The sequence below is a fragment of the Dreissena polymorpha genome, chromosome 1 (genome assembly GCF_020536995.1).
Source record: "Dreissena polymorpha isolate Duluth1 chromosome 1, UMN_Dpol_1.0, whole genome shotgun sequence".
Taxonomy (NCBI): domain Eukaryota; kingdom Metazoa; phylum Mollusca; class Bivalvia; order Myida; family Dreissenidae; genus Dreissena; species Dreissena polymorpha.
In genome coordinates, this window is record NC_068355.1 from 89,244,737 (window position 1) to 89,388,915 (window position 144,179).

Genomic DNA, 144,179 nt, shown 5'->3' on the forward strand with positions numbered 1-144,179 from the left:
TGGCCCTTTTTTTAACTTAACTTGGCATATATGGAAAAAATTTGTGTTTAGATCCACTTTACTTCTAAAGTAGCAATGCTATTGCTTTCAAACTTCAATGCTATCATGAGGGTACAGTGCCTGGCAAGTTGAATTTTACCTTGACCTTTGAATGACCTTGACTCTCAAGGTCAAATTATAAAATTTTGCTAAAATTGCCATAACTTCTTTATTTATGATTAGATTTGATTGATACTTTGACAAAACAACTCTTACCTGACATACCTAAATAGACTTCACCCAAACCATCCCCCAAGCCCCCCACCCCGAATCCCCCCCCCCCAAAAAAAAGTGTTTTTTTCTTAAAGATCATCTAATAAATGACCACCACACCCTAACACTATACCCCCACCAACCCAACTCCCCCCCCCCCCCAATTTTTAAATTTTTTTTTTAAACATGGTTGAAAAACACAAATATGTTTTTTTGTATTTTTTATATTTTTGAAATACTGTCCAACCATCCCACCCCAAAATCCCCCCCCCCCCAAAAAAAATAAATGCTTTTTTTGCATTTTTGGAAGAAAATGAAATAAATGACCACACCCCCACACTATACACTCCCTCCACTCCACCCCTCCTTCCTTTGTGATTGCAATTGAGATAGGTCCCTTCACCTTTAAAAAGAAAAATAGATGAGCGGTCTGCACCTGCAAGGCGGTGCTCTTGTTTTTAATTCGTTGCAAACGAACAAGGGAGCTTAGTTTTTTATGCTCCTTCGGGGAGCATATAGTTGCCAGTTTGTCCTTCCTTACTGCCTTACTTCCGTCACACTTTTGTTACAGTTTCTCATAGCACCTTCAATACTTTACCGATCTCTTTCATATTTGGCATGTAGGTACCTTGCATGGACCTCTACCTTTTGATGAGGTTTGAGGTCACTGGGGTCAAGGTCACCGAGGCTAATAATAGATTTTTCCGTCACACTTTTGTTACACTTTCTCATAGCACCTTCAATACTTTACCGATCTCTTTCATATTTGGCATGTAGGTACCTTGCATGGACCTCTACCTTTTGATGAGGTTTGAGGTCACTGGGGTCAAAGTCACCGAGGCTAATAATAGATTTTTCAGTCACACTTTTGTTACAGTTTCTCATAGCACCTTCAATACTTTACCGATCTCTTTCATATTTGGCATGTAGGTACTTTGCATGGACCTCTACCTTTTGATGAGGTTTGAGGTCACTGAGGTCAAGGTCACCGAGGCTAATAGTAGATTTTTGCGTCATACTTTTTGCAGTTTCTCATAGAACCTTCAATACTTTTCCGATCTCTTTCATATTTGGCATGTAGGTACCTTGCATGGACCTCTACCCTTTGATGAGGTTTGAAGTCACTGGGGTCAAGGTCACGGTCACCGAGGCTAATAATAGATTTTTCCGTCACACTTTTGATACAGTTTCTCATACCACCTTCAATACTTTACCGATCTCTTTCATGTTTGTCATTTAGGTACCTTGCATGGATCTCTACCTTTTGATGAGGTTTGAGGTCACTGGGGTCAAGGTCACCGAGGCTAATAATAGATTTTTCCGTCACACTTTTGTTACACTTTCTCATAGCACCTTCAATACTTTACCGATCTCTTTCATATTTGGCACGTAGGTACCTTGCATGGACCTCTACCTTTTGATGAGGTCACTGGGGTCAAGGTCACCGAGGCTAATAATAGATTTTTCCGTCACACTTTTGTTACAGTTTCTCATAGCACCTTCAATACTTTTCCGATCTCTTTCATATTTGGCAGGTAGGTACCTTGCATGGACCTCTACCTTTTGATGAGGTTTGAGGTCACTGGGATCAAGGTCAAGGTCACCGAGGCTAATAATAGATTTTTCAGTCACACTTTTGATACAGTTTCTCATACCACCTTCAATAGTTAACTGATCTCTTTCATGTTTGGCATTTAGGTACCTTGCATGGACCTCTACCTTTTGATGAGGTTTGAGGTCACTAGGGTCGAGGTCACCGAGGCTAATAATAGATTTTTACGTCACACTTTTGTTACAGTTTATCATAGCACCTTCAATACTTTACCGATCTCTTTCATATTTGGCACGTAGGTACCTTGCATGGACCTCTCTACCTTTTGTTGAGGTTTGAGGTCACTGGGGTCAAGGTCACCGATGCTAATAATATATTTTCCGTCACGCTTTTGTAACAGTTTCTCATAGCACATTCAATACTTTACCGATCTCTTTCATATTTGGCATGTAGGTACTTTGCATTGGCCTCTACCTTTTGATGAGGTTTGAGGTCACTAGGGTCAAGGTCACCGAGGCTAATAGTAGTTTTTTTCGTCATACTTTTTTGCAGTTTCTCATAGAACCTTCAATACTTTTCCGATCTCTTTCATATTTGGCATGTAGGTACCTTGCATGGACCTCTACCCTTTGATGAGGTTTGAGGTCACTGGGGTCAAGGTCGAGGTCACCGAGGCTAATAATAGATTTTTCCGTCACACTTTTGATACAGTTTCTCATACCACCTTCAATACTTTACCGATCTCTTTCATGTTTGTCATTTAGGTACCTTGCATAGACCTCTACCTTTTGATGAGGTTTGAGGTCACTGGGGTCAAGGTCACCGAGGCTAATAATAGATTTTTCCGTCACACTTTTGTTACACTTTCTCATAGCACCTTCAATACTTTACCGATCTCTTTCATATTTGGCACGTAGGTACCTTGCATGGACCTCTACCTTTTGATGAGGTCACTGGGGTCAAGGTCACCGAGGCTAATAATAGATTTTTCCGTCACACTTTTGTTACAGTTTCTCATAGCACCTTCAATACTTTTCCGATCTCTTTCATATTTGGCAGGTAGGTACCTTGCATGGACCTCTACCTTTTGATGAGGTTTGAGGTCACTGGGATCAAGGTCAAGGTCACCGAGGCTAATAATAGATTTTTCAGTCACACTTTTGATACAGTTTCTCATACCACCTTCAATAGTTTACCGATCTCTTTCATGTTTGGCATTTAGGTACCTTGCATGGACCTCTACCTTTTGATGAGGTTTGAGGTCACTAGGGTCGAGGTCACCGAGGCTAATAATAGATTTTTCCGTCACACTTTTGTTACAGTTTATCATAGCACCTTCAATACTTTACCGATCTCTTTCATATTTGGCACGTAGGTACCTTGCATGGACCTCATCCTTTTGATGAGGTTTGAGGTCACTGGGGTCAAGGTCACCGATGCTCATAATATATTTTCCGTCACGCTTTTGTAACAGTTTCTCATAGCACATTCAATACTTTACCGATCTCTTTCATATTTGGCAGGTAGGTACCTTGCATTGGCCTCTACCTTTTGATAAGTTTTGAGGTCACTGGGGTCAAGGTCAAGGTCACCGAGGCTAATCAAATATTTTTTATGTGGTTATAAACACATAGATTGACAAAGCGCTTCATCGGGGAGCATCCATCAGTTTCACTGATATTCTTGTTTTACTTGGTTGTTAACAGTAACCAGCCACTCATACTTGTTTATTCTATTCATCATTAACAGTAACAATGCGCATATACCTAATTATTGATTTTATTATAAACATTACCAAGTAGACGAAACTTATTTATTTACTTCACTGTTACTGATGTAACTGTAACCACTCACTTGCATTAATTTATTGTTTTCACAGTTAGAGTAATCAGTGACACATTTCTCCGTAGACAGTAACCAATGACAAATAATAAAGTAACTTCTTCATTGTTAACACTAACCAGTGACATAATAAATTATGCTTATTTATTTACTTCATGGTTAATAGTTACCAGTGGCATATGCTTCTAGTTATTTACTTCATTGTAAACACACGTAATAGTTAGGATGGCGATCGTCCATGCCGACACAGGTATATTTCGCCGTTTTATATCCTATATTACTTTTTGTTTCATTTATAAATGACGCTCAGTTTCCAGCCATATCAGCGAGAAAGTGATTAGCGTTTATTTCGTATTAACATTCGCATTTTATCTCGACTTTCCTCTATGCCAATTTTCTTAGTGGAGCTGAAATGAGGTCATTCCGCTTCAAAATGTTCGGCAAGTAAAGTCGAGATATAGAGCGAGTACTAATACGAAACAAACGCTAGTAACTTTCATTCTGACATGGCTGGAAAGTGAGCGTCATTAATTTAATACGAAATAAATAGAGGATATTTGTTGGATTCGGTGGATTATCGAATTTAATTCACGAGTGATCATTGAAAATAATATGTTCACGAGAAGCGCAGCCACGAGTGAAAATATATATTTTCTATGATCACGAGTGAATTAAAATCGATATTCCACCGAATCCAACAAAATTTCTTTTTATTTTATGCTTTTTTTCACAGTTTATATACATTATTAAAGAGTTTAACTAAAGAATTCCGCCGGGATAATGACGTCATTTCGTCAAAAAAATGACGTCATTTTACAGTAAACAGTGAAAATTATCGATTATTTTCACTGATAATTTTCACTGTTTAAAACTGTGAAATTATCAGTTTTAATTTACTGATATTTCTCTATAAACCACCGGAAAGCATAAAATAAACGCTAGTAACTTTCTCTCTGACATGGCTGGAAAGTGAGCGTCATTTTAAAAAGGCAAACAATTAATAAACGGTATAAAACGTCGATAAATACTTGTCTCGGGATTGACATCGCCAGCTTGAATATCACGTGATTACCCTTTCCGAAACAGTAACCATTGACATATGTTGAGTTATTTACTTCATTGTCAACAGTAACCAATGACATATGCGAAATATGTAATTCATTGTGAACAGTAACCACTAACACATGTTAACTTAATTGTAAACAGTCACCACTGGCACATATTTAGTCGTTTACTTCAGTGTAAACATCGACCAATGACATATTCTTTGTTATTTACTAAATTGTAAACAGTAACCACTGGCCCACACTTAAGTGTTTAGCGGTACTTCATTAAAACAAGTTATCACTGGCACATACTTTGTTGTTTCATTTATAGTAAACAGTCACCACGATCGCATACTTAGTTGTTTCATTTATAGTAAACAGTCACCACGATCACATACTTAGTTGTTTCATTCATTGTAAACAGTCATCACTTGCACATATATAGTTGTTTACTTCATTGTAAACATCGACCAATGACATATTCTTAGTTATTTAATTCATTGTAAACAGTAACCACTGGCACATACTTTAGTGTTTTGCGATACTTCATTAAAACAAGTTATCACTGGCGCATACTTGGTTGTTTAATTTATAGTAAACAGTTCTACGATCACATACTTAGTTGTTTACTTCATTGTAAACAGTCACCACTATCACATAATTAGCTGTTTACTTCATTGTAAATAGTAATCACTGGCAAATACTAAGTATGGTAATTTATTTCACTGTTAAAAGTAACCAGTGGTCCATATTAAGGCATAAGAGTTAGTGTAAACAGTAACAAACCAAAACGAAAGAGCATAATATATTTAATACAGAAAGCTTAAATTTAATCAATATCAAACTTAAGAAAATACAACAGTTCAGTGATGTTTTATATAACACAAAACGTAGCACAAATGAAGACAAATTTAAACCATAATGAAATCAATTTCTTCCCTTTGGCATTATATTACAAGATGAGGTAGTAAATGCCGTTTGATCAGTATTATGGTTGAAAATTGTATTAAAAACACACCTTTTACTCCAAATAACAAACCAAAAATATGCAAATACCATACTGAATGTGTAGGCCTTTTGTCAACATTCTACTAGAACTCTAAAAAAGCAAGCCAAATGTATAACACCCTGATCAAATGTCATAAATATAAAAAATATATATGGATATAAATGTTAAGTAATTGTGATTTTAGGTCAATTAGTTTATGTTTGAATGGTGAACATAACCCAAAATATATGTTGCTTGCTTGTGTTGCTAATATACTTCATTAAATCACTAACCAGCAAAGGGACTTTGGAGTAAACAAATAATATCATTATGAATGGGGCATCATAGGCTTGCACTTGTTGAGCTACAAAACTTTTTCCAACCAGATTTGCACTGCACTTGTAAGGTTTCTGTTTTTCAACATGCTTATTAATGGGTGGTTTAACCTTTCAGCTGCACCATTATCCATTATATTTTATAGAATATAGTCTAACATTTCTTAATGCCTGTACATTTACAGAGCTCAGTTATGGTTTTTCCAACGAAATTCCTTTTTTGATCACTAAGGGGTTGTTTTGATGAAGAAAGTAATAAAATGCTCTGGCAGTTGTTTTTGGGCATAATAAGTGAAATGGACCACTATAACTTACTTATCCAAATAGGAATCCTTGGAATTTTCTAGTGATAAAAAAGTCAATACTGACCAACTCCAAAGGTCTTTTAGTAGATATTGGTACCAACTCTGCTTCTGGCTTAACAGGTGTTTTGACAGATAAATAACAATCATCATTTTCCATAATTTCGGCCACATCATTTCAAACCAGGCCAATCAGAACCTACTTCTTGCAAGCCAAAGATGGATGTCATTGCCCGGATGCCCTACAACGCTGTTTATGTCACTAAAGCAACATCGTGATTAAGTATGGGGGTAACAAGCTGATTTGCTTTTTGATTATCAAGAACAAGAGCTTGATACAGAAATACAAGTTCTAATTATACAAAGTCAGAGGTACTATATGATTCAAACTAGATCTTATAGCAGTCTCAATTGTCACACACACACACACATGCTCAATGCAATATGTTGTTTTTGAAAAACAATACACACATCCACAATAGCAGTTCATTGTGTAATAAAAATAAATTTTATGTGTATTTTGATCATAAACAAAATAATGTCTTCAGTAATAAAGTCAAAATCAATCTCAATTATTTTAACTAGATTGTATGATTTATTTAAAACCATGAAACAAAATATAACAACTCACACATACCAAAATTTGACATAATGGAAAAAGAGGGCCATTTGTTATAAAGATTGTTTATTGTGTGCAACTACTATTATAGGGCTCAGAAACGTTTAAATCAAATTGACCTTGTTTTTGAGTCATCAGTCATGAGCACAATTTCCTATCAAGTTTCATAAAGGTTGCAGAAAAAATGCAACATTCAAAGTGTTAGTATTTCACAATCGATGACATTCTAATGTTGATCTCAAAGCTCACCATGTGCAGAATAATTTCAGTTATCTCAAAATAAAGCTGTGCTCTAGAAGAAAACAACAAGGCTTAATACATGTGCATTAAGTGTCGTCCCTGGTAAGCCTGTGCATCTTGCACTGGCTCGTCTGGGACATCACTTTACACAAATCAATTAAGCCCAGTTTTCCCAGGTTGCAGCTCAATTGCGAGGTAAATTCTGGATCAATGGTATACCCCTTATAGATTATTAATTATTTCATTACATTTTGATCAACTACTATCAAAAGTAAAGGAAAAACTGTAACAATTTACAAAACATATACTTAATAACAATAATGTTACATAAGCAAATTGAACACATTGACAAACAAACAACTACCAATAACAAAATAATGGTAGCTTGAAACAGTAATACCATAAACGGATTATGTTATTTAAGGCATATTAGCATTCACATTTCCTTCTACAATACAAAATAACAAAAAAATTAATGATTTAATAATAAGCAAGACAGATTTGCGAAGAAAGACAGCCATTATAGTGGGAAACAAACATCACTCTAAGAGTATATGTGAGTATAAAGCTATGAAATCAAGTGTCAAAAGCAAACTGTGCTACAAAACATGTGGAAGATTGTTCAATTAAGCACCTTACTTTACAAATATTTAAATATAAATCTTATTATGTTGACAAACAAATGATAATATAACCATTATGATGTAGTCAAATCAAATATATCTGACAGTATTTTATGTGTGTTTATATATAAAACATATTTTCACACAAATAAATGCTACAAGTACAAACAGTATTGTGTTGAGTGTGTGTGTGTGTGAGAGATTATTTTTATGTCAGAATATTACTGATGTCCAGAAAAGATAGCATTTTCTCTTTTTTGAAGAGGTCTTACTATTATATACTTGAAACAGGAAAGAGTGTTCATATTTTGATAGGGGTTAGCATTTCCGACATTTGTTTAGCAAATTAGCATAATGTCTCAATTACTGAACATCAAAAGAAAATGTATGTAATATAAATCACGTTGTAAAGTTGGTGACAACACTAGAGTTCAAGAGAAGTGCCACTTCTTATTGGCGAACACAATGAAAACTGTATCTAATATCACTTAGTATGATTTGTTAAATATTTGCACAACTGAAATGAGATGTATATTTAAGTGTGCTCTGCTCAAGTTCTATTTGAGTTGTTAACAAATAGTTCTACAACCAAATTGTGTTCAATGACCATAGTTGTATCAGACAGTACATGTTTGTATGCACTTGGAGACTTTTCTAATGCAACACTATTCAAACTTATATATCTTAGTTATAAGTTACGATTTTTTTTTTTTTAATGTGATAATTTGACTACATTCTGAGCAAGTTTTCGATAAAATCATTCATCGATGACGATTGGACGCTTAAGCACCATTTCCACGCGCAAAAAGCTGAAACAATACATACACCACACATGCTTAAGGTTCGGATCGTCAAAGATGAATGATTTTATTGTGAGCTTACTCAGCATAGAGTCAAACGATCACAATCTTAACTATTTACCGAGATATTCAAGTTTGAAAGTGTTGCGTTAGAAAAGTCTCCAAGTGAATACAATGATAAATTGTTTCTATTGGACAAAAGACATTTTATTTATAAAGATTGTACGAGATTTTCTACCAAACAGCTGGTTATAAATGTATGCATGTCTGATTTGATTATATAAAAATAAAGATAAATTGAAAATAAATCAATTAATTACTGTATATTGACATTTAAAAAAGTAAGTGATTTATTTATAATTTCATTGTATTATAAAGAATGTATTAATGTTTTCCCTGAAATATAACAGACTATGCTACACAAAAATACTATGAACTAATTAAATACTTATGGAGTTCTATGGCAGCTACAAAAATATCAACATATGGAGAGTACAATATACTAATATTAAAGAATTCTATTAATGTACTTTTTTGTAAAAGACAAAGGCAGAACACTATTTGGCAAATGATGAAGCCATACAAAACACCAAGCCCAAATATTTCACAAAAGATATAGATACCCAAATTAGGAGGTATGACGATGTACAGCCGAAATAGTTAACAAAAGATATAGATAACCATATAACGGGATTTTACCATGTACAGTTGATTTTTAAGAAAATAAAAATAGAACTTGTTACTGTACAAAGGAATAGCCCTGACATTAGATCTAATAATTTGTCGCAAGTTGTATAAGAGGTATCAATTTTCTTTTTTTATACCCTTAGGATTATAAAAATTGCAATTGTACTACTTCTTATCATTAGGAACAATACATGCAAGATTGAATGTTTCTCATTGAGAAGTGTCGGAGAACATATACCATCTGGGGATGTGATTGCGTCTACCAACAGCTGGTGATTCCAGTATCCTCCATTGCTTTATCGGGGCAAATAAACACCTGCAATATTGTTACTCGAAAAATGTGAAATCAAGATAAACCAATTACTATGGTATGTACTGATTGTCTCTAACCACCTTAATGTCTAATAAGGCTGAATAAAAAGCACCAGAAATCCATTGGACACTTGGTTGAATCTTTTTGCTACCATTTCTCTGGCAGAAAAGTTATGTCAATTTTCATATCTAGCAAAATTATAAACAGTACTTTAACACTCACATTCAGTTGCATTATACATTGATACAACGCAATTCAGACTGCTAATTGCAAAAATATCATTGTTCTTTCCTACATATCCATACCCATGCGATGTTTTTTTTCTCCAGAATTCTACACTCTATTATCTTACAGGTTGAAAGGGCTGGTAACATTTGGCGTAAACAAGGTAGCAGCAGTTCATAGAGCCATAAACATGTTTGAATTAAAATGATCATGTCTTTGTATGTGTTTTGACATTTTTTTTATCATTTATAGCACTGTTTTAGCAATTTGAAATGCTAAGCAACGAATCCGAATTTTAAATTATGAAATTACATTAATAGGAGTGTACAAATATTAAATGTTTAACAATTTTTTATTACTAATGTAACCGCACAGCAATCTAAAATTATTTAAAATCCCACTAAATGAAACTGTAAAGCATTTCAAGTTATATATTCAGCAGAATCCGCACACAATGGTTTAACCGAATTTTCCAAGCATAAAATCCCCTGAAAAGTCAGTGTTCTATTTAACATTGCAATTTTTAGAGTGATTATTATGAACAATTAATCATGTTGATGCTTTAGCATTCAAATAAAGACCACCATTACCAAGGCACACACTAACAAAATCAACCCTTTACAGAACCCCTTGTAGTCTCAACAAATTATCTACAGCATTGTAAAAATAATAGTGCCATGAAGCCTGTGATAAAACACTTAATATTTTACGGTAACTGTAAATATACAGATTCAGTGACACTGATCAATGTTTCAGTAACGTGATAACTGAATGGGCAGTGTTAAAATATTGGCCAATTTTCTGGTTTTCTTTATTAGAAAAATTTGTTTACCCAATTATGCCTAAATAAATGAGTAATCATTGATTGCGCGGAATACATGGCAAAGTAAGGTAACTGTACACAATGCCGGTATTTCAGAAAGGTTTACTAAATAATTTAATTTATGATCATATAGGTTCCAAATTTATATCATGCTTGTTTCTTAGTAGTCAAACATGTTGAATACAATGAAGTGAAAATATGGCTTAATAACATATTAATAACATAATAACATACTTAGTTCAGTTCCCTCCAGTTAACTTTTTCTAGTTAATTTTAATTTGACATCGTTAATATAGCTCACTTGAATCAATTATTTCATTGTTGTTAACTCGTTTTGTGTGTGTGACGATATATGGATGCATTTTAATAAGTAACACTAGTTCGGGCCTCATCTAGCACCTGCAAATTGGCAACCAATCAAAATTCACGAAACCACAGGAAATGACATGGTGAGTCATACAGTGTAGGTCATGTTTATGTTCTTGTTATTTTTGCGTTAACACAATCTGTTTATACAAACTGTTTTATTTATTCTTACAAACATGTATTTCTCTATTTCATGATACAAAATGTTCTTTGAATTGTTTCATATTTATGCGCATACGATTGTTCAAAATATTAAATGAACGTAACCATAGGAAAAGTGGCTACATGTAGAAGGCTAAGTAGTGCATTTATTTACCACAACAGCCAGTTATCTAATTAACCTATCACAGCCTGATATATTAGTACTCCACAAAGAAGTCTGGAAAACTTTCTAGTAATTTATGGATTGCAAATACACTTCATAATAAAAATATACAAATTCAAACATGTACAAAATATTAGCTGAATACAAATAACATAGAGAATACAAATAGCATACTTAAGCTTATGTTACAAAAATATCACATTCTTTGTTTAGGGTATGAAACAACAATAATAAGACACAAATGCTAGCAGATACAAAATGAGGTCTTACAGAGTTAAATTAAACAATAAACATAAAAATGAGAACTGTTCTGGGAAAACAGGGCCTAACGCATATGCGTAGTTTCGTCCCACATACTGATCATGGCTGACAATAAGTCTTTATGCGCATGCATTAAGCCCCACTATTCTCAAAACAGACTTAAATAAAAAGATTTACATTGAATGAAAATTTTGAACAAACTGCTCAATCTTTGATTTTCCCTCAATATTTACCAACAATTTAATCGTCCATTGTATTTATTGTGTACAATACTGACTGTATTTATTAACGCAAGCTACAAATGTTCAATTTCATACTTAGATTCTACCATCTACAAAGTAACTTAGTTGTTTAAATTGAAGTTTGAAAACAGATGCCTATCCAAACAGAAACCCATAAATTATGTTTTGATTAAATGATCCAACAACAAATAAACAAATATTTATATTGGTTTTGATTGAACAATATGTTTTAACTGTGTTACCCAATATTTTGTTTATCTTGCCATAAATCATTCTTGAAAAATCAACATGCATCAACATTCATTTAACCAAATGTTACATTAATATGTCGAGTAATTTATATTCGTCCCTTAACATTTTGTGTTTCTTTAATAGTCTTTAAGTTGACATAAAAATTAATGGATTTCAGATTTTGGAAAAAAAAACGATTTTGAATTAGTAATTTTCGGATGTGTTTGTGTAAGATATGTGGATTTGTAAACCCACAATGTCTTCTTTTTTAGTCTTCTTTCTTATGGGACTCTTTTTGGCGGAGGAAGTCACTTTTGAGCAGTCGATAGAAGAGGATGATGTTCATGACCGTCATTGTCGCTAACCCTAAACTTCCAACAGTGTAAAACGGCAAAGGCACAAGGTCTTTATTGATCACAATCCACCGAGTCATCCATGCAAGGGTCAGTATGCGAAAACCAAGGAATGTGCCTGGAAACATAGGGGTAATAAGCAAACTATTTATTTATCTTTCACTAAAACCCAAATGAAGATGGGGGAAAGATGGACCAGTATGGTGAAATGTTGAATTGCTAAATAAAAGTAATTTCTCAGATAATATAGATATGTTAAATAATTTTTAATTGTCCCTTAAAGTTCCCTTAAATGTTTTGTTCCCTTCAATATTTTAACTAGTTCAAAACAAATTGTCACACTTTTTGTGTTGACCAACCTAGAGGGGCAAGAAACAATGAGATGATGCCTACCCAAGTTCACGAGGCTGTTGAGTCTATAGATTCTATCGGTGCGTGTGTACCCACAGCACTGCAGCAGCTGCCTGGTGTGCAAGAAGATACTGTTCAACTCAACCACCAGCGCCAACACACCGTAACCCACATACACTTTTGTGACAATCGCAATGCCGAAACACACCACAATCTGCAATTTATGATTGGAACACATCATAAAAAACTTTGACTGTCTTCAGCAAAGCTCCAGATAATGATAAGGTTATTTGAGTTCAAAAATTTTAACATTTTGAAAGCTATATTAATTTTTAGCACACCATACAGTTATGGGTGGGTCATAAACATTTATTTGCATAATATCCACTGATGGAATACATGTTTTGTATACACAATTATCAGGTGTCTACTATCTTAACTTGATTAACTTTATGACCTTAACTTCTAATTGATTACATGGCTGATAACAATACATTTTACGGCATAAATTAAACTTTAGTTTTAAAACCCCAATAAAGTAATTGGCAAGATACAAACATGTATTTTCACAAGTATTGCTCTTTGTTTTGACAATATGATCATCTGTGAAAATTTATTTCAAATCAATTATTTTTTCTCACTTTGCGGGGCCAGGTTCTAGTAATTAATAAGCCTACCTTTTACTATGGCGGGGTTAATCATTTATAACATGCTCCATTTTGACTATTGATACTTCTTTGAAAATACTTAATACATATGCTTTGAATGTTTATTTCAAGTAAGATAGGTCTTATTCAAGTGATACATGAACTCTAAAGTAAACTCCAAAGTGGTAGAGATCACAATGTTTGTATATATCTAAAAAGCCTTTTTGTATCAGCACAACAACTTTTTTGCAACTTTTTACCTTGCCACTAAGGAAAAATGCCACGAACCCTGGCAGCAATATTTTTCAACAAAGCGGAACCATTTTGAACTTGTCCAAGATGTCATTAGGATAATTCTTTTAACCAAATTTTATGAAGAACAGACACTAAATTTGGCCTCTAGGGTATTAAAAAGGCAAATTTTTGATGAAGCACGACAGAGACAAACAAAAGGGCGAGCACAAAAGCTCACCATGAGCACCTTGTGCTCAGGTGAACTAAAAAAAAAGGTCAAAAAATTTCTTACCACAAAATGATGCAGAAGAAGCTCAAGTGTTTGTCTGCTCCTTTGGTAAATAAGCATGTCAGAAATATCATAGATGAAGTATCCTGTATGAAAACAAAACAAAAATTAAAGAAAAAAAGGGAAAAGGGGGCTTAATGCATGTTCGTAAACTGTCGTGACAAATTAGCCTGAGCTGTTAGCACAGGCTTATAATGGGATTAATTGTTTGCTTATGGTTCTTGTTTCTTTTGAAGCACGTCTTTTATAAACAATACTAGACAGAAATTGTAGTGCCTGATTAGCCACTGCTGACAATTTATGCACATGCTTAAAGCCCTGGTCTCTCTGAGAGAGGATTATAAACACAACACAACAGTTCATGAATAAATAGGATTAGAAATAATCTATTAAAAATAATATCTCAGTCGGTACATTACCCCATATTTAAAGTTAAAGTAGAGTTTGAAACTGAATAAATTTACAAGAAAATTGTCTTTTACGGACATAACATTTTTCTTAACATTTGAAAGAATTCTGCAAATGTTGAAGAAACATTTCTAAAGTGAGTATACAGTAACACACATGAATCAAATCATATTATTATATTTCCTGTAAAATTGCATTTAAAGCATTGTATATTTCTAACAGAATTTAATAAGACCAATGCATATCTGCATTGTCAATTTTTGTGAGGACTAAACTTAAACAGTTTGAAACTATGTCACAACAACTGATTGAGACACAAGATAGTTTGCCCCAAACAATGAGGCATGTTTCAACATACTGTATAATAACCATATTTGACCTTTGTCCTCTAAGTGTCGCATTGACATTAAAAATACTGCCACAAATTTGACTAAAATTGTGTAACAAAAGTGACGGAGAATACACAAAAGATTTATGTAAAAATATTTTGCATTATGATATAGAATAGCTTACCAAAAGTTTAAAACATAACTTTTGTAATCCTTAATGTAGGAAGATAAAAATAACACATGCACAACTTCAAGAGCTTGTTCACAAATAAAAAAGCAAAAGAACAAGATCATTACAAGTTTCGTTAACCTAGATTAAGCAGTTTTTAGTTACTGTATGACGGCATGTAGATTTTAGTTTTCACTTATTTTTGTTTCCAAAACAACTTTGATTTTGGACATATGAGAAAAACTGAAATGAAATGCAAATTTCCTATATGGCTCTCTATCCACAATGTGACATACTGAGTTTTATCAACTTATCTTATGTACTTCTAGAGTTATTGAAGAATATAGATTCTTAGACCGACATACAGCAGACAAGACTATAACAGCAAGCATTTCCCCACATGGAAAACTATTCACATATAGATTAGAGTTTTTTCAACATTACTTAAGTACTATTTGACTTGTTGCAGGATACAGATTTTAATTTTCTCTATTCACTAACAATGTGTAGAAAAATCATTTTTGCTTGACAAAAAAAAGCAATTATATGCATATTACCGATTGGTCCCTTTATCAACATACCAAGTTTTAAATAGTTTCTTAAACCACAGCAACAGAAACATTAGCAATCACCATATTTTGCCTTACAAAAAAACATGCACACCTTAATTGGAAATACATGTTAATCAATACATATAGATGCAATTTGAAAGTGTGCAAAATTGTCATTAAATCTATAGCCTAGTTAGCAAGTAATTTATTATTTTTCAAACGGTACCGCTTTTAAAACCGCAAGTAGGATTTCTATACATATACGTCAATTTCGACAAAAGTTTTAAAGCTAAAAAATGACAGATTTGTAGCTTGTAACCAACAGATATATTCTAATTTGCATGGATAAAATTAAATCTATGTCCTAATTACTAGTAATTAGCAAGTGATACTATGCCAAAAAAGTTGTGTGGCTTTAATACTCAATAATTGGCGGCTATCAATATATACTATATTGCACCATATTATATAGGGCAAACATAATTGGGCAGACTGGAGGGAACAAAGTATCAAAGTTAAATAACAGATATACATGTGTCAGACAGCAAACAGAAATAACAGATAAACATGTACATGTATCTGTTATGCAACTTATGGTGGGTCAATAACTAGAACACAGTTATTCATTATTATGTAATATTGATTTTAATAAATTGAGTTAACATCAACCATTACCAATGTCTAATTAGTAAAAATCAATAGAGAAAGATGTTTTATGGCAAAGTTGTTTGAATGTATTCCCAGCAAGATGCATCTTTTCTATAGAAGATAATTAAGTAATCAAATTTTTCATAACATATATTCCTTACCAACTGACACTGAAATGAGGGTATGGCCCTGAAGAGTTGCAATATTAATTAAATCTTCCATCATTTTTGGTTCATTTCTGAAACTAAAAATAGAGACAGTGATTGAATACAAAAGGTTAATCTTGTTTATATTATTTCAGCCACCTAGCTGTGGAGACATAGTGCCCGTAAACATAATAATCGTACGAGGTTCAAAGTTTACGCAGTAAACATGGCCTACATTTGTATGAGTGAAAATTATGATAAAAACCTACATACATTTTTAAAAAAAGGTAAATATTGACATACCAAATGACGGACCACAAACCGCTGATTATGGCATGAAGCAACGAAACTGAAATATTTTTCCATCTCCATTTCTGTCGATCTGCTACACACGGTCGGATATATTCTGTTAATACACCCGAAAAATAAAACAATATTGTAGAGACAAATACGACGAACAGTCCATACTTGGAACCCGCGAAACCACTTGGCCAAATTTCTGTAGTTATGTTATCATGGTAACTTTCATCGCTAACTTCGGTCGACATTTTCCGCTGTGGTTTGTTGACAATGTTGTGTTTGTTTCCGTCGGAAGTACAATCGTGGGCCACATCACCTGACTTTCATGACTTTACGACGTTCTCGAGTACTGTAAATTAAGAGAATCAAAGCGCTGAAGGCACTGTAGGTGTTCGCTGTTGCATAAGTTTAGACGCAACTCAGTTTAAAAAATAATGTTTTTAATATAGCTTTTTATATTGCAAGTTTTAAATGAACACAACCCATTCAAATTTATAAAGAGTGTGTCTTAAAGTACAGGTCCAGATGTGTTTTTTTAAATCATTAATAAAAAGCATAATTTAAGCTTCATTTTGGGAAAACAGGCCTTAATGTATATGCATAAATTGTCATCCCAGTACCAGAGACTCTCTTTAAACGAAAAACATTATACAATCTGAAATGTCGTCCTTGATTAGCTTATGCGCATTGCACAGGCTAATCAGTATGCACAGGCTAATCTTATTTGGCACGCATTAAGCCCCGTTTTCCCTGAAAGCAGCCAGATTTCAATGATTAACACTAGACTGGCCAATCTCGTCTTACAAGCTGCTAAACACTATTAGTCATATTTACCCACTGCAGTGTACCAGTGGTGAACTATAAACAGGCAAATGTGGTGGTTATCTTTCCTAGCAGACGCTCATAGCATTTATCGTCTGCTGCAACAGGCAGTGGTTGTTTTTCCATAGCGTAGCTATATGGTGTACCATTTTGGTCGAAAGTCAACAAGACCTACTTGGTAAAAAGAGAAATGTACGTTGACGTACAAATATGAAATACACTTCGACGTATATATTTGTACGTCGATGTACAATTTGTACGTCGACGTACATTTTTGAACGTCGACGTACAAATTTTCTGAACAGCCAATCAAAACACTCGTCTCTTGAGCCGCTTTTCCTTCTGATTTATACATAATAAATGTTGAAAATCTCTTTTTTAATTGAGTAAAAAAAGAATTAAAATATCAAAATTGAAAAAAAATAATTAAACATAAGTAACTACTTGACGGTATTTATTTTACAATCGTTTTAAGTAATAAATATTTTTAACTGCTGAGACCGGTGTGACGTAGGAACACAATTAAATGACGAGCATAATCTTCATATTGCCATCTATCCATGTTTTAAGTTTCATGAAAAAATATGAAGAACTTTTAAAGTTATCGCAGGATCCAGAAAAGTGTGCCAGACAGACTGACAGACAGAGGGGACAATAATTAAATAGTATGTGCATTATGCAATATTCGTCACGATAGAAGGTCCCTATTAAACATCTGACTTTACAGTTCTCGAGTATACGATTTCGGATAGGGAATTTTTGGACGAAGGGTAACTTCGTAAAATAGAGCATTATTTAAATTAAAACCAATATGACATTTCCGATAAGTAAAGAAGCCCGATATAAAGAATAATTCCCCATGTTCTCTTTGACTGACATTAGTTTATTGGACTAAAATTGTTGGGAAACAGTTGTTTTTACAGAGCCGAATGATATTATGGAGACCGCCATTATTTACAACACAGCAGTGAATGTTTAACATGCGGATTAAAGCAACAGATGTAAGGCGTCTTCTGATTGGCTAATATTGTTCGTCGACGTACATTTTTCATTTTACCTAGTAGGTCTTGTTGACTTTTGACCCAAATGGTACGTCATATAGCTAAGGCTTCTAAGCACATACTGATTTGCAAAATATGCTCTGTTAACATTAGTGTGAGCTAACGCTCACACTAAAAATATCGATTACCAGTTAAACCATACTTTTGTGTAGACAATCTAAAAAATGTTAAATACTATTGTATTTTTTCGATGCAATCAAATGATAGTTTACGCCTGCTTGTGCGAGAGAGAACTAAAAGCATTTTTATTGACTGTGCACACCATGATTTTCCCTATTATTCCATGGCCAGTAAGAAATGTTGGGATTGAACGAGGTTGTAAACACATGCATTCGGTCAAATATTTTTTCTTATTACCCAAGTCACTATAAAAGTAAGTGTGCATTTCGAAGTTAACATGGTGGGCTGTCCGGTTAGCGCAGTCGTTAGTAAACTCACTTTTCACCTAGGCGACCCGGGTCCAATACCCGTTATCGGCAGCATGTGAGTTTAGTTGGTGGTAACCATACCGGACCGGTGGTGTTTCCTCCGGTTTCCCCGGCTTCTACCACAACATAAGACCGCACCAAAATTGAAAAATGTTTCATAACAACGAAACAGCTGGAAACTACAGTTATAATTCAAAATTCGTCCCAACGTTCGTGAGTCTAGTAAGTTAATTGGGGAAGTGTGCGAGGGCACACTCCGGGTCCACACATAGTGCAGCCTCTGGCTAAAATGAGCGCATGAACTTCGATTTATGCACGCACACGCACGCACGCATGCACACGCGCGCAAACACACACAAAAACGAATTTAATCAGGTCCTTCTGCACCTGGAGGTGCGTTGTATGACGACCCGGAGTGTGTCCCGGCACTTCTACGTAGTTAACTACCACATTTCATGCTGTTAATTTATTAAGATATTAAATTTTGGGAAGGTCTTGTGCTGTGATTGAAAACTGGAATACTAGTAGGAAACTCCACCTGTCTGACAGGGTGAACACCAACAACTCACATCCCTAAGGAGCGACTGACCCTAGATGACAAATGTGTGTTCCAACCACTTCACTAACAGAAACTATACAAATCACGTTGATTCCTGAATACATATAGTATGGCATCAATTTACTGTATGTGCGCAAATGTGTGGATCTGCGATGCGTAAATGATCACGGTCGTGTCCATATTTATGGAAAATTGGCGTGGTTTTGCAGTTGTTTAATGGTTTTGTTACACTATCAAAACATATCGGTCTCTACTATGCTTTATAGTGAAATTATGGCTAGGTACTATGTTGAAACTGATAATAGTTAACAAACGTAACTCATTATGCACCCTTTTTCTCTCGCTAATTTTCATCAGTTAATAATACAATTGTCTGAAGCCGCAATGTTATATATTGTCATTCAAATAACAGCGACCTCACATATTTTGTCATTCGAATAGTTATTTATTTATCAGGGAATCATGCGTATAAAATGGCTTACCGCAAGTAAGTGAGATAATTGACACAATAGCGCCGATTTTAATGTTGTGGATTTTTTTACTCGGGAAGCAATACTAATATTTATATTTCTTTTTTTAAGATCACAGACGTCGGGATATAAAACGTTATAGAATGAAATTTTACGTCAAGTTTTCTCTCATTATACACTGTTTTATGTGCATGTACACAATAAAATGGGCTAAACTCATCATAATTTATATTCCTGAATCTGTTATAGGTACGATAATTACAACATTTAATATACAGTACTGGCTTTTGAAGCAAATTACTAGACATTAATTTCAAATGACAGACGCAGCTTATATCTATGTAAAAAGGCTTTGCACACTACGGTATTTCTTTTTACTCTAGAGTATTATATCAAAAATGAACTCAACTGTTATAAAAATGAAGTTTTCTTTTTCTTTTATACCTAATGATATAATTTGACATTTCTGCAGTGAAATAACAGCAGTGAACAGAACGAAGTGTTATTTTCACCGATGAAAAGAACTAAATTTTCGGAACTCCTTTTCTATTTTTAGATTATAATAAATAATTATATATATATTCTATGAATACGAGTGAATTAAAATCGACATTCTACCGAATCCAAAAAAATTCTTTTTATTTTATGCTTTTTCACCGTTTATTTACATTGTAAAAGAGTTTAACTGGAGAATTTCGCTGGTATAATGACGGCATTTCGTCACATTAATGACGTCATTTTTTGTTTTGAAATGTATTGAGGCACGCCACGGGAGAAACTCCGAGAGAGGGTAACTTTTCAGCGAAAGGGAAACAGCTGTTAATAATTTCTTGAAAAAAGGGCATACAATATACAAAAATTGTGTTCATGTCAGTGTAAGATCGTTTGTTATTTCACTCGTGATCATAGAAACATAATACTTTCACTCGTTGCTGCGCCACTCGTGAAAATATGTTTTCTATGATCACTCGTGAAATAACAAACGACCTTACACTAACATAAACAAATATCCTCTATATATTATTGCATAGTAGATGTGAAATAATATGTTTGATTTGTGATATACACTATTTTAGCCATGCGTTTTTGTTGTATGGTTCATAATTGTGTGTGTTTATCGTGGCATCACTTAACTCACTGCTGAAGGTAACCAACTGAGTTATAATCTATTTCTTTTATAGGTAGAACACTTGAACCACAACACAACTTGGAACTGTTGTAACACATTTCCGATATTTCTCAATGAAAACATGAGAAATAAAAACATTTAAAAAAATAGCTATCACATACTGTCAGTGATTGAGTGGAACGTTAATAGTCCGATATAAGAACTGCTAAAAAGGGTTAAAATGAACATTATTCTATTTTCAATGTGGATAAACTTTGTCAGTTTATCCACATTGAAAATAGAATTATGTTCATTTTAACCCTAACATTAACGAATGTTCACATTATGGACCATATACAATATGGTTACGTGCTAAGCTTTACATTGTACAAGATGCCATGGATCACTATCAGAGTGCAATATGGACAGCCTGTGTTTTATGTGAGCTCTAAACATGGATATCAGACGGTGCTAGAATATACATTTTAAGAAGACCAACCACTGCAAGCAGTGCACTTTATGAAACAATGTTTTCTGAGGATGACTGCAATTAGGCGAATGGGATTTTCTTAGACGTCAGGGGACAACCTTTTAATTAATAATTTCGAAACAGGATATGCTACTCTTTAATTTGATACTTAGCTTGCACAAACTGAAATAACGGAAAGACAAGTCAATTCGGTGGAAATTCAGTTAATAGGACCCTATGCTCATTGGATCTTCTGCAAAGTTACCGAAAATGAAATACAGGCGACAAGGCCCTTAAATGACTGATCAGTTTTATCGAGCTTACTTCTGGGAAATTGTTGTTTTCTTTCAAAACTGATAATACATTGAAAATATGTCAAAACAGTTAGAAGAAACGAATTGTGTAGATAAAGAAGACACTTTGAAAAAGAATAAATCTTCTAAATCAAGACGCGAAACCGCTGTGAGGAAAAACGTCTTACTCTCTAAATCCGTCCCTCAACATTTCGTACCTAATTTATTTATATCACAATTATACATTTTATTTTTCAATGACATATTTAAGCCCAGTCGCAAGCCTAGACCAGTTTGTTTATGGTGGTCTAAAAGGCCCGTATCGATGCCTGTTTTGGGGTAATGGGAAAAAAGTCCGTCTTGTAAACTTACATCCGTCAGGATGGTCTTTGATATTTCTACATCTACATCATACGTCGGCGCAATCACACTTGATTATTACGCGACGGATGGTGCTAGGTCAAGAGAAAGGTATAAAATGATAGGATAGAAAGAAGAGATTTGATAGTTAAAAGTATAGAGATAGTAAAAAGTTTTGCCAGCTTCATTTTCTCCTCTTCAACCCAGACCTCTCTGGTTACGGTGGCCGCGGCCGGCACAGCAATGGGAATAACTAGGGGTTACTTGAAGCTGGGCACATAACATTGATTAGAAGGTGAGTGAGGAAAGCCCCTGCTTGAAGGATACCAAGTCAGGGGCCTCTGCGACTGACGCAGGGAGGTGGTTCCAAACGGATATGGTTCGTGGAAAGAATGAGTTCTTGTGGTAAGATGTGGATGTAGACGGCTGGTGGTACTTCTTGTTATGGTCCTTAGGGCGACTTGGGGCTTGTACAAGGTATTGGTTTGCTGGGATATCCACCAGGTCATTGATGATTTTGTACATCATGGTGAGTTGCACGTTGGTCTGTCGTGACTCGAGCGTCTCCCACCCCAAATACTCGATCATGGAGGATACGCTGCTGGTGTTGTGGTATCGGTTGGTCACATTTCTAGCAGCCCTCTTCTGTACCATCTCAAGCTTGTAAACCAGGTCCTTTGTAAATGGGTTCCACACTGTGGAGCAATACTCAAGGCCTGGCCGGACAAGAGAAGTGTATGCCGTGGTCTTGACCTTCTCATTGCTGACGCGTAGGTTGCGCTGGAGGAAGCCGAGCGTTCTGTTCCCCTTTTTCGCCATGATGTCCATATGGTGGTTCCATGAAAGGTTTTGGGACAAGATTACTCCCAGGTACTTGGTAGTCGAGTCAGTCTCGAGGATGTGGTCTTTCAGGGTGTAACGGAACATGATTGGGTTCCGCTTTCTGTGGACACGGAGAATGCTACACTTCTCTGGGTGAAAGTCCATACCCCATTGTTTCTCCCATTCGGCTAGCTTTATTAGGTAGTTTTGTAGGATCAGGCAGTCTTCTTCCGAGTTGATTTCCCAATAAACCACACAGTAATCTGCGAATAGCCTTACTCTGGATGTGACATGTAGTGGCAAGTCGTTGATGAAGACAAGAAATAAGATGGGTCCGAGGACGCTTCCCTGAGGGTCTCCGCTAACGACGGGTGCTGGCTCGGATGTTGCTCCATCAACGACTACCCTCTGCGTGCGATCTGTCAGAAAGGCTTCAATCCACTTCAAGGTGTTACCCCTCATGCCATAGTGATTGAGTTTGGTGAGCAAGCGTCTGTGCGGGACCCGATCGAAGGCCTTGCTGAAATCAACTACAGCAAGGTCATGTTGTTTATGGCGGGCCATGGAATGGACGAGCTCATTGGTCAGCGTCAGTAGCTGGGTTTCACAGCTCTGTCTTCTCCTGAATTTCATTAATTAGTTAATTCAATCACCCATTTATTCACAAAGCACTGAAAAGACCATTAAGCTTATAAGCATCTAAACTTATGCATGAATTCTTTTTTTATTAATATGTGTATCACACTGGCTAGTGTATGTTCCTTTTTGTTTCAAAGGTTTTTACCATGATTGCGATAAAAGACAGCAAAGAAGGGGACTGCACAGACTAATCTAATGACTACAAGTTTTCAGACTCTCTAATTTTTCGAACATCCCCTTTTGTAGCTAAAATAAATATTGTTTTATTTTTTATTTTTGGACATACCATAATTAATGACTAAATATTCTGACAGTATATGTTTCAGTGCTATTTTTGACAGATTTCTGCCCTTTCTTTACTTAAATCTCTGGACACTTCAATCATAGGGTTTACAACCGGATTATGGTCATAAAACCTGAAAGATAGATGCCTAAGAGCAATGGACCATTAAATTTGCATGAATCGGTTAATAACTATGTATACCCCTAATAAACAATTGGTTCACCAACAACATTTGAAATAATCTCATATGAAGTGAGTAGTATGTTAATTTTTATACGCCCGTATAAAATACGGGACGTATTATGTGAAACCCCTTGGCGGGCGGGCGGGCGGCGGGCGGAAGGCATCACTTTGTCCGGACTCTAATTCAAATTGTATTCATCCGATCTTCACCAAACTTGGTCAGCAGTTGCATCTAGTTGATATCTAGGCCAAGTTCGAATATGGGTCATGCCGGGTCAAAAACTAGGTCATAGGGTCAATAAGTGCATTTTCAAAGGGGCCACTTTGTCCGGACTCTATTTCAAATTGTATTCATCCGATCTTCACCAAACTTGGTCAGCAGTTGCATCTAGTTGATATATAGGCCAAGTTCGAATATGGGTCATGCCGGGTCAAAAACTAGGTCATAGGGTCAATTAGTGCATTTTCAACGGCGCCACTTTGTCCGGACTCTAATTCAAATTGTATTCATCCGATCTTCACCAAACTTGGTCAGTAGTTGCATCTAGTTGATATCTAGGTCAAGTCCGAATATGGGTCATGCTGGGTCAAAAACTAGGTCAAAGGGTCAATTAGTGCATTTTACTTTGTCCGGACTCTAATTCAAATTGTATAAATCTTATCTTCACCAAACTTGGTCAGTAGTTGCATCTAGTTGATATCTAGGCCAAGTTCGAATATGGGTCATGCCAGGTAAAAAACTAGGTCATAGGGTCAATTAGTCCATTTTCAACAGCGCCACTTTGTCCGGACTCTTATTCAAATTGTATTCATCCGATCTTTACCAAACTTGGTCAGTAGTTGCATCTAGTTGATATCTAGGTCAAGTTCGAATATGGGTCATGTCGGGTCAAGAACTAGGTCATAGGGTCAATTAGTGCATTTTCAACGGCGCCACTTTGTCCGGACTCTAATTCAAATTGTATTCATCCGAAACTTTTAAACAACTTTTTATCCTGCGTCAAAGTGGTATGGGGGTATAAGTCACATTCAGTGACAAAGCTCTAGTTCAAGTTGAATTCACCAAACTTGGTCAGAGGTAGTATATAGATTATATATCAGTCAGGTCTGATTGGAGACATGCAACCGATTAACACATGCAATATTTTTATGCAATATTTTTATCCAGTTTTATTTTGCGATATTTTCATCGGGTTTATTTTTTTCGCGATTTTTGAAATTTTTTTTTGCTTATTTCCAAAACAAATACATCAATCATCAGTGTATCATCTCCAATGGCACACGAATCGGGCGTATATTGCTCCGTCATGCGGCGCTCTTGTTTGTATTTTTTATCTATCATTTTAGGTCAAGGCAGCAAAGGTTTAATTGGCTTGGTATTTCACAAGCATGTTTTATTAGTTGTTGATACAATGGCGGTATACATATTGCATCATAATTTACAATTTTATATGCAATAAATTTAGTTCCTCTTCATTTTCGGTCACCTTTTTTATTAAAAAATTTTCAGACACCTGTATTTTGGGAATATTTTTCTCTCTTTTTTTCGGAAACAATTTTTTTAGGGTCCAAAAACATATTTATGGTAATCCCCATCCTCCCAGAGAGCTCCTCAAATGTATAAATAGCAAAATGTATTTTGCAACATTCTTGCAGACAAAACAATCAATAATCTATCATAAATGTATATATAGTAAGCCAGTGGGTAATTAGGATAATAACAAATGTATTATAAAGCATAGCGGTTTGTGTACTAGTTTTAAATGAAGTTATGATGACTTCTTGATACTAATTTTATCACTTTCAATTTTTGTAATTTGTCGATGTTTGCCAAATCAAAATGATGAGAAAGTATGCTTTGTATCTATTCGTTTGTGGGCCTCTTACATGTTCTACACAAAAGGTAATTACATGTCATTAAATTATTATCTTTATGTATACAATTGTATCTAAAATTACACAACTTTAAAGTCTGCGGTGACATAACTTTTGCCTGGTGTAAGTGCCTGCTTTATTTAAATTGAATTATAGACAATCAAATCATTTGATGTTATCTTTGTGATGCTCTCAGCATCTAAAACTGCCAGGGGGCATATAGTTAATGCCCTGTTTTTTCTGTTTTTCTGTCTGTCTGTTTAAGGTGACCCAACATAACAGGGAACTTCTAAGGTCTCAATACTTGGTTAACCCAAATAATGTGTTTTGTCAAACATCAATAATACTTCATTCAAAGCTTTAACACTTTCAAAAATGATGTCTTTGAACACTATCAATTCATAGAAATCACCTGACCTCATGTCGACCTTTCCATGGATCCACTCTGAAGGTCCTAATTCTCAGTAAACCAAACTGGATGCATTCAGACTTACATTAATACCACATGCGAGAAAGCTTTGATACTTTCATGGATGTTATATACATGTGTATCAAGACTATTTACACACGGCATCACCTGGCCTCATTTTGACCCTGACCTTGACCTATTCAGGTAGGCCAAATAATCAATATTGGCAAGGCTTGCACTGTGATCTTATTAAATGCATCACCATGTTATAATTAATTATTTATAATTAGTGAAAATAAGATTGTTAATTAATTTTTTTTAAGTCTCAGATGTTTGTGAAATATGTATCTGGAATCATTTCGCATGATGTAGAAATATTATTAAAATAATGGAAAAGAAGATTATGATATCAGTTTAATAGTGAAATATTTTCAGGTACAAGGTACCAATGACTGCAGTATAGTCAGCAAGTGTTCTATGTCACAGCAAGGTTACTATGAAGACCCTTACCTGCAGGCATTTGTTGTTAGAGTCACGAGAAGAGCACCATTGATACACAGGTGGGATTTCTAAATTTATCTTTTTGTAGCACCTTAGAACATGTAAATGCCTGAACACTAAGAATATTATTAACAAATAATTATATTAATTAGAAGTTTTTCAGAAACATTGCGTATGAAGACAATAGATTTAACTGTAACAACATGGGTGTTGATATTGTTTTACTGCTGAAGCAATAGAGGATATTTGGTGGAATATCGATTTTAATTGACTGGTGATAATAGAAGCGCCACTTGTGAAAATAAATTTTTAAATTGTATTTTTCCATTCCGGACAAGGTAATGCCCTGTTGGGGGCCCGAAATGTAATTACATGTATGTTCAAGGGTAGCTTACCCGTATTTTGCATAAAAATTCAATGAAGAGTAATTGCCCTTGGTAACATAGGGGGGATCACAATGGAGACACCAAAGATATCTAAAAAATATTTCGGTCAAATGAAAATTATTGATAATTGATAATTCACTAAAACTGTGAAATATCAGATTTTATTCACTGATATTTCTCTATAAATGATTGGAAGCATAAAATAAATAATATTATTACACATTCTGTTTCTGTTCCCCTCTTCATATTAAAATTAACTGCATGTATTCTTAAAAAGGAAGGGCATCACGCTCCAACCTTATACATATCACACACCATTATTGTGTAATTGCAGAGGTTATTATGTTAGAGCCAAGGCCTGTGAGTACACTGTGGAAAGGTTCCTGTCCACAAACCCCGGGCCAAAGCAGGTAGGTTCTTATTAAATTGACTTAAAAGCAGACTCTTGAGACTTCTTCGAACCAAAATTTCATGAAAGTGTCGTCCCTGATTAGCCTTTGCAGACTGGCTTAGCCCAGTTTTTCCAGAACACGGCTTATTAAATTTAAGATTGTTCCCTCTCTACAATAAAACACTATAAGCTCGACTATTATATATGAAATATATATAGTGGAGCTATCCTACTCACCCCGGCGTCTGCGTTAGCGTGCAAATGTTAAAGTTTTCGTACTACCCAAAATATTTTCTTTGTCCCTTCACATATTGCTTTCATATTTTGCATACTTGTTTACCAACATGATCCCAACCTATAAACAAGAGCAGACAACTCTATCAAGCATTTTGTCATAATTATGGCCCCTTTTCCACTTAGAATATGCTACAACTGTTGTGGGTAAACTATTTATTGTGTTTGTTTTCTCATTACTCGTTCAAATGTTCAAGAGATAAAGATAAAATAATAACCTTTGTTCAAGAAATAAAGATAAAATAATAACCTTTTATAAAGTATGTATAGCACCTACAATTTTGAATAATGTTCAAACAGTAATGGTCATGCATTTGATATAAAATCTGTGCAAACTCTTAAAAATTACGTCAATTCCATATGTACTACATGCTTTGTTTGTCGGACAAAATGGCGGCCAGATAAGCGTTGCTGAGGGGTGTGTGAAAAATCGATATCTGATTGGCTGATCAAAAACTGTGGGCGAAGCGATCGATACTTTGGTGACTGGTCAATTATATTGGAAACACAGACCCAATTTGTTTAAGTGTTCTTTTATGGCTGTGCGATAAAACTTATTAACTCTGCCTATAAATTATTTATTCATGTACTTGCTTCTTTTGAATGTCGAATCATATGTAAGCCACACCCACTTGGAACTACTTTTTGTATAACTGTGGTGAAAAAGTATTTAAAAAATTGATCTGGATCAGATGTTGAAAAAACTTATATGAACAGGGATGATTTCAACAGTTTTAAACAAAAAAAATCATAAATAGACTAGTACAACAAGAAACATATGCAGGGCTTCCCCTGGCTCAACAATTTCGTTAACCAAATTCGCCTTGCTATGGCAAAATTCTTTTAATTTTGGCCATTTTTAGGTTTAAACGTAAAAAAGTTGTAGCCAAATAGAACTTTCTTTAGCCAAATAAGTAAATTTGTAGCCATTGGCTAATTTGGCGATTGGCAGAGTAAGCCCTGATATGCAAAGAAATGGTTAATACAATTTCAGCAATCACCATCTAAACAGCTTTCCCATAAAAATACTGTGCATATTTAAATGCATTCTTTTATTACCTTATAATCCTTAATCCAGAATAATCCCCTTTATTTATTAAAGTGTAAATCATATTTGAGCAGGTATTTTTGTTGTGGTTGCAACTGAACAACACATCTTATTGTACTTCATAACTGTGTTAACAATTTTGCTTGAAGTCATTAATTAACACAAGTTTTACAATAATTACATTCATGTATTGAGAATATATAAGCAACTGATAAATTTTGTCCTTGCTACACAAGACTCTTGACTGTTATAAAATAATAATTGAATGTGTTTTTAATTGTTTTGTTTGTACCCTAAAATTACGTACAAACATGTGATAATTTAGAATATGTATCATCACAGATGAAGATCCATAGGATGGATATACATTGTACATGTACGATGGATAAACATGTACTCGTTATTTACTGTCCCCAGCATTCAATTTTGTTAAGAACAAGGGAGGTAGGGGGGGGGGGGGGATGATACATGCTTTTCTTAGGCTAGTGGATAAAAGCAATCTAAAGTGTATTATCTCCCTTGGTGTATTTTCCTTCAGATCATCTCCCTTGGAGCAGGGTTTGACTCGTCCTACTTCAGACTGAAGGCAAAGAACCTGTTGAAAGAGACAGTTCTGTTTGAGGTAAGATTTGTTTATAGTTCCATTATTCATAAAATTGTTTCAGCTAGTGTACTCACTCATTTGTCAGCATCTGCAACATGCAACATTTATATTCTACTGATATGACTTTAGATTATTCAATCCAAACTTCACACATGTGTTTGGGGTCATTGTGACATGTCACGGTCAATGTTCCATAATTGTGACCTGCAATTTATGTGTTTAGTGTCTTAATGATCTTTCACTTACCAAGACTTATAACTGTTACCACCTTTTTAGCAGAATTATGCCCCCTTTTGTATGTGTACATGTTTGGTTAATTTGGTGAGCAAGGTGCATGCAACAAGCACATATCTCTGTTAAGTACTACAACTATTCAATTGAAACAAAACACATGTGTTTCAGATCATCATTCAATGTCACTCTTCTAGGCCAATAACTCTGACCTGCTGTTTAGAAGAATTATGTGCCTTTTAAACTTAGGTTTTAGGTTACCTTTTGCATGCAATAAATCCATACATGTTTGCTACAGATATTGAAATATAATGAACATATGGGTTCACGGTCTTTACGAACATTCATTTTAAAGACCTATAACCGTAACCAGATTTTTAGCAGGATTATGCCTATTTTTATACCTATACGAGTCTGGTAAAGGTTAGCGTGCAAAATGTACATACTGACATACTGTAAATGTTTAGTTTTTATTTCTAAAAAATACTTTTTAACTATGAAAGATATTGACCATCAAATATGTCTTCACTGTCATCATGTAAAGTTACTGACAGAAAATTAGTTAACTATCAAAGCAGAATATAAGTTGTGCTCACTGTCAATGGACAGCTTTTGTTAATGTTGCTTCTTTCCTCTTGCTTGTGTCTGTTTGTATTGTGGTATTATATCAAAGTACAAACAAGTTTTGTAAAACAAAAGTCTTCTTAGTACACAAACTTTAAATTTGTTTGTTTATGAACGATACTTCACTTCGCATTTCTTATTATTTATAATAAGTTGTTAATCATATTATAGATTAATTGATAGATTATCTTGTCATGAAGCTGTTTGATTTTTGCATATAGATAGATTTCCCAGAGCTGGTAAAGAGAAAACATGCACTTATCAAGCAGCGAACAGATATGTTAGAGATGATAGGACCCATAAATATACACCACCCAGCTATGTCACCACACATAGGTAAGACAATATTGTTGTGTCACTTCACATATGTAAGACCATTTTTTTGTCCTGTCACATAGGTAAGACCACATAGTTCTGTCCGGTCACATAGGTAAGACCACATAATCCTGTCCTCACTCATAGGTAAGAGCACATTGTTATCTCTCATCACATAGGTAAGAGCAAATTTTTATCTCTCATCACATAGGTAAGAGCACATTGTTATCTCTCATCACATAGGTAAGAGTCCATTGTTATCTCTCATCACATAGGTTAGAGCACATTGTTATCTCTCTTCACATAGGTAAAAGCGCATTGTTGTGTCACTTCATATAGGTAAAACCTTATTTTTCTCTCCCATATAGGTGAGACGACCAGATTTTTCTGTACCTTAACAAAGGCAATACCACAATGTTCTGTCACTGTCACATTACATAGGTATGACCAAATTGTTGTGTCCCATCACATAGGTAAGACCACATTGTTGTGTCATTTCACATAAGTAAGACTACAATGTCCTGTCACTTCACATAGGTAAGATCACATCGTTCTGTCCTGTCACATAGGTTAGACCACATTGTTCTGTCCCTTCAAATAGGTATATTTACATCGTTATGTCTCTTTAAATAGGTAAGACCACATTGTTCTGTCACTTCACATAGGTAAGACCACACTGTGCTGTCTCTTCAAATAGGTTAGACCACAGCAGAGCTGAGTGGTTCCCACTACTTGTTATTTGTTGTACATAATAGAGCTGATTTTGTCCTACTACATGTTATTTGTGATGCATCACTGAGCTGAGTGGATCCCACTACATGTTATTTGTAATGCATAACAGAGCTAAGTGGGTCACACATTATGTTATTTATAATACAAAACAGAGCTGAGTGGGTCCTACTAAATGTTATTTGTTATACATTGCAGAACTGAGTGGGTCACACTGTATGTTATTATCCCCCGCCATAGGCGGAGGGATATTGTTTTGGCGTTGTCCGTCCATCCGTCCGTCTTTCCATCCGTCTCTCCGTCCGGCACTTTTGTGTGCGGAGCCATATCTTGATAGTGCTTTGGCGGATTTTAAATGATATTTGGTATGAGTATATATATAAATAAGAGGATGATGCACGCCTAATGGCATTGTACACCATCTGTTAATAACAGATTTATGGCCCTTTGTATCTTGGAAAAATGCTTTTTTGTGTCCGGAGCCATATCTTGGAATGGCTTTGGCGGATTTCATTGAAACTTGGTATGAGTATATATATGGATAAGATGATGATGCACGCCAAATGGCATTGTACACCATTGGATAATGAAGGAATTATGGTCCTTTGTATCTTGAAAAAATGCTTTTTTGAGTGTCAAATATAACACTTTTGGGTCCAGAAGCATATTGGCGGGGGATATCAATTCAACAAATTTGCTTGTTTGTATTACAACACAGAGCTGAGTCAGTCCTACAACATGTAATATTGTTATTTGTTATACATTACAGAGCTGAGTGGATCCCACTACTTGTTATTTGTTTCACATTACAGAGCTGAGTGGGTCCCAGTTCATGTAAATTGTTATACATCAAAGAGCTGCCTCAGTCCTTCTACATATTATTTGTTATACATCACAGAGTATAGTCAGTCCTGCTACATTTCAAATTGTTATTTGTTGTACATGGCAGACCTGAGAGGGTCCCACTACGTGTTATTTGATATACATACATGTCATTTTTATTCATCACAGAACTGAGTGGTTTCCACTACATGTTATTTGTTAAACATCACAGAGCTGAGTTGTTCCCACTACATGTTATTGTTATACATCACAGAGCTTAGTGGGTCCCAGTGTATGTTGTTTGTTATACACATAGCTTAGTGGTTCCTACTACATATTTGTTATACATTACAGAGCTGAGTGGTTCCTACTACATGTCATTTGCTATTCATCTCAGAGCTGAGTGGTGTCCACTACATGTTATTTTTTATACCGGTTACATCACAGAGCTAAGTGGATTCCATATCCACAGTACATATTATTTGTTATACATAACAGGGCTTAGTTGGTCCCACTTAATGTTATTTGTTCTACATCAAAGAGCTGCGTGGGTCCCACTGTATGTTATTATTCCAAGCCAAAGGCGGAGGGTAAAGATTGGCAATGTCGGTTCAATCCGTCCATCCATCAGTCAGTCTGTCATACCATCAGTCCTTCCGCCCATCTGTCACAAAACTGTTCAATAATAAATGTGCCATGCACAAGAACCATAGTCCTTCACTATCTTAAATAGAGTTATTGTCATTTGTTTTTTTTTGTATTGTGAAACTTTTCAAGGCCATATCTCATATACAGTGCAAGATTTCAGTATGAAACTGCATGGGTGTATAGATATCAACAAGGAGAATTGAAATGCATAAAAATAACTACCCTACACTTAAATATGTTTGAAGGATTATAGCATGTATCAAGGGATTTGCATCCATCCATAAACAAACTTGTGTGGGGATATCAATTAAACGAATTTGCTTGTTTGTAATACATCACAGAGCTGAGTGGGTCCCATTACAAGCTTCTTGGTGTCGACCTCAGCCAGACAAACACTGTGGAGGCGGTCCTACGGCTGTGTGGCGCTGACCTTGACACGCCCACCCTGCTAATGTCGGAGTGTGTGCTCACCTACATGACCCGACGCTGGTAGGCTGGCTGTAATATAGATTGTTTTTGCAATTCCTTTGTCATAATAATTGAAGAAATAATGTTGTGATTTTTGTGCTCAATGCATATGAAGTAAACAAGTGGACATGGAGGGTTTACCATTAAAAACATTTTGATATAAGAGACAAAAGTTTTATGCTCAACCTGCAACAATAGCCTTAATATTTTGATAATTGCACATCAAAATTATACAAAGCTTACAAATTGCAAATAAATAACATTTGATCAAATATCCTTCAATTCTCAATTCTATTATGATCCAACAATCCTGCAATGAGCAATTGTTGGGTTGTACAAGTAACATTTCAACTCCTTGTTGTGTTGTTATGCTGCCCCCAAAAAAATTTTGGGGGAGCATATAGTTGCCGTTTCATCTGTCTGTCCATGTGTCCGTCCGTCTGTGCACAATTTTTGTCCGGGCTATTTCTCAGCAATTAATGACCGGAATTCAATTAAACTTTATGGGAAGCTTCACTACCAAGAGGAGATGTGCATATTATCAGCCAGTTCTGGTCGGATGATTTTTCACAGAGTAATGGCCCTTTGAAATTTTCCATTAACTGTACATATAGTGCAATTTTTGTCCGGGCTATTTCTCAGCAACGAATGATCGGAATTCAATGAAACTGTATGGGAAGCTTCACTACCAAGAGGACATGTGCATATTATCAGCGGGTTCTAGTCAGATGATTTTTCACAGAGTTATGGCCCTTTGAAATTTTCCATAGTACATATAGTGCAATTCTTGTCCGAGCTATTTCTCAGCAACTTATTACAGGAATTAAATGAAACTTTATGGGAAGCTTCACTACCAACAAGAGATGTGCATATTATCAGCCGATTATGGTTGGATGATTTTTCACAGAGTTATGGCCCTTTGAAATTTTCTATAAACTGTACATATAGTGCAATTCTTGTCCGGGCTATTTCTCCCAAACTACTGACTGGAATACAATGAAGCTTTATGGGAAGCTTAACTACCTTGAGGAGATGTGCATGTTATTTGTGGGTTCTGGTTAGATGATTTATTTAGAGAGTTATGGCCTTTTAAAAATTTTTTAAGTTGCTAAACCATCCATCGTATTATTTTGTCCAAAGTTATGCCCCTGAAGACGATTCCTTTTATCTGAATATTTAGTGCAATATTGTGACAAAAAAAAACTTTGGGGAGCATTACCCGTCTCCAATGGTTTCTTGTTTGTTTGGTAGTTGTACATTTCAGTATTTTCTCTACATAACAATCAGCAGTCATTGTGTTAGAATTGTGGTTTTCATGTACAGGTCCTCTTACTTGCAATACAAATTGTACTGAACACAGTTAAAAGAATTTTCCAGACAATTTTTTGAATACCTTGACAATTGTCTGAGTTGAATAAACTGTTATGCCATCAAAAATGACAATTCAAAATTTGTGAACATTTATGCATACAAAATATCAAATCTTTAGTCAATAATTATGTAGTTTATGTAATTCCCTCTTCCCACTGATTGACCCGAATCTGTACAGTCTGGTCAGGAGATTACCTGTCCATTTTAAAGTCACTATATATTTCTTGTCGAACTGGTAAGTAGAGGAGAGCCAAGCTCTTAATCTTTGCAAAGGCTGTTCTGGTGCTTTGTTGCATATTACAGAGAACCATTTTCGTACATTCTGGAACAGATTTGTTTATCATGTTAATGTTTCATTGCAGCTCTTCAGCCCTTGTGAAGTGGGCGTCGGAGACTTTCACAAATGTAGCATTCGTCTTGTATGAGCAGGTGAGAAATGTATGAGCAGGTGAGATATTTGTGAGCAGGAGAAATTTGTATGAGGTGAGACCTTTATGAGCAGGTGAGCAGATGAGACATGTTTAAGCAGGTGAGACATGTGTGATCAGGTTAGGCATTAATAAGCAGGTGAGACATGTATGAGCAGATGAGACAGGTATTAGCAGGTGAGACATGTGTGAGCAGGTGAGACATGTGTGAGCAGGTGAGACATGTGTGAGCAAGTGAGAGAGTGACACCTACGAGATGGGAGCAGGTGGATGTTTTTGAGCAGGTGAGATGTTTAAAAGCAGGTGCAATGATCAACACCTATACTAGTAGTTGCCGGCAGTCAGAATGAATGAAACTGATATTTTTAAAAGTCCGTGACCCCCCCCCCAAAAAAAAATAAATAAATAAACAACAACAAAAAACTACAAAAAACTAAATCAAATTAAAAAATGAAATGTGGTTTTATTTGTAGTTATTTACTTTGTGAGAAACTGGCATTCAAATAAAAGATTTTATTATCTACAAATGATTAACCAAAGTTTTAATTGTCTTATTTAGTTCTTCAACTGTGTCAATGCCTATATTGTGTAGACCAACAATTCTTATATATATATCTGGCCCTTCACTCTTGACTATTTAATTGAAATTTTAAGACCTCCGTAGAAACAAGCATTTTGATTGCTCCATGTTTGAGACTAGCTCTGAGAACACTGGGTTTCATGCATGTGTTTACAGCGTCTTCCTATGTGTGCCTGTGCAGTCTGCACAGCGTTACCCGGGAAGCCACTTGCCACTTTTATTTTGTGATTTTTTTCATTTAAATGAAGTTTTCTTTAGGGAAAATCCACTCTATGCAGAAAGAGTTGTCCCTGATTATCATGTGTTTACTGCAAGGGGACAACACCATACATATGTATTAAACACTATTTTCACAGTTGCTGCTTTTAATTAAAAGATGTTTTGATTTTACATTTATTTGATTTTTTTTCCATTTTTATTTCAGATAAATCCGAATGATACATTTGGCTTATTTATGTAAGTGCACATTTTGTTTAATAAATTATTGGTTACCTACTTAAAAAATTGGTTTTAGCAGAATGCTTTAAAACTGAAATATGTAGGTGTACACCTTACTTTTAGAAAAAATAATTTAAAAAAACGAACTCTTGCAAAGTAATTACTACCTTTCAACAATAGAATGTGATAATATTTGATAGCATTGCTCTTAGAAAACTTGGCATAATACATGTGTATAAAGTGTCATCCCGGATAAGCCTGTACAGTTGGCCTAGACTTATCACTGGAACACGATTTTCTTTTAGAAGACACTTATTTAAAAAAAAAATCAATAAAAGCTGAAAATGTTGCCTTGATAAGCATGTGAGGACTGCAAATGGTAATCTGTGACGACACTTTACACACATGCATTAAGCCATGTCATCCTAGAGTGGGGCTTGTATTGTTGCAGGCAGAACCACTACATCACCATTGGCTCCCCCCTGAAGTGTATCAACCACTTCCCTACTCTGATATCACAGGTTGAACGCTTCATAAAACTGGTGAGTTGTATAAATATAGCTGAAATGTGGAACTATTAGCTTTCAGTTATAGAAGAAAGAAAACAGTTGAACAAAGTTGAAAGTCTTTTTTTCCAATTAATTTTTGCCAAATTCCTCTTGTAAATAGTTCAGACATCTTTCCCCCATTTTGACATAAGACCAGATTAACGTTTAGATAAAAATAGTCAAATAAATTTAATAAATGTATTGCACAATTTTTTTTGTCGTAAAAAAGAATGATCAAAATAATATCGACCTGTTTGTGAACATTGTTTTTTTAAGACAAATAATCAAATACCGGTAAGCTAGATTAAAGCAATTGATTTATAAGCATTTTATGTATGTTTGTATGAAATTGAGTATCATGTATAATAAATTAACATGCTAATTAGTTTTATAAAATGATTTTACAGAATTTTCCAATAATTCCCTCTCTTCTCATTATTGCTCCCATGAAAATAATTCATTTGCTGTCCTTAAAATTGACAAAAATTAGCAGCGTTTGGGTAATAATTCATTTGCTATCCTTAAAATTGACAGAAATTAGCAGCGTTTGGGTAAATTGGGGCTTAATGCATGTGCCTAACTTGTTGTCCCTTATAAGCCTTTACAGTCTGCACTTACTAATCAGGGAAGACACTTCCTAAATTGGATTTTTGCATAGAAGAGACTTCCTTTTAACACTAAATTTGCATAGGCAGCTAATATGTCTTTTCACTAAACCAAACATGTGCTTGCAAAAACATCACTTTTAAACTGAAACACTATTCTCTGTGAATATATGAGTGGTGTTCTGAGAAAACTGGGCATAATGCATGTGCGTAAAGTTGTTGTCCCAGATTAGCCTGTGCAGTCCCCACAGGCTAATCAGGGACAACACTTTCTGCTTTTAGGACATTTTTAGTTTAAACGAAATCTCTTCTTAGCAAAAATCCAATTTAGGCGGAAAGTTAAGTCCCAGATTAGGGACGACACATTACGCACATGCCCGGTTTTCTCAGAACACGACTCGTATATTCTCTTTGTCTCAAATTCTACCCCTTAGGGCTGGGAAAAGGTAAGAGCTCTGGACCTGAACCAGTTTTACAGCTCTGTTCTGGAGTCTTCAGAGCGGGGCTCGTGTTGAGAGACTCGAGATGTTTGATGAATACGAGGAGCTCCATCTCAAGGGCTCCCACTACTTCATCCTCACGGCTCACAACGGGACCTGTCCACCACTCCTTCCAGGCGGAGATGACGGTAATCAGGTCTTGGGTGTTGTTGGGTATTATCATTTCTACCGTATTTGTTCTTGCAACATAAAACAATGACAAATGTAATAATTGTCATATCTGCAAGTATATGTGTCTTTCCAGCCTGTTGTCATATCAGCAAGTATATGTGTCTTTCCAAAGCAATATGGCACAAAACAGCCTCCATTGTCATGTGAACAATGTTTAAAAATGTGTCATTGTGGGAAAACCTAATTTAATGCAAGTGCGTAAAATGATGTCCCATAATAGCCTTGGTGTATCAGTTCCAAATCTTCAACCAACCAAGTCCTACATGATTGAAGAAACCACTTCAAAAAGAACACTCTACTTTATCATATATACATATAATATTAACTAGAATTTGGGCTAGTTAACTTTAACACAGGATTTTAAAAAATCCATATTACTAGACCTATTTGCCTGTAAAGTTATATTGCATTAACTGGTGCATGTATTTTAACTTGTCAGCTCAAGAAAAAACAACACTGTATGAGGATTGCACCAGCCTGTCATTTCCTCCCCTGCAAAATACTTCACTAAGAAGGTTTGGTCATGTGACCAGCTGTGTGACCTCCCCACAGGGCGGAGCGTGTGCACTCACAGTGGGTGGGTTTGGGGAGCAGGAAGGCAGGCACATGCGGGTGTCAGAAATGGTTGCCCTGGATACTGCGTCCATGGAAACACAAACGGTGTTCCCCGACCAGGACAACAAACATGTTGAAGGTCAGGGCACATAACCTCAGCTCCTGAGGACAAAGTGAAGATCGTTTGTTTAATTCTCATTTTTAGCTCGGTGTTTTCGGAGGTTTTAAACATTGGCTTTAAAATCAAATTGCTTCCACTTACATCGTTGAAACTTCATATGTAGATGCACCTTGATGAGTTCTACATGCCACACCTATTTTTGGGTCACTAGGTCAAAGGTCAATGTCACTGTGACCTTTAAAAAAAATAATCTGACAAGCTATCATTTATTAAAAACTGCGCCTGTAGCCGAGCGTGGCACCCGTTATGCGGTGCTCTTGTTTATGTAACTATAGACTAATTAGCATAACAATACTTTAGAAAAGTAAATACATGTACTTCTCATTTGGTTTTAACCTGGTGAAAAACAAACAAAATGATTTCACATTTAAAACATGGAATGAATAAAAATCTCTTTGGATCTATGAGAACCAAGTATGTAAAATATTGAATTATATGTGGTTTTATCAGAGGAATTTTTTCAGATCGGTTGTCAGTTAAATTATATATTTATCTGTCTCAGTGCTTACTCTGTATACTGTATAATCTCTCTTGAAGAGAGCCACAAGCCTTAACCAAGTTTTTTTTTTTTGGGGGGGGGGGGGGGGTTGTACAAGTGGAATTAAATAATTACATTTTTGTTCCTTCATAATTCCTCAAAAAGCCTATCGTTTTATGTTCTTTAAACATTGAAATCCTCCTGATTATTTTACTACAGAAGCTGTTCATATTCAAGTACATTCAATACTTTATGGTTCAGTTGTATGTTCAGTGTATTCCTTTTTAATTAAGGTAACACATCCATTGATAATGTTTATTCAAGATCTAACTGTTTCAGTGAGCAGAATGCATGCAACTGTTACTCGTTTACAAGATGGCAGCCTGTTGTTGATCGGTGGTCGACTGTCACCCATGAAACTCTGCAGTCAAATTGTTACCATTGAAACCAGACATTCTGTGTTGCCATCATGTGTGCAGTGTGGAGATGTTGACACAAAACAGTCTGATGACACTATGATACCTTCTGAAAGCTGTGATAACGATGTTTATCTGAATTTGGTTTCTGGCTCAAAAAATACAGACAACTGTCATGGTGTCATAATGACTGGGCAAAGCAATTGTGATATTGACAGTAATCATGACAGTGGAGCAAATAACGAAGTTGCAAATGTGACTCAAGATAGGAAGTTTAGGCTTGACGCACATTGTACTGTGGTTCCCGTGGCAGCTGGAGATGTGCCATGCCCTAGATGGCGCCACTCTGCTGTTGCCGTCCAATATCAAGGTATATATCAGGCAGGCAGTAATGTTTACAAACACTTATAGGGTATGACTGCATGGCATTGCAACACTTTTTTTGCATTTGAATTATTTTATAAAAAGAGGTCATGAGCATATCCAATTACTTTTACTTATTTTTGATATTATTGTTTTCTTGCATATAACTATGGATAGGTCTAAAAGAAAGTTTAATCAATCAACAGAAATATATTTAATTCTAACTTATTCAATTACATGTATCGTTCAAACATATTTTTAGCTCAGCTGTTTGCGGAGGTATTGTCATAGCCAGCTCGTCCTGTGGTGTAATCCGCGTGGTGGTAAAACCTATGCATTTTGTTGACCTTTTGAGCATTGGTTCTAAGATGAAAGTGCTTCCACCTACAACATTGAAACTTCATATGTAGCTGCACCTTGATGAGTTCTACACGCCACACCCATTTTGGGGTCACTAGGTCAAAGGTCAAGGTCACTGTGAGCTCTTAAAAAAATAATTCTGACATGCTTTCATTTATTCAAAACTGCACCCGCAGGCGAGCGTTGGCAACCGTTATGCGGTGCTCTTGTTTATACAGTGTACATCCTTTTTAATTGTAATAATAATATTAATTTTATTTATTATATCCTTCTTTTTGGGGCAACAATTGCATATAACTATGGATTATTTCGTTGTCAATTGTTTAATTTTGTGTTTATTTTCCCTTGATATAACTATAAGTGACGACTATTTGACCCAGTAATGTCTTTTATGTGGACACTGTCTTTCCATTTACCTGCCCAGGTGAGGAGGTAGTGCTGATATTTGGAGGAAGAACTCAGTCATATCTGGGCTTGAACGACTGCTGGCTCTACTCTCCACGCAACAACCACTGGACACAGGTAAGATTGAATTACTGTTGGTTCTACATTTCAAACAACAATCATTGGACAAAGGTAAGTTTGAATTACTGTTGGTTCTACATTTCAAACAACAATCATTGGACAAAGGTAAGTTTGAATGACTGCTGGTTCTACACAACAATCAGCAGACTGCACAGGCAAATCAAGGACAACATGTTTTGCCTGCACGGGCTTTTTGTATTAACAGACCATTAAATGAAAAATTCCATGAAAAGGGGCAAGTGTAATTCAATCGTCCCATGCTCAGCAAGTCAACTATTTTATTCAATAGATTTTTTATGAATGAAAATTAATCTTAACCATTGCAATACTGGGTATGTAATTGCAATTGGTGATTGCCAAACCAGGATTCATCAATAGTACGTTGTATATGTCAATCAACCTTATTTCTTGCAGCTGTCCACAAAGGGCCCCCAGTTGGTTCTCTGCCACTCGCACACTGCCAGTGTGTGGAACCGGTACATGGTGGTGGCAGGTGGTCTCCACGACAACACCACGCCCTTGAACTCTGTCCACTTGCTGGACCTTGAGACAGTAACATGGTCCCTGCTGACCAATCAAATACAGGGGAGGTACAGTAGAATTCAATCTACCGGTAGTTGCCCTATGAAGCATTTTATTATACAAGCCTGCTTTTGGAAAAACTTGGCTAAATGCATGTGCATAGATTTGTCTCTGATGGAAGTTATTCTTTAAAGGAAGTCTTTTCTAATGGAAATTCCATTTTATGCAAAAAGTGTTGTCCCACTGAGTTTTATGTACATGAATTACTTCCAATTTTCCCTGAAATAGTTTCATACATACCTTCACACTCATGGTAACTTTTGCCTTTTCATGTAGTCATATGTGAAGACACCTTTTTTGTTTTTGCCCTCTGTAACATGACTTTCACAATGCATTTCTCCAGGTACTCTCACACGGCACATGTTATTGGTGATTTCCTTGTGCTGATCGGAGGTGTGGGAGTGTCACATACACTCCCGGGAGTGGCCATTGTTCATCTCCCAACAGGAAGCACTGGGGAGTTCACGCTTCCGGTATGTGATGGGCCATATTCATTCTTAAAGCGAGACTATACGATTTTTATATGTATTAAATTGTAATATATTGATAAAAATATGTTACAATAACACAAAATAGGCAAGAAAAAATATACATTGAAGACGAATTGCATAAAATGCAGCAAAGACAAATTAGCGCCCCGAGCCGTTGTGACGAAGATATTTCTTACATATTTTCCTACAATAACCGAAGCATTCGTCTTTTTATTAGGATCGGAGTAAGTTTTCGTGTGTCGTATGAATCATTGTGTACACACCGGTCTTACTGACAATAACGTAGTGACGTCACCATCTATGTATAGAATGTCGTACGAATAGATATAGTTGCAGGAGTTTAAAATGAACCGTTAAACTAAATTTAGATTCACATCATACATGCATGATATACATGCTGGCGAATTCGAGTGTACAGACATTTTCTATTTCAGAATTAAATATCTGGCTTATTTCGCATTTTTCGACACATGTTCTTCTTAACTTTTATTTTAATTTATATTGAAATATATGAATAATAAGTTTTTTACACATTTTATAAAAATTCATAAAAAATTGACAAAATCGTATAGTCTCTGCCATACATTATTTAATCATAAGAGCACAAATAATGTAAGGATGTAAACAAAGATGCATTTAATTGTGTGTGTTAAAAAACGTTGCTTTAGCCAATCAAATTTATCTGAAATCAAACCATCAAATTTCAGGTGCTTTACAGTTTAAGCACAGGACTTTGTTGTCAATTTATGGTCAATAGACTTGAAAAAATATCAATATTTGACTGAATGTTTGTAAGTGAATGTTTTATAGACTTCATTTATGTATTAGTATTTGCCTGCTGACTCACTTTCATCATCTGGTATTACAAATTAAAATTTTCCAATCAAATGACAAGGGTTTTTTCTTCTTATCGAAATATTTTTTATGCCCCCGAAGGAGGGCATATAGTCTGTCTGTCTGTCCTTCCGTCACACTTTGCGTTTAGGTTTCGAAAAATGCTCATAACTTCTATGTCCCTTCACATAGCAACTTTATATTTGGCATGCATGTGTATCTCATGGAGCTGCACATTTTGAGTGGTGAAAGGTCAAGGTCTTTCTTCAAGGTCAAAGAACATGTATCAAAGCGGCGCAGTAGGGGGCATTGTGTTTCTGACAAACGCATCTCTTGTTTGAATCTACATGAACTTTTTTCATTATCTTTTCTCTCATTCTCCTTTCTCTTCAACAGGCAATGGAAAGAGATCAGCTTGTGATGTTACATCGGCACACCAGTCTCCCGTTAGAAGACAATAAGTTCCTTATTCTTGGTGGCGGGGGGAACTGCTTCTCCTTTGGCACTCATCTCAATACCACTCCCGTTATCCTTGACATTTCCAAGGCCTGGATGGTTATGAAGGACCGAGTCCAAAGATGCGTAAATCAGAACTCATTAGGACATAACCCTGATGTCTTACCCCATGTTGCCTGTCTTCCAAAGGATAAAAAATAAATAAAATTAATTTTTAAAACTGGGTTTCTTGTGATTCTTATTATTCATCTGTTCAATACATCCTCTTTGATTTGATTGTTTTAAAGAAATTATTTTGGATTGATTTTTAATGACAATGTTTAGAAACCCAATACATTCTAACAGGGCATTTTGCTTGCTTTCTACAAAGAAGAAAAGGAAGTGCTAAGATATCTTCAAAAATTGTGAACAGAGCCTTATAATTTTGTCAGTAATTGTGTTGAAATTGAGTACAGTTTTACCATAAATAGAATGAATAGCCCAAATTGTCACAAACTTACCATTTTGATGTAATGGAATGATACAAAAACTAATGTATATTATTTGACTGCACTGAAAAAATGTCTGTATAGATATCTATAGTTAACATGCAAGCGAGCAGTGATGATAGAAATGCCATTTGCCCATCTGTTGTGCTGTCTGTAACACTTTTGTGACTACTTCATTTCTCTTATACCCTTTGATAGATTTCAAGGGCATTTTGACGAAGAGCAGAATAAAAGAGTAAGTCATGCCAGCTCAAGAAGAATTCAAATCAGGAATTCACACAAATGGTTAAATGTATGCACATTCAAAGAAAGATCATGTATTTATTTGTCAATAAACAGCATTTTACCACAGTTTTATTAAAATTCTATCACAACTTGAGAGCTTTGCCTGCAATGTTCATACAAACAATAATAGAGAGTGAGGGAAAATTAATTTCTTTGTTCAATGAATACTTTGCAACTAACATCCATGACAAGGCTGAAGTACTGTAAAAAAATGACGAAAAACCTTTGTAAACAAACAAACAAAAGCAGGTCAGACAACAAATTACATAGTGCAATTTTTCCTGAAAATGCCAACATTTCATGTGCAAAAAAGTAAAAATAAGTACACATTTATCCTTTTCATTAATCATTTATTTAATAGCTTGATGGAAGCAAATTTAACACCCTGTCCTATTAACGGCCATAATACTTCATTCAGAAAACACACACACAAATAACAAACACAATGCTTAACAGTTATTATAAAATGAATTAATCAACAGATGTTATACTGGCATTGCACTTCTCTAGGAAAATCTGAAACAAACCAAACCTGTAGAGATATATAGTACAAATTTATAAATACAAATGAGCAACGCTCTGTGAAAATGGAGCTTAACCCTTTGCATGCTGGGAAATTTGTCGTCTGCTAAAATGTTGTCTGCTGAATTTCTAAAATTAGCATTTTCTTCGATTTTTTTTCAAAGAATACTATCAGAATGGCAAACAGTTTGGATCCTGATGAGGCGCCACGTTCAACCAAAAATACCATCAAAGAGAAAGTGTTGTCCCAGTGCTAAGCAAAACAGTATTACAGTACAATAATTGATAGTATCTTTAAACTAGAACTGGACTGTAAATTCTCAAAATACATTCAGCTCATCTACATTTGCTAAAATATATTGGAAGAACTTTAGAAAACTGATTACAAAAACATCAAAATACTTGTAGACAATTACATATTAATTTGAGACAAATAGTAAGTACATTACATAGTGATTGAGCACAAACATTATGACCGTTTAAAATTCATATGCATGTTTTAGATTGTATACCAATATGCATCTTACGCACATGTATATGTGTCATTTGATCTATGTTTAAATACATTGATTCATTCTATATCAAATTGTAATAAAACATTTAATTTAGACTGTAAAATATAACATGTTTTGATTTCATAATATATATCACAATTGAAACAATCAAATCACAATTTTTGTCATCTTAACTAATATTTCATACTGTTAACACTACAGTTTAATAATGATGCGTAGCAGATATGAGCAAATGTGGTTTCTGGCCATAAAATGGAACATGAAATTCAGGGAGTCATTTTGTTGACTTAGTTATCAACACTCGCACTAAACTTTGCTCTATTCAAGCCACAAATCAAAAAGTTATTCAATAACATTAAACACACCTGATAAAATACCAAACAAACTTTTCAAATAAAAATAATCAACACATATAAAAACACAATACAAGCCATATAACAATTGACAAATGCAAACAAAAAAACAACACATTAAAAGCACCATATAAAGCTAAAGCCATGCACCAGGGATAATGCCAAGGTTTATGATTCCTTATTTATTGTAGCCAAGTTGCCAAACTTTCCCAATTGAAATGTCCACTACAAAATGTGAAACAGAAAATGGTTAAAGATATAACCTTCCATATATTGATATATAAAATAACTTGAATATTTTATGGCAAGTGTGGCTCAATTGGTCGTTGTTGGCTCAGGTACTACTCCATAGTACCCCTGGTACTCTTACTGGTAAGTATCCCACAATGTACCCAATGTATGCAGAATATACATAAAGGCACCCAGCCATACTACTTTTAAGTAGTACAATAGCAAACAATAACCTATCTAGTGCAAGTGGGATCCAAATAAACATAAATCATCTTCAAATTGTTTGATGGTAACAAAAAGGATTTTTTATACATTTGTATCACTAGTTCACAACCAAATTGACTGAGGGACCTTTTCTCACATTTTACATTTAAGAAAGGCCCTGAATACTACATAGGAGCATTGGTCTGGAAAACTAGGCTTAATGCATATCTGAAAATGTCACATCACATTAGCCTGTGCAGTCTGCACAGGCAAATCAGGAACAAAACTTTCAGGCTTAAGTAGATTTTCCCTAAAAAGTCCTTTGTTAAAAACAATTCCATAAACATCACCGGAAAGTGTTGTCCCTGATTAGCCTGTGCGGACTACACATGCTTATCTGGGACAGTACTTTATGAAGATAAAATAAGCCCAGTTTTCCCAGAACGTGTCTCAGACATTCATGGAACCTGCAGGTATTTTGCTGCAACTAATGCTGCACCGTATGATGCCTCTGCCCCAATCTCTAGCATCACGGGCAGCGGGGAGTATGTCCTCTTCACACAGGTCATCACGTGGGGCTGACGGCTGATCACGGAACCAGTCAACACCACGCGCTCAACCCCACTCTCTATCAACAATGACAGTGGCATCATCTGGTGTAAATTGGCAACCAGTCCATTGCAGAGAGCATGGAAGATGCACTCCAGTGTTGAGTTTTCCTCTCTCATTCCACTGATACTGGCTGTAAGATTGGGGTTATAGCGTTCTCCATATAAAAAGGGATGAATAACAGGCCTACTGAACTCTTCAGCTATCTCAGGATACGATGCAATCTCAGTCAGCTTGAGCCAAATGCTTTCTTCATGAATGGTTAAACCTGAAATATTAATTTACTCATAAGTTTAAATTTTATAAAGCACCATACAATAAGCTGTTGAAAACCATTATAACATGAACAAATTAAACAAGACCTGTGGAGACCAGCAAAAATGATAAAACATGATTTCCGTGATTTTCAGTTATGGTTAATGTGTAAAGTTTCAACTAAATTTAAACTGACTAAACCATCCAAAATTCAAACAAAGTACCTTCAAGATAATGTTTAAGTTTTTGAAACTGTAACAAACTTTGTAAAGAATTATCTTAAAGTGAATTAATTGGATAAAAACTTATCAAGATACTTCTACTGACAGTCAGTGAATATATTAATGCTTGCTGTGTGACAAAAGTTGTCTAAGCCACAGTCCCCACCCACTGCTGTAGCATTTTATATGCTTTTAACTTACCTAGTGTCCACACCCACTGCTGTAGCATTCTTACATGCTCTAAACTTACATAGAGTCCCCACCCACTGCTGTAGTATTCTTACATGCTCTAAACTAACCTAGAGTCGCCACCCACTGCTGTAGTTTCCAACATGTTCTAAACTTACATAGAGTCCCCACCCACTGCTGTAGCATTCTTACATGCTCTAAACTTACATAGAGTCCCCACCCACTGCTGTAGCATTCTTACATGCTCTAAACTTACATAGAGTGTCACCCACTGCTGTAGCATTCTTACATACTCTAAACTTACCTAGAGTCCCTACCCACTGCTGTAGCATTCTTACATGCTCTTAAACTTACCTAGAGTCCCCACCCACTGCTGTAGCATTCTGACATGCTCGTAACTTACATAGAGTCCGCACCCACTGCTGTAGCATTCTTACGTGCTCTAAACTTGAATAGAGAGTCCCAACCCACTGCCTTAGCATTCTTCCATGCTCTAAACTTACATAGAGTCCCTACCCACTGCTATAGCATTCTTACATACTCAAAACTTACATAGAGTCCCTACCCACTGCTGTAGCATTCTTACATGCTTGTGATTAACCTAGAGTCCCTACCAACTGCTGTAGCATTCTTACATGCTCTAAACTTACCTAGAGTCCCCACCCACTGCTGTAGCGTTCTTACATGCTCTAAACTTACCTAGATTCCTGACCCACTGCTGTAGCATTCTTACATGCTCTAAACATACCTAGAGTCCCTACCCACTGCTGTAGCATTCTTACATGCTGTAAACTTACATAGAGTCCCCACCCACTGCTGTAGCATTCTTACATGCTCTAAACTTACCTAGAGTCGCCACCCACTGCTGCAGCTTTCCAACATGCTCTAAACTTACATAGAGTCCCCACCCAGTGCTGTAGCATTCTTACATGTTCTAAACTTACATAGAGTCCCCACCCACTGCTGTAGCATTCTTACATGCTCTAAACTTACATAGAGTCCCCACCCACTGCTGTAGCATTCTTACATACTCTAGACTTACCTAGAGTCCCTACCCACTGCTGTAGCATTCTTACATGCTCTTAAACTTACCTAGAGTCCCCACCCACTGCTGTAGCATTCTGACATGCTCGTAACTTATATAGAGTCCACACCCACTGCTGTAGCATTCTTACATGCTCTAAACTTGCCTAGAGTCCCAACCCACTGCCTTAGCATTCTTACATGCCCTAAACTTACATAGAGTCCCTACCATCTGCTCTAGCATTCTTACATACTCAAAACTTACATAGAGTCCCTACCCACTGCTGTAGCATTCATACATGCTGGTAATTTACCTAGAGTCCCTACCAACTGCTGTAGCATTCTTACATGCTCTAAACTTACCTAGAGTCCCCACCCACTTCTGTAGCGTTCTTACATGCTCTAAACTTACCTAGAGTCCTGACCCACTGCTGTAGCATTCTTACATGCTCTAAACATACCTAGAGCCCCTACCCACTGCTGTAGCATTCTTACTTTCTTTAAATTTACCTAGAGTCCCAACCCACTGCTGTAGCATTCTTACATGCTCTAAACTTACCTAGAGTCCCCACCCACTTCTGTAACATCTTTACATGCTCTAAGCTTACCCAGAGTCCCTACCCACTGCTGTAGCATTCTTACAAGCTCATAATTTACCTAGAGTCCCTACCCACTACTGTAGCATTTTCACATGCTAGTAACTAACCTAGAGTCCCCATCCACTGCTGTAGCGTTCTTATATGCTTTAAACTTACCTAAAGTCCCTACCCACTGCTGTAGCATTCTTACATGCTCTAAACTTACCTAGTGTCCTTACCCACTGCTGTAGCATTCTTACATGCTCTAAACATACCTAGAGTCCCTACCCACTGCTGTAGCATTCTTACATGCTTTAATCTTACCTACAGTCCCTACCCACTGCTGTAGCATTCTTACATGCTCTAAACTTACATAGAGTCCCCACCCGCTGCTGTAGCATTCTTACATGCTCTAAACTTACATAGAGTCCCACCCACTGATGCAGCATTCTTACATACTCTAAACTTACCTAGAGTCCCTACCCACTGCTGTAGCATTCTTACATGCTCTTAAACTTACCTAGAGTCCCCACCTACTGCTGTAGCATTCTTACATGCTCTAAACTTACGTAGAGAGAGTCCCAACCCACTGCCTTAGCATTCTTACATGCTCTAAACTTACATAGAATCCCTACCCACTGCTATAGCATTCTTACATACTCAAAACTTACATAGAGTCCCTACCCACTGCTGTAGCATTCTTACATGCTTGTGATTTACCTAGAGTCCCTACCAACTGCTGTAGCATTCTTACATGCTGTAAACTTACATAGAGTCCCCACCCACTGCTGTAGCATTCTAACATGCTCTAAACTTACCTAGAGTCGCCACCCACTGCTGTAGCTTTCCAACATGCTCTAAACTTACATAGAGTCCCCACCCACTGCTGTAGCATTCTTACATGTTCTAAACTTACATAGAGTCCCCACCCACTGCTGTAGCATTCTTACCTGCTCTAAACTTACATAGAGTCTCCACCCACTGCTGTAGCATTCTTACATACTCTAGACTTACCTAGAGTCACTACCCACTGCTGTAGCATTCTTACATGCTCTTAAACTTACCTAGAGTCCCCACCCACTGCTGTAGCATTCTGACATGCTCGTAACTTATATAGAGTCCACACCCACTGCTGTAGCATTCTTACATGCTCTAAACTTACCTAGAGTCCCTACCCACTGCTGTAGCATTCTTACATGCTCTTAAACTTACCTAGAGTCCCCACCCACTGCTGTAGCATTCTGACATGCTCGTAACTTACATAGAGTGTCACCCACTGCTGTAGCATTCTTACATACTCTAAACTTACCTAGAGTCCCTACCCACTGCTGTAGCATTCTTACATGCTCTTAAACTTACCTAGAGTCCCCACCCACTGCTGTAGCATTCTGACATGCTCGTAACTTACATAGAGTCCACACCCACTGCTGTAGCATTCTTACGTGCTCTAAACTTGCATAGAGTCCCAACCCACTGCCTTAGCATTCTTACATGCTCTAAACTTACATAGAGTCCCTACCCACTGCTATAGCATTCTTACATACTCAAAACTTACATAGAGTCCCTACCCACTGCTGTAGCATTCTTACATGCTTGTGATTTACCTAGAGTCCCTACCAACTGCTGTAGCATACTTACATGCTCTAAACTTACCTAGAGTCCCCACCCACTGCTGTAGCGTTCTTACATGCTCTAAACTTACCTAGATTCCTGACCCACTGCAGTAGCATTCTTACATGCTCTAAACATACCTAGATTCCCTACCCACTGCTGTAGCATTCTTACATGCTGTAAACTTACATAGAGTCCCCACCCACTGCTGTAGCATTCTTTCATGCTCTAAACTTACCTAGAGTCGCCACCCACTGCTGCAGCTTTCCAACATGCTCTAAACTTACATAGAGTCCCCACCCACTGCTGTAGCATTCTTACATGTTCTAAACTTACATAGAGTCCCCACCCACTGCTGTAGCATTCTTACATGCTCTAAACTTACATAGAGTCCCCACCCACTGCTGTAGCATTCTTACATACTCTAGACTTACCTAGAGTCCCTACCCACTGCTGTAGCATTCTTACATGCTCTTAAACTTACCTAGAGTCCCCACCCACTGCTGTAGCATTCTGACATGCTCGTAACTTATATAGAATCCACACCCACTGCTGTAGCATTCTGTCATGCTCTCAACTTGCCTAGAGTCCCAACCCACTGCCTTAGCATTCTTACATGCCCTTAACTTACATAGAGTCCCTACCATCTGCTCTAGCATTCTTACATACTCAAAACTTACATAGAGTCCCTACCCACTGCTGTAGCATTCATACATGCTGGTAATTTACCTAGAGTCCCTACCAACTGCTGTAGCATTCTTACATGCTCTAAACTTACCTAGAGTCCCCACCCACTTCTGTAGCGTTCTTACATGCTCTAAACTTACCTAGAGTCCTGACCCACTGCTGTAGCATTCTTACATGCTCTAAACATACCTAGAGCCCCTACCCACTGCTGTAGCATTCTTACTTTCTTTAAATTTACTTAGAGTCCCTACCCACTGCTGTAGCATTCTTACATGCTCTAAACTTACCTAGAGTCCCCACCCACTTCTGTAACATCTTTACATGCTCTAAGCTTACCCAGAGTCCCTACCCACTGCTGTAGCATTCTTACAAGCTCATAATTTACCTAGAGTCCCTACCCACTACTGTAGCATTTTCACATGCTAGTAACTAACCTAGAGTCCCCATCCACTGCTGTAGCGTTCTTATATGCTTTAAACTTACCTAAAGTCCCTACCCACTGCTGTAGCATTCTTACATGCTCTAAACTTACCTAGTGTCCTTACCCACTGCTGTAGCATTCTTACATGCTCTAAACATACCTAGAGTCCCTACCCACTGCTGTAGCATTCTTACATGCTTTAATCTTACCTACAGTCCCTACCCACTGCTGTAGCTTTCCAACATGTTCTAAACTTACATAGAGTCCCCACCCACTGCTGTAGCATTCTTACATGCTCTAAACTTACATAGAGTCCCCACCCACTGCTGTAGCATTCTTACATGCTCTAAACTTACATAGAGTCCCACCCACTGATGCAGCATTCTTACATACTCTAAACTTACCTAGAGTCCCTACCCACTGCTGTAGCATTCTTACATGCTCTTAAACTAACCTAGAGTCCCCACCTACTGCTGTAGCATTCTTACATGCTCTAAACTTACGTAGAGAGAGTCCCAACCCACTGCCTTAGCATTCTTACATGCTCTAAACTTACAAAGAGTCCCTACCCACTGCTATAGCATTCTTACATACTCAAAACTTACATAGAGTCCCTACCCACTGCTGTAGCATTCTTACATGCTTGTGATTTACCTAGAGTCCCTACCAACTGCTGTAGCATTCTTACATGCTGTAAACTTACATAGAGTCCCCACCCACTGCTGTAGCATTCTAACATGCTCTAAACTTACCTAGAGTCGCCACCCACTGCTGTAGCTTTCCAACATGCTCTAAACTTACATAGAGTCCCCACCCACTGCTGAAGCATTCTTACATGTTCTAAACTTACATAGAGTCCCCACCCACTGCTGTAGCATTCTTACCTGCTCTAAACTTACATAGAGTCTCCACCCACTGCTGTAGCATTCTTACATACTCTAGACTTACCTAGAGTCACTACCCACTGCTGTAGCATTCTTACATGCTCTTAAACTTACCTAGAGTCCCCACCCACTGCTGTAGCATTCTGACATGCTCGTAACTTATATAGAGTCCACACCCACTGCTGTAGCATTCTTACATGCTCTAAACTTACCTAGAGTCCCAACCCACTGCCTTAGCATTCTTACATGCCCTAAACTTACATAGAGTCCCTACCATCTGCTCTAGCATTCTTACATACTCAAAACTTACAAAGAGTCCCTACTCACTGCTGTAGCATTCATACATGCTGGTTATTTACCTAGAGTCCCTACCAACTGCTGTAGCATTCTTACATGCTCTAAACTTACCTAGAGTCCCCACCCACTGCTGTAGCATTCTTACATGCTCTAAACTTACCTAGAGTCCTGACCCACTGCTGTAGCATTCTTACATGCTCTAAACATACCTAGAGCCCCTACCCACTGCTGTAGCATTCTTACTTTCTTTAAATTTACCTAGAGTCCCTACCCACTGCTGTAGCATTCTTACATGCTCTAAACTTACCTAGAGTCCCCATCCACTTCTGTAACATCTTTACATGCTCTAAGCTTACCCAGAGTCCCTACCCACTGCTGTAGCATTCTTACAAGCTCATAATTTACCTAGAGTCCCTACCCACTACTGTAGAATTTTCACATGCTCGTAACTAACCTAGAGTCCCCATCCACTGCTGTAGCGTTCTTATATGCTCTAAACTTACCTTAAGTCCCTACCCACTGCTGTAGCATTCTTACATGCTCTAAACTTACCTAGAGTCCTGACCCACTGCTGTAGCATTCTTACATGCTCTAAACATACCTAGAGTCCCTACCCACTGCTGTAGCATTCTTACATGCTTTAATCTTACCTACAGTCCCTACCCACTGCTGTAGCATTCTTACATGCTCTAAACTTACCTAGAGTCCCCATCCTCTGCTTTAACATTCTTACATGCTCTAAACTTACCTGGAGTCCCTACCAACTGCTGTAGTATTCTTACATGCGCTAAACTTACCTAGAGTCCCTACCCACTGCTGTAGCATCCTTACAAACGCCTTCAGAATGTTTCCCCCGTTAAGACTGGCAGCCACAGCAAGGTAGCCATTATCAAAGTAGGGGAAGTAACTCACAGGGGCTGGAACATCTTGCTTTGGAGGCGAGAATCCTGGGCAGTCAATGCGAAATCCTATCTGACTAGAAGTTGAGATGTTCATCACTGAAACAGAACCGCAATCACCATTATTAATAATTTAAAAAAAATTGGTGTCCCCAAAAAATTATGTTGTAAGCTGTTACAGGCAGATCATTTGGATCCAAACTAAACAGACTAATTGACAAACATGATCTGTCAATGTAATTGACCACTAGGCAATGTTACACGCCAAAAAAAAAAAAACCCGAGTCATGCGTTTTCATAGATTTTTTTTTAGTTTCCACTTTTAAAATCTATTTTAAGCTTTGATGACCAACATATCCAGTGGATCAAAATGCTTTAAACAATTTTGAAGGTCAAACAAGGATAATTCCGGTGAAGTTTCATGAAAATTCGCTTTGCAGTTTAGGAAAAGATTTTGTTTCAAACTAATTCTTGATTAAATATGACCCACACCAAAGAAGGCCACCTTCCACAAATGCATATCATGATCACTGAAAGAGTTATGGTTCGAGTACTTTCTCTTTAATTCTTTAATTATTGTGTGTAGCCTCATTTGATTTCCTTCATACTTTTTGATTCATGATAAGCCTTTAAAACAACAGTATGAAATTTTGCTCTGCGCAAAAAAATACAAGGGAAATAACTCTAAAAGAACTAAAGAGTTTTAGTTCTTGCAGTTTGCACTAACCCACAATGTTTTCTGTAAATCTATGCAGGTTAATGTTAATTCTCTTTAATTGTAATTAAATTATTGAGAGGATAAGAAATTTAACAAAGGGAAAAAATATGTTCATATTGAGGAGTTATGGTTCTTTTACCAGTACTCCAGACTTCCAATCAAAGCCTGTTATCGATATATTAAGTTTCAGACAAAGCCATTCAAATATAAACAAGTTTTCAATCTATGTACAAAAAAAACAACGGTATATTATAAGGTTAAGAAACAAGAGGGCCTGAAAGGCCCAAAGTTGCTCACCTGAGATTCAAAGGAACTGACCTGTGCTGTGCAGCCCAAGATGTCATTAGAACTAAATGTTCTTACCAACTTTCATGACTAGTGAACACCCTGTCAGCCACGTTTTTCAACAGACCAGAAAGATTTTCATATACATCTAAGATATCATTCAAACAAATATACTGACAAAGTCCATATAAGGAAAACTGCCCCGCCCACTGGTGGCCATGTTTTTCAAGCAACTGGAACCAATTTCGAACTTGTCAAAAAATATCATTGGGACAAATCTTCTGACAAAGTTTCATGATGATAGTACAATAAATATGGCCTCTAGAGTGTTAACAGGGTTTTACTATAGCCATATAAGGAAAAATACCACGCCCCCATGGCGGCCATGTTTTTCCACCAACGGGAACCATTTTCAAACTCATCCAAGATATCATTGGGACAAATCATCTGACCAAGTTTCATGATGATCGGACAATAAATGTGGCCTCTAGAGTGTTAACAAGGTTTTACTAAAGCATGATATATAGCCATATTAGGAAAAATGCCCCGCCCCTGTTGGCCATGTTTTTTAAGAAACCGAAACCATTTTCTAACTCATCCAAGATATCATTAGGACAAATCTTCTGACCAAGTTTCATGAAGATAGGAAAATAAATGTGGCCACTAGAGTGTTAACAATGTATTACTATAGCCATATAAGGAGAAATGCCCTGCCCTGTGGCCTCCAAGTTTTTCAACAGACCAGCATCATTTTTTAACTCCTCAAAGATATTATTGGGATGAATCTTCTGACCAAGTTTCATGAAGATTGGACAATACATGTGGCCTCTAGAGTGTTGACAAGATTTTACTATAGCCATATAAAGCCAAATATGGATAAATGCCCCGCCCCTTGGCAGCTATGTTTTTCAAGCAAACGTAACCATTTTCGAACTCATCCAAGATATCATTGAGACCAATCTTCTGACCAAATTTTATGAAGATTGGACAATAAATGTGGCCTCTAGAGTGTTCACAAGATTTTACTATAGCCATAAATATAGCCATATAAGGAAAAATGCCCCGCAATTTGGCAGCCATGTTTTTCAAGCAAACGTAACCATTTTCAAACTCATCTAAAATATAATTGAGACCAATCTTCTGACCAAATTTCATGAAGATTGGACAATAAATGTGGCCTCTAGAGTGTTAACAAGGTTTTACAATAGCCATATAAGGAAAACTGCCCCGCCCCCTGGCGGCCACGTTTTTCCCCCGATCTGGACCATTTTCGAACTCATTCGAGATATCAATGAAACCAATGTTTTGACCAAGTTTTATGATGATTGGGCAAAAATTGAGACTTCTAGAGTGTTCATAAGGTTTCTCTATAGCCATAAAAGGAAAACTGCCCCGCCCCCTGGCGGCCATGTTTTTCAATGGACCGGAACCATTTTTGAACTCAACCAACATATCATTTAGTCAAACATTTTGGCAAAGTTACCTGAAGATTGGCAATCAAATGTGACTTCTACAGTGCTCACAAGGTTTTTCTTTTTTTGACCTAGTGACCTAGTTTTTGACCCAGCATGACCCAGATTCTAACTCAGTCGAGGAATCAATGGGACAAATGTTCTGACCGAATTTCATGAAGATCAGACACTAAATGTGGTCTCTAGAGTGTTCACAAGGCAAAATGTTGACGATGCACAACGCACGACGGACAAAAGGTGATCACACGTTGTGCTCAGGTGAGCTAAAAAGAAAAAGGACATTGACTCCAAAATTTTATATAAATAGTTCTGTTTCTTGCGTCCTGCACTTTTTCCCAAGTTCTTCTATCAACTTATTAATTGTTATATTAGTCCCATCAATATTATAAATACATGTCTATCGTGTATCGTCTATCAATGCAGAGTTTTACTTAATTGCATTCTTAAATAATGAAGTTATGCTCAGCATAAGCAAATGACTTAAGGGAAAAAACTCTGTAAATCATGATGAAAATTATTGTTCTTGTACTCAGCACTTCTGCAACAACATCAGTATATGATGTTTCATTTGAATCTCTTCACTTCTTTTTGAGTAATGCTTTCAACAAGAAGGAAGGCTGACAGACGCACAGACAAAACAATCACTAAATGCCTCCTTTTGAGGGCATACAAAGTGTAATTGGTTTAAAAACGACCAACACTGTGCACAGCACAGTGTTTTTACAAGACTCCATAAAGAACGAAGTCCAGGCTACATGAATAGCCTTCTCAAATAAAACCTGCCAATTTGAATATTGCATTACAATCATGATTTTGTCATGTTTAAGATTTGTGATAAGCAGTTAACAAAATATGGTGTCTAATATTATTGAATAGGTATTAAATTGGTATATAAAGTTATGCTTTAGTTAACAATTTTCCACATCTCTCCAATGGCCCTTAGTCGCAAATTTGTCTGACCATACCAGCATCATTTGGCAGCTTGGAAGCAGCCATGAAAGAACTCTGTAAATCCCCTAGGCCTGACAGGACAGGTGTGCCACGGCGAATCCCGAACCAATCAGCACACAGCTCCCCAACCTTGGAACCCCCAGCGACGGTGACTGGTAGCAGGTGAACTGGGAAACCATTGTCTTTCAAACTGTTGTGCAAAAAGTGCTCACATAATTCAACAAAAAAACGGCATATTATCCATCAAGGGAGAAAAAATAGTTAAACATGCCCATAATTTCTTGCTGAAGCTCTTAAGCAATTATGAACTGCAGTTATAACTGAAGGTGACTAATACCATACATGTGACATTGACATGAATGTAGAGGTTTGATTGTACATTCTGTATTTATTTATATCATAATCTATCAAATCACCAAGGCAGCTTTATACTTACATGTTGAGATTCCATGTGCCTGTTTGACAGTTGAAGTAGCCCCAGCTGCAAGCAATTTGATTGCTCATGACTGGCTTATCCAGCCCACACAATAGCGTTGTTAGGTAATCCATCACTCCCCCAGCCGTGTCATATTTAACAAGCAACTCAGGCTCATTCCTAGCAAGCCAAAACAATGTTACATTGCCAAAACCTGCAGATATGGGTTGATGTGAGTCAGGTTTGGGAAGGCTAAGAAGGAACTGAGTTGTGGCTCTTCGATCTTCCCAGGTGTACAGGTTACTGGTGAAAGATGCAAGATCCAAGGTGTTTGATAAAGGAGTCTTACCCTCGCTGTTCCACAAAACAACTCCATGCATTTGGCCCGACACAGCAATACAACCTATATTTGACCTAGTTTTATCAGTGGCTCGCAATATGCAGGCACAAATAGCATCCATGATTAAAAGAATGCTCTGCTCTGCACCCTGAATCCCATCATTAGAGCTTATGTAAGCGTTTGTTGCCTCAGTTGTGGTAAACACTTGATCCTTTGTAGCTGTGTCTATTATTGATATCTTTACCGATGTTGTTCCAAGGTCAATACCAAGGCACAAGTTCTGATCGCTATCCATTTCCTTCAATTCATAACATCTTTTAAAAATTATAGTCAAATCACAATTTAATTGTCATCAGCTTCATTATACTTGTAACAACTAACAACAGTATGTTAAGCTAAAAGCATGGGTTTGATTTTTTCACTCTAACACACTTTCAAGATCCTGATTGTATATCCCAAAAGCTTGGTCATGTTTTAGCATGTTGTTCTGAATAGCTAGTGGATAACAAGTTGTCACTACATCTCGGCAAAACAGAGTATACATGTATTATGTTTGGGCCAATAAGAAAAGTAAGCAAACTGAAAGTGTCTCCAGTAAATTGTAATGGCCATACAATAAAAAATGTAAAGAAGGTTAAGTATTTGGGCCTTCAGATTGTTGATACTCTTTCTGGTGATGATATTGTAAAAAACATAGTTTCTAAAGTAAATGCAAAACTTAAATTTTTATACAGACACAAAACATGTTTAGATTTTAATTCTAGAAAACTTTTAAGTTCAGCTCTTTTACAATGCCATTTTGATTATTGTTGTTCATCTTGGTTCCATAGTTTAAATAAAGCACAAACAAAAAAATTACAAATTATGCAAAATAAAATTATTAGATTTATTAAAGATAACGAACCAAGAACCTCCATTACCATTGATGATTTTGTACAATTTAAAATGTTAAATGTGGAAAACAAAGTGAAACAACTTAAATTAAGTTATATGCATAAAATTTATTATATGTAAAATGTCCTTCATATCTCAGCAAGAACTTTGAAAAATCATCAAGATCTGGAAAAAGTAATTTCATAATACCAACTGTGACAAATGCTTATTTTAAAAAAACATTCAAAAACTCTGGGTCTACATACTGGTATTCCCTTCCAAAGGACATAAAAAAGTGGAAAATGTTTACAAATTTAAAAGAATGGTTAAAAAACATCTACAAAACAAACAAACTGAGATAAGTGAGGACATATATAAGTATTATTAATATAAGAATATAAATGTGATATAGAAACAATTGGAATCTGTGATATATACTATTTGAATTTAAATGTTTCCATATTTGCAATAATATGTTTTTAGTTTAGCCTCTTGTTTGGTAATGTTTTTCATTTTTTGTTAACATTGATTAAGTTGTCGGATTGAGACAAAATGCTAGGTTATTCACATGTTTTCTCTCAATCAAACACCAAAGTATATGCGTGTAAGTTAGATCATATAACAACTTGATCATTTTTTTTCTCGTACTTTTAATGGATCCCATTGGAAATAAGCTTTTAGCTTAATGGGTTATCCATAGGTCAAATATAGCATTTCAATTGATAACTAATTTTTATAACTGTTACAATATATATAGCTTTGAATTTATTAAAATATTTATATATTATTTGATAATTACAGCTGTCAGAATAACATTGGTGTAACTATGTTTCTATGCTTTTATGTTTTGTGATATTGTTATATGTGTTTGACCTAGAATGTAAATAAATATAAATAAACAATGAAACAAAAATCAACAATTTATAAACAGTTAAGACAATTGTTTTAATGTCTGAGCTGTGTCTATTAATATGTCTGTCTGATTTTTCGTACATATTTCACAAATTAAGTTGCTTGACAAAAAACAACTTTTCACCAAAACATGACTGTAGAAAGGGCAAAAAATGGTTGGGCAGGGTAGGGGGGTTATGTTAAATGTCAATCTAGCATCCAAATGAGTGACCATTCAATCATTAATGTATTTGCTACATTCATTTATGCAAGCACTGATATGTATCACACAAATTGTACAATACAGACCATGTTATTTTGTACATTACAAATTTGATGAAAGAAATACCACATCATGATTTCATGAGTGGTCATAATAATAAGAGCACCGCATAACAGGTGCCACGCTCGGCTGCGAAAGCTTGTCAGAATTTTTTTATTTAGAGGTCTGTGACCTTGACCTTTGACCTAGTGACCCAAAAATGGGTGTGGCGTGTAGAACTCATCAAGGTGCATCTATATATGAAGTTTCAAAGTTGTACTTGTAGGTGGAAGCACTTTGATGTTAGAGGAAGATGTCAAGGTTTTAGCACGGCGGACGCTGGACGGCGGACACCGGACGACGAGCTGGCTATGACAATACCTCGGGTTTTCTCCGAAAACAGCCCAGCTAAAAATGATATTCTCAGGTGAGCCAAGAATTAAAATATTTGATTACTTTACCAAAACTGAAATGATGTAACAAAATCAACACATTTTCATTTTATTTTATGCTTTGATACTTATAATTTTTGAAATGGGAAAATAAATTGAGCATCGCAACATTTGTATTACTTTAACATCACATTTATGATGAAACATGATCACATGAAGGTCACCATTGTAGAAAAAATATAGTGCTTTAATGCCTGAATTTTTTTCAAAAATAATTTTATTGCATCCCCTTTAGATTTGTTCTATTGATAAATAGGTCGCATTCAACACTGACAATGAGGATATTCAATTATGTTAAAAAAACAAGAGCTGTCAGAGGACAGCGCGCTCGACTATTCGAGTGCTTGACAGTATAACGTAAGCCATCATTGGGAAATTGTTCGTATTCAATAATTTATTGGACGTTCTTTCAAAAATAAAAAAAGGACAAAAAATAAAATAAAAAATTTTTTTGGGGGGTAGGGGGGGGGGGGGGGGGGTGAGAGGGGGGTATAAAGTGGGGTGTGGTAATTTATTAGATGATGTTTAAAAAATAATAATTTGGGGTGGGTGGGGGTGGGGGGGGGTGAGAGGGGGGTATAATGTGGGGTGTGGTAATTTATTAGATGTTGAAAAAAAAAATTAGGGGGGGTGGGGGTGAGAGGGGGGTATAATGTGGGGTGTGGTAATTTATAAGATGATGTGTAAAAAAACAAAAAACAAATTTTTTTTTGGGGGGGGGGGAGGTTGGGGGGGAAGGGATCTGGGTAGGGGCGTGGGGTATTGTTTGGGTGGAATCCATTGTGGTATTCAGGTAAGTGTTGTTTTGTCAAAGTAATAATAAAATGTGATCATAAATAAAGAAGTTATGGCAATTTAAGCAAAATGTTTGATTATCTAAGTATAAAAGGGGCCATAATTATGTCAAAATGCTTGATACAGTGGTCTACTCTTGTTTATAGGTTGGGGTCATGTTGGTAAACAAGTATGCAACATATAAAAGCAATATGTCAAAGGATATAGGAAATATTTGGGGTAGTACGCAAACTTTAACATAGATTTATCAATAACATGCATATTCTAAGTATAAAATGGGCAATAATTATGACAAAATGCTTGATAGAGTTGTCTGCTCTTGTTTATAGGTTGGGGTGATGTTGGTAAAGAAATAAGCAAAATATAAAAGCAATATGTCAAGGGACAATGAAAATAAATGGGGTAGTACGAAAACTTTAACATTTGCTGCATATTCTAAGTGGAAAGGGGGCAATAATTATGACAAAATGCTTGATAGAGTTGTCTGCTCTTGTTTATAGGTTGGGGTCATGTTGGTAAACAAGTATGCAAAATATGAAAGCAATATGTCAAGGGACAAAGAAAATATTTGGGGTAGTACGAAAAACTTTAACGTTTGCACGCTAACGCTAACCCAGACGCCGGGGTGAGTAGGATAGCTCCACTTTATATATTTCATATATAATAGTCGAGCTAATTACATATACTGCACCAAGCTGGAGTGAAACAGACAAAACCAACAGAGCTTGATATAGTTCTTTTTGAATGCTTGGAGCTGTTATGAGTACATATGTAGCTGGGAGTTTGATTTTTGCAACTTGAGGGTTTATAGACGTTCCACCCCACTACCAGTTATGCCACTGATATTTTTGTTGAAAATGGGTAGTTTGTCCCACTGAATCAAAACAGGAAACTTTCGAACCTTTGATTGCCACCTCTGTGTAATGTAAAAAGAACATTGTTTTGTTTCAAGATTATTTATTCAAGTTAAATGTATTCTTTACATGCATTTAAAGGGACTTGTTCACAGATTTTGGATTTTTTAAAGTTTGTAATTCAATGCATTAAATTGATTCAGTTAAACATTGGAACTAAATAGCTTCACTAAAAAAAACTAGTAATACATTTAAGAATGAAAAAAAAATCAATCCTTAACTGGGCTCGAACAACTGACCCTTGGAGTAAAAGTCTAGCACTTAAAGAACTAAGTAACCATGCTGACATAGCCAGAGGTATATTTTACTGAATACGGCATTCCGTAGTATTTAATACGTTAGAGCCATGAGGTCATAATACACTAAATAATTTTCCTATGTAATTCAATGTAAATGCGACAACTTTGAGCGAAAATAAATGCAACATTTTGCACATAGAGACCCCCATAACCATACCTTTTCTTAAAGGCCATTTTAAGCGGAATCGATTTATGCAATAAAAAAGATATGTCATGTACAATGCAAGAAAGAACTTGACACAAATTAAAATCGACTGTTTTTGCAACTTTTTTTTTCGGCCGTTTCTTAGTGGAATGTAACCTTTTCTAGTGCAATGGTTTACTATAGTCTTCACGTGTATCATATTTCAGAGATTCAGTAGTGAACACCTATTCATGCCCTACCATTATCACCGCAAGATAACACCCGAATAATGGTAAAAAGTGTAAAACATGCCTTCCTGTCAACTATGATATTTTTTTAGAGAGTACAGCCCTACATGAAGCGATCATTTAGTCTATTGTAACCTATAAGACAACGTTTACTGTTAACATCGCGAAAAATAAGCACTTCTCGATAATTATAAACCTATTTTCTATGTGCATGCAAATTTTCAGACCGATCTTTCACGTAGAAATGCTTGAAAATGCATTTTATTATAACGCCTGATAAGCCATGTGGCTTTCGCGTTCGGAGCTTTGATTTATAACGGGCGTTCAGGCGTAAAATGATTACCCTAAATAATTACAATCGGTCAAAATACTGGAATATTGTTACAAGCTATGTAGAACAAGAAGTAAACAACTATTAAAACGTGTTCACGAGCTCTTTCAGCACAAATTGTTGCGATTTGAGATGCTCAAGACGAGTTTTTGTACGTTTTTTTTTTGTTATTTTCCTCTGAAAACGTATTTTCTTCTTAAAAACTCACGATGCTCCTTAAATTCGTGAAACAAACGCATTTATTCCGTGAAATTTGCCAAAACGCGTCATATCCCACTAAAAAAATGATGATTTTCTGTAAATACAGCTCCTTTGTGACTAGGCCTGGTTTTGCGTTTAGGTCATAATACACTAAATAATTTCCCTATGTAATTCAATGTAAATGCGACAACTTTGAGCGAAAAATAAATGCAACATTTTGCACATAGAGACCCCCATAACCATACCTTTTCTTAAAGTCCATTCTAAGCGGAATCGATTTATGCAATAAAAAAGATATGTCATGTACAATGCAAGAAAGAACTTGACACAAATCAAAATCGACTGTTTTTGCAACTTTTTTTTTCGGCCGTTTCTTAGTGGAATGTAACCTTTTCTAGTGCAATGGTTTACTATAGTCTTCACTTGTATCATATTTCTGGGATTCAGTAGTGAACACCTATTCATGCCCTACCATTATCACCGCCAGATAACACCCGAATAATGGTAAAAAGTGTAAAAAATGCCTTCCTGTCAACTATGATATTTTTTTAGAGAGTACAGCCCTACATAAAGCGATCATTTAGTGTATTGTAACCATGACTTGCTTTTACGGATGATATTATCCGAAATGTTTATCCGAATTGTATATATCGTGAATAATACTTCACAATGTTTGACGAGACTGATTTTTTTCACAAAGCCATTTAATGCTTACAAAATTAAATAGATAAAGTGCATTTTCAAATCAATTAAATTATAATATGGACAGATTGAACATAAGCATAATACTTTCCGATCTGTCAGAAAGGGGGACAAACCTGTATTTACGGAAAAGTTAATTTTCGCCTTCTGCATAGTAGGAACGCTTCGGATATTTGCGAAAAGAGGAAAACATTCCCAAATGGTTCGACATGATGGCGAGTGAATGGCTTTTTCCAACAAATGCAGAACATGATGACAAGTCGAGTAAATCGAGAAATGATGAGTTATTTGTTTTCGGATACGCATGTAAGATCTTTCGGGACGATGAACAGGCTAGGCTGGTTGACAAAGGCAACTATCTGATTCCTTGGATGGGCGATGACACGCTGAAGATTGACAGGTCTGTGTTCACTTCAACACGCCATGGAATTCGCTCGATTGTCTTAAAAGGTTCAAATCTCGCGATTGTCGATTGCCTTATAATTACCATTTAGTTTGAACAGGTCATCATTTGTCATTGGGTGTTCCGTGGAATATCCTACTGTGAATGTTTGAAGCAGCCAGGATGTTACCTCCCTTGGACCAGCCAGGTAGCGGTATGGATAGTCAATAAGCTCCATTGTTGAGCTTGATGCAGCAACAAGATGTACTTTAGTTCATCAGTGAACATTGAATTGATATTAACATCATTGTTGATTATGATTTTCAGGCCAAAAGATTATTTTCAGGTGCAAAGATATGGAAGGTGGTAATAGCTCTTTTCTACAACTATTCTTATGATTTATTTTAATTGTATGTATCAATATACTAATTACACTTTTAGTATTTGGAGTATCTGTCATTATCAAATATGCTCACCCACTTAATAGTGATAACACTTCAATATGACATCAATGCTTACAATATGTTTCTTTTGAATTCTTGCTTAAAAAAATGCTACATATATTGTCATTAAATGTTCATACATATGCAGTATGTATATATCGTATTTTATATAATTTCAGGAGATTGAACATAACATAATTTTCTTGCGCTCACTGCTTCTTGCTTGTCAACAGATACGACGGCAGGGGGCATTTGTATGACCTCCGACCTCACGATGCTGATAACTTGAAAGGACAGACAGATATGGAGTTGAGCGCGGATGAAGCTAACATAGAGAAACTTTGTGACGAGGAAAGGTACCTGGAGCTGCACACTGACATGGCTGAGAAGACCATGTATGAAGGTAAAGCCCTGGCAGTTTTTAACAAAGTAGAAATGTTGTCATCTTAATCACAGACTGTTTTCTAGCCATTTTGGGAAAAGGAGTCTGGTCAAGCCTGTAGAATACAGGGGTGTCAATATTCTGGATTATTTCGGAATTTTGGATTTGTGCTGTGCAGGGTTGATTTTGAGATAAGTATTAATTCGTTTTTTTGAAGGCAGGGTGGGGGAGGGGGGGTCAGGTGAGTGAGCATTTGAGAACCAATATTGTTATAGTTTCCTCTGCATACCAGAAATTTACCCCTATTTGTCCTGGTACTGTAAAACCATTAAATTTTGTGTGGTACGAATTTTCGTGGATTTCGTTGGTCCACTGAACGTCGCCGTCCAGTTAAGTTTTGCGTTTAGGTCCACTTTTCTCATAAAGTATCAATGCTATTGCATTCAAACTTGGTATACTTACTAACTATCATGAGGGGGCTGGGCAGGCAAAGTTAGATAACTCTGGCTTGCATTTTGACATAATTATGTGCCCTTTTTGTACTTAGAAAATGGAAAATTTTGGTTAAGTTTTGTGTTTAGGTCCATTTTATTCCTTAAGTAGCAAAGCTTTTGCTTTCATACTTGCAACACTTACTAATAATCATAAGGGGACTGTGCAGGCAAAGATATGTAACTCTGACTGGCATTTTGACAGAATTATGTGCCCTTTTTATACTTAGAAAATTGAAAATTTGGTTAAGTTTTGTGATTAGGTCCACTTTTTTCCTAAAGTATCAAAGCTATGGCTTTCATACTTGCAACACTTATTTACTATCGTAAGGGGACTGTGCAGGCAAAGTTATGTAACTCTGATTGGCATTTTGACGGAATTATGGGCCCGTTATACTTGAAAATTTGATTAAGTTTTGTGTTTTGGTCCATTTTACCCCTAAAGTATCATAGATATTCCTTTCATACTTGGAACACTCGCAAACTATCATAAGGGGACAGTAAAGGACAAGTTGCATAACTCTGGTTGTCATTTTTATAGAATTATGGCCCTTTTTTGACTTAGTAACTTTGAATATATGGTTACATTTTGTGTTTAGATCCACTTTACTTCTAAAGTATCAAGGCTATTGCTTTTAAACTTCAAATACTTTCATGCTATCATGAGGGTACTGTACCTGGCAAGTTGAATTTTACCTTGACCTTTGAATGACCTTGGCTCTCAAGGTCAAATAATTAAATTTTGCTAAAAATTGCCATAACTTCTTTATTTATGATTAGATTCGATTGATACATTGACAAAACAACTCTTACCCGACATACCACAATAGACTCCACCCAAACCATCCCCCACGCCCCACCCCCCGAATCTCCCCCCCCCCCCCTCATTTATTTTTTAAATAAAAGATCATCTAATAAATGACCACCACACCCTCACACTAGACCCCCCCCCACCCTAAAAAAATTGTTTATGCCCCCCGTAGGGTGGCATATAGCAGTTGAACTGTATGTCAGTATCATGCATGCCAAATATCAAGTTGCTATCTTCAAAAGTGAAAAAGTTATGGCCAATGTTAAAGTTAGTTTTTGGACAGACGGACAGACTGACTGACATACTGTCCGAAAAAAACTTTAACATTGGTCATAACTTTTTCACTTTTGAAGATAGCAACTTGATATTTGGCATGCATGTGTATCTCATGGAGCTGCACATTTTGAGTGGTGAAAGGTCAAGGTCATCCTTCAAGGTCAAATGTCAAATTAATGGTGTCTGTCCGTCTGAAAACTTTAACGTTGGCCATAACTTGGTGAAATATCAAGGTCAAGGTCATCCTTCAAGGTAAAAAAAAATTAAAAAAATTCAAAGCAGCGTTTTCATGAAGCTGCACATTTTGAGTGGTGGAAGGTCAAGGTCAAGGTCATCCTTCAAGGTCAAAGGTAAAAAAAAAATCAAAGCGGCGTTCTCATGAAGCTGCACATCTTGAGTTGTGGAAGTTCAAAGGTAAAAAAAATATTATTTTTTTTTCAAAGCGGCGCAAAAGGGGGAATTGTGTTTCTGACGAACACATGTCTTGTTTTTCATGAAACTTGAAACACGGATGGATGGCAATATGGAGATTATGCATGTCATTTCATTATGTTTCTACGTCAAGAATTCTGGTTGCCTTGGCAACAAATAGACTAGAAATACTGCTGAAAATGGTGGTTTATAGCCCGGCTGTTTTTGGGGAAAAAACCGAGGTATTGTCATAGCCAGCTCGTCGTTTCGTGTAGTCCGCGTCGTGCTAAAACATTTTGTCAAGGTTTTGAACATTGGCTCTAAAATCAAAGTGCTATAACCTACAACTTTGAAACTTCATATGTAGAATACTAGATGCACCTTGATACATCCCACACCCATTTTCAGGTCACTAGGTCAAAGGTCAAGGAAAAAATATGAAGAACTTTTAAAGTTATCGCAGGATCCAGACAAGAGCACCGCATAACGGGTGCCACGCTCGGCTGCGGGAGCAGTTTTTAATAAATGAAAGCTTGTCAGATTTTTTTGTTTTTTAGAGGCTCCCGCAGCCGAGCGTGGCACCCGTTATGCGGTGCTCTTGTCTGGATCCTGCGATAACTTTAAAAGTTCTTCATATTTTTTCATGAAACTTGAAATATGGATATTTGGCAATATGGAGATAATGCACATCATTTCATTTTGTTCCTACTTCAAGAATTTTGGTTGCTATTGCAACAAATTAAAAAAAAATTTTTTTTACTGACAATGGTGGTGTTTCACCGGTAGGGGACAATATTGCTTAGCAATCTCTTGTATTAAATTGTAACTGACATTTTGTTTGCAGAAGAAGAATGGAAGCGCTACTACGAATCACTCTCAGAAGGTTACAAGGCTGTGGGGTTCAGTTACGACTCATATGGCCAACTGCAAAATGCTGATCCAGGTATGGATATCATATGATAAACATATAATGCATATGTTGAATGTAACATGTTTGTAATTTATGTTTATAAAATATTTATCCTTTATTGGTAGGTTATTTTAATAACATTTTTATATAAAATAAATGTTGTATGAGCGATGTTTAGAGAGACAATATTTAAAGATGCCAAAAGACAACAGTAGTAGCCCACTTTTTTATATGCACTTCATTTATATCCATGCATTTGGACACTGATCAGAATATAGTCATCATGTACAAGTGATGTGATTAAAGCATGTCCATAATGTACAAAAACTTATAATGCCAAACTTCAGTTGCACAAGCTGGAGAGAAGCCTTGTTATACAATGAGGTCCTTTATTTATGGCAAGGAACCAATTGCCAAACAGTAAAACACAAACAAATAAACTATGCAAGGCACATTATTCACAACAAATGCACAAACATGAATACATCTGGGTTCACAGTCTTGTACAGGACTGTAATTGTTTCCCTGATGTTTGTAGTTGCAGAGGCGCAGAAGTTGAGCCCAGAGGACATGCCTTTTGTTCCAGCACCAGAGCTGCAGGTCCCAGCTGGTGTGCAGATTGTGAGTAATTCCAGTGTTGTTATGGCAACTGTTAATGCTGGCTGTATTTATTTTAAATGGTAAAGAAAGCCCACACTGAAGTAGAGATTTTTACAACAGGAGTTGTTTTATCATTGTTTAGTTTTTTCGGTTGTACTTTTTAAACAAATTGCTAAAGACTAAATAATATCAATTACACATTTGCAACAAAATTCATGCTTAAACGTTTTATAAATTAATGAAAATCCTTGTATGTGCAAGTTAGTAGGGCTTTTGTTTAAATAAATATTTTCATATATTTTCATATATTTAATTTCTTTTTTAACAGCCTGCAACTGTCAAGGAAAATGCAATTATTGAGAAAACAGCCAAGTTCATAGCAGAGCACGGCGTCCAGATGGAGATAGTGATGAAAACAAAGCAGGCAAACAACCAGTCCTTCCAGTTCATGCACTTTGAGAACATTCTCCATCTGTACTACAAACACCTGGTGAAAATGATCAAGTCCAAAAAGTACATCCCACCATCGCCAGTAAAATTGGAACGAGAAGACTCGCTAAATGAAAGTGAGTCATTGAAGAGAACAAAATACTTGCTTGTCAATGTTCCTATTCCCTTCCCACAGAAGAGGAAGTTTGTAGAATATTGTGTACAGTATTGTGTACATTAAACATATTTACTAGATATTTCCGCACGCAAGTACCTGCTTTCTGATTGGCTGTAGGCTTTGTCAATTATTTGAGCCATGCTGTGGGAAAGAGGGGTTTAATGCATATGCATTAAAAGTTGTCCCTTTAAAATTTCTGTAAATAAAAGCTATGGGCAAGGTCTATTTTTGACATTTCTAAATGAGTTTCCCTGAATAAACATTTGAAACTTCAAACATTCTCTCGAAGAAATCATTTATTATACCTTTTTATTTTCTTTCTGTTCAAAATAATTGTGGCGGGTTATTTTACAACAAAATTTACCTCTGTAGGTGGTGATCACAATGATGGAAGTCATGGTTATCTGCACCCAACCCTGATGTCAAGTCGAGATTCGCCTGCTCGTGAGGTATGATGCACCGTGAATCTCTTATATATGTGCCCTTATCTGGAAAAAAGGGCTTAATGCACAGGCGTTAAATAATGTATGAAATCTGCCATTGCTCTTTAAAATTTGAGTAGCCAGTTTTGTTTTTAAATTAGCCAGCAACTCAGACCTAAAACATGCTTTTTTACACTGTTTGAATTGATATTTGGACGAAATGTATTTGGAGACAAGATTGTTAGCAACCGGTGGAGTGCCGGCTGCCGGTGCTTCAGAACACTGTTTCCGCCTTTACTAGATTATCTCAATTAGAATAAACTGCCTTTAAATATTAAAGAATATTTCATTTAAAAGGAAAGTGTTGTACCTAATGAGCCTGTGTGGACTGCTCAGGCTCATTTCTGACACTTAATACACATGCATTAAGCCCTGTTGTTCAAGTTTTTGGCTTATATTCTGTGATGTATTAAAAGTTCCAGTTTGTCAGGCAATTTAAGTATACCATGATAACTCTAAGTTTTTGGACACCCTCTTTTGTTTCTTCAGCCCATCAAACCAGTGCCACTACTAAAGGTTGAGATAAGTGAAACGTCATATGGCCAGCTGCTGCAGTCCTTTAGTCGAGTGAACAAGGAACATGAGGAGAAAAACAAGTAAGCTGTGAGGATAATGACTTTGTAATTTTATTTACAGCATCAAAATGTTATGTGAAAGTAAACAGTGATTCATTTTGCCGTGCGTCCTGCGTGCCAGACGCACTTTTTTTCTGGGGACGCATCATTTTCAAACATAAGCGTTCTCAGGACGCATTGTTTAAAAACTCCGATTTTCAACATCGTCAAAGTTGTACATGATACCAAGTTCCATTTGTGGAAAAAAGCGAAACACATGTCAATACCGTTTTGAAAATTAGAACGAAAGTCACATTGCTACATTCGGAATGTAGTACGCGTATTTTGATTGGTTGAAATATATCAATTATCCAATCTGTTACTGCGTTTTATTAAAAGTTTGTTGGACGTTTCATTGGCTGTCCCGGATGGTAAACAAAGAAAATGCAACCCAAAAAGGTTTTCAAAATTGATCCTCATTAATTTAAACTCGCTGTGTAGATATTTAATTATAATGCAGCCTTGATGATAACCATGTAGTTTAAATGTGAAGAATAAACGGCGGAAAACACAGTTTGCGTTTGTCTGTTGTGAGCGCAGACAGTTATTATTTACATAGTAAAGCGATGTTATTATACTTTTCTGGATTAATTGAGCATTGTTATTTTTCTAAAGTGACAAAAATTTGCAAGTTCTGAAATAAATAGCACCTTTAATTTTATACGGTACATACATAATAGTGATACAGATCGTACAGTATTCCGTCCTATGAAATGTAGAATGTAAGTACATATAACAACACAGACATCTGCTGTTCATGCTGCAGGATGTGAGAGGGGGTTTTCTGTACAGAATAAAGTCTTGACCAAATTCAGTAACAGGTTAACTGTAGGGAAACAAGACAAACTTATGAGAGTGATGTTGTTCAATTTTGCCCGGAATGAATTTGTGGAAAAAGCGCTCCCTGTTTGGAGAAAAAACAAGGCGAGAAGGCTTTACACCTTAATAGCTGCGCTGATTATTTAAAAAAATCTTTCACTTAGTGATGCAAGCATAAAATTTGGCATAAATTACCTTTAGGTACCCCTTTCTTCAAAAAGCACGTTAGCCACTTGAAAATTTAAAATGGCAGCATTTTTTTCAAGATGGCCGCAAGAAGTACTAGTAGGTCAATATATGAACAAAAATATCTTCAACCACCAAAAAATTGCTACAAAGGGTATTTTAACTGATCTTGGTAAGGTAGAAGTTCCTTTAAAACATATCAAAAGTTTACCACAATCGGACCTCCAGAAAGTTTTTTTTTTTTTCAAGATGGTCGCCAAGATGGCCGCCAATTACCTATTAATGATCATAACTATGTAACTATACAATCAAATTTGATGAATGTGTTGTCTATACCTAAGTTTCAAGGGGCAAATAACACATGAAGATCATCAGACATTGTTTAAGTTTACAATAGTACACACAAATCCAACATGACGTCCAAAATGGCCGCCAAGATGGCCACCAAAACCTATAATAATCATGACTATGTAAATATCCACTCAAATTTTATTATTTTGGTGGCTATACATAGGTTTCAAGGGGCAAAAAACACATTAAGATCATCATACATTGTTAAAGTTTATTATATTACACACAAATCCAACATGGGGTCCGAAATGGCTGCCAAGATGGCCACCAAAACATATTAATGATCATAACTATGTAACTATCCACTCAAATTTGATGAATTTGGTGTCTATACCTAGGTTTCAAGGGGCAAAGAACACATAAAGATCATCAGACATTGTTTAAGTTTACAATAGTACACACAAATCCAACATGGTGTCTAAAATGGCCGCCAAGATGGCCGCAAAACCCTATTAATGATCATAACTATGTAAATATCCACTCAAATTTTATTATTTTGGTGGCTATACATAGATTCAAGGGGCAAAGAACACATTAAGATCATCAGACATAGTTTAAGTTTATAATATTACACACAAATCCAATATGGCGTCCAAAATGGCCTCCAAGATGGCCACCAAAATCTATTAATGATCATAACTTTGTAACTTTCCACTCACAATTGATGATTTTGGTGTCTAACTGAGGTTTCGAGGGGCAAAGAACACATTACAATTGTCAGACATAGTTTCAGTGTATTATGTTACACAGAAATCTCACATGGCATCAAACGGCACATTACGAAGGACCACAAGTCCATTACTCTTAACGTGATGCTTGTTATGTGAAACGCCATAGTATGGACCTGCCGTGATTTTGGATTTTTACAAGAGGATCGATATTTTTCAGCTTCAGGCAACACTGAATTTGCAGGGAATGATGCGTTTCTTGCACCAGAAAATACAGTACCCTGGACTGCAATTGTCATTGAAATTCGTGCCTATGACAGGGTTCGCACAGACCTTGAAAAGTGCTTGAAAATCAAGGTTTATCTTGAAAAGTGCTTAAAAACGATCTGGAGTGCTTAAAAGTGCATATTTTTAACCATAGCCTTGAAAAGTACTTAGAAAGTGCTTGAATTTGGCTGGAAAAGTGCTTGAAAATGAAATAACAACAATTAAAAATGTTAAAAACAGATTTATTATTTCCAAGCTTTCAGATAATTTCACGTCATATCGAACCGATGATTTTGATCGCTCCACCTATCTGACCCACGCCAAATTTCGCGCGCTTTTTATCAGAACAAAGAAATTCATTTATTTCATGTAGAAGTTGTAACCTAAAATAGCTGTACACGGTGCGTGCAAACCATGTCAGATGATTTACACATGTTGCAATACAACTGTCCTGATTGGGCGCTTATTTCATCAAATCTTTAAATAGAATCATATGAGGAAATTCATTTGATACTTTCGAAAATTGCAAACGGGCATATATGGGATTATTGAGTAATGGATAAAGATGGGAGAAGTTGCATGTATGCGATTGAGACAGTTGAAACGTATGTATCGGGGAATCTGGAGACTCGGGATAATATGATAACTACAATCAGTTATGAGTTCTCCTTGGCTTCAAACTGTTAATTGAATAATCAAACACTCAATTAAGGACATATCACTTTCTGAAATGGTCAGAAGTGGGTGGGGTATTGTAAAATAATAATTCCTTATATAAGCATTCTATATATAGTTTGGAACAATATGCACAACTAAAATAACATATAATTCAGTGATACATGAACCAGTTTTAATGAAAACTTTCAAAAAGAGTAAATTAACACATTTTTTTACCTTATATACCACTTTTTTCTTGAGCGTTAAAAGTCCTTATTTTCTCATATTCTTCATAAATCCGCTGATACCAGCTGGAACATACACCACTGTAGAACATAGTGTTAGAGTATTATTAAATATAACCCACTAGAAGCACTGAAAAAAGTAGTTTAAAGTGTTGATTAGAACTAGGGACGTTTCATAAACGTATAGACTTGCGGGGGGGGGGGGGGGGGGGGGGGTGGGGGGTGAAGTGCATAAACAGCCAGCTTACAGCTGAAATGACCCAGGAAGATCCAGACATTCAGATACTGCTGGATCATGCAAAGGATTTGTACTCTTCCCTTCTTATGGGCAAAATGATGCAAGCAGATGATATGTTATGCGATTTATATAAAACCCGAGAGGGTTACAGAGAAGAAGAAACATGAACTTGCCCAGACCTCAAAGACAAGAATAGTATTGCTGAATTATCAGCTTATGATTAACAATTCAAGGGTGTTGAGTAAAGCATATCGTACTGGGTATTGGCTGATGCATTAGCAGGCAGTGCCCGATTTGCTATCCTTCTTTGCTGCAAATAAACGACCTAGAGGAAACGCACCCAGATGTTTATCGGTATTTGTTTTCGCGTTGTTCATAGGAGCCATCAGTGCTATGCTAGGCTAGGACGTGATCTTGTCATTGAGCACACACTGATGATGTGTTTATAGAGCACATGTGGTCTTACTCGCGGCAGTGAAATGGCCGAGGAAATGCAAACCCCTTGGACCCTATCTGCATCATCCGAGCACAACAGAGGGATGCAGGATTTCACAGATCTGACCTACACTTTAATTCCACAACACAAAGATTCAACTGAGGCGTGCATCAGCAAAGGGGATTTTTTATAGAAAATGCAGACACAGATTACAACCTGCTCTCCATACACAGCTAACCCTACTCTGAGAAACATGGTCAATAAGATAGTGGTTGGGTCAGATGTGAATGTTCATGCAGTTGAGGCGGTTGGGAAAACGATCATAAGAGATATCCTAGAAAAGTCGGTCTTTGCTTATAAATTCACGAGACAATACAGAGCCAAGGCTCTTGGGAATACCTTGGCTGTTAAGATTGCTTCTGACCGTGCCTTTTATCCTGCTCTTCTGTTTCAGTGTTTCCTGGTGGTGTCAAAATCTGGAGATCCTTCCCTTGCAGTCGTATTGTCTTTTAAACTGAGCTCCCATCCTGCTGCCTTCTTTGAAACCAAGAACATACTGTGTACAGCAGATAAGCCTCAGATCGCACAGGCAATTTGAGAGTATGCTATAGACACATCATGTGAGGCTATGATGAACTGTATTCATGAAACAGATGCATGATAGTGGCACTTTGCTGAATCCTTGACCATGGAGAAGGGCAACTTATATAACGCAATAGCTGAGTCTTATGTAGATTCATAGAAAATGCATTACGGGCAAGCGACAGTGGGGTTCGATGGCTACGAAGGCGATCATTATAACAAAGACAACAAGCACCTGAGACGATGAAACAAACGTGAATCATATTGTGAGTTTCAGCAAAGAAACAGAATGCTCATGTAAAAAAGGAAGACTTTTTGTCTCATGACAGAAACATGGCCGGCATGATTGCTCTGATCAGCACAACTCTGCCTTAAATGGGATGCTATGTTGTTCTGTCTTCAGTAGATGCAGACGTTGAAATTGTTAAAGAAACAGTATAACGATCCCGTCGTAGCACCACACAGTTGGTGGGCGAGGATACAGATTTGCTCATCTAGATCCTGCATTACTCCAAAAGGGACAATAAGACCATCTACTTCTGCTTTGATGTAAATAAATAGTCAAAGGAACACAAAGTGTATAATATTAACCTTTTGGAATAACTCATGCTCATTCAGGCTGTAATTAATATTCAATGATTTTCAGCAAAGGTAAAAAAATGAAGTCTACAAAAGCTAGTAAAACCTGATCCTATTTTGAAGTAATGTGCTAGTTCATTCTCTCTTCCAAATGTCATAAATTGGAGTTTCTGATTATTCAACTTCTTAATGATAACCTCAACTGGATTAAAGTGGTCCTTGTCTCCTTAACTATGGCGTTTTACATAACAACCATAACTTTTGAGTAACAAGTTATGGACTTGTGGTCCTTCGTATTGTGTTAATGGCCATGTTGGTCGTCGTGTTGGATGCTTGTGTAACATAATTAGCTTACATTTTGTCTGATGATATAAATGTGATATTTTTGTGTTATTTTCTCCCTGAAACCTGGGTATAGACACCAAATTAAGCAAATTTGAGTGGACAGTTACATAGTCATATTTTATGATCATAAATAGGTTTTGGCGGCCATTTTGGATTTGTGTGATATATAATAAACTTAAAAAATGTCTGATGACGTTAATGTGTTCTTTGCCCCCTGAAACCTATCTATAGACACCAAAATCTAGATCTAAAATTGAGTGGAAAGCAACATAGTTATGATCATTAATAAGTTTTGTGGCCATCTTGGCAGCCATTTTGGACACCATGTTGGATTTCTGTGTGACATTATTAACTTACACTTTGTCTGACGAAATAAATGTGTTCTTTGCCCCCTGAAACCTGGGTATAGACACCAAATTCATCAAATTTGAGTGGATAGTTACGTAGCTATGATCATAAATAGGTTTCTGCGGCCATCTTGGCGACCATTTTTGAAGCCATGTTGGATTTGTGTGTACTATATTAAACTTTAACAATGTCTGAATTTAAATTCAAACTAGTCAAATTGTTGTGTACGAAATCAAAATCAAGTAATATTCACAGCAGTAATACCTTACAGAGATTTTGTTTCTTTTTTTTCATTTTTCAATCCTGATGGCGGCTATCTTGAAAACGGACGCCATTTTGAAATTTTGTATTGGCTTATGTGCTTTATCAAATCTATAGTTACTGAAGAGTATATGTGCCAAATTTGGTGCTTGCATCACAAACTAAAAGATTTCTTGATATATAGACTTAATCTGCTGAGCTATAAATACAGTTCGAGTGTTGTTCCACTAAATCTGTATTGAAGGTGTAAACCTTTTGACCAAAGGAGAAATTGTTTTTTGTCACACTGTTTGAAAGGGCTAATTTTGACCAAAAAATTATAAACACTAGTCATCCAATTTATTAAATTTCTAGTCAGTCCAAATTGTTAAAGATGTTAAAAGTTCTCTGATTAAGATGTTATCACTTATATTTTTCACTTATTGTTATTAAAAGTAAAACAAATAAAGATTTTCCTTGCTATTAACCTATTTCTGTTTTTAGCTGTAAAATTGCATAAAAGAGCCCTTGGCTAAGGCGTATAATGTTAAGTAGATTATTTGTAATGAATATACAAAGATACAATCTGGGACCAATTGTTTTCAGTTTGGACCCATTGTTTCAAAATATGCGAGTCTCAGGGACTCATTGATGTAGATTTCAAAATTAATTACCGAGTAAAGAAGGGAACTTGCCTTTGAGTCTATTTTGCCCTTAAGTCAGAAATTTGTATCTTCGTAGTTTGCAAAGATCAGTTTTGTTTAGTATGATTTGTGACTTTATTACAAACACTTTACCCTTCATACTGAAATTTAATAACATTTTCGAAATAAAATATCAAATATCGTCTTGTATGGAGCGGATAAGAAAACAAGAAAAATACTTTCTGAATTAATGCAAACAATTCTGCTATAAACAATTATTATTAACCTTATTCAATTCCCAATATATCCATGCCAAAACTGTTTATTTAAAGCTTGTTTCACCACGCTTATAGTTCCATACACACCCGCAAAGTTTATTCACTATGCGTGTTGCTTACCTGGTATCAAGATGTCACATCTGAAAAGCAAGAGTACTCAATTTCAATAGGCATTAGACCAACAAAACTTTGAAAATTTGATTCACTGGACATATTTATACAAACTGAAACAGTTATAATGACTACTATTTACAATTTAACAAGTTTCTGTTTTATATGTCAATCTTCTTTTGAACAAGATTTGTCCTCTTTTTATGCCCCCGAAGGTGAGCATATAGTGATTGCATTTCTGTCTGTATGTCTGTCTGTCACACTTTTGCGTTTAGGTTTTAAAAAAATGCTCATAACTTCTGTCGCTTCAGATGTGACCTGCATGTGTATATGGACAAGGCCTTTCCATACGCACACAAATTTTGACCCCTTTGACCTTGACCTTGAACTTAGGGTCCGTGTTTAGGTTTCAAAATCTGCCCTTAGGTTTCGAGAAGGTTTTTCAGGGGCATATGTCTTCCTATGGAGACAGCTCTTGTTTTCCCCCGTTAAAGGCAGAGGGATATTGTTTTGGCGTTGTCCGTCCGTCCTTCCGTCCGGCACTTTTGTGTTCGGAGCCATATCTTGGAAGTGCTTTGGCCGATTTCATTGAAACTTGGTGATGCATGCCAAATGGCATTGTACACCATCCGTTAATAATGGAGTTATGGCCCTTTGTATCTTGAAAAAATGCTTACATCTGTGACAAAGCTCTAGTTTGGTGGGGGATATCAATTCAACGAATTTGCTTGTTATAACTTATTTTTTCGTAACATGTTGAACAAATAATAAACTTTCAACACATGACTGTTACTGTTAAATTTGCATTTTGCTATAAATAGAGGGAATGGATAATTAAATGAATGCTCATACAAATATGTGTCAATGATAAGGGGAATGAAAATACCTGCTTCTCCTTCACGAAAATCCAAAAACAACCTCATCTTGGAAGGAAGTTCCAACTAACTTCACTTAAACCCACTAAGCTCAAGTTTAGGCATGCTCCCTTGCTAATAGTGATTGTAATAAAGGTGTGGAATTAAAGCGGGGCATTGTTTTGGTTTTAAAGTCACTATGACATAATGCTGTTTATTTGTAGCTTTTACACTGATAAGGCCACTCCAAATTGATTTGTTGGTCGTCGGATTTGCCGCACCTATTTTTAGCTCACCTGAGCACAACATGCTCATGGTGAGCTTTTGTGATCGCCTTTTGTCCGTCGTGCGTTGTCCGTTGTGCGGCGTCAACATTTGCCTTGTTCACTCTCTAGAGGCCACATTTATTGTTCAATCTTCATGAAATTTTGTCAGAAGATTGGTTTCAATGATATCTTGGATGAGTTTGTAAATGGTTACGTTTGCTTGAAAAACATGGCTGCCAAGGGGCAGGGCATTTTTCCTTATATGGCTATAGTAAAATCTTGTTAACACTCTAGAGGCCACATTTATTGTCTGATCTTCATGAAACTTGGTCAGAAGATTCATCCCAATAATATCTTGGACGAGTTCGAAAATGATGCCAGTTGATTGAAAAACATGGCCGTCAGGGGGCGGGGCATTTTTCCTTATATGGCTTTAGTAAAACCTTGTTAACACTCTAGAGGCAACATTTATGTTCCCATCTTCATGAAACTTGCTCAGAAGATTTGTCCCACTGATATCTTTGATGAGTTCAAAAATGGTAACCTTTGCTTGAAAAACATGGCTGCCAAGGGGCGGGGAATTTTTCGTTATATGGCTACATGTATATATGGCTATAGTAAAATCTTGTTAAGACTCTAGAGGCCACATTTATTGTCCAATCTTAATGAAACTTGGTCAGAAGATTCATCCCAATAATATCTTGGACGAGTTCGAAAATGATACCGGTTGGTTGAAAAACATGGCCGCCAGGGGGCGGGGCATTTTTCCTTATATGGCTATAGTAAAACCTTGTTAACACTCTAGAGGCCACATTTATTGTCCAATCTTGATGAAATATTGTCAGAAGATTTGTCTTAATGATATCTTCGATGAGTATGAAAATGGTTATGTTTGCTGGAATAACATGGCCGCCAAGGGGCGGGGCATTCTTCCTTATATGGCTATATAAGGCTATAGTAAAATCTTGTTAACACTCTAGAGGCCACATTTATAGTCTGATCTCATGAAACTCAGTCAGAAGATTCATCCTAATAATATCTTGGACGTGTTCAAAAATGATGCCGGTTGGTTGAAAAACATGGCCACCACAGGGGCTGGGCTATTTTCCTTATATGGCCATAGTTAAACCTTGTTAACACTCTAGCTTTCTGATCATCATGAAACTTGGTCAGAAGATTTGTCCCAATGATATCTTGGATGAGTTTGAAAATGGTTTTGGTTGCTTTAAAAACATGGCCACCAGGGGCGGGGCATTTTCCTTATATGGTTATAGTAAAACCTTGTTAACACTCTAGAGGCCACATTTATTGTCCAATCTTCACGAAATGTGGTCAGAAGATTGGTCTCAATGATATCTTGGACGAGTTCGAAAATAATTATGTTTGCTTGAAAAAATTGGCTTCCAAGGGGCGGGGAATTTTTCCTTATATGGCTAAAGTAAAATCTTGTTAACACTCTAGAGGCCACATTTACTGTCCGATCTTCATTAAACGTGGTCAGAAGATTCATCCCGATAATATCTTGGATGAGTTCAAAAATGATGCCGATTGGTTGAAAAACATGGCTGCCAGGGGGCGGGGCATTTTTCCTTATATGGATATAGTAAAACCTTGTTAACACTCTAGAGGCCACCTTTATTTTCCGATCTTCGTGAAACTTGGTCAGAAGATTTGTCCCAATAATATCTTATTATCTCAGGTGAGCGACTTTGGGCATTTCAGGCCCTTTTGTTTAAAAACGGAAAAAAATAAATAAATAAATTTAATGCTCGCACTCATTTTTGTTTCCTTCTGTAACCATAGCGCATGTGTGTTTTTTTTTAATTTGTGAAAAAAATATATCGCATAAACGATTTTGACGCTGAAAACGAAGGCCAAATACTGGTATAGTGTTTCGTTACGACCAGAAAAAAATGGCTCGCTGTCGTGACAGTTTTAACAAATTTCGGTGAAAAGTTGCTGCAGCCAACCCTTATAAATATAAACACATCTGCGTCGTTCTGTGACTTATTTGAATGTGTTTGTTCACGTTCGAACATGCAACTATCAGCAGATACCGTTGAAGCATGTTCAATTTGAAACAACATCAGGAAACATGACGTAAGATTTTGTATGCATTTTCTTCATTAAATGGGCATATAGACGGTATTTCCTTATATGTAGGCAAATTTTTCCTATAACACAATTTTAAGTGAACAAAAAATAAACATAAAATCATTAAAGGCTGGTTCTAAAAGAGTCACAGGGACAATGTTTTCTAAGTATTAAAGTACATGGTCGACGGAACATGTTTTACAGCTAGGTATATGTATTTCAGAAACATCAAAAGTTTGTTGTAATATATAAATTTATTGCAGAAAAATACAATACCGTACTATCCATTGATATGCCCCTTTTAAAATAAGGTAGCGACAATGGATTATATGCGTGGCTTTTGTCCGACTATCTGTCAATATCATTTTGATGTTTGTCCCTCTTCAAGTGCTATTGCAACATGGTTTACCTTTTCACAGCTTGCAACATGGTATACCTTTTCACAGCTTTCTCTGTTTAAACCTTCAAACAAATATAAGCAGCAGTAGGTAGATATGTGTCCTTCACTTCAATGATAATCATATGGTTATATTTCGTGATCAAAGGTCATATGCAACTTACTTCTATAAATATGAGGTCGATATACATCGACCTCATAGCGTTTAAAGTCAATTTGCTGTTTCTATAGCATCGTCCAACATGAAATCATATCGGAAGCTTTAACGGATGCAAAATCAATTGCATTAGAAGATTAATTAAAACTTACAATTAATGCTATTCCTAATATGAAAACACTAGCTTTAGACTTGTGTTCTACATTTTAAAGTTTAAGTGCTGAAACCTAATTTAAGTGCATTTTTATTTGAAAAGTATGTTACTCGTAGATATATTATTGCTTGTTTGTACATAGCTTCTTTTCTGTGTACAAGAATTGATTTGCATGTAAACTATGGCTGTTTAAATCTGTATCTCTTGTTAATGCAATATTTTTTATCAAAATTTGATATATTTTTTATTCTTCGCTCTTCAATCGCTCGAGAATTGTCCTGTTTTCAAAAAAAAAAATTGTTTTCGCTCACCTCTTCAACTTAAAAAAAAAACAACGTAGACCGACAAATCAATTTGGAGTGGCTTAATGTAAAAGTTGTTTATTTTTAAGTTTCATTGTTAATTGTGTTCTTGAAATGTTGTTATTTTCCTATTGTGTGCTGAGGATAAAAGATTCTTGTTTGCATTGTTTATAAGGTAGTTTTACAACAATAATTATGTTCAATTTGTATTGTAAAATCATGGCCTGGTATAGCTTTCTACTTCAAATCAGAATATTGCAGGTTTGATCCTTGGCCCTGCCACATTTCTTGTGCTGGGATTGCTCATGAAATCTTTAGTATGGATATTTACTCCCTACATGAGATTCAAACAAGGCAGTTGTCAGTTACTGGCATAAGTTAATCATTTTGTAAGGGTGACACAGATATTCCTGGAAAATTGTGAATTGGTTAATTGACTGCCATGATATGAATGATATAATGTTGAAAACTGAAAAAAAATAACATCGTATGGAGATCACCATATGTAATGTAGAATACCGTATTAAATAATGATAATTTATTCTTGGTTTTATGGTGCTTATAGAATTAAGTGTACTAAATGACCCTTGGGTATACAAACACTTTAGGTAGATCTCTAGAATTTGCTACTTCATGGATTAAAACCCATAACTTAAATCATAACTGTGTAAGAGAGGTAAATATGGTATGGTTACAAGAGCTTACCTCTCCACTGTTAACACTCTTGATTCCAGAGCTAAGGAGCTGCTGGCAGATGTCAAGAGAGAGGCGGGTCTCTCTGACTCCGCCCTTCTGCTCCCCCAGCCTGCCTATGAATCCTCTGTGCCTCCACCCCCAGGGCTGGAACCAGTGCTACTGCCACGGAGCATCACAGTCAAACAGGAACCACCAGACGAGTAGGTGTCTGATATGAAACCTTGCATTATGTCCACATATACCAGCTTTATCTCAGAATTAAGACTTTAGTCAATAGAATACAGAAAAGATGAAGTGGCTTGTATCTACTGAAGGTTACTACATTCTAGGAATCCCAAAGTAAGGGGAAAATTCCAAAATAACCTTTTTATACAGTTTAGTTTAAATGTTTAATTGTTTTACCTTTAACATTATTCCTTACCTTCAGGTTAGTGAAATACAAGGGTAACTGCTGTAAAATACAATGGCACTTTCTACAGTATTGCACTGAATTCACTTTTAAATAATGAAAAAGAACATTTACTGATTATATGCCTTTCATAACATTCAGAGCTCAGTGGTACAAAGTTTTGATACAGCAATTGATACACCCACACTTCCCATGCATATGACACCACATCATATTTGCAGCATGATTTTCGTGTGCTTTTTAACAAAACAAAGGATCCACACAAAATACATGAGCTATGTTGTTTTGAAGCTTGAATTTCTTAAGGTCACATAAGTACAATTATGTGTGTGTTTCAGATTACAAATTTGAGAATTCAACAAAACGTTAACAAGTGTGTGTAATGCATTCAAAGATAATTTGTAAACACGCTTTACATGTCGAATAAATGTTTTGACAATATTATGTATGATATGCACAATATACATGAGGATTTCACCCAGTTGCCATCAGTTTTCTAAGTAAATGGCAATGGTTTCATTGTGGGTGTGTAGACTGTAGGGTTCAATTTGTTTGATAGGTATAACAATGCTAACAAACTGTCACAAAACCACGCACTTATTGCAATTACAGCACTTGTCTAGTGTATGATTTTACTACAGGTACTGGTTGCTTACAAGTGCTATTGCTAATTCAAAGTGTGAGCTCTCATTGGCCAATATCCATTTTCCAACACAATAACGCTCCACCTTTTGTTTGGTTAACATGTAAATGATGGACGATCGTAATTCGTCTCTCAAAATTTCTCGAGAAGTTGATATCATTTGATATTTAAAAAATACACCTGGATATTGAGAGCCCTAATGGCGCAATTGTGCGGTCTAGAATTGACACTGACAAATTGTTCTGAAGTAAGATTTTGATAATTTGAGGTACTGAATTCGGGAAATGAATGTCATTTTTGAAGAAGGAAAGCTTCAAAAATATGTTTGTATCTGCTGTATTTAAATTTAGAACTTGGTTGATGAATACAGAAGAATTATTTATATTTGTATTATGATATAGGATTGTGTTGACAAATATCCAGATTATTGAACTTTGCTAAATTGAATGAAGTTATAACTTATGATTGATTAAAAAGTAATTGAGGAACCAGGGCCCTTGCTACACTTTGGGGAATTGGGACCGGGGCCCTTAGAGGGGGGAATTTCGCGTCGTTTTGGGCGAAAAGGGGAATTTCAGAACATCTTTTCACCAACCATTCAACACTTAAAATTGCTATATTTTAATGTAATTTAAATAAATGTACATTTAATCAAAGGTTAATAGCACGATACCAGCTGGAAACATAGGTTTTTTTGGAGGGGGAAATTTTTAGCTGAAATAGGGAAAAAAGAATACTTTTTTCATGGGGGAAGCCGCCGATATTTGGCAGTAAAAAGTGCAAATTGAGGGCCCTGGGAACAATAATCAAAATCTTATTTATTTCCAAACCTGTATGAATCTAAATTTTGCCATCACAGCATATTTTCATTTTCCTCCAAGCAATACTTATATAGTTTTATAATAGTTCCTTCTTGGTAGGGGCATTGCTGTAATGCTTAAAGTGTGAAAATATGCCCTAGCCTCATTTCATTGTTTTTTTGTCCTTGACCCAGGTCCCCTCCCTCCGAGATAGTCCCTCCCCCTCCAGATGCCCAGCCAATCATTGACCGCATGGCCATGTACGTGGCTAAGAATGGGGATGAGTTTGCTATGGTGGTGAAGAGCAAGAATGACCCTCGATTCCAGTTCCTGGAGACCTGGCATCCACACTATGCCTACTACGACTTCAAACGACATCTGTTTCAGGAGGTTGGTAACATCTTTGGTTAGTTGTATGAAACTCTGGGCTCCTAGGTTATTGCTTATTTCTACACTGGCTGCTGACCTAGGTGACTTGGGTCAATGCCAACTGGGGAGCATCTGACTTTGATTGGAGATATCCATACCAGTCAGTCCAAACAATTTCATGTTATCGTATTTATAGACCTGTTATCGCATGCTAGGTTGAATCAAGTTATGGTCAATGTCTTTTACTTAAAATAAACCAATGGATTTTACTCAGTTACTTGAGCTTGGATGGAAATACTTTGCTGAAATGGTGTGTATAGGTTGCTTATAGGTTTTCCTAGATTTAGATTGTATTCAGTTTAATATAAACCTATTTATTTTTGCTCAATTCCATGGAAAGAATAAAGCTTATTTGAAACACTCTCAAGTCCATTTCCTGGGACTTGAACCAGTACTTGGTATCTTTGGGGGCGATCTAAAGAACGCTCCCACAATAGGGATAAAACCCATGACCTCCCGGTCTATAGGAGGACACCATATCCACTACCCCACAGCGACCTTTATTATTGGATTTTATTTGAGGTCACCTGGGTCAATGTTAAAGTAAATTTTATAAAAAAAGGAAACTGTTTTCTACTCAATAACTTGAATTTTCATTGGGGAACTGTGCTGTATGTTTGTGCCTTACAACACCCATACAGACAGAGCTTGTGATTGCTTATGAGGATAGTTGGATCAAGGTCACAATTATTCAAAATATATAAACTTTGTCAATGATAGAGGTTTTGAAATGAAATTTTTATGTGCATTTTTTTATAGTGCTATGTGGGGGCTACCCCCAAAAAAGAACAAAAAAAAACTAAATAAAAAGATTTGTTCACAGGGCCCATCCAGAGAAGAAAAAAAACTTATCCATCAGTATTTACGTTCACAGGAGATAGAAAAGAAGCAAGCTGCTGCCAAGAAAATGGAGCAACAGCGTGAGGCTGATAGAGCAGAACAGCTGGCCCGTGGGGTCAAGTTCACCCTGCGAAAGGTCAAGGACGCTGAGGTTCCATCCACACTTGATAAGAAGCCGGCATTTACACAAGAATCTAGCGATGAAGGTTAACAGCTTTTCACATTCTTTTATGTAGGATTTTGTAAGCATGAATTTAGTGGGCATAAATAAATGGTAAGTAAAATATTTATAAGCAGTGTGGTCTTGCCCACTTTTAAGATCACCTGAGGGCAAAATGCTTAAGGTGAGCTTTTGTTATTGCCTTTAGTTGGCTGTGTGTTGCCTGCTGGCAACATTTGCCTTGTGAACACTCTAGAGGCCGCATATATTGCCCAATTTAAATTAAACTTATGTTACAATTGTCCCAGTTATATCTTGGCTGAGTTTGCTTCTAGTGATTTTGTTGTCAAAAAAAGGAATAAGATCAAATTACAGAAGAATTTGTAAACTCTTTAAAAGCCACATTTATTGCCAAATCTTCATGAAACTTAGTCTGATCATCTGTGCAAATGATAGCAGGGTTTTCTTAAGGATATAATACATATAGAAAAAACTAAAATATTGGTTGCAGAAATAGGTAATCCTATGTTGATATTTGTGGTCAAAATGGTTTTCAGATAATAACCTTTTTTTTTGCTAGATAAAAATATTTAAAATCTATCTGTCAAAAGTATTTTGAACAATATAATTTGTGCTATTCTATGCCGCAAAAGATTGACGTACACAACCAATCTTTCTTATTTTGCCTTTAAAAAGCTTCAGAGAGTTTCTACCAAATGCATGACCATGAACTAAATGTTAAACTTTATTCACGAGCTTTGCATGACCATGAACTCAATGTTAAACTATATTCACGAGCTATGCATGACCATGAACTCAATGTTAAACTATATTCACGAGCTATGCATGACCATGAACTCAATGTTAAACTATATTCACGAGCTATGCATGACCATGAACTCAATGTTAAACTATATTCACGAGCTATTTTTCTCAAGCTTCATAAGCTGTTAATACTCGATTTAATTTTATGGTATTCTTAATTTCACTTATTTTGCATTTCAATCAGAGAGTTTATATAATTGCATGTTTCAGTCTTTATTTGAGACACACTTGCAAACACACACACACATGTAATTATGCTCCCCATATATACACTGTATATATGGGGAGCATATAGTTGCCAGTTTGTCCTTCCGTACTTCCGTACGAACTTAATTCTTGTCCGGAGCATAACTCTCAATCTACTGAAGGGATTTACTTGAAACTTTAAATATAAACAGATGGCAAGTAGGGGAAGTGCAGTGACTAAGAACTATAACCCTATCTACCTTAGTTTTGGAATTATCTTCCTTTATTTAATTTCAAATTAAATTTTTGTCTGGAGCATAACTCTAAATCTACTAAAGGGATTTACTTGTAACATGAAATATAAACAGATGGCAAGTAGGAGAAGTACAGTGACTAAGAACCATGACTCTCTACCTAAGTTTTTAACCAGGTTTTCCGAAGGAAAAAACTGGTTATTAGATTGGCGAATGCGGGCGGGCTGGCTGGCGGGCTGGCGGAATAAGCTTGTCCGGGCCATAACTATGTCGTTCATTGTCAGATTTTAAAATCATTTGGCACATTTGTTCACCATCATTGGACGGTGTGTCGCGCGAAATAATTACGTCGATATCTCCAAGGTCAAGGTCACACTTTGAGTTCAAAGGTCAAAAATGGCCATAAATGAGCTTGTCCAAGCCATAACTATGTCGTTCATCGTCAGATTTTAAAATCATTTGGCACATTTGTTCACCATCATTGGACGGTGTGTCGCGCGAAATAATTACGTCGATATCTCCAAGGTCAAGGTCACACTTTGAGTTCAAAGGTCAAAAATGGCCATAAATGAGCTTGTCCTGGCCAAAACTATGTCATTCATTGTGAGATGTTAAAATCATTTGGCACATTTGTTCACCATCATGGGACGGTGTGTCCCACGAAAGAATCACGTCAATATCTCCAATGTCAAGGTCGCCATGACTTAAAATAGATTTAAAAAAAAAAAAAAACTTACAAAGGGGGTTAATTTTTTTTGGTCATTTCAAAAGTTCAGTTTGAGTTTTCTCCCTTTATCAGATTTTTTTTTTCAAAATGAAAACCTGGTTTTGTGACAATTTTGTCCCTTGTTTAATTATCTCCCTTTACAGGGGACAAAAATATTTCTAAACTGCACTCGTCTTGCAGGAGGAGTGCATGAAAATGTTCACTCGTCCTGCAAACACATTCACTCATCCTTCAAATATATGTTAAATAAAGATTGCAAAGGGCTGATATGACTAATAAAGTTTCCTATATCACTGCTTAAATTCTGCTTACTCAGTTATTCATGCCAGCTGATCACAAAAGAAATGTTAAGCAGTTTTCTTTTTTTCTAATGCACGCGTGCTTTCTGTTTCGGACATTTGAACATTGTCCCCGCCCGCTTTAAGGAACACTCGTATGCCAGACATTTTTCAGAAGGAATTCAGACTGGTTTAAAGCTATACTACGTGGTTGAATATTTCTTTAAAAATCAATACTTACAGTGAATGCAGTCGGATGGTTCCGGTCAACATGGACGCGCAAAGTTTACACCAAAAAGCCAATATTTACTTGGGACACAGTCTCGCGTAACAATGCGCACCTGCTGTGTAAAATTTACAATAACAATTTCCGGTTCATTTACTTTCTACTTTCGGAATAGATATGCTTAAAGAAAAAGATTTTATGTAATGAAACAGGGTCTTACTTGTCAGAAAATACATATTTTAACTACAGCATTAGGACGAGAGCCTTAGGGAAATTCACTCGTCCTTTCAAGATTTCACTTGTCAATGCGAGCGGACGAGTGGAATGTTTGTCCCCTGCTTTATTTTATTTCAAAGTAAATTTTTTCAGAGCATAACTCTAAATCTACTGAAGGGATTTAAATGAAACTTGAAATAGAAACAGATGGCAAGTAGGAAAAGTGCAGTGACTAAGAACCATAACTCTATCTACTATAGTTTTTTTTTAATTATCTCCCTTTATTTAATTATCTCCCTTTATTTAATTCAAAGTAAATTTTTGTCCGTAGCATAACTCTAAATCTACTAAAGGGATTTACTTGAGACTTCAAATATGAACAGATGGCAAGTAGGAGAAGTGCAGTGACATAGAACCATAACTCTATCTACCTTAGTTTTTAGCTCACCTGAGCGATAGCTCGAGGTGAGCTATTGTGATCACTCAGCGTCCGGCGTCCGTCCGTCCGTCCGTCTGTAAACAATTTGTAAACATCTTCTTCTACTAAACCATTGAGCCAATTTCAACTAAATTTCATGTGGAGCATCCCTAGGTCATGGGACAAAAGAATTGTTAAAAAAAATTTGATCACATAACCAAGATGGCCGCCATGACCATATATGGTAAAAACCTTAAAAAATCTTCTTGTCAGAAACCGCTCATCAGATTTTCAAAAAATTTCACAGGGATGACCTTTGAGGGCTCCCCTGAAAAAGTTGTTCAAAGAAATTTGATTCGTCAAAAAACATGGCCGCAGGAGCTCGTTGAACTTTGCATGTTTATTCGTTTTTGCCTATTTTGTGAAAACTTTCAAAAATCTTCCACATTTTTTGTCCGATCCTTTCCAAATTTGCACAGTGTCTTTATATTAATGAGGACACGAACCCTACAAAAAATGAGCATTATTGGTCCATGAAGTACAGAATTACCTCCCCTTGAATTGAGAAAATGGTGTTTATGCAATAAAGTCCAAATTTTTCATCCAATTCTTTCCAAACTTGTAAGGATTAAGCATGGTTCAAACAAGGGAAACAACTACGGTTTATGCATGTTCTTTTTATTACAGATTTGCCTCCCTTTAATTCATTCAAAATCTCATTTTACAGCAGAGATTCCAAATCTGACCTGTAAATGAGCCCCATATTTACTGCTGGTGCTATGTTACCTTTTCCCATTTGATCATTCTTAAGTATTGGTCTTGTAATGCTGCTACTGCTACTGCTACTGCTACTGCTACTACTACTACTACTACTACTACTACTACTACTACTTCTACTACTTCTACTACTACTACTACTTCTACTACTGCTACCACTACAACTACTACTACTACTACTACTACTACTACTACTACTAGTACTACTACTACTAGTACTACTACCACCACCACCACCACCACCACCACCACCACGTCTACTATTACTACTTCTACTACTACTGCCACTACTACTACTACTTTTACCACTACTACTACTACTACTACTACTACCACTACTACTACTACTACTACTACTACTACTTCTACTACTACTTCTACTACTACTACTACTACTACTACTTCTACTACTACTACTACTACTACTACTACTACTACTACTACTACTACAACTACTATTACTACTACTACTACTACTACTACTACTACTACTACTACTACTACTACTACTACTACACCACCACCACCACCACCACCATTCACAGTGACAAAAAACGTATTCACACAATGGCTGCTACTACAACTTATAGCCCATATAGGGGGGCATGCATGTTTTACAAACAGCCCTTGTTTCTATGGGATTTTAACCACAACTGTTCATGTTTATCTCCAACACATATTTTTAGGTCACCTGTCATGAAGTGACACGGTGAGCTTATGTGATCGTGTGATGTCCGGCGTCCGTTGTGCGTGCCTGCGTGTGTCCGTGCGTCCGTCCGTCAACAATTTGTTTGTGTAGACAGTAGAGGTCACAGTTTGCATCCAATCTTGATGAAATTTGGTCAAAATGTTTATCTTGATGAAATCCGGTTTGGGATTGTATTTGGGTCATCTGGGGTCAATAACAAGGTCACTAGGTCAAATAATAGAACAACCTTCTGTAGACAATAGAGGTCACAGTTTTCATCCAATCTTTATGAAATTTGGTCAGAATTAGGGCTGTCACGATACGCCGTGAGCGTACCGCGGTATATCGTGGTACGGCAACACTGTATCGCGGTACGTACCGCGATATTTTACAGAATATGTATCTGTGAAGAAAATAGCAGAATAACAAGTTTTACAAACTTTATTAAACTCAATAATCAGAAAACACTGGTATCATAGTATGACTAGAAACTGTAAAAGAAACTGTAATAAACTTGATAGAAGTAGTCATTGTTATTGTTCGCGTCTTTTTCTAAAATGTCCGCCATGTTGTTAACAATAGCTGTGACTACGATCTGTGTAAATCAAACGCTTCAAGAGCATGTTCAAATGCGGAGTCAGCGGGCCCAGTATTGAAAATCCGTAGCGTTCTGACTCTTCCTCGACTTATTCAGAATCTTAAGATAACATGATTCGGAAGTGCCATGCTTTGAACGATCGTATACTAAAGAAAGAAAATAAGAAATAGAATAAACATCCTTTGGATAATTATGAACTTATTTGCAAATGAAATCTGTCCCTAATTCCAAAAAAGGTACGGACCCATACATCGCCGTATTTTAAACGTGAAAGTTAAACATCTACAAGTGGAAGCGCTTGCTTGACCTGGATATTAACGGATTATTTATTTAGCCCTTTTGAATCGCTTCTACATTTTTCAAAACGATATCTATATCAAAATAATTATGTAATGTATTTATATCTGTGCTAATATAATAATATTTAAAAAACCGGTGCGGCAACGCCGTACCGCGGTGCGATTTTTTTCACGACATGCACCGCGATATACCGGTATACCGGTGAATCGTGACGGCCCTAGTCAGAATGTTTATCTTGATGAAATCTGGGTTGGGATTTTATTTGGGTCATCTGGGGTCAAAAACTAGGTCACTAGGTCAAATAATAGAAAAACCTTGTGTAGACATTAGAGATCACAGTTTTCATCCAACCTTTATGAAATTTGGTCAGAATTCTTGATGAAATCTGGGTGGGATTGTATTTGGGTCATCTGGGGTAAAAATCTAGGTCAAATAAATAGAAAAACCTTGTGTTGACAATAGAGGTCACAGTTTTCATCCAATATTTATGAACTGTGGTCAGAATGTTTATCTTGATGAAATCTGGATTGGGATTGTATTTGGGTCATCTAGAGTCAGGAACTAGGTCACTAGGTCAAATCATAGAAAAACATTGTGTAGACAATAGAGGTCATAGTTTTCATCTGATCTTAATGAGTCAGGTGAGCGATTCAGGACCATCATGGCCCTCTTGTTGAATTATCTCCCTTTATTTAATTTCAAAGTAAATTTTTGTCCAGAGCATAACTCTAAATCTACTGAAGAGATTTACATGAAACTTGAAATATAAACAGATGGCAAGTAGGAAAAGTGCAGTGACTAAGAACCATAACTCTATCTACCTTAGTTTTTTTAATTATCTCCCTTTATATAATTTCAAAGTAAATTTTTGTCAGGAGCATAACTCTTAATCTACTGAAGGGATTTACTTGAAACTTAAAGTATAAACAGATGGCAAGTAGGAGAAGTGCAGTGATTAAGAACCATAACTCTATATAGCTAAATTTTGTAATTATCTCCCTTTATTTAATTTCAAAGTAAATTTTTGTCCAGAGCATAACTCTAAATCTACTGAAGGGATTTACATGAAACTTGAAATATAAACAGATGACCGATCTCTTATATATTTGGCATGTAGGTACCTTGCATGGATCTCTACCTTTTAATGAGGTTTGAGGTCACTGGGGTCAAGGTCATTGAGGCTAATATTAGATTTTCTCTAGGCCTCACTTTTTTTCCACACAATTAACCCATATATTGACAAAGCATCATTGGGGAGCATCCATCAGTTTTACTTATATCCTTGTTTAAACAAGTAAACAATTTAATATCATTTCAGAAGGTGAATGTGCTGGGACAAGCAAAGGTCAGGCTATACCCCAGCCTGTGTCTGGGTCCACCACTGCAGTCCAGGAGGGAGCAGCAGCCTTGACACAATCCAAGAGTGATGAGGGTCTGGAGAAGAGACTAGGTTGGTAGAGAGGGCAAGATAGCATGTGCAACAAGTGTCCTTGTGTATTGTTTGCAGTATGAGACTTAATGTATTAGCTGGGCATGTGCAAAAAGTCTCCTCTTGTATGCAGTATGCACTGTCTTATCCCTTCAATATTGTTCACTGTATGCACAGGCTTTTCTTTCCTGTATTGTATGTACTGTAGTATGCACAGTCTAATCCTTCTGTATTGTTCACTGTATGCACAAGCTGTTCCCTCCTGAAGTGTATGCAGTATGCACAGGCTAATCCCTTCTGTATTGTTCACTGTATGCACAGGCTATTCCCTCCTGTATTGTATGCAGTATGCACATGCTAACCCCTCCCATATTGTATGTAGTATGTAAAGGCTAGTGCCCCTTGTATTGTATGCAAAATGCACTGGCTTAATCCTCCTGTATTGTTAATTGTATGTACAGGCTAATCCCTCCTGTATTTTATGTGGTATGCACAGGCTGATCCCTCGAGTATTGTATGCACAATGCACAGGTTAATCTCTCCTGTATTGTTCACTGTAGGCACAGGCTAATGCCTCCTGTATTGTTCACTAAGCCCTCCTGTATTGTATTCAGTATGCACAGACTAAGCCCTCCTGTATTGTATTTAGTATGAACAGACTAAGCCCTCCTGTATTGTATTCAGTATGCACAGACTAAGCCCTCCTGTATTGTATTTAGTATGAACAGACTAAGCCCTCCTGTATTGTATGCAGTATGAACAGACTAAGCCCTCCTGTATTGTATGCAGTATGAACAGACTAAGCCCTCCTGTATTGTATGCTGTATGCACAGACTTAGCCCTCCTGTATTGTATGCAGTATGCACAGACTAAGCCCTCCTGTATTGTATTCAGTATGCACAGACTAAGCCCTCCTGTATTGTATGCTGTATGCACAGACTTAGCCCTCCTGTATTGTATGCTGTATGCACAGACTAAGCCCTCCTGTATTGTATGCTGTATGCACAGACTAAGCCCTCCTGTATTGTATGCAGTATCCACAGACTAAGCCCTCCTGTATTGTATGCAGTATGCACAGACTAAGCCCTCCTGTATTGTATGCAGTATGCACAGACTAAGCCCTCCTGTATTGTATCCTGTATGCACAGACTAAGCCCTCCTGTATTGTATGCAGTATGCACAGACTAAGCCCTCCTGTATTGTATGCTGTATGCACAGACTTAGCCCTCCTGTATTGTATTTAGTATGAACAGACTAAGCCCTCCTGTATTGTATTTAGTATGAACAGACTAAGCCCTCCTGTATTGTATGCTGTATGCACAGATTAAGCCCTCCTGTATTGTATGCAGTATCCACAGACTAAGCCCTCCTGTATTGTATGCAGTATGCACAGACTAAGCCCTCCTGTATTGTATTCAGTATGCACAGACTAATCCCTCCTGTATTGTATGCAGTATGAACAGACTAAGCCCTCCTGTATTGTATGCAGTATGCACAGACTAAGCCCTCCTGTATTGTATTAAGTATGCACAGACTAAGCCCTCCTGTATTGTATGCAGTATGCACAGGCTTATCTCTGCTGACTAAACCAACTGATGCGCATAAAATCCATGCATTTAATTTGAACTTTTCAGTCCTCTTGTCAACAACTGTGTTATGTATTTACAAAGTCAGTAAACATAATTATGTTTCTGGAATCAACAAATACCACATGTCATTACCATAATACCGTTGTGCTTGAGGCTTTTTTAATCCCCATTGACTCCCACATCTCTGAGTCATTTTCCCAAACATAGCTGACAAAGAGCTGTGCAAGTATTATACTCTTTGTGACATAGCTCTTATTTATATTGACAGCCGAGCAGCGTTTGAAGGACCGGATCACTGCATCAGCACGGGAGAAGCTTTCCCAAGCAGATCGTGAGGCGCAAATGAAGTCGGAACGCAAGAAGAAGGCAGCAATGTTCATCAACCTTCTCAAGTCACAGAACAACGTGGAAGCCGAGGCCGAAACAAACACAGGTAAATTCAAAGTGTGTGGTGTTGCCTGTATCCGGTAAATAGAACTTACATGTGTCACCTTTGGCTGGGCAGACACACTGTACCGTGCAAGAGCCAGATCGCATGGTTCAGTGTCAATATTCAAGGTCATATGTTAAATAGTGGTATGGTTACCAACCTGTATCACTTTGCCCTGAGAGAAACTTTGTCCAGCAATGCATATTTCGATTTTAAAATGTCAAATATCAAAACATAGCATTAAGCATAACAAGAACATTAACATAAATTGTCAGAAATTACAACAGTTTACTTAGAGGCATACACAATAATTAAGTCCCTAAATTGAAAGTTAATGTCAATTTTCAATAACAAAGGTAAAAAAGAAAAAAAAAGAAACTGAAATAGCTTTGTTTAATTGCACCTAATTGTATTTATTTAAATGTTTTAGACACAGCTACAAAATTGGATATTCAAGTTGGATTGCCTTTGAATATTGAGTCAAAACGACACAAGCACAAAACGCGTGACAGGTCAAGATCTCATGAGCGCAAGAGATCAAAGAGGTCTAGATCAAGGTCACAGGGGAGATCCAAGAAGAAAAAGGGCAAGCGACTTAAGGCCAAGTCCCCTATACAAGTTAAACAAAGGTATCATTACTGTTTTTTAATGTATGCCTGTTTAACCTTGGTATGCAAGATCTTTTTCTTTACAACCATAAAAATGTTTTGACAATATTTGATAGGATTTTAAAGAAAAGAAATTAAACTTCTATTAGAATGAATAGATAAAAATACGCAAATAAGATCACACAACATCTTAAAGTTAGTTTAATCATTCAGAAGTTTAACTCTACATTTACATGATGTCTATAAAGAAACTACATGTAACTGCATGTGCTCTCTGCTGTTTTTTTTAAGATCGCCAGTCAGACCTCGTCAACTGCCCCCAACCACCAGGTCTGTAGAAATGAGACAGTCGCTTTCACCCTCTGTCAATGAAACCCCACATGAGCAGTCACGCCTCAGTGAACGAAGTTCTCAACACCGGTCTATGTCCAAACATAGATCAAGATCTAGGTCAAAAGGGCCCAGCTCTAAGCTGAGGTCAAGATCTAGATCGAATGATCAAAGCTCCAAACATGCATCAAAATCTAGGTCAAAGAGTCACAGCACAAGAAAAAGATCACGATCAAAATCTGTCAATTCCAAAAATAGGTCACGATCAAGATCCAAAAGTCGCAGATCTAAACGTAGGTCACGGTCAGTATCACATGGAAGGTCAAAGGCAAAGAAGAAAAGGTCAAGGTCACCACTTTCTAGAAAAGAAGAAGCCAAGTCCAGGAGAGGCTCTAAGAAAAAGAAGAAAAAGTCCCATTCAAGGTAATGCAATAATGACATTGTCATTATTTGCCAAGTTAATTCTTTTTTCAGCATTCTGATGTAGTCTTTAAAGGACCAATAGATACTTACTTTTATTATGTTTTTAGGATAATTTTAGTGGTTACTAGAATTATATATATTTATAAGTGATCATATATAATAAAAAAAAAAAATTCTGACAAGCTTTCATTTATTCAAAACTGCACTCATAGCCGAGCGTGGCACCCATTATGTGGTGCTCTTGTTAGTCTCCTAACGGTGAAACCGGAGGGGACTTATGGTTTGCGCTCAGTCTGTCTGTCTGTCAGTCACACTTTTCTGGATCCTGCAATAACTTACAAAGTTCGTAATATTTTTTCATGAAACTTGGAACATGGATAGATGGCAATATGGACATTATGCATGTCATTTCATTTTGTTCCTACGTCACAAATTGTGGTTGCTATTGCAACAAATAGACTAGAAATACTGCTGAAAATGGTGTTTTTTTCTGGATCCTGCGATAACTTAAAAAGTTCTTCATATTTTTTCATGAAACTTGAAACATGGATAGATGGCAATATGGACATTATGCACGACATTTCATTTTGTTCCTACGTCAAAATTTCTGGTTGCTATGGCAAAAAATAGACTAGAAATACTGCTGAAAATTGGTGGTTTTTTTCTGGATCCTGCGATAACTTTAAAAGTTCTTAATATTTTTTCATGAAACTTGAAACATGGATAGATGGCAATATGGACATTGTGTACGTCATTTCATTTTGTTCTTACGTCAAAAATTCTGGTTGCTATGGCAACAAATAGACTAGAAATACTGCTGAAAATGGTGGTTTTCTGGATCCTGCGATTACTTTTAAAGTTCTTATTATTTTTTCATGAAACTTGGAACATGGATAGATTGCAATATGGACATTATGCACGTCATTTAATTTTGGTCCTACGTCTAAAATTCTGGTTGCTATGGCAACAAATAGACTAGAAATACTGCTGAAAATGGTGTTTTTCTGGATCCTGCGATAACTTAAAAAGTTCTTAATATTTTTTTATGAAACTTGGAACATGGATATATGGCAATATGGACATTATGCACGTCATTTCATTTTGTTCCGACGTCAAAAATTCTGGTTGCTATGGCAACAAATAAAAAAAATATTCTGACAATGGTGGAATTTCTAACAATGGTGGAGCCGGTAGGGGACTTTTATTGCTTGGCAATAGTCTTGTTAGTATTAAGGTAAGAGTGGAAGCTCTAATGATGTAACTTTAAATTAACGCAAATAGTCAAGCTAATATGACAAGGCCATGATAATCCCACAGTCCTGAACAAGGGCTTGACTTGTGCTAATTTTCATCAAAGGATTTTTTTCAACTGATTTATTTTACATTATGTTCCTTTATTGTGCAGGGTGAAAGGTGAAGTAGGCCCCCAGCTCCCTATTGTCCATGAAGAGTCCCCAAACAGAGACAGGGTCACCTCATTTGCTGCCATAGCGAAGGATAGTACAGATGTGAATACAAGGGAGAGCACTCCAGAACCAGGGCAAACAAGGAACAGTACTCCAGAGCTGGGCAAAGCAAAGGCCAGTACTCTGGAGCCAGGAGAAACAAGGGAGAGCACACCAGAGCTAAGGCAAACAAGTGACAGCACTCCAAAGTCAAGACAAACTAGAGACAGTTCTCCAGAACTGGGTCAAACAAGGGACAGTACACCAGAGCCAGGACAGATCAGTGACACCTTTTCAGAAGCTGACCAGGAGGAAAGGTGATATGAGTATTAGTGTTATTTTGAAAAAAATGCTGTTGGTGCTATGTTTTTCCATGTATTTTATGCCCATACATTAAAATCATGTTAATTTTTATAAGCAGATGCACACCTCAAACAAGTGCTTTTATGTTTGTAGATCACCCACACCAACTGCTGATATAGGTGATACCCTGTCAGAAGTTTCCAATCTCAAGCCTGCCAGATCTTCAAAGAGTCGTAGTTTCAGTCCAGCATCTCTCACAGAGTTCACTCAGGGCTGTTCCACATCACCTTCCTCATTTCCAATGAAACATAGGTTTTCTTTGTCCTCAGACCACATCTCTAGGTCAAAGTCAGGGTCTAGGTCATTATCAAGGGCTAGTTCAAAGTCACTATCAAGATCTAAATCAAAGTCAAGATCCATTTCAAATTCAAAATCAAGATCACGTTCTGTGTCAAGATCAAGGTCTCGATCACTGTCAAGGTCAAAGTCAATATCTAGGTCAAGGTCAGAATCCATGCATAGGTCAAATTCTAGGTCACAGTCTGTAAGGAGTGATGCTACACCACAAACACGTACTGGGGAGAGCTCGCCCGGGTCTATCTCCAGGGAGGTAACTCCTGCCCCTGACTCTACTGCGGTTAATGGGACATCATCTGGGGCCAAGAAGAATGTCTCTTCTGTAAGTCATGAAATGTGACTCTTCTATAAGTCATGATATGTCATTCATATGTTAACATCAGTTTGCTTTGTTAAGTTTTATTGAGGAATACTTTTGAAAGACTAATGTATGAAAGGTATATATTATTCTTGATATAAATAAAATCATGCAGTCAGTAACATTTAATATTGTTCAAGTAGTAGCCATGGGAACTTTTTCAATAGGCTTTCATAAATGTTTCACTACTAAGTAAGTTACAAATTTGATTCAATAGGCTATCGTAAATGAGTCACAACTTGTTTCCATATTCTCTCGTAACTGATTGATGATACGTTTCAATTGGCACTCATTAATGTGGTACAACTAGTTTCAACATGCTCTCATAAATATAGCTCTCCTTAATGAGTAAGTTAATATCTGTTAATGAGTTGAAACAAAGTGTTTTAAAATAGATATCTCCGAGCACTAACAATTATTATGTAATATTTTAATCACGAGAATGGATTTAATACTGTTTTATGATGACAATTATGTTTATTGACTCTTAAAATGTGTCTGAATTACTCTAAGTATTAGTAATATTATTATGGACACAGATTTGCTCCTACTGATTTCAATCAACAAAATTAAGTGGTGACACTTTTGACATAGTGAAACCCTGCTCTTGTTATGGCGTAACAACTAGTTTCAATACGCTCTCGTAAATGAGTAACAACTAGTTTCAATACGCTCTCATAAATGAATAACAACTAGTTTCAATACGCTCTTGTTAATGAGTAACAACTTGTTTCATTACACTCTCGTAAATGAGTAACAACTTGTTTCAATACACTTTTGTAAATGAGTAAAAACTAGTTTTAATGCACTCTCGTAAATGAGTAACAACTAGTTTCAATTCACTTGTAAATGAGTAACAAATTGTTTCAATACATTATCATAAATGAGTAACAAGTAGTTTCAATATGCTCTTTTAAATAAGTAACAACTAGTTTCAATACTCTCTGGTAAATGAGTAATAACTTGTTTCAGTACACTCTCGTAAATAAGTAACAACTTGTTTCAATATGCTCTCGTAAATGAGTAACAACTAGTTTTAATCCACTCTCATAAATGAGTAACAACTAGTTGCAATCCATTCTCGTAAATGAGTAACAACTTGTTCCAATTCGCTCTTTGAAATGATTAACAACTAGTTTTAATATGCTCTTGTAAATGAGTAACAACTTGTTTCAATACACTCTTGTAAATTATTAACAACTAGTTTCAATACGCTCTTGAAAATGAGTAACAACTAGTTTCAATACACTCTTGTAAATGAGTAACAACTAGTTTCAATACACTCTTGTAAATGAGTAACAACTAGTTTCAATACACTCTTGAAAATGAGTAACAACTAGTTTCAATACACTCTTGTAAATGAGTAATAACTAGTTTCGATACGCTCTTGAAAATGAGTAACAACTAGTTTCAATACACTCGTAAATCAGTCACAACTAGTTTCAATACGCTCTTGAAAATGAGTAACAACTAGTTTCAAAATGCTGGCTTAAATGAGTAACAACTCGATTCAAAATGCCCCAATAAATGAGTCACCACTTGTTTTAAAACACTATAAAAATGAGTAACAACTTGTATCAATATGCTCTTGTAAATGAGTAAGGACTTCTTTTAATGTGCTCTTATAAATTAGCAACAAAGTGTTTCAATGCGCTCTCTGAATAAGTTACTATTTGCTTCAATATGCTCTCAGAAGTTAGTAATGACTCATTTCCATACGCTCTTGTAAATAAGAAACGTGTGAATTCAATACGCTCTCATAAATGAGTAACATTTTGTTTCAGTACAATTTCGTTAAGAAATAATGACTTGGTTAAAAACGTGCTCATAAATGAGTTACAACTTTTTCAATAGGCCCTCATAAATTAGTAACAACTTGTTTCACAACACTCATGTAAATGATTAACTTGTTTTATAATGCTCTACTCAATTAGTAACACCATAATTGAATACCCTCACATATATGAGATAGGACTTGTTTCAGTATGCTCTCATGAATGAGTAACACATCAAAGCAAAACCCTCTCGTAAATGAGTAAGGACTTAGTTCAGTATGATCTCATAAATGAGTAAGGACTTGTTTCAGTATGATCTCATGAATGAGTAAGGACTTCTTCAGTATGCTATCATGAATGAGTAACACATCAATGCAATACCCTCTCATAAATAAGAAAGGACTTAGTTCAGTATGATCTTATAAATGAGTAATGACTTGTTTCAGTATGCCCTCATAAATGAGTTAGACTCTTCACTCTTCAGTATGCTCTCAAAAATGAGTAACGCATCAAAACAATACCCTCTCATTTCAGTATGCACTCATAAATGAGTAATACATCAATACAATACCCACTCGTAAATGACTTAGGACTTGTCTCAGTATGCTATCATAAATGAGTAAAGCATCAATACAATACCCTCTTATAAATGAGTAAGGACTTGTCTCAGTATGCTATCATAAATGAGTAAAGCATCAAAACAATACCCTCTTGTAAGCGAGTTAGACTTGTTTCAGTATGCTATCATAAATGAGTAAGGACTTGTCTCAGTATGCTATCATAAATGAGTAAAGCATCAATACAATACCGTCTCATAAATGATTAAGGTCTTGGTTCAGTATGCTTTCATAAATGAGCAAAGCATCAATACAATACCCTCTCATAAATTAGTAAGGACTTGTGTCAGTATGCTATCATAAATGAGTAACTCATCAATTCAATACCCTCTTGTAAGTGAGTTAGACTTGTTTCAGTATGTTATCATTATTGAAAAATGCATCAATACAATAACCTCTCATAAATGAGCAAGGACTTGTTTCAGTATGCACTCATGAATAAGAAACACATCAATACAATACCCTCTCAGAAATGAGCTAGACTTGTTTCGGTATGCTATCATAAGTGAGTAACTTCTGGTAACACAGATGTCCAGTGTGTAACTTAACATTTTGTGTTTAAAATCATACAACTGTTTTATAAGTTACCATTTAAAAAGTTTACACAAGTCGATTTCAACAATCTACAGAATATTAGAATGATGAAACCTCTGTATGTGTTTTCAGTACATGTTGAGCCGAGTACGGGAGTTACTGAAGGCCAGCAAGGCATCCGTCAGGGAGGACATGTTTGCTGATGACTCGTCTTGAAGACTTCTTTGCAGTAATATGTGGCTTACAGTGTGTTTGTCTTGACATATCGCCTGCCATGATACATTGGGAAATGATGGACAGAGATCCACATAAAGGACTCCAAACAGCGAGCATCTACTGTTAGCTGGTTAATTTTTGGAACATTTCTATGTGTAGCCAGGTTCTGGAAACCTGCTTGATTTTAGCTTAGAACTGCCCTTTCACATAAACACTGCTAGCCAACACTGCTAGCCTTCTGTTGGCTTGATCCACACAATGACACAAAGGAATCCTTGAGTGAATGATGACCTGCATCATAAAACAAATTGATTTGTTCCAACATAAATATTCTAACCTCAAATTGTCATATACTGTAAAGTTTGTTTTAACAGGATCAGCCTATGGTCACTTTTCTCAAATTGCATTTTTTAACATGTGATTGCAAGCATGTTTAAATCTTTACATGCAGTCTTTGTAAAAGAAACAACAAAGTTGCACTCTGGGAAAATGGGACTTAATGCATGTGCATTAGACTCTAGTTGGTTACTTTAAAAAAACAACTTAAGAATTGATGAGAAATTGTGGACTTCATGAACATTGTATGGATTTTCCTTAGGAGTTCACTTCCCTTTGTCAGGGCATTGTTATTTATTGTGATGAATTGAATATGCTTTTACAGTAAAAGCATTGATGGAGAAGAACAAATAAAAGTATGAAAAACTTGATTTGTTTGTTTAACTTGGTTTAGTTGGATGGTAACATAGAAGTTCTATGAAAAGTTCATGTTCCTTCTTTTGATTTGACACAAAATCAATATCCTCAAATCTGTACATTTGTAAATGTTTATACAAGATAGTCATCACTGATTCATCTTTAAACATGTTACTGTGTTTGAAACTCAGACATTGCCAAAGTTTTACAAATCAAATTGGTGTACCATTCATTTCAGGAAATATGTCACTGTTTAAATGTATGCTTGCATCTTGTGAATTACCCACTATAGAAGCAGATAACTTTATGATAGCTTTTTATGCCCCGCTTTGAAGGGGTATATTTTTTTGCACATGTCGGTCCACCAAATGGTTTCCAGATGATGTTTCAAGAATGCTTATGCCTAGGATCATGAAACTTCAAAGGTACATTGATCATGACTGGCAGATGACCCCATTGATTTTCAGATTACATGTACTAGGTCAAAGGTCAAGGTCACAGTGACTCGAAACAGTAAAATGGTTTCGGGATGATAACTCAAGAACGCTTAGGCCTAGGATCATGAAATTTCATAGGTGCATTGATCATGACTGGCAGATGACCCCTACTGATTTTAAGGTCAAATGTCAAGGTCACAGTGACAAAAATGTATTCACACAATGTCTGCAACTACAACTGACAGCCCATTTGGGTGGCATGCATGTTTTACAAACAGCCCTTGTTTCGTTTGGAAAAATAAACCTCACAAATAAACAGTTTTCCACTGGCCTCCCAGTTATAATTGTAAAATTTGTCTATTTTGAAATAGTGTATAAAAACCGTCATTAAAATGTTAAATGAAGCTCACAGTGAGCATCCAACAATTGTAGATCATGAAAACATAAATGACTGAGTTGCAAGAAATGTTCTTGAAAACGACTGTTCCAATGTCCCCAAAATATTTAGAGGTATGTGTATTATGTTCTTATCTAGATATAAAGAACACCTTGAACATTCAATATTTATTCCCCTTTGAAAACAATACACAACTGTTTTAAACCTTGTTCTAGTGCTCATTTCTGTTTACTGCACTGGTACTGCACCAGATGAGCCAATGAGGAGATAAGGCTTCCTGTGCATAGTTCCAGAATCAGCTGCACTTGCTTGGCCTCCCTCTGAATATCTAGGTCAGCCCCGCCCTCACCCTCTGTGTACGTATGGTCGCGCTCACAGGCTGTTTGGGTCTCTCTGACCCAGTTCACAACAAGGCTAACCATGAATGAAGGAAAGAGCTGGTCTATGATTTCAATGCTTGATGGAAGTTCATTGAGTCTCAGAAGATTCTCCTGTTTGAATGTGTCCGCTTTCTGTTTGATAAATGGCCTTACTTTGTTAAACTCCTCCCCTACCTTTGTACACATAATACACATTAAAGAGAAATGGTTTTCATCCATTCCATATGAGCTATCATGATTCCTAATGTCTGCGCCATCTAATTGATGTTCCATAAACTCTTCCATTATATGGAACAGAACTAACATACTGTCAGGTGATGGCTGCTTTAAAACATACTGAATATACTGAATACATGTTCTATGAAGATGAGCTATTCTTGGCTGATGTACTGATAGGTGGCCAATGTTTTCATTCATTGTGTGGACAATTGTTTTGTAAGTTTCCACATTTTTACCATTTACTTGGGTATCAGATGAATTATGGCCTGGACAAGGACAAACCTCGCTTAGATCCAACATTCTTCTCCCTTTTGGTTTTCCATCTTTCACTTCAAAGGAATCCAGATAGTCCATACAAACAGCATGATCACTATTCCTGTTCTCAGATGGTAAAGAGCTATGTCCAAGGGATTGGGTACTTTGCTCCACATCTGTACGAAGTGGTTGGTTATTTGGCCTCACCTTTGTATAGAGTGGTTTGGTATTTGGCCAAACCTCTGTATGAAGTGGTTGGGTATTTGGCCCTACCTCTGTATGGAGAGGTTTGGTATTTGGCCCCACCTCTGTATGGATTGGTTGGGTATTTGGCCCTTCCTCTGTATGGAGTGGCTGGGTTTTTGGCCCTATATCTGTATAGGGTGGTTGGGTATTTTGCCCCACCTCTGTTTTGTTAGACAGTTTGAATATGCTGCTATAATTAGGTAAAGCGTCAGATTTAAAGGCAATTTCTCCATCTGGTTGCAATAGCGGTTCATCAAATGCTGACAACCAGGGTTGCTGCAAGAAAGAATGTTACCACATTAAACTGCAGTGGAACCATGTTATTTAGAAGATGCTTGGATTGAGAAAGCTGCTCGGAAAAAATATTAGTTGACCATGTGTACAACTTTTAATTTTCATGAAAAGAATGTAAAATAAAACAAAACAGTTTTATTTAAATATTTTTGTCATTTTATTAAATATTTCTTGGATACCATGGCAGGTCAAATTTTTTCATGAAACTTTAAAAGACTTGCGTATTGGAATCCATTTTTGCTATGCAAGCTGATTGTTGCAATACCTTTTCACGCATGAATGTAAGAACAAAAAAGTGTGAAATCACTCTTTTCACGTATTGCCTGAGATTATTATGGTGTACAATTTTGCTGACTCTTATATCATATAAAATACTCTTTATTATCATAATAATGACATAAGAGTCAGTAAAATATGATATAATTGTTAAAACTGCTTGGTTTACACATTAATGATTAGCAAAGACTTAAACAATATTTAGCACAAATAGACTGTATTATCAGAAATGCATTTAACTCTAGGTTACTGGAAAAATGGAACACAATTTAAAAGTATGTCAGAAAACAAAGCTTAATTATTCCTTGACAAATCTCAATAGTTGTTGAACTTAAAATTATGTGCTGCTATTACTGCTAGTTTCTGAAGGCAATCCCGTTGCATGTGGTTGCTGCCGAACTCAAACACAACTCTGAACACTCCCTGAATGCTGTAGAAGTAGATCACCTTACTGTTGGGCACGCCAGACACCTTAAAACCTGAAGGGATATCATTGCCTTACTGTTGGGCACGCCAGACACCTTAAAACCTGAAGGGATATCATTGCCTTACTGTTGGGCACGCCAGACACCTTAAAACCTGAAGGGATATCATTGCCCTACTGTTGGGCACGCCAGACACCTTAAAACCTGAAGGGATATCATTGCCTTACTGTTGGGCACGCCAGACACCTTAAAACCTGAAGGGATATCATTGCCTTACTGTTGGGCACGCCAGACACCTTAAAACCTGAAGGGATATCATTGACCATCATTACGATTGTCAGTTAGATATTGAAACTCCAATTCCTTAACCCTTTGCATGCTGGGAAATTTGTCGTCTGCTAAAATGTCGTCTGCTGTATTTCTGAAATTAGCATTTTCTTCGATTTTTTTCAAAGAATATTATCAGAATAGCAAACAGTTTGGATCCTGATGAGACGCCACGTTCTGTGGCGTCTCATCTGGATCCAAACTGTTTGCAAAGGCCTTCAAAATTCGGTTCCCGCACTGAAAGAGTTAATTCTTACAAGAATCTGAGCATGACTGGAAATTACCAGGGGCTTTCGTTACATTTGATCATGGATTTCTCTCAACTTTGTAATACATGTATTATTGCTAGATATTGTATTGTATTACTTGATTATGAGAGAAAAATCAAGATCAGTTTGCAATTTATGACTTCAATTAACATTTATATATATCATAAGATGCCTATAGTTGGTAATGATTAACTCGTGACATGATACTAAACTTAATGACTCACACCATTACTGTAACAAAAAATGAGCTCAGTTTATTAATAATTATATATTTTATGCTTAAATTATACTTTAAATAAAAAAAAGACAGTCTTAATGACCCAAAGTCGCTCACCTGAGATACAAAGGAACTGACTAGTTCCGTGCAGCCCAATATATCATTAGAACAAATGTTCTGGCCCAAGTTTCATGAAGATGTGACTTTTTGAATGTTAGCTAGGTTTAACAATTGCCATATAAGGAAAAATGCCCCACCCTTTGCGGAAATGTTTTTCAACAGGCCTGAACCATTTTGATCTAATCCTAGATACCATTACAAAAAATGTTCTGACCAAGTTCAATAAAGAGTGGATTAAAAATGTGACTTTAAAAGTGTAAACAAGGTTATACTATAGTCATATAAGGAAAAATACCCTAACCCCTAGTGGCCATATTTTTCAACAAACCGGAACCATTTTCGAACCAAGATATAATTAGAACAAATGTTCTGACCACATTTAATGAAGATTGGGCAATTTATGTGATTTCTAGAGTGTTCACCAGGTTTTACAATAGTCTTTAAAGGAAAAATGGCCACCCCCTGGCTGCAATATTTTTCAGTCAACCAGAACCATTGTCAACTTTTCCATGATATCAATGGGACAAATGTTGTAACCATGTATGAAGAAGATCAGACAATATATGTAGGCGGTAGAGTGTTAACAATGTTTTACTATAGCCATGTAATGAAAAATGCCTCGACCCCTGGTGGCTTTGTTTTTCAACAAACAGGAACCATTTTTTAACTCATCTAAGATATAATTTGGATAATTCTGACCAATTTCCGTGTAGATTGGACAATAATTTAAATTAAATGTGGCCTATAGAGTTTTAACAACGCAAATGTTGAAGATGGACGACAGACAAACAGCGATCACAAAACATCACCATGAGCACATCGTGCTCAGATGAGTTAAAAAATAAAATAATTCATGATTATTACAAGAAGACTCATTGTGAGTACCCTTCAAGTATCTTCTGGTTGCCAGTCCAATTTTGGCAAACCTCTGATGTACTCGGACCTGATTTGATCTGAGGACAAAGGTTCCAAGCACCGGAAGTAAGTCTGAGCCCAGAAACAACAAGCGGCCATAGTCCTGCAATTCAATTGATGCAATTATGAAACTGTATACTAAACAATTTATTTTTAGCTTGTATAATATTATGTGATGGAAAGAGCAGTATTTTACTCTTAGTCATTTTTGTGTACTGAAATACTGTATATGGTAAGCATATTTAACATAGAAATAGCAGTTTAATAGGTAACATAGAAATAGCAGTTTAAAGGGTAACATAGAAATAGCAGTTTAATAGGTAACACAAATAGCAGTTTAATAGGTAACAGAAAAAGCAGTTTAATAGGTAACATTGAAATAGCAGTTTAATAGTTAACATAGAAATAGCAGTTTAATAGATAACAATAGAAATATCAGTTTAATGGGTAACATAGAAATAGCAGTTTAATAGGTAACATAGAAATAGCAGTTTAATAGGTAAAATAGAAATAGCAGTTTAATAGGTAACATAGAAATAGCAGTTTAATAGGTAACACAAATAGCAATTTAATAGGTAACATAGAAATAGCAGTTTAATAGGTAACATAGAAATAGCAGTTTAATAGCTAACATAGAAAAAGAAGTTTAATAGATAACATAGAAATAGCAGTTTAAATGATAACAATAGAAATAACAGTTTAATAGGTTACATAGAAATAGCAGTTTAACAGGTAACATAGAAATAGCAGATAAATAGGTAACCCAGAAGTAGCACTTTAATAGGTAACATAGAAATAGCAGTTTAATAGGTAACAAAAATAGCAGTTTAATAGGTAACATAGAAATAGCAGTTTAATAGAACTAGCAGTTTAATAGGTAACATAGAAATAGCAGTTTAATACGTAACATAGAAACAGTAGTTTAATAGATAACATAGAAATAGCAGTTTAATAGGTAACATAGAAATAGCAGTTTAATAGGTAACATTGAAATAGCAGTTTAATAGGTAACATGGAAAAAGCAGTTTAATAGGTAACATAGAAATAGCAGTTTAATAGGTAACATAGAAATAGCAGTTTAATAGGTAACATTGAAATAGCAGTTTAATAGGTAACATGGGAATAGCAAATTAATAGGTAAACATAGAAATAGCAGTTTAATAGGTAACATAGAAATAGCAGTTTAATAGGTAACATAGAAATAGCAGTTTAATAGGTAACATAGAAACAGCAGTTTAAAAGGTAACATAGAAATTGCAGTTTAATATGTAAATTAATCTTATACATGCTGGTATGTATGGATTAATATACACAAATGCAAAGAATAAGCAGTGCTAGATGCATCTTTTAGCTCACCTGAGCACGTTGTGCTCATGGGGAGCTTTTGTGATCGCCTTTTGTCTGTAGTCCGTCGTCCATTGTGCGGCGTCAATACTTGCCTAGTTAACACTCTAGAGGCCACATCTATTGTCCAATCTTCATGAAATTTGGTCAGAAGATTGGCCTCAATGATATCTTGGATGAGTTTGAAAATGGTTACGTTTGCTTGAAAACATGGCTGCCAAGTGGCGAGGCATTTAATCCTTATATGGCTTTAGTAAAATCTTGTTAAAACTCTAGATGCCACATTTATTATCCGATCCTCATGAAACTTGGTCAGAAGATTGGTCTCACGGATATCTTGGATGAGTTCCAAAATGGTTAGGTTTGTTTGAAAAACATGGCTGCCAAGGGGCGGGGCATTTCTCCTTAAATGGCTTTATATATGGCTTTAGTAAAACCTTGTTAACATTCTAGAGGCCACATTTACAGCCCAATCTTCATGAAATTTGATTAGAAGATTGCTCTCAATGATGTTTGGGATTAGTTCGAAAATGGTGACGTTTGCTTGAAAAACATGGCTGCCCAGGGCTATAGGAAACCTTGTTAACACTCCAGAGGCCACATTTGTTGTCCAATCTTTATGAAACTTCGTAAGAAGATTCATCCCAATAATATGTTGGACGAGTATGAAAAATGATGCCAGTTGATTGAAAAACATGGCCGCCAGGTGGCGGGGCATTTTTCCTTATATGCCTTTGGTAAAACCTGGTTAAAGCGAGATTATACGATTTTGTCAAATATATATTAATTTATATAAAATCTGTATAAAACATTAAACATATATTTTAATATAAATTAAAATAAAAGTTAAGTAGAACATGTGTTGAAAAATGCGAAATAAGCAAGATATTTAATTCTGAAATCGAAAATGTCTGGAAAGTCGAATTCGCCAGCATGTAAATCATGCATGTACGATGTGAATCTATATTTAGTTTAACGGTTCATTTGAAATTCCTGTAACGATATCTATTCAAACGACACACAAACACTAAATAAAACGTCGAATGCTTCAGTTATTGTAGGAAAATATTTACGAAATATCTTCCTCACAATCGGCTCGGGGAGCTAATTTGTCTTTGCTGCATTTTATGTAATTCGTCTTCAATGTATAATTTTCCTTGCCTATGTTGTGTTTTTGTAATATATTTTATCAAAATATTACAATTTAACACATATAAAAAAATCGTATAATCTCGCTTTAACACTCTAAAGGCCACATTTATTGTCCAATCTTCAGGAAATTTAATCAGAAGATTGGTCTCAATGAGATCTTGGATGAGTTAGAAAATGGTTACGTTTTTTTTGAAAAACATGGCTGCCAAGGGGCGGGGCATTTTTCCTTCTATGTCTAAAGTAAAACCTTGTTAACACTCTAGAGGCCACATTTATTGTCCAATCTTAATAAGACTTTGTAAAAAGATTCATCTCAATAATAAGTTGGACGAGTTCGAAAATGATGCCAGTTGGTTGAAAAACATGGCAACCAGGGGGCGAGGCATTTTTCCTTATATGACTATATATGGCTAAAGTAAAATCATGTTAACACTATACAGGCCACATTTATTGTCTAATCTTCATGAAACTGGGTCAGAAGATTCATCCCAATGATATCTTAGATGAGTTCGAAAATGGTTTCCGTTGCTTTCATAACATGGCCAGCAGGGGGCCAGGCATTTTTCCTTATATGGCTATATATGGCTTAAGTAAAACCTTGTTAACACTCTATACCCATTTATTGTCCAATCTTCACGAAATTGGGTCAGAAGATTGGGCTCAATGATATCTTGAATGAGTTCGAAAATGGTTACGTTTGAAAAACATGGCTGCCAAAGGGCGGGACATTTTTCCTTATATGGCTATATATGGCTATAGTAAAATCTTGTTAACACTCTAGTGGCCACATTTATTGTCCGATCTTCATGAAACTTGGTCAAAACATACACCCCAATGATTTCTTGGCTGAGTATGAAAATGGTTCAGGTTGGTTGAAAAACATGGCCGCCAAGGGGGCGTGGCATTTTTCCTTATATAGCTATATTAAAATCTTCTTTACACTCTAGAAGCCACATTTATTGTCCGATCATCATGCAACCTGGTCAGAAAATTTGTGACAATGATATATTGGACAAGTTTGAAAATGGTTTCAGTTGCTTGAAAAGCATGGCCACCAGGAGGCAAGGGCATTTTTCTAAAATTCTTAATGAATCTTCATTAAACTTTGTCAGAATATTTGTTTTAATGATATCTTGGATGTGTATGAAAATGGTTCTGGTCTGTTGAAAAACGTGTCTGCCAGGGTGTTCACTAGTCATGAAAGTTGTTAAGAACATTTGTTCTAATGACGTCTTGGGCTGCACAGAACAGGTCAGTTCCTTTGAATCTCGGGTCAGCGACTTTGGGCCTTTCAGGCCCTCTTGTTAAGATTTCTTCATTCTATGTAAATATCATGCAAAATGTGACCTTCATTTTGCGACTTAAGCTCCGCAAGCAATTCAAGACAAACAATGTAGTCCGTATCGTTTTTAATTTCACTGACTTGTGACCCTGCTCAGTATATTCCATATAGCATTTAATAACGTAAGATACGAACCGTGTTAACACTCTCTGGTAAATAAGCTAGACTGTCTGATTTAAGCGATATAAATCTAACATCGAAACCACCGATGTTTATTGAAGGCAAAGTCTTATATTGCCCATTCACAGATGAAGACATCACATGTGATGGATTATACTCCGCCATCTTTGTGGTTACATTCCACTGCATCTTTTTGTTCGAATGTAGCATGGTCTATACCACTCTCTTACACTGCGGTTCATTACATTCACATGTATGTTGAGGCACGAACGACAACTCTGCTAGGAGAATGGGTCTATACGTAGTATCGGCCTTCCTAATGAATATATACGAATTTTGGAAGTGAACACATAAAAAGCATGCATGTGTAACATGTCAATATATAGTTTAATGTGTATTCTACGACATTACAACGAAAACTGCATTTAAATCGGCCTTGTTTTGACAACATACGGGCTAGACTAAGCCCCCTGTAGTAATCTTCCCCTTATCCACCATTAAACACTTACAATATAATTTTTTTTAACTAACCCCCAACTGAGCACCTTTTGTACAGTTTTCACTCCTTAACTCCCCTTAACTAATAGGCGCCGGCACAAAATATTATATTTAGTAGGAGTGCTGTACCGGAAGAAGAAGAATCTGTTTCATGAACAATGGTTTTCGTAATATCGACCCTGCTGATTGATTGCTAAGATTTGTTACTACGCGCATGTGCTTGTTATAAAAATAAAATCTTAAAGGAAGAACGAAAATCTTGCTCATGCTGTTCTTAAAACATTTTTATTAAAAAATGAGTGGCATATAAAACATGCTTTAGCTACTATTAATCCATAAACCTTATTGTGCGTTACGTAATTTAAAAATCAGAACATCATCCTTGAATAAACATGACCTTATTAACAATGAACACCATAAATCATGACAATGACCGACGTTAAAGTCATGGATAACCATCAAATAAATAACAACTTCTAAAAATTGATTTTTTAAAACTTTCCAGCACTTTTTAGGGGTTTTCGTTAAAGTGATATGATGGGCATCTAACAGTTTATAGGTGTCTATCGCAACCCTTGTTTATTTTTGGTGTTTTCACTTCATATACACTTATATTTGTTAATGCAGTATCAACATACCAAAACAATATCCCGGAAAGAGAAAAATGAACCATTTGAATATCAACCGTACTTTCGTTTTGACAACTGACGACAGAAATGATTCGATGTACGATGTGAGTCTTAATGTAGTTTTCGTGCAGATTCGTTCATACGACTCAAAGGCACACTTTTGTTTTACGGATCATTTCGGCTTAGAGGCCTGGGTGAGTCATGTAAAATATCGAAAAAAATATTATTATTTTTTTTAAACAACTGGTAGCAAGCAAGATGAGTTGTAGATAATTGGTCAGTTACCACATTTTTACTAATTCTTTTGACCTGTTAATTCTTTTCAGCTCAATTCAACAGTGAAAATGCCCATAGTACAGCGTATCACTTTAATGTCACGATACTATGAGGAGGGCTGATACTAAGAGAATAAGGGATACTGATTGTTTCTTAGGAGTTCATTTTTTTTTCGTCTGGTTTAAAAGCCGATCGCAAACACGCCTTTGTGGTAATTTCTTTATCCTTAATGTGCCTGCAACATTTTTTTGCATTTCATGAAGCACTTAGTGTTTAAAGGTGAACGCTTTAGGGTTCTTTTATTTGTAGAAGGACTGGTTTTCTCCCTTAATTGTGGTTATTGCCCTTCAACTGTCAAGTGTTTTTATATGTGATTCACTTAAGGTTCATGTAGAGGCTTCAATTTGAAAAATGTGGGACCCCTAGCATTGAACTCAAATTTGACTAGAGGAAGAGTACCACATTGAAAATGTATACATATATGCTTTAAAGGATGTTTTTCCTTCAAACTGCTACCAATTTTGTACATCAACGTATCATAACATCCACAAAATCAATCAAACTACAAAGCGATTTTAACAATAAAATATACATAAATTTCAACAATCTGAATCATGTTTATTCCACGTATTTCGGCGGAAAATTATATAACTAGTGATTAATATCGACATTGACGAGGGCAAGTTACGCTTAAATAGTAAAAAAAGTTAACATATCTAGAAATATCAAAACTCGCACACATGTCATTTCATCACCATGGATGCAGCCATTTTTAAATTAATACAATAGAAAGAAACATGCTAAAAACTCACTCATCGCCTAATTGACATTCCAAACGGTTGACGATGACAAATGCATTGGATTGTACTCTTTCCGTTGATGTTTGCAAACTGCACGATCAGACCTCATAAACACTCAAAAGAATAACTATGTAAGAAGCATTTCACCAATGTTTACAATCGTTGTCGAATCACATTACTTATATTATTGCGCATAAAATAGTACGCTAATAGACTGACAGAAAGATCGATACGTAACTCCGTTCAATTCATCACGGTATACTCTTATAATGATAATATATAATAATACATCGCTTTAACAATCTAAAAGTAGAAATAATTCTTTTAAACGGAGTTTTTAATAACGAAAGTGAAAACAACGGAAGTTGGATGGATGTTCTGCGAGATGCATTACGGTTCCAGAAAAACAATACAAATAAACTAAAAAAGACGTGTGGGGGACAATTTTCAACTGGAAAATATTTGAAATAGGGTAAGTGATGATATCTCTACGTGGTCATTTCTGTTATTTAGTGCGATCTCTTGCTGATTTATGTTAATAGTTGTTTTACTAGTTGCCACCCAACTAGTCAATATAAATTGCCGCCATAGAGTCTTTTGATGATTTTTGCTTGGGCAGACTCTTGGCGTCAATAGTCCACTCTATCTTTTTAATAGCGAAAGTTTTCCTTCTTTGTCTATATTGATGCGCAAGGAATTTGGTGCGCAACATTCAAGCCCCGATATCAGACAGTTAATATCAACGGATTGCAATAATATTTACATACCTGTGTAGATAATTCATTTCTCAATAATGTTCCGTAAGAATTATGTAATGAATCTTTCAGTTTTGCACGCCTGACCAATTTAAATCAGCACACTACTCACATTTTCCATTCCAATCGCTGTGCCCGCTGTATACCGCAGGTAGATTTTAATCGATAACGCAGCCTATTACACTGTAATGCCCACTTCTGATTGGTTGATATTTAAATATTTCATAACATGACGAGAGGTCAGTGATTGTATTGTGATTTAAGCAGAAGTTTAACTGAAACAAATTATGCCTTTTAACTTCAATTCGACGCTATTTGAGGTAAAAATGGACTTCTTAACTAAAATTTTATGAGTTGGTTATGTTATTTTGCAATTTTAAACATATTGATATAATAGCATTGTATTCATTTTTCGGTATGATTTTTACAGACCGGAGTTTCAGCGTTCAGATTTATTCTGAACGCGAATTATTTCAGCTACCACCCAACTGTCAAAATAAGATGTGTTTTCCCAGGTATGTGTATACACATACCCGGTTTTCTCACCACTGCACGTGGTTTCGACCGATTTTTATCCCATTTTCATCGCGACATTGACGGTATAACACGTTGTGGAATATACTTGCTTGTATTCAACACTGTGGAATATACCTGTCGCGTGCACGGACTACTTTTTAAATGACGTCATGCGATATACGCTAAAATTAGGTCGATATTGTTTTATTTGGTTTATTGATCGAATTATAAGGTCACCCATTAAAAGAAAATGTGCATATTTTGCAAAAAAATATATATATGACATATTCACCAAAAGAAATGTTAAAATAAAATATAAAATTACACGATTTTTGTTTTGTATTTTTTTATTTAGATTTACTTTACCACTGAATGATTTTTCATAAGAAACAAAGTCGACAAAACTTAAGCTTCAAAATTATACGACTTTCAACCTTTTAATCTAGTCATATGACATAATTTTTCGCCATCCGTATAATGAATCAGCTGATTGATGGCGTCATAAAATGACATACTTATTGCGTCATTTTCCCCATTTTGTTGACGATTTATTATAAACGCGACTTATTTCACATGTTTTCTACGTGTACTGTATGTCGACATATCTGAATTGTCAATTGATCACATTTTCCTTATTTCGTGTAATGTGCATTGTTTATAACCAAAGCATATACTTTTGACATTTAACTTAAATATTAAGAATGTACAACAAGCCATACACATATCGCACAGTTCATGATTAACCTGCTATGTTTGCTTTCCTATTTCACGTTAGGCATAGAGCTGTGTAAAGTATAAGATGGTAAAAATAGCACTACACTGGAATTGGGAACGTCCCGTTTTGTACACGGGTATTTTCTACTCATTTATCTGTTGTGTACTGGAATGTTTTCCATTCTTTGTGTATTTATATATTAAATTATTTTCTCGTACAATAAGGGCACTTACCATAGATAAATAAAACATCGTGCAAGTTTAAACATAATTATGTTTGTATGCAGAAATCTGCAAATGCAACCGAGTTTACCAACGGCTATTATTAGATAAACTGCTCCGGTTCATTGGAACAGCAGTAATGTAGAGTACATGACGTAGCGTGTGACGAAGAAGAAAGTTTATCGCGTTCATAAACTCATTTTCTAAAGTGATAGAATGGCATAAGGGTCTTTATTTAACTATGCTAAAATAATTATTAAAGACCCTAGATGCAAAATCGTCAATTATTGAGTTAAATGGATTATTAGATGGATTTTAAAGGATAATTAAAGGTAAGATACTAGTTCTTACGTGTTTTGATTTTTGTTTGTACTTTTGTCGTTCCCTGTTCTCGGGGAAATGATTTTAACATGGGCGCCATTGATGCATCGGATCACACACGGCATACCCACAACATTCTATAAAAACACGTTCTGCGTGTCCTTAAATTCGTCGTTCGAAGTCGGAAAACGTATTGCCCTGTATATTTTGTCAAATAAAGTGTCAGTCGCTGCGATTGTCTGTTTACTCGTCAAAATTGTCAAGGTCTTCGATAGCTAAAGAAACTTCAGCGTACAGTTTATTTAGCATTGACAGACCTGTACAAAGTCGCGCCAGTCAAAAATCATAAAAAGCGACATTTAAAGTTATGGTAGCCAGAACTAGGTCGTCGATGGTGTACATGTATGTTGACATCGACAGCATTTTGTCAGGAGCAATCGCCGCCATATTGGATTTTGATCATTTTCTTTCGAAAATAAAATGAATTATAGTAAAGTAAAATCTTCTTTTCGCGGTCGTAATGTGTTAAAATTCGCATACTGCGTAAAATTGAATGTAGGCACATGGTGATATTTTTACTTGTTTTACAGTTTGTGTGTGAATTTTTTAAAGACTATTTTGCGTACCAGAACAAATACATGTATATCACTACGCATGGTTACATTTGTTAGATTTTAAGCGCTTTTATGACTGAATTAAAATTATTGTTAAGGTTATTAGATTTATTTATGTTAAATGTCACGTTGAAAAAATCAAATGGGATAAATAGAATACTAGGATTAGCGTTGAATACAGAGAAGTTTATGTTGCTCGGCTCGAACACCGAAAGCGCTCGCCAAGGCTCGCGCTTCCGGCGTTCTAAGGCCAGTATTTTTTAATTTTCTGTTTTACGGGAAATTTTTCAAAAAAATTGAGTCGGGGGGGATAAATAAAAATAAAAGCATGAAAAGTCAGCAGTCTACCAAAAAAATAAAAATAAAACTGTCTTAACCGATAATTTTTTTTATTTTAGAAAATTTAAAATTCAGCCAATTTAACCTTATGTATACTTGCATTAACCTTTACGTGTTTTATATATCTCTCATTACACTGTTGTAGAAGCTTTTATAATAATAGTAAACATATTTTTATATATATATTTATAGGTAAAAGCACCTTTCGCATGTATTATACTATATTGCTTTAATAGGGACTATTAAACACGCCAGGTATGTAGTGTAGTGTAGTGATCATTACACTTTTGTTGAGTGTATATCATATGTATGTTTATAACAAATATAGCATGCATTTGACTTTAATAAAAAATACTTGAACACGTTTTAAATTGTTTAATAGCTTTAACAACCAACTGTGTAACTTTCATCCATGGGTGGAATATGCACACTAAAAATACTCTTTAATATACAACAGACTTGCTTTATATCATAGCTTTAACAACCAACTTTGTAACTTTCATCCATGGGTGGAATATGCACACTAAAAATTAATACGATAATTTGTATCAATCATGAGAAAAAAAAGAGCCAGTAACAGGAAAATGGACCTTAGGACGATTGCGACCGTTTTGGCTCCAAAAGAGCAGTCTGTTTAGGATCCAAACTTGAACTGATCTTGTTCCAAACTTTGGGTAGTGAAAGTTCTAGTGCATAAAATGTGAATATTTCATTTAAGAAACCGAGAGTTATACAGTTTAATATGAAAACATGTGCTGCATTTCATTTTCTTATGCAGAGAGTTTATAGTGTTTATATATGTAAAGTGAACACAAAATATGTAACGTTCATATCCATTCATATCCATGATCAAGAAAACTATCAATATAATAATGGCTTAAACAACATACATATTATTTTTCACTATGTCTTAAATTAACAAAACAATACAAACACGATGACTTACAAGGAACTCAATATATGATACCATACAACAGTTTGTGTTGCAATCGTGCTTCCACCTACATCTCCCTTATATAAACATCTCTGAATTCGTAACATCTAAATAATAAAATTTGAAATACAAATGCAACAAGTGTTCCGCAGTGGGAGACATATGCCCCGAATCGTGGCCTTGACCGTGACCTTGACCCAGTGACCTTAAAATCAATAGGGGGCCATCTGCCAGTCATAATCAATGTACCTATGAAATTTCATGATCCTAGGCCTAAGCATTCTTGAGATATCATCCTGAAACCATTTGGTGGACGGACGGACCGACCGACGGACCGACCGACATGTGCAAAACAGTATAACTTCGAAGGGGGCATAATAATCATCAAAAATCATTTTTTGAAAACAACATGTTTGATGACAGCAATACATCTCACAAAACAAAATCAATATCGAAATGTATTTAACGTTTGTATTTGTAAATGTCACTTTACATGAGTGCAAAAATTATCCTAGAAAATCCAGAGAGTAAAAGGTTGGACATTTATAATAATTGCATGCACATGTGTAACTATTTCACAATCGGTTTGATTGGTAACATGTACTATTTTTAAATATTAAGAATAATAAGAGAATATGGAAAAAAGTTTTTAAGTAACAATGACCCAGCTGGCCCAAAATGCAATTCATGGCTAGGTACCTGTTGTTGGCCGAAAACCTCAACTTTAATGTCTAAGTACAAAAAGTACAATATTAAAGGGGCATACTTCTGCTAAATGGCAGGTTTTATATATATTAAAGGCCTTGGAGTGTTTCTTATCATGGTGATCTCCAAATCATGTATACAGTGTTAAGTATGCAATTCTAAATTTATGACTTTAGAAGAAACAAACATGTAACTGTTGCAGGCAGTACAAGTACAAAAAGAGGAATAATTGTGCAAAATAGGTGGATTGAGTTAAGTTTGTATATGGTGTGATTTCTAGTGCATCGCGCATGGCAATTCTTTAAAGTGACCTGATTTAAGATATGAGCAACTTCATTTGTCATACATGCGAACAACAAAGACACGGATAAGCCTGTGTATTCACACTGTCTAATCAGCGTCTTTTTTGCCACTGCATCATTACTATAGAAATTAGTACAAATTACATATTTATTTGTTTGCATAGTCGACATTACTTGTCGTGAAATGCTGCCTCATATTGTGAAAATAGGGGATATAACTTCGAGTTGTATATGCTTTTATCAAGTGCTATTATCTAAAAGTTTCCTTTTATTTGTTTTGTTATAAACTTTTCTCATTGTGATATCGCAATTTACATTGACTTAGTTAAGATTATTTACTATATATTTATTGTATACATTCAATATTTGCATGTACAATGCGTATTTATATACTCCATAACCTTGATTTCTATTGATTGTTGTAATTGTTGTTTGGCGAAATAAATTTACATTTTCATATCTCACTTGTTTACACCCTTTATATACTATGCACGAATCGGATTTCCAACCACGACGAAACATAAACCAGACTGCAAATTCCGTGACAACGACTACACGAGCCAGTCTAAAGGCTAGAAATTTCGGAATCTGCACGTAGATCAATAATAAATCCATATATTTATGTGTCATAACAGCCGTACGGCTAGACAATCTCCATAGGAACAGCTATACGAATAGAGCCGTATGACTAGCCTCTTGTCTACCAGTACGGGGCCGTACGGCTAGCCTCTTGTCTACCCGTACGGGGCCATACGACTAGCCACTGCCAATAAAAAAAGCATGTTAAATTAGTTAATTTGCTACTGTTGTGAAATAAGGTCACTTCCAACAGCCTTGCTGTTGGGCTAGCTTTTTAGCGACGTAGTTAAGGTGTCGGACTACCACTCTGGAGGTCGTGTTTTCAATTGAGCTCAGTATTTTCACATTAATGGCGACAAGGCAAAAAAGAACTGTGAATGCGGGAATGGGTCTGAGCTGTTTAATGGTTTCTGGGAGGGCCATGCGGATGCAAGACATGCTGTATCGGGCGTGTCTGGGCCTTGAAACATTAAAAGGGGGAGGTGTGTAGTGAAATAAGGTCACTTCCAACAGCCTTGCTGTTGGGCTAGCTCTTTAGCGACGTAGTTAAAGTGTCGGACTACCACTCTGGTGGTCGTGGGTTCAATCCCCGCCCTGAGCTCAGTATTTTCACAATACTACTGTGTCAAGAAAAAATAATAAAAAATTTGGAATTCATAGGTTTGGATACTATACGCCTTTTCTGGTGACTTTGACCGACATATAAACATTCGGAACCAATGTTATTTTCTTCAGAAGCTGTGTTGCATATGTTTTTCTAAATTAATAATATATACGGGTGGGTGGGGAATGGAATTATTGATGCAAGTACATGTGGTCCAGTACTCATGTTCATCATAAAGAAACGTAAAGTAGTACTTCTTGGACATTTTTGGGATGTTAATGTTTATCAATAAAATATTACAGGATCTACATTTTAATAAATATGCATGTTTATTAAACCTACCCAAAACTTTTCAACACATCGAATGTTATAGATGGCGACACCTCTGCATCGTCTGCAAAAACGCTAGTTATTTTTAAATTTGTATTACTTAATATGGGAATGATGTCAACGATTCTGTTCAGAAGATTTACTTTTCTTATTGAGATAGTTTCAGTTCCGTTTTAATTATTTTAAATTTGAAATACGCTACGTTTGTCTCATTGCAATCGCACATTCTCGGCCCTTTCCGTCAAACATCGGATAAGTACCTCGAAGGAGATAGTATGAATACACATTTCGGAAGCGGTATTGCGGTCTACCTACGCGGGCCTACGCGAATCAAAATTACATAGTAAAAACAAACATGGCCGGTTTTGCGAGTTGTTTACATTTTGCAAAGATGAAAATGAGGATTTTCTATGCTCTGAAGCCAGAGCAAGTACAAACTCTACAGGAATTATGGACGCCATCGTTGTTATTGTTTATGTTGTTGTAACATTCTTAGAATGGTATCACGTGGTCGGACTACTTTCAACCCGTATTTCTCCCGAGTCCGATTATGATAATCTGCGAGGGGTACCGAATGGTCTCATTGTTGTTTAAATCCGTCATTTCCGAAATGCAATATAAAAATCATTTGTTAAGTACTCACCGATTGGCTAATAGCGTGTGGTATTGGCTGCAATAGCCAATGAAAATCGCTGACGCTTTACATGTCGACTGCGCACAACGAAACAACCCGTATTATAAAAACAAATTTTGCACAACACTTTCGGCAAACTGCGAATTTTTATTTTTAGTTTAGGATAAAATACCAGGTCGGCGGGTGATATGTAAATAAAAAAAACGAAAATGACTTTTATTTTTATTTGTATTTGTCGAAAAATAGGGTCGGTCGCTCCCGTAAAACAGAAAATTAAAAAATGCTGGCCTAAGCCTCGCAACATAAACTTCTCTGTATTCAACGCTAACCTAGTATTCTCTATGTTTTGCACGTTTTTCTACGGAGCACAGCGATGGCCACGCTTTCAAAATGGGTAGAAGGAATCGAAATATAAAATCAATCGGTTTGCCAATTTCTTTATATTCCTTTACAATTTTATATGTCGTCTGCGATCTATTTCAATTTGAGATGGTTTAAAATTTGCAATTTGGTTGAGAGGTAAATAACAAAATTGTTAAGCCTTTGAAATAGAATTGTGACCTTATTATCCACCATACCTGGATTTTTAAAAAGAAGTTACGTTTTAGTTATTTTTAGAACTTTGTTTAGGAAATTTATCCAAAAAAGGCAGTTGAATAAAAACTCATTTGTTGTTTTATGACAATAGTTTTCTGCGAAATGTTGCTAACTTGACCTTGTATATGTATATAGCTTTGTATTTATTCAACTTAAGGTAGTGCATATCCTTCCTAACTTTATATTGAGATTTTGTAAATTAGTCTAAAAATGTATTGCTTTTAAACCAAAATATGAATAAAGCACACACATATTGAATGTCTAAAATGTGTTTATGTTATTCTATCCGTCTTAAGCTTTAAAATGATATATAGTTTGACCATATTGTACCACATTGAATGAAGAAAAACCAAAGCGAAGTTTTAAGGAATTTTATCCTTCCCATGAACCTTAAGGAAATAGGATTAATATTGGATATTTATATGTTGTGTTCGATTAATTATCATTTATGTGTGCATTTTGTATCGCTGTATTATGATATATTTCTATTGTATAATTAATGTCACTGCTGATTTACTACGTACCTGACCGTTATCGTTTCTTCTGTCAGGGCGGGATGCGGGTCATGAGTTTGAACGTGGAACTTCTGGAGCGAATGCTTGGGTGGCAAGGAGTTTCCACGTGGATAGTGGTCGACATGCAAGCGGTAGGCGTTTCGAGGCGCCGATCTCGATGTCCCTAACTAATCAGCTATGGATAATTCAATGTCACACAACGTGGCCGAGAAGTTCCTTGTAGCATCAATAGTAATTGCGAGGGAGGCCGGAGGGACACTGTCATCAAGATGGAGTTCACCATACTCCGCGCAGAGATTTGACTGAAACCAGCATAGCTGGATCAAATCCATGCGTTCACAACCGACTACGTGATGAAAGCCAAGCCATGTGAAATACTAATTTTACCGTTGTTATTTTTACTCTTTTTTTAAAGTTTATGTTATTTAGTTTTTTAATTATAAAACTTAACATAAAAACTATTTTCAAACTAAAGACTCTGACTTTTCATAACATGATACTCAAACAATGTTTTTTTAATCCTACCAAAGCTGGTTTGATTTGCTTGTGATAGCAGAGATTGTATGTGAGAGCAAGGAACAACAACTCTGCGTGGAGATTGGGAGTTCTGTTGGTAAATGAAGGGGAGGAAGAGTTCATGGAGAGCCTGCGACGGAAGGTGAAAAAAGTGATAGTGCCTATGGACTTTGTTATGACTAATTGATTTGTTTCTTTTAGAGTTAGATAGAACAGGTGCTTGTGACTTATTACTGCAATGAAGAGTATCAAAGACAATTTATTTTGTGTTTTGTCTGTAGCTCATTGTAGTGCTGGGTCTCAGGGGTATTTCAATCCAGTCCCACATACTCAAACACACAGATGAAAATAAAAATATATAAATATAATTTTGAATTGATTGCCATCAGAAAAAAGTTCGGACAAAGAAATATTTAGATTTTAATTGTTGGTAGAATGTAAATTTTCGTAAGTAGATAGGGATATCGAGAAGACACAGCGACGACCTGTGAAAACATTTCTGATAAAAAAGATAGAGTGTTCGGGGACGTGTTTAGAAATTGTAGTTACGCTCATTGGCACCGATCGTGTCGGGTATGTTCATAGCACTTTCTTGACAATTTAGGGTAAAAGAAAATAGATGACTACGGTGGTACAGAGGTGACATTCACTTCTCTTTTTTTTAAATTGCTCTTTTTTTTCTATCTCGTTGCCACGAGTTAGCTATGTCGTGGCCACGAGATAGAAAAAAGAGGAGTGCAAAACTAAATAAAAGCGGAGTGCAATTAAAAAAAGAGCGGTGCAGTAAATAAAGGCAGAGTGCATTAAACAAAAGAGGAGAGAATCTCGAGATCCCGAGTTAGTCAGCCAATCAAATTTTGCGTAACATGTGTAAATATTCTGTACGCATATATATAGCTGGTCAAAGCAGGCTAGGCTCTGATATAACATAACATACTACTATTACTACTACTACTACTGCTTCTGTTGTTGTTGTTGCTGCTGTTACTACTACTACTACTACTACTACTACTACTACTACTACTACTACTACTACTACAACAATAACTACTTCTACTACTACTACTACTACAATAACTGCTACTGCTACTGCTACTACTACTACTACTACTACTACTACTACTACTACTACTACTACTACTACTACTACTACTACTACTACTACTACTACTGCTGCTGCTGCTACTACTACTACTACAACAACTACTACTACTACTACTTCTTCTACTACTACTACTACTACTACTTCTACTTCTACTACTACTACTACTACTACTACTACTACTACTACTACTACTACTACTACTACTACTACTACTGCTACAACTACTACTACTACTACTACTACTACTACTACTACTACTACTAGAGAGAGAGAGAGAGAGAGAAAGGGAGGGAGGGAGATGAATGAGTATTTTTTGTTTGTATTATATTTATAAAAATTGAAATGTATACTTAGAAGTATTGGCATGTTTGCGTTCATCTGTAATTGAATCTGTGTGGCGTTTTACTGTGTGTAATTGTTAAATCGCACTATATGATGATTTATCAAAATGATTATTGTTGTGTAGCTTGCACTGGCCACGCCTACTCGCAGGACACGCCTCCGGCATGAATGCCTCTTTGATAGCATGTACACCGATAGACTGTTTTGTATGCTTGACGAGTACGGATGTAAATAAAACCAGTATAACTTTCAATGGTGTTTGTTCCTTTAAAGGGATCTTTTCACGGTTTGGTAAGGCCAGCATTTTTTTATTATCTGTTTTACGGGAGCGACCGACCCTATTTTTCGAAAAATACAAATAACAATAAAAGACACTTTCGTTTTTTTATTTACATGTCACCCGCCGACCTAGTATTTTATCCAAAACTAGACAAAAAAATGCGCAGATTGCCGAAAGTGCTGTTCAAAATTTGTTTATAATACGGGTTGTTCCGTTGTGCCAATTCGACTTGTAAAGCGTCAGCGATTTTAATTAGCTATTGCAGCCAATACCACACGCTATTGGCCAATCGGTGAGTATTTAACAAATGATTTTCATATTGCATTTCCGAAATGGCGGACATTAACATCAACGAGACAGATGTAGCATATTTTAAAATCAAATTAATTAAAAACGGTGCAGAAACAATTTCAATTAGAAAAGATAATCTTCAGAACACCATTGTTGACATCATGCCCATATTATGTGATACGAAATTCAAAATAATAATGAGTTTTGGCAGATGATGCAGAGGTGTCACCAGCGATAACTTTCTGTGTGTTAAAAAGTTTTGGGTAGGTTTAATAAATATGCGTATTTATTAAAATGCATATCCTGTAATATTTTTATAGATAAAAATCAACATCCCGAAAATGTCCCAGAAGTACTACTTTACGTTTCTTTATAATGAACATGAGGACTGAACCACAGGTACTTGCATCAATAATCCCATTCCCCACCCACCCATATATATTTCTTATTTAGAAAAAAAGTATGCAACACAGCTTCTGAAGAAAATAACATTGGGTCCCGATGTTCGTATGTCCGTCAAAGTCACAAGAAAGTTTTATTTATTTTTCTTGACATTATTTTTCAAAAATGAGTAATTATTTAGCCGAAAAAGGATGTTCTATCAACTGTAAATAATGTTTTCATACTGCAAGATTTGTACTGCAAGGAATGCAAATAAATTTATCACACATCAGGCTCTGTTGATAAATGTGCTCAGGGCCCTCGTTTGGCCGTTTTTGGGGCCGAAATTCGGCCCATTTCCCACCTTAAAATAGTATAATTTTTTCCCCTATTTCACCTAAAATTTCCCCCTAAAAAACAAAAAAATATTTTTTTATTTTTACAACTATGTTGCCAGCTGGTATCTTGCTATAAACCTTTGATAAAATATATATTTATGTAAATTACATTAAAAGAGAGCAATATTAAGTGTTGATTGGTGAAAAGATCTGGTAAAATTCCCCTTTTCGCCGAAAACGACGTGAAATTCCCCCCTCTAAGGACCCCGGCCCCAATCCCCATAGTGGAGCAAGGACCCTGGTGCTGAATCGGCTCTATGTATTTGTTCCAAGGGTTATTATTATCTTCACATTTATATAGCTCTCTTTGTTTATTATATATCCAAAACATGTTATTGCTGTTCTCCTTAAAATAATACAGACAACACATTCCATAGAAATTTTCATTTGAACTTAAACTGTGAATAAGAGAGAAACAAAATAATATGTGCAAAAGTTTACACCATTTTATTTTGACAATACTGTGAGTCTTTTACGAAATTTTTAAAATAAAATACTATTTTAAAATATACAATTACATAGTTCAAAAGTTGTGTTCTATATTTAATTAATCTTGCGAGTAAGTTATATACAGTCAGCAGAGTAATTCTACTAGAACAATTTAAATCCTTGCTACATGTGCTATTTAATTCTTTATACGGCATTCACATAAGAAAATTTTCAATGAAATAAATCTAGGTTTCAAGGTATATTGTGTCTTTTACACCAATATTTTGTTGGGGCTAATGCGAAGCCAATGGACATGATACAAAACCTACGAAGATTACCGCCATACAATGTCACATACAAAATAATTATCACCTAACCCATGCGTTTTTAGAGAATAATATTGATTAACTCTTTAATATATATGTAAATATTACGAATGCGAAACAAGGACGGGTTATTTTTAACTCCAAATGTATGATTTGATCACACCTAGAAGAATAAAACACTTACATGTTACACACCAAATATTGAACCCCTGACCCTTGCGGTGTCTGTGTTGTTAGGGATTATCAAAGACATTAATCTATATAAATCAGTTGACCCCTGAAGCGCAAACAGTTTTGACCACGGAGACATGCTTTGAGGAAACTTAGCAAAGAACCACTATATGGTTGGCATGCAACGAAACAAACCAAAGGGCCTTGCGGTTTCAGAGAATGATTATATTAATTATATTTATAAGCAAAACAGTAACCCCTAGGGAGGGCAAATTTTCTGCATGATTTGAACAAACTTCAAAGAGAACCTCATAACGATGTTACACACAAAATATTGCAGTCATGCCTCTTGTGTTCACTTTACATAAATAAACACTATAATTCTCTTTGAATATAACATGAAATGCAGCATATATTTTTATAAGTCTATAACTCACGGTTTCTTAAATAAAATATTCACATTTTATGTACTAGAACTTTCACTACACAAAGTTTGGATCAAGATCAATTCAAGCGCAGTCTGATCAGGATCCAAAGTGTTCGCTTAACATCTTTAGAAGTACTGACTGAATGACAATTATGTTGAACAGTTTGGATCCTGATCAGACTGCTCTTTTGGAGCCAAAATGGTCGAAATCGCCCTAAGGTCCAATTTCCTGTTATGTGGCTCATTTTTTTGTCATGATTGATACAAATTATCATGATATAAAGCAAGTCTGTTGTATATTAAATAGTATTTTAGTGTGCATATTCCTTCCATGGATGAAAGTTACAAAGTTGGTTGTTAATTAAAGCTATTAAACAATTTTAAAAGTTTTCAATTCTTTTTTATTTAAGTATAAGCATGCTATATTTGTTATAAACATACATATGATTAACACTCAACAAAAGTGTAACGATCACTATAATACACTACACACCTGGCGTGTTAATGGTCTCTATTGAAGCAATATAGTATAATACATGCGAAAGGTGCTTTTACATATAAATATATATAAAATATGTTTACTATTATTATAAAAAGCTTCTACAACAGTGTAATAAGATATATAAAACACCTAAAGGTTAATGCAAGTATACATAAGGTTAAATTGGCTTAATTTTAAATTTTCAAAAATAAAATAAATAATCAGTTTAGACAGTTTTATTTTTATGTTTTTTGGTAGACTGCTCATTTTTCATGATTTTATTTTTATTTATCCCCCCGACTCATTTTTTTTTAAATTTCCCGTAAAACAAATAAAATAAAAATGCTTGCCTAAATTGACAAAATTGAAAAAAGTTGTTTCAGATTCGCAAATTTTCGTTTTAGTTATGATATTTGTGAGGTAACAGTATAACTGAACATTTACTATAGTCCAAAATAGCCATTATATGTATATTTTGACGATTTGAAAACCTAAAAATTATAAAGCATTGCAACGCGAAACGATTGAATAATTTGGAGAGTTCTGTTGTTTGCGTTTAAATTTACTACACTACGAAGATTGCTTATATATGGTATAAAATACTTTTACTGTGTATATCCGGCGGAATAGCCTAAGGGCTTATGCGTTTTTACTTCAGACTAACTTCAGGACTCCGGGGTCACTGGTTCGAGCCCTGGTAGCAGCTCCTTTCTTTTCCTTTTTTTGATTTTATTCTTTATTTTTTACTGGAGCTTTTATAATCCAATGTTTACATTTATCAATATTAAGCATTTAATGACAATCTTCAAAATATGCCAAAATCTGTGAAAAGGCCACTTTAATAGAGTTCCTTTAATGGTGATAAATAGTGTATTCTGTAGAAGAAACTCTACAATTATGCTATATGTAAGTGAATATCTTAGTAATTGTATATTGTATTATAACCAAAACGCTAACGGGTAATGTCGTTAGGTGTATACTGATTAGTGAACAGTTCCGTTGATACATTGGAATTGGCAAATTCATAGTTGTAATTGTTGATTGGGTTGTTAGCTATGCGACTTATTGCCCGCATCATTTGGCAAGCAGGTTAACCTATTTATGCCTAGCGTCTAAAAAAATGCCTTGGCAAACAGCGTAGACCCAGATGAGACGCCGTATGATGCGGCGTCTCATCAGGGTCTGCGCTGTTTGCTTTTAAAGGAATTTCTGTAAGAAATATTCTAAATATATAAATAAATATACAAGACATCCCAAATTTTGGAAAATACTTGGTCCAATTTAGAAGGATAAGAGAGTCCACTAGGCATAAATGGGTTAATACTGTTCCTTAGAATGCAAGCATATAAATCGTTGCTTTTTGTTACACAACAGATTTTACATTTATTTGACAATAATGTTTTAAATTATCAGTATGCACCCCAGCTAACGATAAGATAAAATATGTAGATATATAATATGTATGTAGTAAGATAGTGACTTGGATACTGTCGTTATTATATTCAGGGTTTTGCGACGTTTTATCATGTATAGTGCTTAACAGTTTTTTATATTCAAGTCAACTGTGTATAGATGCATACTGACATGTACTTGTTAATTACTTGTAAATGAACTAGAATTCCTAATTGAACATTATTACAAGTTTAAGGTCACCAGTTAAATGACGATGTTGACAGATAAATTAAAATTGGTTTCATGTAATAAGCTAGTTATGTTGCTTGTACATATGTTGCTCGAAGTTTACGCATCTTGTTTGATGCACTTACCTATTACGTTTTGGTCATAACGTTTCCATACCATAAGTATTAGGGAGATGGCAAGAAGAGAAAGGGCGCGTGTAGTTGAGAACCCTGACCTGGCAGAATATTTCACCCAACAACATACTGCCGTCCATGAACTTGATTTCGACGAGTGACATTTGAATAATAATTATAAAACATATTTAATAAAATTGAGGGTTGAGTTGAAGTACTGTTTATGTGTGTAATTCAATTTGAAAGTACATAAATACATGGAAAAAACTATGAGTGTAAGATTTTGTTGTGGTAAACAATGTATCAACAGTGTTTTTCGGAATGATTTAAATAAATTCATTACATTCATGTATTTTCTGTTAAGGGGGGAGGAATGTGGTAGGACTAGTTTTCTCCCTTAATAGTTGTTATTGCCCATTTAAATATTCAATGTTTTATGTTAGAAATTCTTTGTTATTTCTACCCAATTGTCGCAGAAATAACATGATGTAATGGTTTGTTTTTGATCTCGGTCATATTTATACTGTATGAAACACTTATTAAAGTTCGCAAAGGCTAATCAGGGACGACACTATCCGCTTTTATGACATTTATCGTTAAAATGAACTCTTCTTAGCAAAATTCCAATTTAGGCGGAATGTGTTGTCCCATTTTAGCCTGTGCGGACTGCACAGGCTAATCTGGGACAACACTTTACGCACATGCATTATGTCCAGTTTTCCCAGAACGCGACTCATATTATCTTACGAAACCAGCGACATCCGTTCACGGCTCTATCTGTGTTGTGTTTTGCTTCTACCACTTTAATATGGAAGCGAGCTTTATCAAGCTTCTTTTCTGTAACCAAATAAAACCCACAATCGGCATTGAAAATATCTTAATCTTGAAAGTATAAAACATGTTTGATTTTTCCAATTCAAGCTCGTAAAATAATCGAGAAAAAGTGAAACCCAATAACTGTTTGTGCTTTTGCAAATAAAATCATGTCGCTCGCTGCATGAGTGGCTAGCTTCAATATTTAACATAATTTGGTGTTTAATTACTAAGTATTTGAAAGGGTGAGAATTAGATAGCAATCGATGAAAGTATGCGAACGTATCAGCTGAGAACATAGTTCAATATGAAAAATGACAATAAAGCAAATATTGAAATTTCAATAATGGTTATTTAAGCCATGATAAATGTGTTTCATATCATTAAAATTGGTTTCATGTCTCATAAACCGCAGGCATACACTAAAAACACACAAGTTGTAAAACTTGGATGCCGAATGTTTTATTCGTGACGGTTTCGTGATGTTCGAAAAATAGTTCGGCAATCATATTCAGGAACAAATTAATAGGCATATGCGCAGGGCTTCTTTAAGTTTTAACCGTTCTGAGGGTTTATGTTTTATCCGTTCTGAGCGGATCCTGGATGGATTCGGCAGTCGTCTCGGATCCGCACAGGCTAATCAGGGACGAAACTTGTCGCTTTTATGATATGTTTCGTTTAAAAAGTCTCTTCTTAGCAAAAATCCAGTAAAGGCGAAAAGTGTCATCACTAATGAGCATGCGCGGACTTAACAGGCTAATCTGGGACGACACCTCACGCACCTGCATTTAAACTCCTTTTCACAGAACGCGGCTTAATTATGTAGTTTGGCATCATTTATAATCCACGATTATCAGATCGGCTACTTTTCGGTATTCAATAAATAACGCATCGGCAACGACCGGTAATTCAACATTTCAATTATGTATAGCCAATAATTTGCTGGTCTGTATGGAGTGTTTTTTTAGAAAATGTTAAATTAATGTACATAGCGATATCTTGCGACTAACAACTTTTTCCGTGAAGATTACTTTTTTTTCCAAACTGCAAATCAATTACTCGACTATTATTTGGCCTATTTACTTTATCATCATAAAATTAACTAGTATATTTTAAACAACATAAAAGTATGTTGAACTGAACTCTCTATTGTAATAATGCCATAGTATCCAGCTCTCGTACGTTTTCTCGGTCTCCCCTTCCTCTGGTTTACAACTTTTAGTTACAAACGTCCCATGATATTTCTTAGAAATTGATAAATAATTTTATAACAATATCTACTTTTCCTTCTTGCAAATATGAAGTTAAGTGTGCAAAGTCAAGACAGGTGTTCTTTTTGCAAAATTTATATCTAAGGCATGTCAAGAAGCAACTCGGTATCAAATGAATATATGCTTCATTACATTTATGTGTGGTTGGATGATATTTTTGGTGTTGTTAAAGGCGAATAGGTACCCGACACATGTTCGAACTGCTTTCTCATTTCTACCCAAGTTTCCACGCTCACTTGAAGTTTCCGGGAACCAGTCACCAAATAATCACACTTTTTGCTGAGATTTTCAGTCACATTTCTGTAACAGCTCAGCGCCTTTTGCCCATCAAGCATATGGTCGGTTTTCTTCATGTCGCTGTACTTTATTCCAGGCACGTGGCCGGGAGCCAACCCATAGAGGTAAACGTCGTCAACCCAGAAAAATGGCGTCATCGTGGCTGCTCTGTAAATTGCCGGTATAACATCATTGGTGTAAAGAACCATAAAACCACTGCAGTACTCCGGAAACGCCGTCTTTCCCCGAAAATGGTTTTCATTCACATACCATTTACTTTTCTTCTCTCGAATAATCGGCATCGTTCCGGCGTAAATATGATTACAAAATATTTGTTTTGTTTTGTTCTGAAAATTCGGAAGCACACGAGTAAACAATTGAAACATATTGACCACGATATCGTCGTCAGTCTTTAAAATAAATTTCGCATTTCTACATCGTTCGGTGATCCAACGGTATCCCATAACGCCCTTGTGCGTGAGGTTCCGGTACGCATCCAGGAAGTTTCCCTGCAGCATGTCGCGGTACTCTTTGAATTCCGCCTCCATCTTCCCCTGCAGTGCCGCGTCCTCAACTCGCCCAAGCAGGAAGAGCACCCGCGAGACACCGAGCTTCCGGTAGTACGTATCATTCGCCCACGTCCTGCGAATCGCCAGCCGCAACTCAAAATGGTCCGGAGCCGTGTGCACAATTATCAGCACCGAGAGATTTTTCGCGGATGAACACAATGTCGAATTTTCGAGTATGTATTTTCCATGTATTGTAACTGGATATTTGTCATTAGATGACGCATTAATGAGTTTATCAAGTTCAAGTTGTGGCGTTATCGCCTTAAGTTCTGGAGACAACGTTGTCGTTGTGGATGGCGCAACCTTCGTCCTCGTCAGATTTGGAGTTAAAGATCTTGTCGAGACATCCATACTGTTTATAACTCGCTTAATCTCAATTTTTTTCCACGAAAAATTATCTTTCTGTGTATGCCGCGTATAGTTAAGAATAAACACGAGCGACACACTGGTGAATACTAATGCCGTCAAGGCAATTTTCTTCGAGGACCGAAGACACATCCCGATCAAGTGGCGAAATACTTCCGGTCCGGCAAGTCCCGAACGCCTCTCCACCTCGATTCGATTTTTTTTCATGTTGACAGCCCGGAAAAAAATCTGAAAGTATAAAATACATTTGTTATAATTAAGGTTTTTATAAGTAATCAGTTCCCTTCATCAACCTCCATTAATTGAATATTTTGTGCGGATCTTATTATAGAATCTGGTAATACCAAAGATGAATAGTACTGTGGCCTGTTTTTTATATTTACGAACCGCGTCGTTCGGAATTGGGTCTAATGGAATATTGGTAGCGCGGCTATAGACCAGACCGCTCAATCGTGCAAACTGGTAGGATCTACCCTTCCGGATGTTCTAAGTAAATGTATTCAACTCATTTTTAGTACTGTGCTGCGAGGAGTACAAAGCTTTTATCGCGGTTCTAATGACAATACATTTATCAGGCGACAGTATGTTTCAAAAGAAATTGAAGTGTTTTGATTAATAGATTATTAATGGTTGAAATGTGTTTTCATTGTTAGGCTTATTATAGACTATCCGCTGCGATTGATTTTGACGCAATATAAACGATTGATCACTCAATTGACAACAATTGCAAGCTGAAGGTACGACGGGTAGAACTTTCCCATTTAGCATATTTAGCAGCCTATCTTTAGAATGTTTCTAGTTTTGTACATAGGTTGAAAAAACATCATATTTGGATAATTTAGCTTCTTTCGAGGGTTTAGAACATAGGTTGAAAAATAAATCCTATTAGGTTTAGTCGACATGTTTTTTGGTGCTTTTTTCAGATTTTCTGTGTTTAATTGACACTTGTTTTTTTTTGTTAACATGAAGTTTTAAAGATTGTTTTGTGGCATTTTGCTACATAGAAGCGAATAATTGCTGTACCTACAGCGCTTTGATTCATTTAATGTTTCGTAAAGGTATCTTGTGTAGCCCATTATTATTATTATAGAACGTATGAACATTATTGCATTAGTATGACAGATGTATTTATACTGAAGATATTATTGGTGCCAGGAAATGATTGCGAAATTTTAGTTCTAGCTATGCATACATTTTTTTGGCCGTAATGTTTTCGAAATATCTATATCACTATGGCTGTAACACAGGATTATTTTAAGGGCATGTCGGCATACATTTTCAATAACGAAGATATTATTCGACACAAATATTATATTTATAGACACATCACGGATATTTGATTGATTTGTTGATTGATTTATTTTTTGTTTGTGTGTGTTTGTTTATGTGTTTATTTGTTTGCATGTTCGTTCGTTTTTCGTTTGTTAGAAAACAGAGCTTTACATAATTTATAAACAATAGTGTTGTACATACATTTTAATAACTGCTACCCTGTACAATGGGAATTAAGAACTATCCATTGATTACATTCTTGATGAAGTTCATGTATATATTAGGCATATGTGCTTCGAGTTGCATTTCCCAACTATTTTATATGAAGAGCTAATCGCCTTTTGCAGCGGTTGTTTGATTTTATTACATCAAATAAGAAAAGGTACATTTGAGTCGTGTTCTAAGAAAACTGGGCAAAAAAAAAATGTGCGACACTTTCCGCTTTTATGACATTTTTCGTTTAAATGAAGTCTCTTCTTAGCAAAAATCCAATTAAGCAGAAAGTGTCGTCCCTGATTAGGCTGTGCGGACTGCACAGGCTAATCTGGGACGACACTTTAAGTACATGCATTATGCCCAGTTTTCTCAGAACACGACTCATTTAATCAGTTGTACTTAAGGTTTTGAAAACTATTTTTCATAGACGTGTCTTCCTTGTTTATATAGATGCGATCGGTTTTGTCGGCTTTATGTGCGTCTCAATATCGATAATTCATACAAAGATATTGTTTTATATTGATCCGGCTATCAAATATCAGCTTTAAGCCACCTCAAAAATCTATACGAATACAAAGAACGTTTGATAAAACACACGCTTTATTTTTTGATGACACGATTTTTCCATTTACAACGAGAGGTCCGATTTTTCACAAAATCGGCTACTTTAAATGTCTGTGTTACATAGCTTTACGAACGATGCTTTACTTTGCTGTACACATTATGGAATGTGCAATTATAGAAACAAGTAAATATTGCAATGATTAGAATACAGGAATTTTATTTAACATATCAGTGTACTTAAATTAAACTTATTAACCAATGTATGCCTAGCGTCTAGAAAAAAGGCCTTGACAAACAGCGTAGACCTAGATGAGACGCCGCATGATGCGGTGTCTCATCAGGGTCTGCGCTGTTTGCTTAAAGGAATTTCTGTAAGAAATATTCTAAATATAGAAATAAATATACAAAAAATCCCTCATTTTGGAAATAAATTGATCCAATTTAGAAGGATGTGAGAGTCCACTTGGCATAAATGGGTTAATGTGCAATCTCAAGTAAGGTCTGAAAGAAAGCTTCACACACACAATCACAGCAAAATACCTCCAGCGAACCGTATTTGATTTAGCGACCAAAGTACCGACCGATGTATCGACCAACCTACCGACGAACAGACAGACCGACAAACAGACCGAAGAACGGAACGACCGACGGACCGACCAAAATAAAAACTGAATGACTGACTGACTGACATGTCCTAATTTCGTCATTCACATGTTAATTTTCCCCACGCTTTTTGAAAAGCGTGGGGATATTGTGGTTATCTCCGCCGTCTGTCCGTAAGTCCGTCCGTCTGTCCGTCCGTCCTGGCCACTATCTCCTACACTATAAGCGCTAAAATCTTGAATCTTACACACATGGTAGCTATGAGCATATGTGCAACCCTACTATATTTGGAATTTTGATCTGACCCCTGGGTCAAAAGTTATGGGGGTTGGGGTGGGCCGGGTCAGAGGTTTTCACTCATTTTTATGTTATTTTACATTAACTTCTTCATTTCTACATTGATTTACTTCAAATTGATACTGAACATCTCTTATGACAATACGGTCAATCTCAACTTTGCATGGCCCCATTACCAACCCTGGGGCGCCCCGCCAACATAGACCACACCCACCCAAAATTGCCTTTACTATAATTTCTTCATTTCTACACCGATTCACTTCTAATTGATACTGAACCTCTCTTATGACAATACGGTCAATCTCAACTATGCATGTCCCCATTACCAACCCTGGGGCGCCCCGCCCCTATAGACCACACCCACCCAAAATTGCATTTTACTATAACCTCTTCATTTATTCACCGATTCACTTCTAATTGATACTGAACTTCTCTTATGACAATACGGTCAATCTCAACTATGCATGGCCCCATTACAAACCCTGGGGCGCCCCTGGGTCAAACATGCGGCGTGGGGATACGCGTCGGCCTCTGCCGCGCCATTTCTAGTTACAGATGCGATTAGCTTGAAGCACGCATGTATCATATCGAGTATTTTGATACGTTAATGTCGTTAACATGACCACCGGGGATGAACAACTTTTGTCACGTGACCGCAAAAGTCAACGCCGGTTGCAGAAACAGATTGTAATCTTGTACATTAAGGTAAGTTTTGTTGTTTTTTCATATAATCAAAATTTCAGTTTTTAACAAGTGATAGCCTATGACACAGTATACTAAATAAACTTTTATTTGAAATGATTCCATTGCCTTTACTGTTTCCACTTTCCGAGAACACTTCGACACAAAATTCTGAAATGCATTGCAAACGCTGTTTGTTTATGTGGTGTTGATGATTTTCTTTCAACAATATTGGTTTAACGACTGAATTAGTATGATTTTACACTTCATTTTAATATATTTAATAAGATTCATGACAAAAATAGCGGTGCAAATTGAAAAATATCTTATTTTTTTGTTTTGTTTTGTTTTGCAAACGCAGGTTGGTATTTCTTGAGCAATAGGAAATGGCAAACGCAGGTTGCGAGAATATTCAAAGGATAATGAAACGCACACTGTACACATTTTTGAAAGTCTTCTAAAATATGATATGGTTACAAATACGAAAATATTAACTATTCAACACAATATATGACTACGGAACTTCAATTGAGGACATTTAAACAGAGCGGAAATATGCTTATCAACACATTAAGTACTGTTACAAGTATATTGAACCACAACGTGCGTTGCCTCCTTTAAGCGGACCTCGAATGACGCTAAACGCGCCAAAACTCACGAAAATCCCGTGCATTAGTAAACACGCATGTTTATTGAACTGTGACGAAAAGAATAGCAGATAGTGTGTCACATCCAATCACTTGCGTTTCATATCTCTTTTGGTGTAGTCTTTAAAACTTTATAAAAACATTTTAGAAATATATTTTAACAATAAGTAATTCTTTCATTACAGAAACATGACGCTCGTGTGTGAAATCTGTGGAAAGACATTTAAATCGAAGTGGGGGTTAAAGCTTCATGATAAGCGCCACAGAGGGACTGGACGATTCGCCTGTTGTGGAAAAACATTTTACACAAAACAGGCGTTCAACAGACACAGGTTTGTATTTTTTTTGTTTTTAGTACAATGCTAGGTTCTGTCGGTTTAAAAATCAAGATACAATTCAACATAGGTCATTGCATTCTGAGCGAAAGTATGTTTTTATAACCTAGTTGCAAAGCACTATTTAAAATGTTTTGAATGGTGTTTTCGAAAAAAGCCGGCTTTAAAACACTTAACACATTATTACTAGTGTGGTGCATATTGGTGTGCTCATTATAGTATTTAGTTTTTAACGACCATAATTGTCCAGATAAATTTCAATGCAAATTGTCACTGAACAATTGGAATTTACACCGTATAAATCCAGAATGTACGCGTTCCGATACTTCACGTATGTAATTGGACCCTTAAACATATTATTTAATGCGTATTTTGGATTTTGAAATGCGTAAATACGCGTTAACGCGCCTTATCTGGAGCGCTTCTGACGACCATCATTTTGTTAAGTTCCACATTGTTATGGATAATATTCTGTGTGTATTTTTCTGTATTGAATAATAATTCAACAGTTCCATTTGTTTTTGTTATATAGATGCAGCATTCATGGTGTTGAAAAGCCGTTCCCCTGTGAACAATGCGGCAAAAAGTTTTCAACCAAAGATGACCTGAATCGTCACGTCCGGAGGGAGGTTGCTGCAAAGCAATTTACCTGCTCAATTTGCAATGCAACGCTCCGGGAGAAAATTGACCTTCAGGCCCACCTTGCCACCCACACTGGAGAGAAAAACTTTGCTTGTGATATGTGTGAAAAGAGGTACAGGCACCGCAGTAGTCTATCAAAGCACAGATCTGCAAAGCACCGGGCCTAGTCATCTGTTGCATGACGATGATAAGACCAAGAATTATTTTTAATTCTTACCAATGTGCCGTGGTTATTTTCTTAATTATTGAAAATACAGACTGTCATACAATAATATATAGTATTACGCGTGTTTTTGCGTCTTAAACATTGTGTTTCATATCGTTTATCTTGTGTTGTTTTGTTTGATATTCCTGTTTTTAATAAGATTATTGTTGTAATATTTATCATTCTAATTTAAAATGATTATGATAATGGTTGATCTCATACAAATTATTGTGTTCATTATTGCTCATCTGTGATTACTGTTGATCTCAGCCCATGAATTGTGATTTATATTGATTATCTGTGATTATTGTTGATCTTATCAAAATAATTGTAATTTATGTTGATTATCTGTGAATTTTTTATCTTAACCTATTAATAGTGATTTATATTATCTGTGATTATTGTTGATCTTATCAAAATCATTGTGATTTATGTTGATTATCTGTGATTATTGTTGATCTCAACCGATTAATTGTGATTTATATAACCAGTGATTATTGTTGATCTTTTCAAAATCATTGTAATTTATGTTGATTATCTGTGATTATTGTTGATCTTTTCGAAATCATTGTAATTTATGTTGATTATCTGTGATTATTGTTGATCTTTTCAAAATCATTGTAATTTATGTTGATTATCTGTGATTATTGTTGATCTTTTCGAAATCATTGTAATTTATGTTGATTATCTGTGATTATTGTTGATCTTTTCAAAATCATTGTAATTTATGTTGATTATCTGTGATTATTGTTGATCTCACCATATCCGCTGGAATGTACATTTGAGCCGCGCTCTGTGAAAAGGGGGTTTAATGCATGTGCGTAAAGTGCAGTCCACATAGGCTAATCAGGGACGGCACTTTCCGCTTTTATGATATGTTTTGTTAAAAGAAAGTCTCTTCTGAGCAAAAATCGAGTTTATCGGAAAGGTTTGTCCCTAATTAGCCTGTACGGAATGCACAGGCTAATATGTGACGACACCTTACGCACATGCATTAAACCCCCTTTTCACAGAGCGAGACTCATTTGTAATCTGCGATTTTTGTTTATCTATTTCGAATCAATATGATTAAAATATATTTTTGGTGAGTTAGCTTTTTGTCTCATTGGAATCATTGTGCGAATTGTCAACAATTACATGTAAATCTGTAATTCCTTCTCAAGTTGCACATAGGCCAGTTTAATGTTTTGCGTATAAGCTATTATTGCGATACGGGATATTCTTTGCAGCAATAAAACAATTAATCTGCATATGTTTGGTTCGTTTTGTTGTTAAAGACACTGATCTTGTTTGCGTTCAACCGCTGGGTTTTTCAATGTTTTTCACAGTATAGTTAGACTTATCTCGGTGAAGTGTACTTTGTCATGGATGTAGTATGCCTTCAGCTTTATTTTAAGTATTATCTCCAACAATCATATTGTAAGATTGTCAGGATTCTCACGTTACACATAAAGACATTATATTGTATGACCAATATGAAGACACTAGTGATTTGCAAGGCGCCCATGTAAAGGTCAATAGTTATTATTATATTTAAAGTTTCGGATCAAAAGATAATGGTATACACCTAAAATGAAAACTATGTCTTGCAGAATAAGAGGAATCGATTGTTTTATTTGCTTCATGATACCTCTCTCCTTATAGGTCCACATTATTTATCATTATGCAACTAAAAGAAAGATACCTTTTTTTTAATTAACAAGATACAAGATACATGGCATTTTTTAGAAACTGTAATTTTAAAACTTGAAACAAATAACAGCAAACAAAATAAAGTTAGATCCAATATGTCTGTTGTTGTTTCAAATCCCCCAAAAAGGTTGAATATACCGGTAGGCCTCGTTAAATGAAGCATCCCACAGCGTCAATATAGGCAGCATATTATACGGCCCCAATATTGGTAGCTCCTCAATGCATAAACATAGAAAGAGCAACACAAAATCAAATTCAGTAGCATTACACGGAATCAATATAGGTAACGTTGGTTAACGAATATCAAAAATGACAGCTGTCTTTTAAAGAACTACAAACTGTCGTATGATATTATGATTTCCTTTTACGGGTCAATGTCAATTCCCATTTTTGATGTTAGAAGCATTTTGCTGTCATTTCGTCTTGCCCTCTCCCATCGGACACCCAACGTTCCCTTCTGGAGAGCGTTTCTGCTTGTTGACACGGTGTCAAATTTTCGTTTAGGTTCCTTCCGTTTTGGAATGTCAAATTCGTGGTCCCTGAAACATGATATTTGTTATCGAAAACTATTTATTTTACAACATTTACCATCTTATTTACTGAGAGCGAGTTTTTCAGCTTGACATCATCCGAAGCAAAGACAATAAAATGTAATCACATTTTATGTCGAATCATGAATTATTAACAGTACTGAGTATCATTTTCAGGCAATTATGACCCCTGTACTCGTCGACGGTTCGAACCCGTGTCCTAGACTCTTAGTGAATACATGAAATTGATCTTCTTCAACTTGGCAATTAACCTTTTTGACGACAGATGCAAATTAATCCTGTTGAATATTACGTATTGATAAGTTTATATAACGAATTTCACATTTTAGGAAACATCTGCATTAGACACATATAATCCTCTTCATTACAATGCATTTTCTGAGCACGTGCCTCAGTGTACAAAGCATACCTTTAAAATAAAATAAATGTTGACTGTCTCCTGGCAATTAAATAATGATTCATTTTAAAAAGACTTTTGTTGTAGACATCTCTAAACCTAAAACATTTTTAAATAATTTTAAATCACAGGATCTTGGCTTACTTTAATCTTATTTTTCGAATGATGTCATTCTGCTGTTGCGTATTGCATCCGTCACTGTTGGTCGGCTGTGCAGTGCTGCTCTCAGTTGATCCAGTCAAGCCATACACATGGGAGCGACTAGTACGGTAAAAAAACTTCCTGAAATCATAAAATTTGATTTAGATTATTTTCTGAAAGCCAATGTGAACACAATCGGTTTGAATTATATCATACCTATATATTTTGGTATGCAATGTAAACGATATTCTTCAAATACCTGATTATTGATTGTAACAATTACCTACTTATTTGGTAAATTATTATATAGAATGGTGGTACGGTAGTCGAGTGGTAACACAATTTTTATTCGAATGAGTGGTGTTGCTCTCAGTAATTTTAATCAGGCTGACAATATATGAATGTGCTAATTAATATTAAGAATGGGTTTTAATATTCTCAAACTTTTTAGACTCGGAAAATTGGGCGTCGCTCTGCGAAAAATGGGTTTAATGCATGTGTGTAAAGTGTTGTCTCAGATTAGCCTGTGTAGTCCGCACAGGCTTATCAGGGACGACTCGTGCCGCTTGTATGATTCTTTTCGTTTCAGAAGTCTCTTCTTAGAAGAACGCCCAGTTTAGACGGAAAGTGGCGTACCTGATTAGCCTGTGCGGACTGCAAATGCTAATATGGGACAACACTTAACGCACATGCTTTCAACCCCCTTTTCACAGAGCGAGGCTCAGTTCAATTTTGCTATTATATTAAATTTATACTGGTACGTTGCTAACGGAGACGCCGTGCTACAACCTGTAACTCGAGCCCATTGTCGTAAAGTGTCTCAACATTCAGGTGTTCAATACGTTTTCCCGTATATTTTGTTTTTATTAACTTTCAACATTTTAGTAAAATGCTCGTGTGCCGAAAATATAGTATTATGAATTGCGGAACAGTAGCAACACTGTAGAGATGATTCTCACAGTTCTTCTATAAATTGTTCCCTCAATCTTCACAGCTGAGCAAAACATATGCATACAATTGTGTTCATTCAAATTGCATTCTTTAACTACCAAATCTTAATATTAAGATAATATTTAATATTAAATATATTTGGACAACTAACAAAACAGCATGAGAAAAATAACATTCCGACAAATTATTTTTCAATTCTTTTGAGATCTTCATTTTACAATACTCCGCTCCGAATCGCGATTTATTTTATGATGATAATGGCGATGAAGATGGAGATGATGATGATGAAGATGTTGATGATGATTTGATTTGAACAGTACATATCGAGTATCGCTTCGTGTGTCGTGTGTCGCGGTCTGAAATTAGACCGCGTTACACGAAATTCGGATAATATGGGCGATATTTGAATAATAAAATATCGCGCGTCGCCGCGACTGTCGCGCAAAATATCGTGTATCGCTTCGTGTGTCGTGTGTCGCCCTTGATGAAAGAAGGGCAAGAATATAGATGTCACTATCCGGATTCCGTAATCTTAACCAACCTGCGTTTGCCATAATCCAGCTTCAGCAAACTGCGTTTGTTCAACCAACCCGCGTTTGTAAATTTTTGAAATAGCAAGAACTGCCCAAATTAAATATAACAACAACAACTTATATCGCAAATACAATAAATCATCAAAAATTAAGCATCGTGTGCTCTCATTTTTCTAGAAATATGATTTATTCGTGAATGGAAAGTAAAAAAATATAAAATCAAACTGCGTTTGCATCGAAAATCTAAAGTTTGTGTCGAAGTGTTCTTAAAAACTGCAAAGCTTCGAAACAAGTGCAATGCGTCTTAATATGCGAAAAGGTATGAAGCATGTCATAAGCTTTGTATTGTCCAGAAATTTTAACATATTCTCTATAAAAAGATGAAAATTACCTGACGGAGCGGGATTCCTGATGTAATTCAACAACCTGCGTTGACTTTTGTGGTCACGTGACAAAAGTTGTTCATCCCCGGTGATGACTGCAGAAACAATTTTCGCAAGCGACTTATTGTTTCGTAATTGTTTCGGTATTTATGTGTTTAAAGGTCAAATGTTTACTGTGTTCGTTTTTATTATGCACTTAAATGAGAACATTATCAATTCAGACTCTAATAACATTTCCTCAAATTATTTTAAAATATATATTTATTTTGATCTTTGGAATATTTTTTACCTACCTTGGATTTCGAGATCATTCACAAAAGATTATCTAACCGACAGTTAGCACAATTTTACAATAAAATCCACCCAATTTACCACGCAAAAGTTAGCAATACATGGTAAACGACATAGTAAACAGCGTAATAAATTACGTAATGAATGAACATTTAAAAGCAACGTTCACTTTATCTGTCTTGCATGGTTAGCAAATAATTTGTCAAATGTTGCGAGGATTAAAGTAACGTACACATTATCATTGTTAATCGCCCAAACAATATATCGCGTTCTGATGTGTATTTCTTGTGGTTTCTATCTGTATCAGAACTCCTTTTCGTGGCTAAAAACAATATTCATCGGGAAATATATTTTATAATTTTATTAAAATTAAAAATCCTCAAGAGACGTTGATCAAAACTAGCTAACTAACTAAAACTAACCGTGAAACTATTCAGTTTCAAACATATGAAAAACACTTGAGAATTTAACTCTGTGTTGTCCTATGAAGTTCGGTTTGATGTATGAACAAATACTCTGTTTTAATCCATTAAACAAGCGTTCGTTTGGTTATTGAATCCAAAAAGTTCCAGCTCAACAAATAAACATTAATAAGTACGAGTGTAATCTAAATTTCCCGATGCGTTCTTTCATTCCGTTCATGAAAACGATCAAGTTATGAACGTGTCGGCAAATATCAGCCATGCATACAGCTCCCTGGCGTAGCAATGACGGCAAAATTCGGTTAAACTGACATTGTAGAGTGCCGTGATGCATGTACGGAATACCGTTAGTGCCATCGTGGTAACACATTAAAATCCAGAGGGCTACAATACGACAATGCGATAGTACGATGGCGACAATGCGGTAGTACGATGACGACAGTGCGACAATACGATTTGGCGACAGTGCGATAGTCCGCTGGCGACAATGCGATAAAACGATGACGACGGTACGATAACGCGATAGCACGATGGCCACAATGCGATAATACGATGACGACAGTGCGACAATGAGATGGCGACAGAGTGATAGTACGATGGCAACAATGCGATAATACGATGACAACAGTGCGACAATACGATGGCGACAGTTCGATAGTACGATGGCGACAATGCGATAGTACGATGGCGACATGCGATAAAACGATGACGACAGTGCGACAATACGATGGCGACAGTGCGATAGTACGATGGCGACAATGCGATTATACGATGACGACAGTAGGATATCGCGATAGTTCGATGGCGACAATGCGATGATACTATGGCGACAGTACGATATGACTATCGCATTGTCGCCATCGTACTATCGTACTGTAGTCATCGTACTGTCTCACTGTCGTCATCGTATTATCGCACTCTCGCATTGTCGCCATCGTACTATCGCACTGTTTCCATCGTATTGTCGTACTGTCGCCATCGCATTGTCGCCATCGTACTATCGCGTTGTCGCCATCGTACTATCGCGTTGTCGCATTGTCGCCGTCGTACCATCGCACTTTCGCCATCATACTATCGCATTGTCGCCATCGTACTATCGCATTATCGCATTGTCGCCCTCTGGATTTGAATGTGTAACCACGAAGGCACTAACGGTATTCCGTATGTATGGAATATTCTACGTTCAATAAACGATAACTGTTTAACAACTCACCACTGGTTGGAATAAAACCACGAGGATGGGCTACACGGTCTTTGCATATGATAGTGTGGTTAGTAATTGCATGATGAAAGTTACATTTGATTGACCAATGAAAATCTTGCATCGGATCAATTCCGTATTATGAGTGGACATACAAACTTTTGCATCAGCCTGCATGGGTGAGCAAACACGAGAGATTAGACAGAATTTCCACAATACAAGTAAAATGTGTATTATATGAAAAGGGAGATAATGAATTGTCCTGTACTAAAATACTTTGAATGTCCGTGAAATGGGAAAAAATGCAAAAGACATTTAATTGATGGGCTCTCTTCAAGATGATACAAGCTCGGCTGTCACAAAAAGAAGT

The 144,179-nt window shown here is 36.0% G+C and overlaps 6 protein-coding genes and 3 long non-coding RNA genes across 23 annotated transcripts in view; 4 read left to right on the forward strand and 5 right to left on the reverse strand.

The window, feature by feature from the left end:
* Nucleotides 1–581: 581 nt before the first annotated feature.
* LOC127839906 (uncharacterized) lies at nt 582–6,763 on the forward strand. Its single transcript, XR_008030364.1, has 2 exons — nt 582–2,753; nt 3,212–6,763. It is a non-coding gene; the product is annotated as an uncharacterized LOC127839906 (long non-coding RNA).
* Nucleotides 5,486–16,803, reverse strand: LOC127839881 (TLC domain-containing protein 2-like). Of its 2 annotated transcripts, none has more exons than XM_052368276.1 (5): nt 16,501–16,803; nt 16,213–16,295; nt 13,950–14,032; nt 12,819–12,990; nt 5,486–12,543 (listed from the first exon to the last, which is right to left on the reverse strand). In XM_052368276.1, the coding sequence occupies exons 1-5, from the start codon at nt 16,743–16,745 to the stop codon at nt 12,341–12,343; spliced, it is 786 nt and encodes a 261-aa protein (XP_052224236.1). In that variant the 5' UTR covers nt 16,746–16,803; the 3' UTR covers nt 5,486–12,340. The 2 variants fall into 2 exon arrangements, with proteins under 2 accessions (XP_052224236.1, XP_052224242.1); XM_052368282.1 differs by having other exon boundaries at nt 16,666–16,799.
* A 4,888-nt stretch (nt 16,804–21,691) lies between these two features.
* On the forward strand, nt 21,692–44,060 carry LOC127835710 (tRNA wybutosine-synthesizing protein 4-like). Its single transcript, XM_052362183.1, is given in 17 exon segments — nt 21,692–21,876; nt 26,714–26,838; nt 27,500–27,575; nt 29,437–29,520; nt 30,579–30,693; nt 33,213–33,360; nt 35,073–35,139; nt 36,143–36,174; nt 36,608–36,698; nt 37,744–37,812; nt 37,814–37,937; nt 38,420–38,674; nt 39,534–39,980; nt 40,758–40,855; nt 41,273–41,448; nt 41,784–41,913; nt 43,162–44,060. Coding segments are annotated over 17 exon segments (2,388 nt in total). The 5' UTR covers nt 21,692–21,786; the 3' UTR covers nt 43,423–44,060.
* A 2,079-nt stretch (nt 44,061–46,139) lies between these two features.
* LOC127839815 (sedoheptulokinase-like) lies at nt 46,140–63,944 on the reverse strand. Of its 7 annotated transcripts, none has more exons than XM_052368205.1 (5): nt 63,854–63,944; nt 57,356–57,972; nt 56,934–57,109; nt 53,392–53,592; nt 46,140–46,696 (listed from the first exon to the last, which is right to left on the reverse strand). In XM_052368205.1, exons 1-5 carry the CDS (start codon nt 63,917–63,919, stop codon nt 46,278–46,280), a joined length of 1,479 nt encoding a protein of 492 aa, XP_052224165.1. In that variant the 5' UTR covers nt 63,920–63,944; the 3' UTR covers nt 46,140–46,277. The 7 variants fall into 7 exon arrangements, with proteins under 7 accessions (XP_052224165.1, XP_052224173.1, XP_052224188.1 ...); XM_052368213.1 differs by having other exon boundaries at nt 57,356–58,190; nt 63,854–63,926; XM_052368228.1 differs by having other exon boundaries at nt 57,356–58,196; nt 63,854–63,911.
* Nucleotides 63,930–101,982, forward strand: LOC127839780 (splicing factor, suppressor of white-apricot homolog). 2 transcript variants are annotated; one of them, XM_052368170.1, is made up of 17 exons: nt 63,930–64,166; nt 64,825–64,994; nt 67,807–67,905; nt 68,411–68,493; nt 68,801–69,038; nt 69,452–69,528; nt 70,051–70,157; nt 82,128–82,289; nt 84,136–84,331; nt 85,245–85,416; nt 92,182–92,313; nt 94,150–94,314; nt 94,742–94,940; nt 95,211–95,672; nt 97,078–97,434; nt 97,574–98,099; nt 101,194–101,982. In XM_052368170.1, the coding sequence occupies exons 1-17, from the start codon at nt 63,976–63,978 to the stop codon at nt 101,275–101,277; spliced, it is 3,420 nt and encodes a 1,139-aa protein (XP_052224130.1). In that variant the 5' UTR covers nt 63,930–63,975; the 3' UTR covers nt 101,278–101,982. The 2 variants fall into 2 exon arrangements, with proteins under 2 accessions (XP_052224130.1, XP_052224137.1); XM_052368177.1 differs by having other exon boundaries at nt 64,024–64,216.
* Nucleotides 101,983–102,956: 974 nt separating this feature from the next.
* Nucleotides 102,957–110,935, reverse strand: LOC127839913 (uncharacterized). Of its 3 annotated transcripts, XM_052368321.1 has the most exons (5): nt 110,721–110,935; nt 106,697–106,850; nt 104,829–104,953; nt 103,932–104,180; nt 102,957–103,898 (listed from the first exon to the last, which is right to left on the reverse strand). In XM_052368321.1, exons 1-5 carry the CDS (start codon nt 110,913–110,915, stop codon nt 103,023–103,025), a joined length of 1,599 nt encoding a protein of 532 aa, XP_052224281.1. In that variant the 5' UTR covers nt 110,916–110,935; the 3' UTR covers nt 102,957–103,022. The 3 variants fall into 3 exon arrangements, with proteins under 3 accessions (XP_052224281.1, XP_052224274.1, XP_052224267.1); XM_052368314.1 differs by having other exon boundaries at nt 102,957–104,180; nt 106,718–106,850; XM_052368307.1 differs by having other exon boundaries at nt 102,957–104,180.
* Nucleotides 110,936–130,633: 19,698 nt separating this feature from the next.
* Nucleotides 130,634–144,179, reverse strand: part of LOC127839936 (lactosylceramide 1,3-N-acetyl-beta-D-glucosaminyltransferase-like) — a 17,225-nt gene continuing 3,679 nt past the window's right edge. The window contains exons 1-2 of one of the 5 annotated variants that reach the window (XM_052368345.1): nt 143,822–143,877; nt 130,634–132,013 (exon numbers count right to left, since the gene is read on the reverse strand). In XM_052368345.1, the coding sequence (XP_052224305.1) occupies nt 130,709–131,992 (1,284 nt within the window). In that variant the 5' untranslated portion in view covers nt 131,993–132,013; nt 143,822–143,877 and the 3' untranslated portion in view covers nt 130,634–130,708. Of the gene's footprint in view, nt 132,014–142,188; nt 142,337–142,418; nt 142,552–142,608; nt 142,883–143,821; nt 143,878–144,179 lie in introns of those variants that run through there. The other 4 variants (XM_052368339.1, XM_052368357.1, XM_052368332.1 and 1 more) reach the window with 4 other exon arrangements.
* Nucleotides 135,356–138,497, forward strand: LOC127839980 (uncharacterized). Its single transcript, XR_008030366.1, has 3 exons — nt 135,356–135,442; nt 136,251–136,397; nt 136,933–138,497. It is a non-coding gene; the product is annotated as an uncharacterized LOC127839980 (long non-coding RNA).
* On the reverse strand, nt 138,924–141,992 carry LOC127839972 (uncharacterized). The gene is made up of 3 exons (XR_008030365.1): nt 141,904–141,992; nt 140,032–140,169; nt 138,924–139,478 (listed from the first exon to the last, which is right to left on the reverse strand). It is a non-coding gene; the product is annotated as an uncharacterized LOC127839972 (long non-coding RNA).

Excerpts from the sequence above, each read along its gene's own strand:
- LOC127839881 (XM_052368276.1), bottom strand. The coding sequence starts at position 16,745 with ATGTCGACCGAAGTTAGCGATGAAAGTTACCATGATAACATAACTACA. Across the intron at positions 16,296-16,500 it reads GGTTTGTGGTCCGTCATTTG|TTTCAGAAATGAACCAAAAA; the intron begins GTATGTCAATAT and ends CTCTATTTTTAG. Across the intron at positions 12,991-13,949 it reads TTCTTCTGCATCATTTTGTG|ATTGTGGTGTGTTTCGGCAT; the intron begins GTAAGAAATTTT and ends CATAAATTGCAG.
- LOC127839815 (XM_052368205.1), bottom strand. The coding sequence starts at position 63,919 with ATGCAGAAGGCGAAAATTAACTTTTCCGTAAATACAGGTTTGTCCCCC. Across the intron at positions 57,973-63,853 it reads CCTTTCTGACAGATCGGAAA|GAAATGGATAGCGATCAGAA; the intron begins GTATTATGCTTA and ends TATGAATTGAAG. Across the intron at positions 53,593-56,933 it reads CAAGCTGCCAAATGATGCTG|TGATGAACATCTCAACTTCT; the intron begins GTATGGTCAGAC and ends GTTCTGTTTCAG.
- LOC127839780 (XM_052368170.1), top strand. The coding sequence starts at position 63,976 with ATGATGGCGAGTGAATGGCTTTTTCCAACAAATGCAGAACATGATGAC. Across the intron at positions 84,332-85,244 it reads AACGACATCTGTTTCAGGAG|GAGATAGAAAAGAAGCAAGC; the intron begins GTTGGTAACATC and ends TTACGTTCACAG. Across the intron at positions 85,417-92,181 it reads ACAAGAATCTAGCGATGAAG|AAGGTGAATGTGCTGGGACA; the intron begins GTTAACAGCTTT and ends ATATCATTTCAG.
- LOC127839913 (XM_052368307.1), bottom strand. The coding sequence starts at position 110,915 with ATGCTACATTCGAACAAAAAGATGCAGTGGAATGTAACCACAAAGATG. Across the intron at positions 106,851-110,720 it reads TACCAGAGAGTGTTAACACG|GACTATGGCCGCTTGTTGTT; the intron begins GTTCGTATCTTA and ends ATTGAATTGCAG. Across the intron at positions 104,954-106,696 it reads TACTCACAATGAGTCTTCTT|GTTTTAAGGTGTCTGGCGTG; the intron begins GTAATAATCATG and ends ATATCCCTTCAG.